The following is a 144,179-nucleotide window of genomic DNA, read 5'->3' on the forward strand; positions in this document are numbered from 1 at the left end:
GTACTCTCTCTTTGCAGATAGTGAAAGGTAGTTAACGCAGGCCTTTGCCCCCGTTGTAATCCGTCGTGCCTGCTTCTCTCTCCATTTGATTGATTGTTATCCAAGTATTTACTATTTTAGAATTAGTTCTCTTTGGTTCATTCTCTATTTACAAACAAACACAGAGTCGCAATACTCTGTTTAGTCTTTGCAGATAACGAAAAATCGTGTAAAAAAAAAGAAAAGGAATCGAGCAAAATCAGTAGGCCACTAATGGGATCTCTTTTTGACCTCGCTAAAATAGAAACATTAGGAACAACCCCTCATGACAAATACAAAACTAGTGAGATGAACTGAACTCCACACAATGATGGCTGCAAAACAGCTCGGCTCCGCCACCCACCCCGCCCAAAATAACGATAAAGAGCGGCTGCCATGATTGGTTGCGGAATGGCCACGACGGAGCTACGAAATGGTGCTGCTCTCATGCTAACCCCAGCTTCAGTCTGAAACATCCAGAAACACTGTAGACTACCAATTCGATCAGTTCCGGTAGCGCCCCAATGTAACCCGGTAGAGAAGAACTAGCCCTCCCCTCTTTGACTGATGGTTCTTGTTGCCTGTCCCTTCTGTTGTCATTTAACAGAACTATTTAGCCTGCTGAAAGGGGTTGTGTTTCGACCGCTGGTTGGTGGAGACATTTTGACTATATTCTGGACCTGCGTTGTCGCGTAATGCGTCATATGACGCGCCGCGTTAGCGCATCCGGAAGTCATCCGGGGCGCGCAGCGCGTAGCGTAAGCATAACAAGTCATGTGACTTGTTAATAAAACTTTTCATTGGTTCATTTTACTTTTCTTATTCTAATGATGAAAGCCTTGGTCATATCACCTAAAAATTACGCTTTTAATTACTTCCGAACATTATTTTTTCTTAAATATATGTTATAATGTTCCAGGCTAATGTACTTTCCCGGAAATTTTACAACTGTCCTGCAAGTAAAATATATTCTTTTTTCGAGAAAAAGAGCGTTTCTTCGTCCCATGACGGAGCCGTTGAGCAAAAGAGGGTCGACCTGCTGTCTTAGTCGCCGATACGCCTGAATATGAGATTCTTATCGATCACTTTATGTTGCAGGAATAGAAAACACAACAGCCCTTGACCATTTATCTTTACTGCGTTCCTTCGTATTATACCTTTTACCCTTCATGTAATTGGTCTGCTTTATTTCACTTGCCTTTTAATGATTCTAAAACAGTGACTATTATTAAAAACTTTACCAATGTATATACTACTACCATGTTTTCTTTTAAAAACCTTTATTGTGAAAATTTCATTATACAAATACGAGCCTATAACCACGTGGGCCTGCCACGGAGCAAACTGTAATCGTATATGATGAATAGACATTTACACTGTAGAGGAACGTAACGGGCGGGCCATTAGGTTGCAAGAACTAAGGTGTCTAACAGTTACGGAATCGGTGGACGTACATTTTATAATTAAAATACGACAGGGCCAGTTACAATAAAATTATCTAGATATACATTTGCGGGCAAGTACCATGGGTGACGTTAATTCGAACTTTCAACAGTACAGTAATCAATAACACATCAGAACTTAATATCAATAGGGATGTCGAAATATTCAATCAATTCTCGTCCCCGCCCGCCATGTGCTTCAAAACTGCATACGTATCTCGTGATTTCAAGGTTCTGCAACCAGTACACAACAAGGAGTTACGAGTCCCATTTATTCTGGCGCCATTTTGGGCGAGGACGGGCAGGTCCAGGATATAGTCAAAATGTCTCTACCAACCATCGACTATGATGATGTTCATATGCTGTATTTATTAGAGTAACACTCATCTGTCCACATGAAATTAATTTACCACAATCTAAACATGTCATTTTAATCTTTCCAAAGTTCTTCTAAATATTTGGGACCGTTTCCCTTGCCTCTGAAGCTCTCAGTGCCACTTCTTTGATGAATGTACTAGCAGGTCAGGGGTTCTCCTCCAAATCTCTCTTTTATGCAGCACTATAATTAATTGGTGCCACCTCTCCATATGACGATGCATGGTATAGTTACCACAACTATATTTTTTTTCGGTTCCTCTGGAGAGTTCATCGTGGCAGATGAAGCGTGTAACGTACCGGGCATTTACCTTTTTTTGCATGTACAGGAAAGGAAAAAAAAATCGAGCGTCCAAGTTCTAAGGTGTCCCAGGGCCATTTTAGTGGACCAGGCCCAAATCCAAAGAACAGGCCGCCATTTTGAGAGTCCTCTTGCAGCCGCCTGTCGCTGTAGCATCAAGAGCAGCCGAAACTCAGCTGAATGGCAACTGAAACGGTAAATGGGCGCCCCACTACATTTCAGCATTGTAGGATGACCACACCAGTACAGCAACTTGCTAGACATCACCTCGGTGCCATCCGGATCTCGGCGCCCCACTGCAGATGAAGAGCCTCTCAACTATGAAACCACCACGGTGACATCCGGATCTTGGCGCGTTGTGCTGCCTTCGGCCTATTCGCACATCGGTCCGCTACTGACGCCATCTCACAGGCTAATGGGGTGACCCACGCCGAGTTTCAGCATTGTAGGATGACCACACCAACTTGCTAGACATCACCTCGGTGCCATCCGAATCTTGGCATCTCAACGCCTAGTGGTATCTTCCATACAGAAAATATTGTTACGCTGCCTTTGGCCCCATTCGCACATCAGTCCGCAACTTAGACATCACCTCGGTGCCATCCGGATCTTGGCATCTCAGCGCCTTGTGGTGTCAGTCAGAAAATATTGTTGCGCTGCCTTTGGCCCCATTCGCACATCAGTCCGCTACTGACACCATCTCACAGGCCAATAGGGCGCCCCACGCCGACTTTTACCATTGTACGATGGCCACACCAGTGGCACAACTTGCTAGACATCACCTCGGTGCCATCCGAATCTTGGCATCTCAACGCCTAGTGGTATCTTCCATACAGAAAATCTTGTTACGCTACCTTTGGCCCCATTCGCACATCGGTCCGCAACTTAGACATCACCTCGGTGCCATCCGGATCTTGGCATCTCAGCGCCTTGTGGTGTCTTCTACTCCGAAAATATTGTAGAAAATATTGTTGCGCTGCCTTTGGCCCCATTCACACATCAGTCCGCTACTGACACCATCTCACAGGCCAACAGGGTGCCCCACGCCGACTTTTACCATTGTACGATGGCCACACCAGTGCCACAACTTGCTAGACACCACCTCGGTGCCATCCGGATCTTGGCATCTCAGCGCCTTGTGGTGTCTTCAAATCAGAAAATATTGTTGCGCTGCCTTTGGCCCCATTCGCACATCGGTCCGCTACTGACGCCATCTCACAGGCCAACGGTGCGCCCCACGCCGACTTTCAACATTGTAGGATGGCCACAGAAGTGCGACAACTTACTAGACACCACCTCGGTGCCATCCGGATCTTGGCATCTCAGCGCCTTGTGGTGTCTTCTATTCAGAAAATATTGTTGCGCTGCCTTTGGCCCCATTCGCACATCGGTCCGCTACTGACGCCATCTCACAGGCCAACGGGGCGCCCCACGCCGACTTTCAACATTGTAGGATGGCCACACCAGTGCGGCAACTTACTAGACACCACCTCGGTGCCATCCGGATCTTGGCGCGTTGTGCTGCCTTCGGCCTATTCGCACATCGGTCCGCTACTGACGCAAACTCACAGGCCAACGGGGCGCCCCACGCCGACTTTCAGCATTGTTGGATGGCCACACCAGTGCGGCAACTTACTAGACACCACCTCGGTGCCATCCGGATCTTGGAATCTCAGCGCCTAGTGGTGTATTCTATTCCGAAAATATTGTTGCGCTGCCTTCGGCCCCATTCACACATCGATCCGCTACTGACACCATCTCACAGTCCAACGGGGCGCCCCACGCCGACTTTCAGCATTGTTGGATGGCCACACCAGTGCGGCAACTTACTAGACACCACCTCAGTGCCATCCGGATCTTGGCGCGTTGTGCTGCCTTCGGCCTATTCGCACATCGGTCCGCTACTGACGCAAACTCACAGGCCAACGGGGCGCCCCACGCCGACTTTCAGCATTGTAGGATGGCCACACCAGTGCTGCAACTTGCTGGACACCACCTCGGTGCCATCCGGATCTTGGCGCATTGTGTTGCCTTCGGCCTATTCGCACATCGGTCCGCTACTGACGCCGCCTCACGTGCCAACGGGGCGCCCCACGCCGACTTTCAGCATTGTAGGATGGCCACACCAGTGCTGCAACTTGCTGGACACCACCTCGGTGCCATCCGGATCTTGGCGCGTTGTGTTGCCTTCGGCCTATTCGCACATCGGTCCGCTACTGATGCCGCCTCACGTGCCAACGGGGCGCCCCACGCCGACTTTCAGCATTGTAGGATGGCCACACCAGTGCTGCAACTTGCTGGACACCACCTCGGTGCCATCCGGATCTTGGCGCGTTGTGTTGCCTTCGGCCTATTCGCACATCGGTCCGCTACTGACGCCGCCTCACGTGCCAACGTATTTTCTCCGCATTTTACACCCTATGCCGCATAACAGGTCATGTGACTTGTTTATAAAACTTTTCATTGGTTCATTTTACTTTTGGTTTCCTAATGATGGAAGGCTTGATCATGTGACCTAAAAACAACACTTTTCATTGGATGAAAACTTTTTTTTTTTCCCAAACGATGAAAGCCCCACCTTGTTTCTGGATGTTTCAGACTGAAGCTGGCGTCAGCATGAGAGCACCACCATCTCGTAGCTCAGTCGTGGTCATTCCGCGAGCAATCATGGCAGCCGCTCCCCACCAGAAGCCTGCAGGAGTCGGAGCCCCCAAAACTTTTGATGAATTCTTAAGGCGGAGGGGACGCTTTCGAGAATGGGGTCCAAGACCTAGCAGACAAGTGTCCGATTTCCAAGGTGTCCCAGGGCCATTTCAGTGGACCAGGCCCAAAAAGGAAACAGCCTGCCGCCATTTTGAGAGTCCTGTGACAGCCGCCTATCGCTGCACCGCAAGAGTGGGCGCAACTCAGCTGAATTGCGGCTTTTGACACAGTGGACCAAAAACGGACGGAATGGCAACTGAAACGGTAAAGGGGCGCCCCACTACAACAGATGACACTCCACCTGGACAGGCCCGTTCACCGCCTCCCCCGGGGCGCCCCGCGCCGTTATTCGGAGCAGCATTGTAGGATACCAAAACCAGTGCGGCAACTCACCTTGGTGCCATCGTTCTGCTGCCTTGGAACTATTCGCGCAACAGTTTGCTACTGATGACCCACCCCCCGCGACGCCCCATGCCGTTATTTGCTGGGTGGCAACTTACTAGACATCACTTTAGTGTCATCTAGATTTCAGCGCGTTCTGCTGCCTTGGAACTATTCGCACAACAGTTTGCTACTGATGACCCACCCCCCGCGACGCCCCACGCCGGAAATCTGGACGTTGTGCTGCGTTGGGACTATTCGCACAGCCGACCGCTACTTCGTTGTTTTTCCCTAAAAATGTTTATATGTTATTACTATTTTTGTTTTCTTGTATATATTTATAAATTATTAAAGTTTTATAATCTTACTACTTTGTCGGAGTGCTATATATTTTTAATGTGACACATAATTGTAAAAACTTTGATGTACAAAGAGTCATCCCTGGAATCTTCCACTTCAGGCTCGGTCCCCTCCCCAATCACAATACAGGATGGTTTTCAGATAATAGCAACGCTTCTGCTGTGACGGATCTCATCGAGTGTGGGCCTTGATCTACTATAACTCCTTTGAAGAGGGGTGATTCTTTACAGCTGTGGCCATAAACTACATCTGCAGGGCTAGCTGATACCCTAGGACCAGCCTGGACAATCGGACACAGAGGAAAAGGAGTATCAGAGGGTGCGGTAGTGAATAGGGCGAAAGGGAGGTGTCGGGCGGGCACAGGGTGTGATTCTCAGGGAAGAGCAGCGCAGATGGGGGGAGGTTTATTACCCATGCATAAGACAGAGAGCGGGGGTGACCACTGCCTGGGGGAGATGCTTGCGAGGGTGGGGAGCCATGCTAAGGATCGACAGCGTGCACAGAGTGGGTCTGGTCAAGGCATCTAAAATGGCTGCCGTGCACGACAAAAGTGTGGCATTTGAAAAAAGACAAGATGGCGCAGACAATGTTTTTCAACACTTCCTGATTTCCTTCGAATCGAACGTTAACAGACGTTGGGGCATATTACCAAAGTTAAGCGATATTTATCCCTAACGATGCTTAGCAACGATTTTTTTACCGTCAGAAATTATCGCAGATAAACCTTGCTATTATCAAGGTTTATCGGAAATACGATAAAAAACGACCGCAATGCATTAATATTGCTGAAAACACAGCGATATTCATGCATTACCTAGCTAATGCTCTTAGCCATGTTATCCACCTCCCATTGGATAACATGGCTAAGAACTGCTCAGGGCAGGTGGTAGCTTTTGGAGATATTCGCGCTTATCTCGAATATTTCCAAAAGTTGATAATAGGAGATAGCGATGTTAGCGACTGTTTCCAGTCGCTAACATCTTGGCATGCCCACTTTGCATGTCATTAGTGATAAATATCACTCACATGCAAAGTGGGGCCCAAGATGGTCGCTATCTTCTACTAGCCGTCGCTAACTGGTGTTAGCAACAGCTAGGTAATACACATATAATTTTATCTCCGCGAAGCGGAGCGCTGTTACAGATATATATCTTGTTTCTGAACGTTAATTTCTCAAAATGCACTGAAGCACATATATTGAGACCTAGCAAAGGCACATCGGGCTACCAGTCCCTACAATTTTGCCAAGTTTCGTGCAAATCCATTCAGCTGTTCGATCCTACCGAGAGACAAGATGGCGGCCGCTACGGACTGTTTGGAATGTTTACAGACACCGGAGAGCCAATCAGCTTCGCTTCGCAAAGCTCCGTAACGCGAAAAGTACGCGAAGCGGTGCGCTGTTACAGATATATATCTTTTTTTGAACGTTAATTTCTCAAAATCCACTGGAGCACATATATTGAGATCTAGCAAAAGCACATCGGGCTACCAGTCCCTACAATTTTGCCAAGTTTCGTGCAAATCCATTCAGCTGTTCGATTATTATTATTTTTATTTTTTTTTGCCCCGCGGGGCCCTTTTAAAACCTCCACATCAAACCTAGGGGGTGAGCGACAATGTACTATGCCCCCTTATGGTCATTTGCCCCTTCGCTTTGGCCTCCTCTTGTCTCTCGATCCTACCGAGAGACAAGATGGCGGCCGCTACGGACTGTTTGGAATGTTGACAGACGCCGGAGAACCAATCAGCTTCGCTTCACAAAGCTCCGTTGCGCGAAAAGTCCGCGTCCTGGGCCGCTGCCCAGTCCGCTGTTACAGATATATATCTTTTTTTAAACGTTAATTTCTCAAAATCCACTGTAGCACATATATTGAGACCTACAAAAGGCACATCGGGCTACCAGTCCCTACAATTTTGCCAAGTTTCGTGCAAATCCATTCAGCCGTTCGGGCTAAAAGTAAGGCTAACCGCCCTATGGAAAACTCAATGTTAAAAACACGTTTTGGGACCCCCCTTTTTTCTCGGCCCCCCCTTGACAAACCCCCCCCAAATTTTCAGGGGCTCCTCATAAACAAAATGTTCCATTTTCCAGAAAATTTCAGCCAATTCCGTCCACAAACGCCAAAGTTATTAGACATAGAATTTTCAAAAATCCCATAGAGAAAAAATCCTAACTATATATACCTACTGGCGACCGCCAGTAGGTAATATATATATATATATATATATATATATATATATATTTATATATATATATATATATATTTATATATATATACATATGTAAACGAATGTATGTCTGCCTGTCTGTTTGCCATGCTCCTGCGAAGGTTTCAGGCAGAATTTTTTTTAAATATCAGCCCCCCAGGGCCCTCATAATCTTTCGAATACTGATGTATGCACCAGACGGAAAAACAACAAATCGTGTATCCACAAGCACTCCAATAAATAAATAGAATTAAAACAGCATTCATCCGATTGCCAGGAAATTTTGGGAAGTTGTTGAGTACACTCCCGCAAAGGTTTCTGGCATACATTTTTTTTAAATATCGGCCCCCCAGGGCCCGCATAATCTTTCGAATACTGATGTATGTACAAGACGGAAAAGCAAAAAATCGTGTATCCACAAGCACTCGAATAAATAAATAGAATTAAAACGACACTTTGAAATGTTTTCCAAATTAAAATGAATAAGCTTCAATAAAAATGACACAATGTAAATTGAATGTTATCATTTCCTTGAATTTCCTTTCTTCGGAGATCGCAGCAACGCGCGACGGGTAAGCTAGTATAGGATAAATGATCACATGAACTTATATTTATATTTATTTCAAAACGACTGCTGCATTTTTAAGAAGAAATGTGGTGCACTGATTAGTGTAGGCGAAGTTTGTTTTAAAATAAAATTCTGGGGACAGTTGTTGGGATCTCAAATATGATTTCCTAATTTAAATTTGAACTGTTAGTTTTTTCATGTGCTATAAAATAAAGCGTAGGACAATAACACCGACTTCGGCATCTACACAGGGCAGAGTTTGTACTCTACACATTTTCAAATTTGTTTAGCATCTTTCTGAGTTTTAATACGGAACATTTATAGATGAATATATATAAAGCACCCAAAGGCAATTCACACCCATGGACTTCAGAATTTTATGAATAGATGTGAATTCTGATTGGCTGTTTCGAGCTTAACAGTTTGCTCTTCCTGCTACATTCTGGAGCTAAATGAAGGCCATGGAACTTTCATGAGAATCAATTGAAATTACTATACAGAATTATTGCCAATCAAAACTGCAAAAGAGGACTATGGCCAGTTGGTATGTGGGGATTTGGACATGAAAAACAGAAAATTGGATACACATCAATTCTAAAGGCCTTTCATTGTGACCAAAATACAAGGGCAAGGTATTTGGTGCATGTCATTGATGAAGTTGAGATCCTGTCCCAGGTACAAGCAGATTATGGAAAAAGGCCTTTCCCATTGGGTAGAGAGTTGATGAGAAATCCAACATGCCTCTTGGCTGCTGGCTACTGCACTTATGGCATTGTAAATGGCTTGACCCTGTATCAAAATTGTGGAGCAAGATGGCCGCTGAGTAGGAGCCTCTCAAGGATCCCACCTTCTGGGGATTACCAATTTGGTATATATCCCTGTTAAACCGTCTCACCGGCTTACCCTTCCACCTGCCCCTGGACTGACCTGCAAACTGTGACTGATATACATTGATGAAGCAGTTTTCACTTCCAACTCACCTGCTGGATCGACCGCCGTGGCTGCCCAGGTACGTGCTTGCCCTGCCTTGTCTCCAGCACTCCAGTTCGAGATATCGTTGTTGCCGGGACCAGTTCCGTTGTGGTGGGACTGTTTTCAATGTGGTGAGCCCGTGGCTCAGCCACTGCTGGCTCTCCTGTCCCGCACTGCCTGCCTACAGAGCTTTGGGACCCCCCGGGTGCCGGTGGGTGACCATCCTGGCAGGCGACCTTTGTAGGGACTCTCCAACTGCACGAGGGATACGTTGCCTTGTTCCTGCCTGCAGCCAGCGATCACCGGCAATGGAAGCTTGAGGAGAGTTTGGCAGCTGCACCCTTTTCCCTCTCCTCTGCACTGAAGGTCTGTCGGATCGCCGATGCCTTTGAGGGGGCTGGGGGTACAGGATTCCTGTTGTTGCCAATGCCATTTTCTGCGCGACCGATGCTAATGCCCTCTGTCCTGCCCAGAGCCCTGGCGGCCCGGCATTGGTCTCCGTCCTCACTTGTGACTTCTCATCCGCACCTTGATTGCTTGTGTGGCGTGATGCAGACGCTGCGCTAGGCATCTCATCCCTGGTTCTTGAGCTCAGTATCTGATTCAGTAACAGCTCACTCTCTGACTTTAGAATGGTGGCAAACATGAGGAGGTCGTTGTGAACACTTTGCTCTGATTCTGAATGACGGAACTTCAATGGCATCATGAGTAGTTTTCCACACCCTTTCTCTTTCAAGACTTGCAAACCTGGTAGAAAGCTGTCTGAGCGCATTAAACGACTATGTCATTGTCCACTGCCTGACTTTAAAATGGAGCCCATATGAAGACATCAGCTTGAAGATTACTGCCTGACCTCAAAATGGTGGCTATATAATGATATCAGGACTACGATTCTCTGCCTGACCTAAAGGCAGAATGACTACTGTCCCCACTCGATCTCTACAGAGAGTAGCAATTAAGGCTTGCAAATAGTTGATTCAACATTACACAATGTCTCACTAACTTTTAATCTTTGCATAGCCGGAGGGGCGCGGCTTTGGGGGCTTTCGCCTTTAAACCTCTGAAATTATCTGCACAAACTACCCTCCATACAGTGATTCATGCCCTAAGTTAGCACTACTTCAAAGTTTTGCGGCCTAGCTTGGTTGCTGTTGTTGTATGTCCTGACGTCTGGCTTTCCTCTGCCTCCTTGGCTGGATCCAACTTTTGCCTCCTTGGTGAGATCTGTCTTTTGCTCATAAGCTTGTTCAGAGACTACGCGCTGGTAGAAATGGATCTCAATACTTAGATCCTCATCTGTCCCAACCTGATGGTGTCCAGCCGGAATGCTTTCCAAATCGTTTACCCCTCCAATCTTTCCAAAAATGCTCCCAAAAACTTCAAACATAGACTACTTAAAACCCATCCGGAAACCCTTGTATCCGACCCCGTCTACTCCTTTGGAAAGGGTGCCACCAAAAAAAAAAGCATGACCTCATCTTCTACACCAAATGCCATGCTCAATGTTGGAAGGCCATGTTCTCTCTACTCAAGATCTCCGCTATTGTGAAAACTCCACATGGTCTCAGACTGTTGGTTGTGCCCTCCCCGTCCTTCAAGGCTAAAGTCACCATCTCCCTGTATAAAAATGGAACCATACCTATACAAGCTTCTGATTGGAATCTAGGCCCAGATGTAGGTAAAATAGATTTACCGATTTTTTATTACCGAATCCTACCGATTCGGTAATTAAAAATCGGTAAATCTAAGGGGTGGATATGTAGGAACATCCAGATGTTCCTTTTACCGAATCGGTAAATATCTGTATTTACCGATTCGGTAAATACCGACCGGTAATGCCCCATTCATTCCTATGGGCTTTGAAGCCCATAGGAATGAATGGGGCATTACCGGTCGGTATTTACCGAATCGGTAAATACCGATTTTGACAAGGGTGCAGGGGGTGTCACTTTGACACCCTCTAGCACCCCCAAAAAAGATTCGGGGGCCATGTGGCAGGCATACCTGCCCTAAGGGCAGGTCTGCCTGTCATATGGCACAGGTGTGCATGCACACATGTGCATGCACACCGGAATCGGTTTTTTACCATGAAGTTGGATTTCATGGTAAAATACCGATTCTGTAAGGCTTGTGGGACTCAGAAGAGTCCCACCTACATATCAAAAATACCGAATAGGTATAAATACCGATTCGGTATTTTACAGATTCGGTAAATTTACCGATCGGTAAATTTACCGAATCTGTAAAATTCTGGGCCCTACATACCATTTACTAAATACCGGTCGGTAACGGCCGAAAATACCGATTTTCGACCGTTACCGACCGACCTACATCGGGCCCCTAGTGTTTTTTTTTCCTCATAACGTTTTTATTGGTGTTTATAAGGAAAAGCAATAAACGTAAATACATCATGGCATTCAGTGCATAACTGTGCAGACATTTCAAGGCAGCACAAAAAGGGGAATGAGAGCGAGAGTTTGTGGGCACCTTATTATCACAATCAGTGTTAGCGTGGCAGGCCTAGGCAGTCCGATGACAACGCCTTACACATTCCTTTCATATCATACCAGTGATAAACAACTGCAACAGCTGCACAAGACCCTATGACTGGCATCTTAGAGTCCCAATTGTTAAGCTGTGGTGGCATGATGCTACAAGGCAAAAACACCATCTAGCAGTGTAGCACTCTTATTCTAGTAGACATGTCTAGATTGAGATACAATGCAGTAATGTATCCATGTGCTGGAAAGTATAAACAATAAAAGATAAAAGAAGAACAAAAAGAAAAAGGAAAACAAATACATAACCAAGATGTGTAGACAAGGAAAGGAAAGGAAAAAGTGGGAAAGATGGGACAGTACGTGGCGGGGGGATGAGGGGTGCCTTGGTATATCTTCCAAGGCTACTCACACTTCTGGAGATCACTACTCTAGCAACATCCAACGATGTCTCTGATGACATGTGGGGGGAGGTCGAGGGCGTCATCTTTGACCAGTTTGCCAAAAAGAGAGATGCCCAAGTCTTGAAGTTAAGTTTTTGATAATGTTTTCCCACCATCAAGAATGCAGTGGCTAACTCCTTCTTGGTAGGCAAGGCTCCAAAAGAGCCCCCCAGACTTCGCTCAGTCTATCACCTGCCGCCTCCTCTTTTCGCTGAACATAGTTTTTCTATGAAGGGACCACCTGCGGCTAGCACAATTCTTATTAATCACTTCCCACCCATGCATGTTTAGAATGAGGCGCAAATTCTTTCTCCCACCACTCCTCTCTCTGAACCTAGCTCCTCTCCGAAGGGACCACCGCCAGCTATCTGAACCCAAAATATTCACTCTACATCCATGCCTGCCCTGACGGAGTCACGACAGTAAAGTCTTTACTCCAGCCCTCCTTCCCCCCACCTCACCATTAGATATTTCTAACTCACCATGTTCCTCTGCTCACAGCACCACCCTGCCTCGCCCCAAGATCCCTTCCTCCAGTAATAACCGCAAGCCTGACCACCTCCCCCCCGCCCTCTATGGGTCCTCATCCTATGGACCCCCATTCTTAGCAGTCCTCCCTGCCCACTGCTCCATTCCTCTGAACCCCTTTTGTCTGGGCTCATTCTCTTCGCACCTGATAGTCTTTGCCCCTACCCCACTAGCTCTGTTCCACTGCAGGGCACACCGAAAATACCCTCCCATCCTCTTTCTCCCACCTTGCTGGAAGCTTGATTGAGCAAGATCACACTCTGCCTCCAACAACTTAAGGCTGAGGGATGCAGCGTTCTACTTATCACTAAGGAGCTGTCAGCTAACGCTATGTTCAGCCACCCCATTCTGTACAAGCAATATCGTTGCCTGCCCACAACTAGGGGTCCACCCTGCTACCTTCTCCTGACTATTCAGAGCGGTCTCCATCCCACCTCCCCCACACACACTACTGGGCCTCTGCCCCGCACCCTAATGACCCCTCTCGCCCATACAGATGTAGAGCCTCATTGTCTGATATGGGTATTCAGTCTCTTCTGCCCTCTTACCGCATGGGTCAACCCTCCTCAGCATCAAGCGAGCAACAAATTGAGCCCAACCTCTCTGATCCCTTCAGGGAAACAAGGTGTAACTCTAGATCTTTAAACGAGAACAACCTCATGAGAATCATCACCACCCTACCTACACCAATGGACACTAACATGAATCTCAAATGCGTGCTCCTTAACTGCAAGTCGGCTGTTAAACATGCAGCGGGCATTGCCGACCTCCTCCTTGACCAGGATCCCAACCTTGTTATGCTTACGGAAACCTGGATAAATGACTCGGCTGCTCCCATCCTTGACCTCCTATTGCCTCCCAATTTTGAAATCATCAGGTTGGACTGAGCTACTGGCCAACGGGGAGGCATTGCATGTTTATATCGTAGCAATCTATCAGTGAAGGTACTACATGCTGACCCACTGCCTTCATGTGAAAATCTGTGTTTCCGGTAAAAATAAGCACTCTTGCAAATTGCACACCCACCTCAATACAACCTTCCATTCATTGAACAGCTCATGGACATCATTGCGGACAATGAGGATTTCCATGGCACTCAGATCTTCCTGGGAGATTTCATTCTTCATTGGAACAATGGAAATTATCTGGGGGTCAATAGTCTCAAATCCTTCCTTTCTGACCTCAACTTAATTCAACTCTGTGACAGTATGACTCACATAAAAGGAGCTACCTTAGATCTTGTCATTGCCAAACCCAACGCCATCCTTCTGGAGTCTACCCTCCCTTGTGATTGGACAGATCACTTCATTATCACCTTCCTTGCCCTGACTTCAAGAAGTGCAAGTGGAGCCCAGACTAAGAACCCAAAACAGATGAAAAGATGTCTATGGGACATCAAGTCACAAGATCTGACCGACCTTTGGGATAGCATCCTGCCCCCGCCATCAAGCATGTCAGACATCGATGACCTTATGGATCACTATAACAAGGCTATGCCTAATATACTAGACTCTGTTGCACCAGTAAAACTTAAAAGACATTCCGCCAAAGCCTTCAAACCTTAGTTCAATGAGAGTCTTAATTCCGAAAGAAGAAACTTAAGACAAAAAGGCAATGGCGTTCTTATCCCTCCCTCGAACACATACACCAATTGAGATCCTGGAGATGCCTCTACAATAAACACATCAGGTGTTCAAAGGCTACCTTCCTCAGAATGCAACTTGACCAAGCAAAAAAACGGCCCAAAAAATTGTTTGAAATCATCAAGGCTCAAACTCACAATCATTCCAACCTCCCACCACTAGTTCAAGGTTCGCTGCCGAGTTGTGAACAGTTTCAAGACTTCTTCTTGGAGATGCAATTGAAGATGGAATCTGACTGATGCGTTGCCCTTGAGCAACTGTCGAGCTGCCCACAGACCTCCCTGTATCACCCGAGTGCATATAAACTCCATATGCTCCCCTACCTCCCCAAAATCAATGGTGCCTGGAGCTCGTTTCAAACGGTGGATGAATTCACTTTTCTCAAAATGCTGATGTCCTTGAAACCTTTTAATCATTTCAACAACCTTTTACCTGCAAACCTGTTCCCGGAAGTCAGATCCTCCCTACTAACACTCTGGACCAGAATCATAAATGTTTCAAGGTGAGTAAGTAAGTAAGTAAGTAAATTCTTTATTGTTTAGTTAATTAAAACCGTTACAATATATAAAATACCACAGTGTTTAAAAAGCAGGATATTGACACTACTATATAAGAGATAAAATCTATAAAATCATATGTCAATCTTGCTTAAGGATTTGCTTGTTGTGGACCGTGGCTCTGCCACAATGAAAGGAGTTCTTGTTTCGAGATCAAGTCTTTGACAAAAGGCCTCGTGTTTTCTCGAAATGGGTGATGAATTTGACTGATCTGCATATCAATTGTGGATCCGTTGAGCATAGGATTTGAACAATCGCTGACCAACAGGTGCATACTCCATGTTCATTAAACTTTGATTTTAGCCAGCGCTGACGATCTTGGTTCATGGCTGAACAGATACAAATCAAGTGAATGAAGTCTTGTTTACCAGCACCGCAAAGTTCGCATTCTTTACTTTCTTGAGGCCTCCAGTTCGGTTGATCTGCACTTGTTGGAAGGTTGCCCAACCTTAAATTGAGGTATTTACGCTTAATAAATGGCGAGAAAGAAAGGTCTAAATTGGCTGCTGGTACAGGATTTTTATATGAGTTAATGGTCATCCAGGCGTGGGTTCGATGACCAAAGGTTAGCTTATCATTTAGGAGCGAGTGCCTTTTGGCAGTCTTCTTAACCACCTGTTTGAATGATATTACTGGAAGCTTAGTTTCCCAGAGAGTTGCCAACTCAGTTGTTTCTAGCGATTGTCTTAAGTACTTTGCGTACTCGGAATTCGGACTCTTTTGGACTGCTTCCCACATGGCGGGGTAGACTTCATTTTCCTGGTTCCTCCAGACATCATCATACCAAAATTTGATGGTCTCATACTTTTTCAAGAGCACTTGCGATTGCAAACCAAATTCAAGTCTTACTTGTGCCGGTGATGTGTTGCTTGGTAAGACAAATACACGCTTATAGACTTTGGTTTGTATTTTGTCAATGAGTGTCGCACTTTTGCCATGATGTAACACACTCCCGTATGCTATCGTTGGCAGTAGCTTTGCTTTCATTGCGGTTAGCAAGGGGGAGACCAATGGGCCTTTGAGCTCGATCGCTAAGTTGGTGAAGGCATGTAATAGAGTAGAACCCTTTTTTTCAATGTCTTTAAAGTGAGCCGAGAAGTTAAGGCGCTTGTCTAGTTGTATCCCCAGATACCTGTAGCTATCCACCACTTCCAGCTTAACGTTGTCTATTAGGAGAGGCTGACTGGGTGTTTCCTGTTGTGACATCACACGCCAGCAAGAGAGAGAGAGTTACTGCAATTACCGGGCCGGGACCTGGTCCTGGACCCGGACCACGGAGCCGAGAAAACTTTCACCTGTTACCCAAAGTCCGGTACGCCCGCCCGCCTGCCCACCCGCTGGCCTGCCTGCTTGCGCTTCTCTGTATGAGAACCAGCTCCGCAGGGGCTGTCAGAGGCAGTCAGTGAGCCACGGGCGCCGCATCAGCTGCTGAGCCCGTTCCGGACCCAGCCCACCCTGGAGAAGCGATTGCGGGGTGACCGCCGTGGTTTCCTGCACGATTTTAATACTGCCACTGTGCAGACTCCGGCGGTGGTGGTGCGGGGTGGCCCACGGGGGTGAAAAGGCAAGAGGAGGCGAGAGGAGAGTGAGAGCCGAGAGAGTAGCTGCGGTGAAGCCGTGGAAAAAGTGGAAGAGAGAGGTCGGGAGCCCGCGGTCAAGTGGGCATTGAGACAAGCCGAGCTGCTGTTCCTGCTGCTCCTGCCAGGCTAGGCGGGAGTGAGAGCATACTGGGACTGAACCCGAGCACGCTCTTGAGATCCGGAGACCCGGTATCGTGGAGGCCCAGAGAGCCGAAGACCCCGCCCTGCCCGAAGGTACTGTGACCACACGAACTGCACACACCTGATTGAGGAGGTGAGGAACTGGAGGGGGGTCACTTGGAGCTGCATGCCGCTACAGGCGAACAGATGGCAGGGAGCCGGAAGCTGGAAGCGCTGCCACACTCGGCGCCGTCTCTCCCAATGATTACTGGAGGTTACTGGTGGTAGGGGCAGTGTGAGGCGTGTGGCTGACCCCTTGTTTCCCCTGCATAGACACTGCACAGCCCTCGGAGTGGTACTGCTGTTTCCGCAAAGCGCATTGGGGGTCGATTATGTGCCAGCACACGCATCGCAAAAGAGCAGATAGATAATAGCGGGGGAGACCACAGAGAGAAGTGGGGGACTTGAAGCCCCAGAAGCCTCAGAAAACTTGAGGCCATCCATGCAAGTAGCCCACATCTAAGCTGGCAGCAGAGGAGACAAAGCAACTTTGCTGCACTAACCATTTAACCATCATAAGGCGTTTCCATCTGAGCAATAACCCACGGAGCTAGAGGGTTGGAAAAAAAAAGGGAGATGAGGTCAGGGAGAGTACTTACAAATCCACCAAAAAATGCAAAGAAGAAAGTCAAGACCAAACCTTCTGCTCATCCCCCAGAGGGTAGCGCAACTTCCCCATTAATTCCCCCCATCTATTCAATTTTTGGAACAATGAACTCCACTGGCAAATTTTCATTCCTGAAAGATCCAGTGTCAGCTATATACTCAATGCCGGCAACACCAAAAGGACTGCAAAAACCAATGTCGCCCGATATATTAAGTATAAAGTCGATGGATACAAAGACCCCTTTGCCCGCTCCAAGCACCATTGCAGAAAGGGCCAACGGAATAGAAGGGACCCTTAACTGTACGTAAGCCACCCAGTCTAAAAGTAAACATATGATGGAAACTCAGGTTCAAGTGCATAAGGAAAATATTAGACGTAACCCAGTACAAGGAGAGGGACTAGAGAAATTACCAACATCAACACTACTATCAAATAGGTCCTTGGACCGTTCCATCGAAGGACATACAATTAAATGTATATCAAACAATTGCGACACAAACTTATCTACGATTGGAAGTAAACAACCCACAAGTAAGTGTGATAAACAACACAATATCAGCACGCAAGACTCATCACACAAGGTTTATCCAAACAACCACTCAACCCCTAAATCGGCCTCATGTTCAACCCAGGCACAAATATCTCTTACAGAAAAACCAAAGGAGTGCAACCCCGGGGGGGGCACGCCAAACACCCACAAATAACCACGAAAAAACCTCAACATATAAGGTCCACTCGGACATCAATACAACTGAAAGTAACACTGAGCAAACAAACACCCAAGATAAACCAATAATCATTATAAAGGAGAAACAGGATATAACAACAAAGGACACGTACTCAAAAAACTCTCTAATTAATGATTCACTAAGTAAAATTATAATCGAGATATCCAGTGAAATGAATCAGGAACTGGATAATGAAATACTTATAGATTCATTAAATGGTCTGGACGTAGACGGTCAAAAGGAAACATCAATAATAGGAATCCTAAGTATTTCTACAATGGCTGATTCACTACTAACAAAAAGTCCCGGAAATAGGCAAAAAATAACCCAGGGGTAGAAAAATGTTACAACACCCAAAGAACAAACACAACCAGAAGTTATCATCAATTATAATAAAGTGCACCAGCGCCAACAAGAAGTAGGACAGGATGTTAAAGCCAATCTGAAATCCATATTTATGCTACACAGTGCATTGGGGTGTATATTGGAAACCTCCATCAAAACTCTCAATATGCAGTCAGATAAACTTGAAATACAAATACATCTTATGAGTACAATGGCGGAACATATAGCTGGCATAAATAAAAAACTAGATATCATGGCCAGCACATTCAATTTCATTAAGGACCAGATTCACCCATGTACACCATCTAAGGCATGTACCTGCCACCCAATATTGGAAAAATTGCAGGATTTGCCATCTATACTCAATGATATCCTACAGGAATGTAAGCATGCCAACCAAACCAATAACAGTACCCCAATTGGCGGTGATCTCATTTCTTTCGACCCCTGTCAAAACATACAAACAAGTAACGTAATTAAACCCAGGAACACTAAAGCAGATAACATTGTTGGACGGCTGCAGCAAATGGCAGATAAAAAAAATAAACAAACTAACTCAATAATAACATTCGACGAAACAATGGAGGAACCAAAAGCAACATGTGTTACTCCCTCAATTAGACAAAATAACTGCTCCAACCAACTAGAAACAGAACAAACTGCCCAGGATGGGGAAAAAAATCATAACAACCAGAAAAGCCTAACTAAACGGCAGAAAAAAACGGCATGAAAAAATAGAAATTATCTCTCAAAGCACGTACCTGCAAAAAAGCAGTCGTTAATTAATTTCCCTGTCCAAGATCGGGCAAAATAAAATCAAAACATGAACCTAATACAAAAGAGGGGACTTCCCAGTCGACAATAAAGAGAGAAAATGATTGTAAAGATCGGAGGACTTCGACCAAAGATGAGGGATATAATCTCATGCCAAAAACCTCCTATGATCGAGCACACATAATATCATCAAAAAGAACCATACATACAGAGGGGGTTGTCCAAGCTAAAGCCCTTGGAGAAGGGAATTCTACCTATATTGAACACATGAGTCTACTGCCACTAGTTGTACAGATATTAGCCATGATCCAGGGGCCAGTATCGATGTACAACTAAATAAAACTCTAGAGAGTCTGCAACGCAAGCCGCAAAAAACGGAACTCGCCCCACGCCAAAAGACCAGCACGTTGTATGAGGATAAGCTGCATCCCATAAATGATCATGAACAAAAAAAGTACGAGGCAAGCAATTGCAGACTCTACAGTCTTGTCGCTGAAGGCGTAGACAAAAATCAGAAAGTGCCTTCAATCTTGATCACAACCACAAGTGTTAATCCCACAACTGGGAAAAGCATTATGGAAAAGAACAGACAAATAACAACAAACATGGACAAAAAAACTCCCGATAATATTCAAATAACGTTTGCCAAGGACAAAAAAGTAGTGCAGCAAAGACCAGAAAAAACAAACCTAGAAAGAACAGGACGATGCCCTGCTGAGGAATATGGGTATCTCTCAGCAACCTTCACCTAGCATGTCACCCATGCAAACTGAGAATGACGTACACAACCAAATAGTAAAATATCTGCACGTCAATGCAAAGGATAAAGAAAGTTATAAATCAACGAAATCATGCCAAAACGGTAAAACATGCATCGTCCCTGACCAAATCACTGAGGTGAAATCAGCCAACACAGGAAAACTACTCTTTGTCCCCAACTACGAACCACAAGGGTCTCAAGACTTTTTAAATCGAGGGAATATACTCCACCTGACATCTGCAATTCCAAGTCTCGGTGACCTAACTACAACTGACCTATTCTCAATCGAATTTATTACCTCAAAAGATAACGAGACAAAGGAAAGCACACTTACAACCTGGAGGGATATAGGAATAGTCAAACGCATCCTTTCTGAAATGGTTAAATTTGAAGAGTGGGGAATTACCCTGAAAGAAGTGGTAAATTCAGGTTATCCGTCTCCTCTGCTAAGAAAGTATACCAAAAGAGTAAACCAAGTTCGGATAAATCAATCAACGTACTCAGTGCTCCAAGGTGCCAGGGGGGTGGAATCGGCTTCAAGGTGATATTCCTGATTGCCTTAAACCGGGCCAAGTTACCCTGATTCTAAAGAAATCATCTGCGGATCCCACGGATCTTCATAACTTTCGCCCAATTTCCAACATCCCCACCTTGGCAAAGATCCTGGAGAAATGTGTGCTCACCCTACTCTGTAACCATATCGATCATTTCCACCTCCTGGACCAATTTCAATCTGGTTTCCGAGCTGGACATAGTACAGAGTCAGGGTTGACGCACATTGTAGATGATGCACTTAGAACGTTGGACCATAATGAGGTCTGCCTTTTGACCCTTCCAGACCTGTCCTCAGCCTTTGATATGGTCAAATACAATAACCTAACTGTCATTTTGGAACACAGGATGGGGTTGTCTGGGCCTGTACTAAACTTGTTCTCCTCTTTCCTTCACAATAGATCACAATGCTTCAAGGTTAACCAATTCCTATCTCACCCGCCCCGGTTACTCTTGGAGTTCCACAAGGGTCAGCATTATCTCCCACGCTCTTTAACTTGTTCATGGAGCTTCTGACAGAAATCTTGAAATCATCCAACATTCATTATCACATGTAAGTAAAGTAAAGTAAAGTTTTTTATTTGCACAATTAATTAAAATCATTGCAATGTGTCACATGTACATGGATGATACTCAACCTTACCTGAAGATCGCTCCCGCTGAGAATGTTCAATCTTTCAACTTAATCCGGCTGGAACCACAATGCTGGCTGATACGCAATCACCTCAAGCTTAATGCTTTAAAAACGTAGTTCCTCCTAATCTCTCCCCAGAAATTATCCCTGGAACAATGGCTGTCCCATAGTACTGCTTTGAATTGTATACCACATCTCGTGGATTCGGCATCCTCTCTGGGGATCGTCTTAGACAAAAGCCTAAACATGCAGAAACACATCAGTTCCCACACCAAAGGAGTGAACTACCAACTCAACATCGTCAGAAAACTCAAACACTACCTTCCTGCTCCTGACCTTAACACCTTGGCTGCTAGGGAGATTATCCTGCTGTGCTGCAGACCCTTGTTTCCCATTGTTCATGACGAGCTGAGCTCGTCATGAGCACACGAGCAGTGTACTGCATGACGAGCTGAGCTCGTCATGGGCATGGAAGGGGCTAAGGTTGCAGTGCAAGCCTTAGTGATTTCAAAGCTGGACTATGGTAGTGCTACTCTGTGTGGCTTGCCCAAAGTGAAGATGGCTCCTCTTACGGCTGCCTTCAATTCTGCAGCGAGCCTCATAACTGCTACAAACAAAATCAACCATATCTCTCCGGACTTGTTAGCCCTTAATTGGCTTCCTTATGAAGCCTGAATACACTTAAGAATCGCATGCATGGCACACAAAGCCATCCACCACCAGACTCTGCAATACCTCATGCAGAAATTGGTGCCCTCATGTGGTTCGAGAGCCTCCAGAAGTGCCAGCAGCCTATTACTCAAGCCTGATAAATAAAATAAAAAAGACCTACAACCGCGTCTTCTCGGGTATGGCTCATAGGATCTGGAATTTCCTCCCCACAAACTCAGGACGAATCCTTCCACGTTCCTTTTCAAGAAAGAAACCAAAAGGTTCCTAATGAAGAAATTGTTACCTCAATCTAGCCTCGCCACTTGATGCCGTGGCCTAACTGTCAATCCGTGGCCTGGCAGCCTGGTCCATTTGAATGGTCGGCCTTTTCATGTCTGTGAATTTTCGCCCTGTATATTACGGCCTTGACATTTTATCACTCAGGAGAATGTGTGATCACTTTTGCCTGTGAAATTTTAGCTGTGCTTACCATGTTGGACACTTAAGGGTCTGGAGGATGTTCTGATACCTGTAACTGTGCAATTTTCACTTTGTTTATTTCTCCTGCTGTGATATTTCATGTATATGTTTCCTCTCTGTAGTTACTCTTGGTTGTTTACATGTACCCTCTTGCATCATATATTGTAAAGCGCTCTGATACCCCCGGTGGTCATGTTTGCGCTATATCAAACTTTATAAATAAATAAAATATATAAATCGATTATCAGCTTTGCAAATGGGGTAGTGAGGATATAATGTTAAGTGCAGTGTATTGCTTGCAAGAATGTAAAAACGCTTGCCCAAAGAACATCGCCTTTACGTTACATGGGAATGTATCCAAAGCAAAGTCACCCAGCCAGTAATTGGGGTGTGTTACAAAGTGGAGAGAATGATTACATTTCATACCCTCAGTGCTTGTTAGAATTGATGAAGGGCCATGAACAGTGGGTAATGGTGACTGGATACACAGGGTCTTTTCCAAGCGCACAGACAGTATTACAATGCGCGCACGTCTCTGCTTAGCAAGAGATATAGACCATTCAACAGCCACTGCATTTTAAATGGGAATGCCGTGAAAAGTATGGTCTTCTGGCAATATGCAAAGTGGAGATGCAGGGGCTCTAAGAAGGGGTGAAACAACAAAGCCTCCTCAACCAGGAAATGGTCTTTTAAAGACCTGTGAAGTACTCGGGTGCTGCTGTGTGTGTGCCTGGGAAGCTGTCTCAGCTGAGCTGACACACACGACAGGGGGCGAATGGGTGGGGGCCAGTGGTGGGTGCTGAAGCCCTCCGAGCTCAATGGGCGTTGCGCGCCTGACGTACATGTTACAAGAAACAATAATTTCTTGTTTATCATCAAACTACAACTGTTCGCACTGTAGAATCGGAACTGCTTTGCACTAGCATTTTTATAACATGCACTGTAAACATACCGGTCCCTATAGTGCAAGCCATGTTTTCTCTTCCCCCTGTGACCCCCTCCCCACCTTCCACACCCGCTATACATTCAGGTATAGAAAGGTCCCTGTTCGAGGTTGCTAAAATTAAATAATGAAACTGCAGGGTTTTAGGATCAGACTTCAATTCGGTTAATAATGCTGTTTGTACTGCTTATTTAAATGTTTTTTTGTTTCAAATGATGACTAATGATGCATCTATATCGGATTTTTTATGGTATTGCTCTGTTGCTGTGTGGCTTTAGCACTTGGTGCAGTCATTGCTCGCACTGACCTTGTGGGGTGGGGTGTGCTGTGTTCAAAGTAACTTTTCGTTTTATAGCTGGTGCTACAGATTTCCTTGGGTGTCCAGCAGTGCCACGCAACAATAAAAGTACCAATATAACTCTTGTGATTAATGCTCCTGCTGGACAGAGAGCAGAGCTTTGTCCAGTGACACTTTCAGCTCACCCTAAAGTAGACGAAAGGAATAATGTGCCTGCTACAAAGACGTGTAACATTCAGATCACAGAACTGACTGTGAGTCAACAATGAGTAGGGCAGAGTTAGTTCCTTCCCAAACTTCTGTCAGTTTCAAAACGTCTATTACAAAAGCCTGCCCCAGTTTAGGTGGGGGTCGACAGTTACTGTTGGAAAATCCCCTATGTATTCAACTAACATCAAGTAGCACATCACCACAAATAGTGTAATTCCCTTAAAATAGTTTTCCACTTTATTAGAGAATTGCAGGAATTAACACCTGCTTTACTTTTAAAGGCCTTCTGAATGCTATGAATGTGGATCTAAAATTGGGCCAGGAGCAGGCTAATGACATGTAAGCAATGGACCAACCCGTGAGTAGGTGATGTGTGCTCCCTGCTTGAATCGGCAGGAGCCTGGGTTTTAACAGAAGCATGCACAGATAGCAACTATGCAAGTCTGACTTCAACACTGCAATTCTCAATGTAGCTCTTTCAATTTGTGTGGCTTTGGCAGAGTGTAAGATCATAGTGACAGCTGCTGATAACAATCAATCATTCAGGAGTTTGTTAAAGCGTGACTACTCACCCGTGAGGGTCTCAAGGTGCTAGGGGTGGAGGGGGGGGTGCAGGTTCCATTCCATCAAGGAGGGGGTCTGTCGAAGAGCCAGGTTTTGAGGTTTCTTGCGAAGATGGGGAGCGATGTTGTCTGTCTGAGGTGGAGCGGAAGGGCGTTCCATGCTTTGGCCGCGAGGAAGGAGAAGGAGCGGCCTCCCGATCTGGTATTTCTGGTGCGGGGGACCACGGCGTAGGAGAGCTGGGCTGATCGTAGGGTCCTTTGGGGTGCATGGAATTTGAGCCGGCTGTTCAGGTATGCTGGTCCGGTGCCGTGGAGGGCCTTGTGTGCGTGGGTGAGCATCTTAAAGGTGATTCTCGCCTCGACGGGGAGCCAGTGGAGTGTGCGCAGGTGCTGGGAGATGTGGCAGTGTTTTGGCAGGTTGAGGACCAGTCTTGCGGCGGCGTTCTGGATGTTCTGTAGCTTGCAGATGAGGTTTTTGTTTATTCCGGCGTAGAGTGCATTGCCGTAGTCGAGTCTGCTGGTGACCAGGGCGTGAGTGACTGTCTTTCGGTGTTCGAGGGGGATCCATTTGAAGGTCTTACGAAGGAGGCGGAGGGTGTGGAAGCAGGAAGATGAGACAGAGTTGATCTGGCGGTCCATTTTGAGCTCGGAGTCCAGGATGATTCCTAGGTTGCGTGCGTGGTCTGCGGGGGTTGGCGGGTTTCCGAGGGCGGTGGCCCACCAGGTGTCGCTCCAGGCATCGGGGTTTGGGCCCATGATGAGTACTTCTGTTTTGTTGGTGTTTAGTTGTAGACAGCTATTTTTCATCCATTTGGCGACGGCTTCCATGCCTTCTCGAAAGTTGCGTCTGGTGGTGTTGGGCTCGTTGGATAGGGAGAGGATGAGCTGGGTGTCGTCTGCGTATGACACGATGTTGAGTCCGTAGGTTCTGACGATGGGGGCAAGTGGAGCCATGTAGACGTTGAAGGGCGTCGGGCTGAGGGAGGAGCCCTGGGGGACTCCGCAGGTGGTAGGTGTGGGGTCTGAGAGGAAAGGGGGGAGTCTGACCCATTGCGTCCTGCCGGAGAGGAAGGAGCAGATCCAGTCGAGGGCCTTGTCCTGGATTCCTGCGCCGTAGAGTCTCCGTATTAGGGTGCGGTGGGAGACTGTGTCAAATGCCGCTGATAGGTCTAGGAGGATGAGGGCTACTGTTTCTCCTTTGTCCAGTAGGGTGCAGATGTCGTCTGTTGCGGCGAGGAGGGCGGTTTCCGTACTGTGGTCTTTTCTGAAGCCGGATTGGGAGGAGTCGAGGATGTTGTGTTCTTCAATGAATGTGGCGAGTTGGCTGTTGATGGCTTTCTCGATGACTTTCGCTGGGAAAGGGAGCAGGGAGATGGGTCTGTGGTTTTTGAGGTCGGTGGGGTCCGCTGAGGGTTTCTTTAGGAGGGGGTTGACCTCGGCGTGTTTCCAGTCATCGGGGAACGAGGCGGTCGCCAGGGAGCGGTTGATGGTGTGGCGGAGCATGGGTGCGATGGTGTTGGCGGCTCTGTTGAAGATGTGGTGGGGGCAGGGGTCCGTGGGGGCCCCTGAGTGGATTGACTTCATTGTCTTCAGTGTGTCTTCGGTGGTGAGGGCTGTCCAGTCATCAATCGCTGGTTTCCGGGTGTCAGGGGTGGTTGGTGAGGGTTCAGTGTGTTGGTTGTCTTCGTCGAAGTTGTCGTAGATGAGCACCATGATAACTGACCTTAGATACTTTGATAGGATCCACAAACTGATGGAGGCTTCAGGCCATAACCAAAGAAAAGGAACCTCCACTAAACTACTGGAAATAGTTAACCTGTTTTCACTAGGACACTTTAAAAAAAGATGCGTAACGGGTAGCTTGAACATGATAAATAGACTAATATTTAATACATCCCCGAGATTTTTGAAGCAGCCACAAGACAAAGTAAATAAAAATATATAAGGATGTCCTAGAGTAAGGGATTGTGCAAGGCCCCTTCTAAAGAGACATGCATCCATATCTAAATTACATGGTGCTCTACTTGCCTGATGTTAACTATTGATGCTAAAACAATGACAGGATGTTATGCTGGAGATTGAAATTACACCTTTCACAACTATCAGCAAGCACACAAATTTCTCATTAATGTCTGTTCTGTATCCAGCTCAGAAGTAATCATTAGTTTTCTACAGCGCTATACGTCATCGTTCTGTCTTATTAGAGGGTGGCAGCAGGGACATCATATACATTCTGGGGGCCCTGGGCCAAATGTATTTTGGGGGCTGCTGTTTGGAACAACTTTGAATTTATGATCCAGTTTCAGCTCTTTCATGCACTCTTTGGCCAGGCCAATGACAGTGGTCAGACTCACTGGTCCATATTCTAAATGTGTTTACATCTAATATTTAGGGATAGTGAGGTGCGTTTTCAATATTGTAACACAGCAGCAGTTTACTAATAGTACTACAAATATGATCTGTGACAGGAATATGTGAGGTTCTGCTTTGATCTGAAAGACAGAAACATAAACACATAACTTCTCTGCAAAATGTCTGTTTCAAATACCGTTTACCTTTAATTTATTTTAGATAGGGGTGATGTGTGAGAGTTCATTACAATCTGTGTAAGAATTATTTAGGGTCACTAGAGCAAGATTCTCTGCAGAACCGACCTGTCTCTCTCGGGGGGGCCACCTGAAAAGCTGGGGTCCTGAGCCAGAGCCCACTTTGCCTATGGGTTAAAATGTCTCTGAGTAGATCTATAAAAAATAAAAAGGATGTCAGATAATGCTCAATATTTTTTCACTGAGTATCCAGATAAATGTATACAAGAACAACATTTTGTCTTTCCTTTATCAGGTCTGGTGAGTGATCTCGACATACACCGCCTGCCGTTCTTGAATGCCCAACCAATAGCATGCTTTGCATGATGCGGCTTGTCAGCCATGTTCCAAAATTTCAGTCATCAAGTGCAGACTGTGAACCAGGATTCAGTCACTTGAACACTATCAAGTCTAAACAAGAACTAGACTGGAGGAGAATCACTTAGTTATGCTAATGATGACAAAGGTCTATTTCTTAAATAGCAAAGTTGACCTTGAAATGAAATTTAGATTTATAACGAGTGCTAATACCCGGTGTCTAGGCGTGGTGGATCCCCATGATATACTAACCAGAGAGGGTATTTACAATGCTGTTGCAGGCTAGTTGTTAAAGAGCTGAGTTTTTAAACATTTATGAAATGCCAGTAAATTGTTTTCTGCCTTGAGTGCCAGTGGGAGGGAATTCCACAATCTGGCTGTGCCCAAAATAAAACTCCCTCCCCCTCCCCCCAAGAGGCTGTTTTGGCCCTGGGGATGATCAGATTTGCAGAGGTTACAGAGCGCAGCTGCCTCTCTGGAATATACCACTTGAACTTCTTTGCTAAATAGTCGGGAACCAGGACATGTAATGCTTTGAAAGCGATACAGTGGGCCTTGAACTCTATCCTTCTTTTAACTGGTAACCAGTGTAAAATTGGGAGGGCGTGGGCCACTGATTGATGTTTTGTGATGGCAAGTAGTAGGTGAGCTGCTGCGCTTTGGTGGACTTGCATTTTGTTGAGGAGGCGTGACTGTATGTTGAGAAATGGCACACTACAATAATCTATTGTAGACAGGATCAAGGCTCTAACCACTATTTTCTGGACTTTGGAGAATTTTACTGATAGTTTTAATCATGTAAAAACATGCAGAGGTGATTGCATTGATTCGCCCCTTGAAGGACAGCTTGGTGTCAAAGTAGACTCCTAGGTTTTCACCTTGAAAATGGGGGCAGAGATCTCTCCCATTTCCTGAGGCCACCAGCTAGGTTGTCAAAAGGAGGTATCCTGCCCAAATAAGTACCTCAGTTTTCCCTGTGTTCAACCTCAAGCAGTTTTTGGACATCCAAAGCCCAACTTTGCGCATACAGACCTGAAATCTCTGGGCAGTGTTCGTTGAGTCCCCTGAAAAGGACGCTATGATTTGTGTGTCGTCGGCATACAACACTGTCTTGAAGCCAAAAGACCTCATAAGAAAGCAGAGGGGGGCAACGTATCATTTGATAAGTGTCGGGCTCAACGAAGAGCCCTGTGGCACCCCACATGGAAAGGTGAACCAGGTCGATGTGTGTCCGATAAGCTCCACTCGTTGCTCTCTGTCACAGAGAAAGGAGTTCAAAAGGGACAAACCCTTGCCCCTAATCCCTACAGAAAACAGTTGGTTTATTAGTAGATCATGATCAACCATGTAGAATGCCACCAAGAGGTCTAAGAGGATCAGGGCAGTCTTTGCACCCTTGGCCAGGACCTCTCTTATTTCCTCCAACACACTAATAAGAGACAGCCCAGTGCTGTGTTGACTTCTAAAACCATACTGGGCACTGTCTAGAAGATTGTTATCCTTAATAAACTGGGTGAGTTCTATATTCATGGCGTTCTCTATGACCTTGGCTGGAAGAGGTAGTCGTGAGATAGGCCTGTAATTGCTTGCATCGGTATTATCCAGGTAATGTTCTTTCTGGAGTGGGAGGACAGATGCCTTCCTCCATGGTATCGGAAAATTTCCATTGGAGAAAATACAATTGAAAATGTCTGGAAGGTAGCTAGTTGTCACCCCCAGGTCCAGGTGGAGAATCTTAGGGGTGCAAGGGTCCCAGGGGTAACCTGATCTCATCTGACTAAGAATTGTCATGACCTGTGTTTCCGAGAGGGTGTTAAAAGCATAGAGGCTAGGGCTGGTAGCTGCTGGCATACATTCACCACTTGGACCCTCTGTTGTGGTGGAAGAGGACCATTTGAATGCCCTCCCATTCCCTGGTGGGTGGATAGAAATAAGTCCGAAACTGTTTTAACTTTGGCTTGAAAGGAGTTTGCTGAGCTGGTTGCAAAAGTCTTGGTCTACTTTGATATAAGTTATCAGCACTGAAAGAATGGCATGGACCAACGAAAGAAGTAAATGTGTCACACATCTAGTGATGCCACTTGACTTGTCTGAGCCACCCTGTCCCACAGTCTATGTTTGGCGTAGATGGGCACGTTTTCACACACTTTCGCTTAGCAATGACATTATTAATTACGTTGTACATCACAATGTAACTGTGTTATGTAATTGTCAAGTTGCTAAATATATATTCTCTTACATAGTCTTTCTGCAATCCTCCACCAAAATATCAGTGCTCCAAACAAGAATTTCCATTAAGATCTTATAATAGTGCTCCCTTCTGAGTCATGTCCTTTTCTAGGCCTGGGGTATAGGTGCAACTAGAATAAACACATAATGTCATGATGATTTGTCTCCACAGTGCAAATCTGTCACAAGAGCCTGTTAATTAGAGCTATATGAGTGAAATGCACTTGTTCTCTATCTCAATGCAAACAAAAGTTTTGAGTGGTAATTGCCACAAATGTATATACTCGCAGGCTGCACTTGCATACTTGGCACACACAGCCTTGGCTGCAGCGCACAGACATCTTGCACTGCCACACACAGGAAATAATGTAGAGGGAATATTGCTCATGAGGTAGATAAATAACATTTACCTGATAAAACCAAAGTTAGAAAAGCATCATAGTTTGATCCAAAATCTGAAAAACATCATCATTTAGTCATTGCAATGAGTTACAATCATAATTCCCAAAGCACTTTCATGACTTCACACACAATATCACAAATAACATGATGTAAATAATTTGTCTCCACTTATATATTATATTCCAAGGAAACATAAGGGTCCAGTATCACTGAAAGTTACTAGGAACCTCTCCTGCAATGCTTTGTATACATGAACATATTGTTCCACTTATTGTTACATTGCATCTTTGATAAATATTTATATGGAGAGTGAATGCTATCATACATGGGAGCCTCAAATCTCAGTACGAAGACGGGTCTCTAATTTCATACTTATTTGCGACTTGTGATGTCTCCAGTGACTTGTAATAAAACAATGACATAGCTGCCCATCTGCAATAACAGACCATAATAAAGCTACAGTTTAAATAGCAAAAAAAATTATATATCTTTTCCTTCCCTCTTATCACTTTTAGATGAACAGTCATTAGCAGGAGGAAGATAATTATCGAAATGTTGTTTATGTTTTGCAAACTTTAGTTAATTATAGGAAAGATGGAATCTATCCATTCTGAGTTACAGCTTTTTTAAGCAAATCTGATCATTTAAACTGATTCTAATTTCTCGTTGCAGAAAATAACTAAATGTTTTTCACTGTGTTTAATTTTGCACTTCAGATTCTACTTTTATTCTTCATGTCGGCAAGCATTTTAACTCTTACATATGAAAGAGCAGTATTTATGGATTTAAGCATTTTTGCAAAGGATGATAACGTGACAATGTATAATAAGTAATAAAATACCCTCTGCTGTATATTAAAAGGATATTGCAAGTCACCTTGGAGTTTCATTACCGTATAAAGAATTCAACCTTTGGCCTCATTCCACTGTTTGGTAAAGTAACTCCTCAGTGACTTGCAATATCTTTACAATATACAGCAGGACCTACTTTATTCTATATATTTTATACTATTATCATAGTGGCTTTAGGAAAAGATTCTAACATAACAGCATTGTCTAAATGACATTAATCAATGTTTTCAATCAGAGGACTGCTTAGTTATACCATGTTAATATTTAATGGCATAGCACTTCCTAGGTAGATAAATACAGTTTTGTGATATATTTTATCCATTGAAGATATTGTACTGCTCTTCAAAAATGAAAACATAATTAATGGGCACAAGAAAGCAACACTTGCACATGCAATGCAATAAGTCAACTTTTTTCCAGATGATGAAATGTTTATATTGTAATAGCCTCTTACCATTTTTATACATTAAGTTGCTAGATTAGTGAAACTATTAATGAATTCATCAATTCCAAGAATATGTCTGACCTCTAGGTCACATGTTCAATTAAAATGAATAGGAATGTATATGATTATGGACTATGGAAACAATGAACATCTGTTAGTCAGAAGCGAGAGATCCTTAAGAATGAATGTGAACTTTACAAATACATGTTTTATTATGTGATATACAGACATCAAGAGATGGGCAAACTGATCAAACTCAACTTTGCCCTCACCATGTGTAGCAAGACCGAAGCACTATTTTTAGTATATGCCAGTCACATCTAAAGAAGGCCTTCTGAGCCCAGGAGGCAGTGTGCATTATATTAAAGGTGCGGACATATAAGTGCCAGCCTATATGTCCCTATAGTAGCCTGTTTCCATTAAGGGCTACTATAAGTGATCAGTCCGGGCTGTCATGTTTAGTATCAAACAATATGCCTCATCACCGCTGACACACTTCTCATGTCAGATTCGATGTAGTGTGCACACAGATGGCTACCTTAGAGGTTTCCCACCTGGTTACCCCAGCCTTTCCTGTGCTCCGGCTCTCAGCTTGCAGCTGCTGTAAAGATGAGAATCTGACCCACTGCGAGGACTCGTGAACTCTCCCAGGACAGAGAAATAAGGGCCTGGATGGGAAGGAGGTGACACATCCCACCCTGACAGGATGGCTATTGAAGTAGCATATCAAGGCGGTGATCTTCATACCTTACATCGCCTTTGACATGCACCCAGCTTGCCTCCCATAGGAGGAAACAACCCTCCGCCTATCCCCAGGCACATTTGCACCCAGGCAGGTGGGAAACTTATGTAGCGGGGAAATGTACTTCCCCAGACGTCTAGCTCACCCCTACGGTAGGCTACCAGGTCGGTACGTGTAGAGACGTTTTCTTCCATTTAAAAAAAAAAAAAGGCAGAATAGAGGGTTCTGAGCAGAAAACTTAAAAATGTGCAAAATGTATAAACTAGGTAAAAATGTATACTTTCCCTTACTACATAACAAACTGTTGTTCGAGACCGACACTAAGGGGCCGATTCCGATTTCAGGCAGAAGGGCTTCGAATGATGGTTGGAGCCCTTCCAACCGAATCGGAAAGGATGCCGTCCGATGGCGTCCGCCGCCCTGAAATCCTTCAGTACTCCCCCGGCCGCCTCTTCAAGTCTGAGGGAATACGATGGCAGTTTATCACTGCCTTTACCTGCCGGTGTTTCCAGCACGAAAAGGCAGTCGGAAACTGTCTTTGGGGTCCCCTAATAGGGCCCCCATGGTGACCCTCCGTCGATCTCTGAACTGGGGTGGCGTGGTGAGCAAAATAATGATGGATTAAACCCAGATCTGTGACTGGGGGTGAATGTTTTGCCAATGTGCAACATTCCGTCCATCATCTTGTGTGTTTTGCTGTTCGCCCTATGTGGGAAGGGTATGCCCAGACATGGGTCCCGTGCTCACTACACCACTGGAGTCAAGCTATCCTGGCTGATGACGGCTGATAGCCAGACACCGGTCCTAGGATGCTTGATTCCGGTCCAGGGAAGACATGGCTTGGCAGTTTGGGCTGGACTGTTTCCATGAGGCACAGGGTCAAGGCTGATTTGCTTATGGCTTTGTCTGAAGTGGGGTGGTGTGGTGAGCAAAATCACAATGGATTAAACCCAGATTTGTTACTGGGGGTGAATGTTTTGCCAATGTGCAACAGTCCGTCCATCATCTTGTGTGTTTTGCCCTCCGTTGATCCCTGCACCCGGTGGCAGGGATGTTGGAGTGCAGGCCACAGGGTGCAGGGATGAATTGCATCCTTGCTTTTCACAAGGCAGGCATGCATTACACTCTGAATGCATGCTCCCATTGTGAAGTATACGAGTGCAACCAAACAGGGATCGGGTGCATCGCACTTGCAGGGCTGTAACCGACGACAGCAGGTTGGTCGGTTACGGCTCCTGACCGTTGTCAGGCGGACCTGAGTCCGTCCGACATTGGAATCGGCCCCCAAGTGTTCTAAGCTGAGATGTTTATGAGAGACTGAATAAGAATGTGGTAGAGCTTGTACAAGTCTTTATGATGGTATGACTAAGAAGCTAGAATTAAATGAAGTAGTAATAGTTAATGTGCATTTTTTTCTTTGTATTCTTTGTATCTGAAGGTACATGAGCTTTGTAAAAACCGCTGGTGTGCTGTTATAAACCTAAGGTGCAATTGTACATTATGGACTGCTCCTTAGATGTCAATGTGTGATGGAACTTAGGACCTGATTTAGATCTTAGTGGTTGGGTTACTCCAACACAACGGTGTCGGATATCCCATCCACCAAATTAGAAATTCGATAGGATATAATGGGGTTTATATTTTGGCAGGTGGGATATCCGTAACCTGGCCGCTAACATCTAAATCAGACGCTCAGTGTTTTGCTTACAGCTGTTACATGTCATTTTGCAGAAATTTGAAAGTGTAAATTATTTATAGTGGTCGGAATTTATGAATTTGTACAATATATATTGTGTTACTGAGTGCATCAAATGGTGTTTAATGTTGGAAATAATGAAAATAATTGGAAATGTATTTTTACTTGTTTTTGTGTTAGCCTATATAGTGCAGTGGCTTGCACAATGCTATAGGCCCCAAGAGGAGCAGATCAGTTATTATTGTCCATGTTTTCTAAACTACCTCTTCGATATTTAATAACTATTTAAAATTACAGTTTAATTATTTTTCTAGCTAGTCTCATTCCTGAGTTACAGTATTAGTACTTTAATCTGCACTCTGATTTTCAATACAGGAGAGCTACACCTGCCACGGTGAAAATAGCTTACAGGTCCTTGTCACGGTATAGACATGGTTATGTTAGTTTTCTACATGTCCCACTTTTAAATATCTTGTGGGCTACAAGAGTTACATGTTATGTAGGAGTGGCTTACTGATATTTAAATGTGACGTTTTTCCCCCGTATCAAGGTTTTTTAAAAGGTTGTAGCACATGTTTTTCACAGCAGCCATCAGGCTACAATGGTAGGCCGGAGTCCAAGTTTTCTTTTTTCTCACTAGTGGAAGGCATAATGAGTGCTACACTCCACAGCTGGCAGTTGATTTTTTCCATGGATGTATTTCCGCACCACATAGTGTGGCCTTTTAGAAAAGTTAAACACACCAATCAGGAATTTGACAATTTCTCCAACTTTTAGGGTATAGAGCACGTGCACTCGGCACTGGACAGTGGTGATCCAGGTCCAGCAAAAGGCGAAAAATCAGAGGTGATCATGTAGAATAGGCAGATTTTATACACTCAGGAAATAGCTCATATTCTTTAACTGAAGTAAGGTTAGTCTGTTATATGAAATACATTCTTCAGTGAAACAGCCTCAGCCCTGATCACTGGTATACTGCAAATTAGTTTTTTAGTACACATTCGTATTATAAGTTAAAAGTTTAAGGTTTATATATATGTAAATTGCACATTAAGACTATATCCCACAACACAGGCTGCTGTTACAACATATATTTTAAAATCAGATTTTTTTGTGAGCAGGTGCAAAAATATGTTTTTTACTCCAGTTTCCGACATCTGTAGTCCATGCCTACGTCACATACTTGAACAATAATGTATTCAAGGTGGAGTTGACCATAAAACATTCAGTCAATGAGATCGATTTTTTGGATCTCAGACTATATGAATATGAAGGGCACATACACAGCGAGGTCTTCAAGAAAGCCACTGCATGCAACAGCATTTTGCACTCCACCAGCTCAACACACGACCAACACATAACATTATTTCTATTTGTGCACGTCGGCAACACGCGGTTGATACATAAAGTTAATTTGATTGGTGCACGTATGTTAGTTTGCTTGTCTAGTCTTGAATATCTTGGACTTTGTGATATATGTTCCATTCTCTGCTTTAGTGACAATATTCAGGAATATGTTAGCACCTTTAAAGATCTGTGTGCCATTTTTTGTCAAACGAGTTTGTATAAAACTGATTATCAGAATATGCATTTAATGATTGTCTAGAAAGTCACTTATTGATATTTTTAAATTCAAGTATGTGAAATATAGCAAAACTAGGCACATATACTGTATTATAATGTTTATGTTACATAATTACTTTCTTTGGATGCAGTATTCTTATAAATGATCGCAAATAAACAACTCAATTATATTTGTGTACATGATCATTAGTCAGATTATATCGTTGGACAGTGAGTTTGATTAATTTGAATTATCGATGGTCATGCACTTTATTAATGAAAGGTGGATATTTATTACTGATATGGAGGAGCTAGAAGGTAGCACGATGGATTGAATTCAGTGCTCAATGTTTTGAATCTTGCATTTCCATTTTTAAAAAAAAAGATATACTTGTACTCTATTAATTAAATAGTGCAATGGGGTTTAGAACAGATTTATGCAGAACCTCTTACCTTTTGTGTTTAACTGTGATTCATACATTGACTGTGGTTGTGAATTTGATCACAGGCTTTTTCAAGTGCTAATGACGCATCCCACTGTTTATATTTTGATTTACAGATTGTTCTTTGGCATTTGATTGACCTATGTTGCTCAACTGCATTTACCTTTGTCAGTGGAATATTTTAAAATCTTCTATACTTCGTCTTGAGGTATGTTGAGGAATCGTGTTTAAATAGATATATTCCAGCCATAACAATTGAGTGTTCTATGATCTAGTGTAAAACTCAAGTATTATGTCATGTTTAATGAATCAATTATTCTTTTTCTCCTTTTTGCTTTTGAAATGTTATATTCATGCATGCTGAACAATACTGTATATATTTGGAATGCCTTCCTCTCAAGTTTAGAATTTCTATGTTATTTGCAGTAGGTGCCTTGTCCAATATTATCAATTGTACTCTGAATAATAACTAGCTATTTCGGCAATACATGAGCTTTGTATATAGGACCTAGAATTAATACACGTACTTTCTATGTTGTCTGTCCTGTATAGTTGTATGTATGTATATTATATTGATTTTAAGTAATGTATATATTGTTTTGTCTTTAGCCCTGAAGAAGTCTTGATAGAGACGAAACGCGTTGGCTAAAAAGAATCAATTTTAGATTTTTTGGGGATTTTAAAGACGTGTAAAGCGTATCAATAAAGAACATTTTTGACTACATGTGGATTTGGGACCTGCTCTTTCTATCTTTTCTATGGACATGTCATGCTCTGAAAATCAATGATGCTATAGCCCTTGATGGGTGCTGATTCCAATTTTGTCTTCCCAACAACTAAGGGCTGTTTACATTGAATTTCAAGAAAGATGCCATTGATAGAAAGAAGGTATTGCTTTGTTCGCCCTAAGTTGGCAGGGTATGCCCAGACGTGGATCCCTTGCTCACTTTGCCACTGGATTCAAGATAGCTTGGCTGATGAGGGTTATGAACCCGAAACCGGTCCCAGGATGCTTGTTTCAGGTCCAGGGAAGACATGGCTTGGCAGTTCGGGCTGGACTCTTCCCAGGAGGCACAGGGTCAGACTAATTTGCATATTGTCATGTCTGAACTGGGGTGTTGGAGTGAGCTAAAGAATGATGATGGATTAAACCCAGATCAGTTGACTGGGGGTGAGTGTTTGATTTGCTCAAACGCTCCGTCTATCATCCCCTTTGGCATTGCATTGATAGAAAGAACCATTTGGTTAATTAATTACTTTTCTGGAGTGATGAAACGCAAACACAACTGACCAGTGGTGGCTCGCAGTGGGTGTGCTGCCGGGTGGTGAGGTGGGGTGGAGAAGGGGCAGGGTGGGGGGTATTGGAGTCGGACATTCAACATCCTTGAGTAAGGTAAGGTAAGTAAATAAATAAATAAAAGTATTTACCTTGCACTCGCTGCATCGCCGAGTTGGCAATGCAGCATGAGCAAGATAAATAGTTTTATTTATTTATTTATTTACTGACCTTACTCGTGGACGTCATATGTCTGACTTCACTACCCCCCCCGCCCTGCTACTTCCCTGCTGCCCCACAGCACTCCCACTGCGAGCCAGCACTGCAACAGACACTTTTGTGGAGCACCTGCACCCTTTGTTCAAACTTGCAGTTTTGGTGGAAGGATCCCAAATACTGGCCAGCACAACTAAATACATTCTTAAAAAGTTATGCCTCACTAGTAATTCTTCAAATATTTATCAGTATCCACTGCACCATGACTCATGTATAAAATAAATGTGTCCTACTTTGCTTCTTGTTTGTAAAGGCATTTATGTACGCTTTGTGCTTTCCATAGACTAAAGTGATTACTTTATCCCTAGTTTTACATTATTCTACATATAGTTCCACCTTACTTGAGTTATGACTTTTATTTAATTGTATACCTCTTACTATTGATTCATTAATTGTCCTGAAAGTACGCCTTAAGCATTGCACCACAAACTGAACAGATTTGTAAAAAAGGGAACATTGTGTGCACCATATACCCTAAAATGTGATAGTATGTTTTTCAAATACACGTAATATCAAATGCCTGGCCTGCATTTACTTCCATCTGGCAGAGGGAGCTAAAGCTGTCTTTTATTTTAAAACTGTGTTATTTTTATACCTCACACATCCCCATTTTCCTTTCCACTCTACAAAGTATTCAAAAGGAAAACAATCCTCACCTTAGCTCAACTCATTAACTAAACATTATAGTATGGAGTTTAGTGGTTGGTGGGCTTGAACTTACTACACAGCTGTTTTGTTAGAAGAAATATTTGCTCATTGACTCCTATTTTACTAACAAAAGCTCAATTCAATGAACATTAAAGGGCAGTTGCGTGACAATATCTTGATGACGAAGACTGAAAAAATTAGGGTTTCATCAAATCCATCATTGGCCCTCCTTCTATGAACCACTGTTTACTCTGTAAATTAGAAGAACTTGAGACACAATTAGATCACTGTACATAAGACATCTAACCGAAACAAATAAGGACATTTTGATTGCAATAATGATACAATTTAAAAGTAGGCAGATTAATACCAGCAATAGAAATCAACAACATGATTAAACACGCCTTCTTGTATAGCTTAAAGAAGCAACACAGAATAATTTATCTCAGAGGGTATACTGTACATTACTGTTTATGGAAAACAAACTCCACTCTGATATACTCCAGCTTTCATCCACAAAGTTTAGACTTGAATTTGCCTTTTAGCAGTGGGGCTTGTACACTTTTCAGAGTGAAGGTACTGCCATCAATGTTACATCACTGAAGTCATAGCACTTGTAAAACATCCATGTGGCACTGTCAAAATCTTACAAGGGTCCATGGGTAAGCAGGAGTTACTGTGCCCAACTGACGGGTTTGTAGCCTTTTACTCCTGATTTCCTAGGACCATACCTACTATGAGTCCTGAATAACTGTGCCTAGTGCTACCCCTTCAGCTCTTGGCTCTCAATAGTAAGCCAAGTCAAGAAGGGCAAGACTTTTTGGGGCGGTAGATGCAAGGTGTACTCACACTCACAGCTCTAAACATATTCAGCAACCCCAATAAATGAATGTCTATCCAGCAGTATTTATATACAAGGGAAATAAGGCACACAACAAACAATGCACACATTCTTCATAAGATCGTCAACCTAGCACTGTCCAGGTACTTCCCTGAGTCCCATTCCCTTATCTAACTACAGTGCTTAGTCCCAATTCATGCGACACGATAATTCAGGTTACACCCCGCTATAAAGTACAAGTCTTGGATGTTCAACAATGACTTCCTTAAAGTCAAAGTGTCATGGTGCACTTGCGCTTTTAGTCAGGGCAAGATCCCCAGAGGCTCGATGGCCCAGCAATCAGTCTTACCATCTCTTGATTAGGGGTGTGGTTTGGCAGGCCCAGGTGTGCATTAGTGGACCGGTAGTGAGGAGAAGTCTGGATGCTGTGGAGAGGCAGCAGGCCTTGAAGTAAGATTTAATAGTTAATCAATAAGAAGATTTTACGATTTCATATAATAAGGTGAGATGAAATTTTACTCTAACTGAGCAATTAGTTAAAAAATAATAGGGTGCAATGGTGGGAAGAGAATCACCCTCTCCTTTGGGTCCATTGCAGATATGGTTATATGGTAGGGGTGAAAGAAGACCCACTACGTTACACATTATTGTAGATTCAAACGAACATTGTTCTAGGTGGGTTGAAGTTGGTTTAAATATCACTTTAAGCGACCTAATAATAAAATAGGTTATTTGGTGGCACGCCAGCTCTTTTTCATGCCAATTGGATGTTGAGATTTTGGAAATAAGCATGGGATAAATATTATATGAGTGTAAGATGTGGATATTTTTCCTAACACCCATTTTTCTAGAATGTGATTAATGGTTCCCTATGTACCTAGGAAGGTAGCAAATAATTATTTGAACTTTAGATTGTTAAATAGGCAGAATGGTGTTATGAATGTGTGAAACATTACTTGCTTTAGAATGGCATATAGGCAGGCTTCTTGATTGTTGGATTTTTATGATTTATGTCTTCATTTTGATGATTGGTAACATTAGATATAGCGTAGTAAGACATTTTTTTACTAGATTTTTTCCTTTTCTTACACCCCTGATGATGTCCAGTAGGGGACGAAACGTGTAGGCTGTGGAGTTTTGCTGTATATATTTCTTGATGTATTCATTTGAAGTAATCCTTTGAATCTAAAGAAACATATCAAAGAATCTGAACTTGGTTGATAAACCAAGAAGCTTGCTTTCGGATTGGATTTTTTATGGACTTCAATATTTGATTGTTTGTACTTATGTTACATCTGTGCTCCTCCAGCTTGGTTTTGTATGTGATGTACAGATCTAATCTGACACTTTATGGAGGCAATTGAGTGTCTGAATCTTTGAAGCTTGTGATGTAGGGCTTGTCCCCTTTGAAGTGCCCAATCTTCTCTCTTGTCCTTTGTCCAGGAAGCAGCCTGTCACAGGAGGAGTCACTTTAAACGTCATAGGCCACACACAGGCTATGGGTGTAACTAGTGGATCACATCTGAATCTGTGTCTCACTAATATACATTGAAAAGGATAGCAAGGACTCCCGCCCTATTCTTTATGGTTCCCTACTTAGCCTTATCTACTTCCTGAGATATGCTCGGGTTCCACTGACCAGTGTCCTTTACAGAATCAAAGAACCCCTTTGAAGTGCACCAGAGAGCATGGCTCTCCCTTCCTCCAGCGTGTGTGTGTCCCTACCATATCTCAGGAAAGCAGGCAATCCCCAAATCTTTCTGGGTTGGCTCCTCTATCTCCATATGTCTCCCTGCAGCACAGGGCTTCCAATTTGGAACCCACAGGCCTCACATGTACTGTACCATAACACCAAAAACAAACAATCACACATGCACTGCACAGAACTATATACTAAAATGATGCAGTTCAAGAATGACTTAGCACTGGAACTTTACATTAGTGGGCCAGTAGGCCTCACTCCAGTGACACAGGTATTAGGGCCTATTCACTATCACAAAAATTGTATTCTGCCTCCATCATACTTGTGTTACTAAACTCGGAGTAAGGACAGTAGCCCTTTGCCATTAAAAGTAAAACTTTTTGCACCTCCTGGTCTAACGACTGAAATCAATGAGACAGGCCTAATCAGGGCATACAAATATGATCCTTGTTCACCCATGACAAAACAATCAGTACAAAGCAGCCTAATATCACTGCAACAGAGGTTCTCAGGGCAGGAGTGCATGTCTATTAATAAGCAGGGGACTTTTCCATCCCAACTGTCACAGAAAGAACACGTACAGAATATGAGCAGCGAACGTTCAGTAGGAGACTTGTAAAGGTATGTCATGGAGCTGATGGTGCAGATTGGAGCACATTGTGGCAAATATATTATTAAAGGATGATGTATAAGCATACTGTCATTTATAGACAGCTCATTTCCTAATAAAATGGCCACACAATTCACATTCACATGCAGTTTTACTAATAAAACTATATAGGAGGTAAAAAATGTGTTGGAGTCAAGTATTTATCTTTTGCAATTCAGCAATTAAAGTGCCTTTATTTGTTTCAATCATCTTATAGTTTTGCCACCTCTGTGGCAAGGGTTCCCAAAGGAAGTGCCAGGAGTAGCAGGGAGGAAGTTAGAGGTCACAGATGCGACCCCTAACTAGATTCAAATGATGTCCACACAGTACAATTGAAATAGGGACTTTGTCTTTGCATGATCGTGAGGTGTGGTTGGTATAGTGAATCGCAATGCTCAGGGAGGGACTGCATCAATCCCAGTGAGATCCTGCTGGCTGTGGTTTCATTTGAGTGTGCATCAGGGTAGGTCAGAAAGTGTTTCTCTGAACCATTTCTTGTGTGTAAGAATACTTTCATTTCAGTTAGTTGTTGAAATTGCTTGCATTTGTTTTGTGTGTAAAATGCTGAGAGAACATGTTTGTGAATAATTATAAAGGAGGGTTTGCCGGTGTAAGGAGTGAGAGTCATGTCACAGTGTGCCATGCTGGGATTGGTTGGTTGGTGTACAGCCACACTTAGATTGGTTCTCTACATCATAGAATACTGCACTGGTACTGGTTGTTGATGCTGAACCGGAACTGTGGATAAAGAAATTATTTAAACCCAAAATATTTATTGTAATTGTTGATTTACTATTGGAAAATGAAGTTCTTTAAAACTTATGTATAGAGGAGATGTAAAAATACCTGTTTGGGAGGGTGAAGAGGTACCACCTGAAGATACATCATATTATATGACTATAAATGTAGGACTCCATATTTTTGGATTAACCAATGGCATAAGATCACTGAGAAAGAGAATAAGTGATGCAGGTTTCGATGGAATGTCAGGAATAGCTACCAGAACAGTAAATACAAGTTTCAATGTGATGGAAGTGAACACAGGGATCAGTACCTCTGTTAAACTGATTGTTTGAACGCCCTAGATGCACTTTACTGTTACGGTTACTCCAGCTCCCGTTGTCCTGTTCTCTAACCCTGGATCGATACAGAACACAACACATACTTTGCCTGTTCCGACTAATGTAGGTGCCACAGGTAACACTCCTGCTTGCCCGGCAATGAGAAGGGTTCCTCAACTCCCTCCGGTTGCGACACAAGTACAGAGTACGCTTGTACTTCGAGTACAAATCAAGCTTTCAATCACATCAGATTTTCCCTGACAATAGGGTTTGTTCAAATATCACATTCTTTCTTTATGCCCAATTCGAATGTACCTCCAAGTAAAAGCTACAGTACTCCTAGAGGTCCAATAACCTGAAGGGTAATCGAATTCTGACATGTTCATTTGGAATTCCCCACCAAATGCAAATTCTCTCACCTATTCAGAAGGAAAAATACTTAATAGATCGACCATACAATTAGGTCTTAGTGTCTGTTAGACCTGCTATTTTCATCAGGTTTACCCCAGACTTTTTTCTTTCTGGCATATTTTTTATTGGCTTTGGGAATCTGGACACTTTTCCACTGCTAATCAGTGCTAAAGTGCATATGCTCACTGTGAAAATTGTGATTTTGGTTGGTTATCCGTGATTGGCCTATTTGATTTACTGGTTAGCCCCTAGAAAAGTGCAGTGTGTGTGCCTGGGCCCTATAAATCAAATGATACTGGTGGGCTTGCAGCACTGATTTTGCCACCTATACAAGTAGCTTTTAAAATGTTTTTCAGACCTGGCACTGCAGTGTCTGCACATGCAATTTTAAACTGCCATGTCGCTCTAACCTTCCCTTTTCTTACATGTAAGACACCCCTAAAGTAAGCCCGAGGTAGAACCATGGGTAAGGTGTAGTGTGTGTAAAAGGTAGGACATGTACTGGTGTGTTCTACATATCCTGATAGTGAAATACTGCCAATTGTGTTTTCACTGTTGAAAGGACTAGCTCTTCCATAGGCTTTTATTGGAGCTGCATTGTAACTTTACAAGTGTAACTTTCAATTGGAAACAGCTAGAGATTTGGATTTTAGACTCTCTGACCTCGGAATTTAATAACACACCTTTTAATTCAGGTGGCTTTTAAATTGTGTGCAGGAAGTGGGCATTTTTTTGCTTCACCATCCTGTGTGCCTCTGTCTGCTTGTGGATACACCATCTGGTTTTAGACCGACAGGCGCTTGTGTTTGTGCATTCACTTCAGACCCTCACACAAAGGTAGCTCAAATGTGCCCTGTATATGCTGATGGGCCATTCTGGGTTAAAGTTGTGGGAGGAGTTGTCACTGACACCTAAATAAGCTGTGTCTGCTCTGCACAATGCTGTCTCCACCTCCAGTAGTGTGGCTGGACCAGGGAGGAGATAACTGATTTTGCTGAGCAAGAGAGACTTTCTGAACAAAGTCTTCAAAGTATTAGACCTAAAACCACAGAACTTTAGAACACTGTTAGTCTGAGGACCCTGCCAAGAAGAAGAGCTGAAAGAGCTGTCAGGAGGAGTACTACCCCATTGCTGTATGCTGCTTTGTTGGGTTGACCTGCAGTTGCTGCTTCTGTCTTGGACAGTGAAAGGACTTGACTGAACTTTCTTAAACCCTGCTGTTAAAGTGTCTCCAGGGGCTTGAAATAGAGCTTGTCTCCTGTTGAAAGTCTCAGACACACCAAAGACTTCACCACCCTCAGAATACCTGCTCCTGGAACTGTGTGTTTCAGCTACCATAGAGGGAAAAAGCAACCCAATGCTGTCAAAGACACCGCTGTTGACTCCATGACGTTTTGGCACCACAAAATTCACTTCCGCACTTCGCACCGCAACTCTGGTCTCATCGATGCCGTCCCCGAGCCACTACTTACATCGTGACTTGTGGGCATCACACACCGCACTTCCTCACTTCACATCACTGCCCTAGTTTCACTGAAAACTTTGCTCCAAGGTGACAATGACGCAGCTGCCTGCACCATGGCCTGGGTACATCGTTCTTAAGGTATACGAAGCCCTGCTTTCTCCTACACGAGGGCCCTGGTTCACCTATGCCAGCGCCAGCAACTCCAGATTGTCAACAGTCGCTGCTGCCTGCACCGCATCCTGTGGGCCCCACACACCGCAGTACCCCTATTCACACACTTGGGTCTAACAACAGCACTCCAGAAACAACGCTGCTGCTTGCACCATGACCGGACAGCACTGCAATGAAGAACATCCCCTTTGTATCACAGACTTGGCATCACTGATACGACTAGATGCTGTCACCGACCCTCTGCCTACACAAAGTTGGTGTAATGACTGGCGTTCATTTTATCTATAACTGAAAGGTAAAGACAAATTAGTGGATGCAATGGATCAGCTCCTCTATCCTGAGCTGTTCCCTCCTGCTTCTGAGTGTGATTCAGATCTTACCATTATATTCCCTATTTCACTCTTCAATGAATGCTTAACTTTGAGTGATATGGTCTCTGTTCTTAAGTGTTATTCTTTAGCGGAGACAATACAGTCTACTGTATTCAGAACAACAACAACCTTTTTACTCCACCACTGAGTCTCCTGCTAAGCACCTAACTTCGCAACTGGGAAATTTATTCTTAATCAGGAATCATCCTCATTCCTTTGAGCCTTTGATCCTTAATGATTTCAACACCTGTTCACAGATTTCTCCCAACAGTTTATTATTCAAAGAATTGTTCTCTTGACCTTAAGGTGCACAGTCTTTTGCTTCTAAGGGCTTTAAAATATTTTATAAATTATTTTTATTAACCTTGGAATTGTTTCTATTCTCTTTAGAGGAGACCAGACACACTGAATGAAAAGAGCCCTCTTCAAACAGAATATCAGGACGTTAAGTATTTCTACAGTACTGCAGAGGGTATGTACCTCACCATATTTCCAAGTCATCTTTTGATAAGCTGTTCTTCTTTGATTTTTCAGGTTCTAAAAGCAAGGGCCACCATGAAAAAACCTCCTGACGTTATGCAGATTGGAGTTTCAGACCAAAAATTTAAGAGGATTTTCAGTTTGAGAACTGGAATCAGCTTGATGCTTCTCTCGAGGCAGGTGAATAATGCTAGGTATCAGCTACTGGACGGGCTTATATCACCAGCAGCATCAAAAATGGCCACCATTATTGCAGGAATTGGAAATCTCATGAGAATGCATCCCTTTCAGCTACCCTAATGTTCTGGGTGTGTTTTAACATACCAGCCCAAAACCTTGGCCCTGGTCTGCCATTTCGGGTGGCATGCCACTCTTCTTATGCACACCTGTTGAGTAACCCTAACAAAAAGTATGGCTGGCCTCCTTTGTTTCTAACGGAGTGAGCCTTCACTGGCCTGGGGCAATGCGAAAGATAATCAGCACATAGAGATTCCTTCTCAAATCCTTACATTTCTGGAGATAAGCCAAAGCACTGTAAAATGGCTTTATTGTGCGGGGCTCTACTTTGATCCACCTATTGGCCAGCAGAGTAGTTTATATGGCCCAGTAGAGGGAACAAAGGCCTAGACCTATACTTTTTAATTATGAGCTGAGACAGAGAATCATGGTGAATCCGCAAATGCTAAAAGGAGTACTGATATCACAATAGTCTCTTTGGATCTGTACATTTTTACCCTAGGACTGGTATCTGACCTGTATCAGTAGATCGAAGAACGGTGAATCTGTACTTTGGAAAATAGTTTGCCCATATTGTATAGTTCTGTTAAGCATACAGACCTTTCAGTAATCACTACTGACAAACACTATCAAGGCCTATTCACATTATAAGGCCCATACTAGATAAGCACCAATTCCTGAAGGGTCCTTTCCATGACAGGATACCTGCGCGCAGATACTCAGCTGAGGTAGACGGTATTCTCACATGCTCGAACCACTCACATGTGTACATACATGTTCCTGTGCAACTAGGCCAGAACCTCCTACCTTGGATACGCAGCAGTGGACATTATCCTAAAAGGTGGACCCTAGTAGGCAGTACTCTCTTTCCATTTCCACAGAAATTCAATTTAATGAGAGTCCACTGGAGAGACTCACTCACAGTAAAAGTTCAAAACCAGCTAGTCTAAATGGAAAAAATCCATGGTGATTAAATGTGCATAACATATTTGCTACAATATGACTTTAATAGATTTCTTTGAGGGCCAGGTTCTGCCAGGGTGAGGTGGGACCAGTTCTCTGTTTCAATATCTACTTTACATAAACAGAAGGAAGCCTATTCTGTGCAATAACCTACTACTTGCATTAGAGAAAAAGACAGGAATGTTTTTAACACATTTTGCCTTGTGGATAATTATTGGAAAATATTTTCAAAGATAATTCTTTCTACTTCCTCTATTACATCAGCAGCATTTAGAATTTTCAAAGAAGAACTATCTTCTGTACATCAAGAGGAAGATCAAATGTCTGCACTTGCCCAGGTCCATTGGGCTCTAAAAGTTCATAAATAACTTAGGATAGAGTTTTATGAATCCTACATTTTAGAAATTGTTTATACCCTGCCTTAATATGTGATACTATCTCAATGCACTGTTCTTAATATTTTAGTCTGCCAATTGTTGGCTACGTCCATATCTCTCATTCTTTCTTACCATGCTTGTCTCGACAATGGTGTAATATGTTTCTAGAATGAATATTTCAGGGGGGCGGAGCTAGCCGGCGTCCATGTAAGACGCGCGAGCGCGGAGCTCCTCGCCGATAACCCGCCAAACTCCGGCATACTTATCCTAAACTACCCTGCTGGCGTTCAAAACAGTGGCGGACCTCAGCACAAAGCCCCGGCGGGACGGCGACCCCTTTGTCCGGCGGGGAACGGGAGCGGTGAGACTTGGCGACGGAGCTGACGGAGCGGCGGCAGCCCAGGCCGCGATCCCCGACCTACGCTGAAGAGCTGCCCGGGTTACGTCGCAGTACGTGCGGCGAGTGTGATCGAGGCGGTCCCGGCCACCTACAAAGACACCTTGCTGGTTGGCGCGCACACGGACGGTGCTGGAAGCAACAATAAGGACCGGCCCGACCCGGTAACCACGGTGTGCAGGAGCACACGGAGTGCGGAGCACACATTGGCGGTGGGAGCGTCCCAGAAGGCGAGAAGCACAGCTAGCCACCACCGCGCGGTGAAGGGCCATTGGAGGGACGGTGAGTGCTCACTCCCAGGAACCGGAGCAGCTCCGCCATCCGCTAGAGAAGCGGCCAGCGGGGGGCACTGCACGGGGGTGGGGCCCACGAGGCGACTGCCATCTGCAAGCCGGTGCTCGCGGCCGCCATCTTGGGCGCCGGTCCCGCTGTGTGCCACCCTGGTCGTGGGGATCCCCTGACGCTTCGCCCACCGCAGAGCCTGGTCTCTAATCACGTGTGGTGGACCTCACAACTCTGGCCGGACGGCTGTATGTCTACTAGAAATACCATGGGGAAGGGGGACAGATCGCAGCCCAAGCTCTCCTTCGATCAGAGGAAAACGAAGGGGGCCGAGGGGACAGCACAAACCACCCCTCCGCGCCCGGCGGCATCCGAGAACTCTCTGTGCACGGAGATCCGGGACATGCTGGGAGGCATGGAAAGAGGTCTGCAAGGCAGCATGGCGGAGATCAGCACCAAGATCGATGCGTTGACGTACCGGATGGACCGCATGTCCGAGAGGGTGGACAAGCACGCGGAGAGGCTAGACATGGCGGAGAGACGACTTACAGAGGCGGAAGAGGCCCAAACGGAGTGGGATAAGGACCGCAGACAGTTTGGCCGACTGCTTCAGGTGATACAAGATAAGACGGAGGATTTGGAGGCGCGCTCGAGGCGCTCCAATCTACGCATTACGGGAATAGCGGAATCCACAAGTACCGGTAAGATGGAGCCGTTTGTGGAGAAGCTCCTTCAGACCCTGCTGGGGGAGGATGTCTTCTCCCCTATGTTCATTATTGAGAGGGCTCATCGCACCCTGGGGCCGAAACCACAACCGGGCCTCCCCCCGCGACCGATTATAGCGAAACTATTAAATTACCGGGACAGGGACTTGGCGTTGCGACTGGCCAGAGAGAAGGGGAAGCTACAGTACGAGGGCATGAACATCTCACTATTCCCAGACTTCACGGCGAGAGTACAGGAGGAAAGAAAGCGGTTTGCCCCCTACAAGAAGCAGCTGAAAGACCTAGGCCTCGACTACGCCATGCTGTATCCTGCGAGGCTTCGCATCAACAGACAGGGTCACTCCCACTTCTTCACCGACCCCGCTGAACTTAAGAAATCCTTGAAGGACTGGGAGAAGGACATCCGCAATAAACAGAGGAGTCCGCGGGAGGACTTGGAGGACACATCCCGCTTGGATGAACAGGAGTAGCCGGACTCGAGAGCGTCGCTTCTGACCTGGAGGCGCAAGGAGGAGCTGGAATGGCACGCTGTCACTGCGGCCCCGTAGAGATATGACTTTGGGGTGAGATCTACCTGGTTCTTACCGGGATGGTTTATCTGCGCTGTGGTCTGGGGGGGTGGGGGGGTTGCCTGATTTGCGGGAGGTCGGCTGCGGGGTAGTCCGCCGCACATAAGGGTCTGGACTTAACAAACTGCGAAGACTGGAGCTGGCAGGGCTCAAAGACACTGGGCGGGGGGCGGGACGGGAGCACGCGTGTGGTTACTAGCTCTGGTCTCACTGCTGAGTAGTTGGCTGGCTAGATTCCTCTGCCCCTGCGCTTTTGGCTTTTAGCTCCCTCGGGGGCTACTTGGGGTTCAGTAGAAATCATTGTTGAGTAGGGAGGGATGGCGGGTGGTGATGAGGCCTGTCTGACCGGGTTGGGGATGGTCGGCTGTGGGTGGGTGGGTGGCTGTTCTTTGGTTCACCTGTTTGGTCTGTTGTGTGGGACGTATGTGGGTGGTGTTCGGGGGGGGTTTTCGTGTGTTCATAGTTGTGGAAACGCTCACGGCAAGGAGTGTACATGGTTCAGGGGGACGCAATGTGTAACGCTGTGTGTTGCTGCTTATCGGATGCCCTTGGTGGCTGCCCTTCTGGTGGGGAAGACTACCCCTGCTGCCCGTGGTCTAATGATTGAACAGTTGATTTGCAATGTCGAATGTCGCCCTGACTGATCGCACACATGCCCCGCACTCTCTCAAACTGATGACGTGGAATGTACGGGGCCTAAATGATCACCGCAAACTGAGGAAGGTTACCAGTTACCTGCATCGCCATAAGGTGGATATTGCCCTGTTGCAGGAAACTCACCTACCCATTCATAGCAGGATGTTACAGACGCGAGGGTTGGCGGGACACATAGTGGCATCTGGCTTTACAACACACTCTAGAGGGGTACTGACCTGGGTTAACCCGTCCTCACAACTGAAACTGTTCCCAGTGGAGGTAGACACTGAGGGGCGGTATGTCCTGTCCAGATGTGTAGGCAGAGGGCTTGATCTCATGCTTGTTAATGTTTACGGCCCTAACTATGTCAACGCTGACTTCTATGCAGCCCTGTCTGCACTATGTAGGAAGCACAATCACCCAGGGTTGTTGTGGGGAGGTGATTTTAACTTTATCTTTGACCCCGAGAAAGACCGCTCCTTAGGACCAGCCCGAAGGCCGGTGGCCTCAGCTGTCTATATGACCACCGAAATGCTTAAACTAGACTTGGTCGATGTCTGGAGGGAGAAGCACCCCTCGCTCGGTGGCTTCACCCACTACTCGGCCTTCCATAATGTCCACACACGTATAGACTACTGGTTGGCGTCATCTTCGGTCCAGCGGAGTATCGACAAATGTGAGGTGCTGCCACGCACCCTCTCTGACCACTCTCCTGTGTTGTTACATATCACCACCACCAGGAAAGGTATTCCAGCATTTACCTGGAGGTTCCCCCCCTTTGCCCTGCTTGACGAGGTGTTCCGGGGTGAACTGGCGGAGGATATTGAGGGGTTCTTTGCTGCGAATCTGGGCTCGGTAGATCACTTCTCTACGGTCTGGGAGTCGTTTAAGGTCTTCACCAGAGGCATGGCTATGTCCAAACACTCCAGTACACTGCGCTCTATTAGAAGGGAGTTGACTGCGATGGAGGCCAAATTGGCGGACTTGGAGGATAAACTGCTCAGAGACCCTGGCCCAGAGGCTGACTCAGGATTCGCTCCTCTGTTAACAGAATACCAGGAACTGGCGGACAGAGAGGTCCTCTTCATGGGGAAATATGCTACGGCCCGCGCCTACGGTGAAGGGGACAGGCCGGGCGCACTTCTGGCACGCATGGTGCGGAACTCGCGCAAACCGCTAGTTGTAGAAGAACTGACCACCCCCGAGGGAGGCGTGGTCACGGATGAGGAGCAGATCCTGACGACTTTCCGCCGATATTATGCGGACCTCTACCAATCCAGGTCCCTGGGCGTAGAGGACGCTATAGACGACTACCTGGGGCATATAGCTATGCCATTTTTGCGGAATTCCGACAGAGAGTTCCTTACGGCCCCCTTTCATGGGGACGAAATACTGGAAGCCTTGGCGGGCATGAGGGCGGGCAGCGCTCCGGGTTCTGACGGGCTCACGGTGGGCTTCTATAAAGCCTATGCTGAGATCTTACTTCCTCATTTGATCACTCTCTTTGATGAGATTTGCGAGGATGGGGAAATGCCCCTCACGATGCGGGAGGCATTGCTTGTTACAATCCCGAAACCGGGGAAGCCATTGAACATGTGCAGCTCCTACAGGCCCCTCAGTCTGCTGAATGTGGATGCTAAAATATACGCGAAGGTACTGGCCAATCGGCTAGCCCTCCTAGTCCCGGAACTGGTAGCGCCTGAGCAGTCTGGGTTCGTACCATGTAGAAATCTGACGTACAATATACGCACAGTCCTGGGTACCATGCAACATGTGCGACAGGAGAATAAAGCACTGGCGATTTTCCTGGATATGGAAAAGGCATTCGACTCTGTCGAATGGCCGTTCATGGTCCGGGTGCTTCGGAAGCTAGGTCTGGGTGAACCATTTCTGCAAATGGTTGGCGCGCTGTATCACCGACCGTCAGCCAGACTGAAACTGGGGGACAGGGTGTCAGCACCGATCCATATCGGCAGAGGGACGCGGCAAGGCTGCCCCCTATCACCTCTTCTTTATGCGCTGGTGGCGGAACCGCTTGCTTGTGCCATCAGGGAGTACCACGGCTTGGAGGGGATCAGCTTCCCCAGCTATAAGATAGGCATATCTACGTACGCAGATGACACCTTGCTATACGTCCGTGACCCGGAGGCTAACCTGGCATCAGTCCTCAGAGAGGTGGTTCGATTCGGCGCGCTCTCAGGACTACGTGTGAACTGGGACAAATCTATCGCATTCCCCCTCACACCTGTGACGCAGCCCTTCCCTGTGGAGTACCCGCTAAAGTGGACGACTGACTCGGTGAGATACCTGGGCATCCACTTACACACCGACCCGGAAATTCTTGTCCGTGATAACTACGGCGTTGCCTTCGCCAAACTGGTGGAGGATGTGGACGTTTGGTGCAGGCTCCCACTGTCATTATTGGGCAGAATAGCTATAATGAAGATGGTTGTCCTGCCCCGGTTTCTGTTCTTATTCACGAATCTACCGGTGGTGCTCTCGAGGGCCTTCTTTACACAACTCACGCAGGTTCTCATTCGGCTGGCGTGGGCTGGCAAACAGCCCAGGATACGATGGGCGACACTCATTCTCCCTTGCGAAATGGGGGGCCTGGGGGCCCCTGACATGGAACGATACTATCGCGTAGCACAGGCTACCCACTTGCACTCCTGGGTTCATGGAGAGGCGCGTACACCGCACTTGCTCCTGGAGCGACTGTTCGCGGACCCACTCCCACTGCCAGCAACGATTAGTCTTCCGCTTGATCGGTCGGTCGGGCGCCTTGACTCCCTTAAGGCGACTAACCATGCATGGCATGCACTGGTGCGCGCCCGTGATTGTGATCGATTGTATTCACCCCTGATGCCGATTGAATGGGCGCTGTGGTTGAGCCCCTTGAGAGAAAAGGGCGTTGTAGAGTCCCTCCGTTCTTTAGGCCTGGAAAGGATGGAGGATCTGTTCGAGGAGGGCACACTTAAAACTTGGGGTCAGTTAGCTTTGAGGACTGCGAGCCCCACACTGCTACAACAGTTTCAGTTCCACAGACTGCGATCGGCTTACCGAGACGAGTTGGGCCCGTCTATGGAAGAGCCTGAGGAGATCCCAGAGTTGTCCTATATTATTAAAACTAAGTCCTCGGCTAAACTGCTCTCGTCGGTCAACAAGTTAGGCGTAGCACACCAGAATCTAATGCAGTCTAAAGCCAGAGAGGCATGGCAGGAGGATCTACTATCACCCATAGATGATGCCATGTGGGGATATTGCTGCTCCAGCACCCGCAAGATCTCACTCAATGGCAGGCACAGGCTGGTGCACTTTAAGTTCCTCCAGAGGGTGTACTATACCCCAGAGCGACTACACCGCTATGGCCTGCGGCCCACGGCGGAATGTGAGCGCTGTCGCACCCAGGTCGCTGACTTCTTCCACATGGCGTGGCTCTGCCCCGGTGTGCAAGACTTCTGGAATGCGGTATTTGCGGAACTAGATCAAATGCTAGAGGAGACGCTCCCCAGGACACCGGCGCTTGCTTTGCTGGGCTTTTCTAAACCGCTCCCGCCATCACTTCGCCGACTAGCGGATATGGCGTTGTTGCTCGCCAGGAGAGTAGTTGCGTCCTGCTGGATGCGCGGACCGCTGCCCACCGTGGCGAGGTGGAAGAGGGATCTGCGCTATTGCTGTACCCAAACTGAGCTGTACAGTGAACTGTTGCCACCTAGAAGTAGGCCAAAAAACTTCTGGGACCTCTACAAGGAGTACTTACGAAAGGGGGAGGAAGGTGACTCCGACACATCTGAGGTGGTGGATCTCCAGGACCAAGTTTTGGAATAGAGGGCTGGGCGGACGGGGGGGTTCCCCTATGGGTAAGACAGTGGGGAGATTGCTGAGGGGGGCGCTGGGACACACAAGTAGTCACCTACGTGGGAGGGCTTAACGGGGGGGGTCACTAGAGGCTTAGGCCATTGATGACATGGGTTGGGAAGTGACACGGGACATGGTTTTTACACGACACGTTTACACGGCAGGTTTACTCTGAATCAGACTGACTGGGCATTCCACGGAACACACTGGGGAGGGAGGGTAGAGTGGGGAGTTGGGGTTAGGGTAGGTCTATGGGTATTTTCGTTCTACTATTGACCTTGCACACACCAGACCTTCCCTGCGAGCTGTTGTTAATGAATAATCAGAAGTCGTGCTGTGATTAGTGCTGCCTTGATGGGGAATCTACTATCACTACAGCTGAGCTGAGTCCACTAAATGACGCCGCCGGGCCCCCGGGATGCCGGCAATCATGGCTGTGTAACATCTTTGCCTGAGGACTTGTTTGGTCCCGGTAGCCACGAACTGTATGCTTGCTAAGGTATTTGTAACGACGCTGGTATTGTTGCTAATAAAGGTCTTTAAAAAAAAAAAAAAAAAAAAAAAAAAAAAAAAAGAATGAATATTTCAAGACTACGTCTGCTACTCATCCTTCAGACGACTGTGAACAATTGCAGTTTTATGCTACATTCCCCAAAAACAAATTCTGAATTATTACTACATTGAACGTGTTCTCAAAGTCCCATAAATAGGTTATGATTTATTAAGTCAACATATCCTGCTGTTAATGCACAAATATCTCGCTTTATTTTTATGGTTACAGTTTCATGGCCCAAAAGTATAGGAGTTAACCTTGATTAAAGTGTTTTTAAAGGTTTAATATAGAAATCAGCTAACTTACGTTTCACCCTCTATGGTGGCTTGCAGACTTGGGCTTTTTCAAGGCTGGTATGATGTTAGGTTGACAAGTGAGAGAGAAAAATAAAAATAAAATAATGTTGCCACAATAAAAATCATAATAACATAGAACAATCTTAGAAAAATAGAGAACACATTCTAGTTCGTAAATTGTGATCAATACCATTTGAAATTTGTCACAGAAAACGTGGTCACATGGGTGAAACATTTCCCATATGAGTCAAATACCATTCTACAAATAATCCTGTGGGCAGACATGAAAATACAGTGAGGAAGGGGTATAATGTGGGTTCATTGGTAGAAACCAAAGATGTTTGTCAGATGTCAGGAGAGAGTATTGATACATTCTGATAAGATGTAATGATTGCAGGTGAAAATTAGGAGTGCCAAAGTGAATATATAGGTCAAATTTGCATCTTGCATGGTTCTCTGTATAATATAGGTAAAAGGAAATATGCCCCTATGACCATATAATGGTGGCTGAAGATCCTCAATCTGTCCATGGGAGCAAAAGGTATTGAAAGAAAATAGCTCTGTTTAAAATTACAGATGATTTTTGAGGGTAAGAAAAAATATGTCAACTGAGTAAGGTCATGGGTGAAGTGGTCATGTGAGCTTACTGCAGACAGTCTGAGTAAGGCTGCAGAAGGAGTGCAATCAAACTGAGAAAGGCGGAAAACGAAATAACCATGGGAAACTAATGGTAGGTAGCTCAAAAGGAAAGCTAATATTCTATTTCTGTGGGGATGTCAAAAGTGAAGCAAACAGAATTATGCCAAAATAGTTGTTTTTAACTTGTATCAATCGAGATGTCAAACATAATTCAGATCAAACCCTGGAAAATGACATACACACAGGCAAAAGGAATTGTCTAAGATCACATTGTCAAAGTAAGATACCTGGAGGAAAGGGGGTGAAAGTACCCACTTATGTCAGGTCATTGTGACAGGTTAGAGATAAAGTTATTGCCACGCCTTGTTGGATTTACTGAGGTGATGCTTTTGGGGCATGTAATCTTGATACAGTTTACGTCGAGGTGTGCATTAGTCTGTTATTTATGTTAGCAGGAGGCCTGCTCGTGGATTTGGGAATTCAGCAATTCAGGGTTACGAGTATAACACAAAATTCCCGATAAATTCCACCATCCGGTGAGGAATTCTTTTCTGTTGGCGCATGCATGACTTGTTGTAGCGCACGCTGGTGAGTGCCACAAGACTTGCTGACCACTGTTGAGTGCGCACATAATTTGGAGGCCACTCAACCGTCTTCCAGCCATGACTGAATGTCTTTCATGATGCTGGCAAGCGCAAGAGACTGTGGCTACACCTCAAGCAGATTTTGTACTGGAGAAGCAGCTAAATCTACTCAAACAGAAGTTTTTGAATAAATATTCTACTCGAAAGGACCACTCAAGTTGTTTTTTAGTGAGAGAAGTCTTTTTTTCATTTACGTTTTGTCAACAAGAAGGAAGACCCCCGAGACTCCAACTTCCTGTTCCTGTTCAACAAGCTCCTTCCAGTGCCTTGTCTATCTCCTGGTCAATTTTAATTTGGGTTTGGAGTTGGAAGGATCACTGTCTTTATCTGCTACATATATCCGATTGGATTTAAGGATTTTTTTTGTGATATCACAGGTACGAAAAAACTGTTGCATAAGGGTATTGTTTGTTTGATAGAGAGCATGCACCACTATTTATTTGCACTTTCATTACATTTTTAAAATGTATTGAGGTGGGTGGCTTGCAGTATCAGTGGGGGATTACTTATTATTTTGCATTTTAATGTTTAATCTGTTGTAAAGTGGGATAGTATTTGATGCCTAGGGATGATGTGTGTTGTTGTAAAAGTTTCATAACTTGGTTAAACTTTATTTTTGGCATCGCTGAACTAATGGTAGTAATTTCCTCAGTGTTACCATGCCTCCTTAGTCTGTTGAGTGAGTGGGATTGCCATAGGCCACCACTTGTATTTGTTCTCCATGCCATGGGGCTAGGGGCCATTTGTTGTAGTCGGCACTCATAAACCTGCATGTCTTCTTTGTTTTCTGGGCCGTATTGCTTGTTATTGAACCATGTGGCCAGTGACCATTTTGTGTAGCCAGCCAGTGCGTTTTTGCCATAGCACTGCATGTGTTCTTTGTTGTCCATGCCTCCTTGCTTGGTGTGTGATTGACCATGTGACCAGTGACTATTTTGTGTAGCCAGCCAGTGTGCTTTGCCATAGACCTGCATGTGTTCTTTGTTGTGGTCATGCCTCCTTGCTGGTTGTTGTTGTTTGACAACGTGGCTGGTGACCATTTTTCATAGCCAGTCAGTGCACTTTGGCCATAGGCCTGCATGTGTTCTTTGTTGTGGCCATGCTTCCTTGCTCGTGGTATTTTGCACACCTGCCCAGTGGCCATTTTGTGTAGCCAGCCAGTGTGGTTTTACCATAGAGCTGCATGTGTTTTTTGTTGTTTAGGACTCCTTGCGTGGTGTTTTTGTTTGACCATGTGGCTGGTGCCCATTTTGTGTAGCCAGCACATGCTTTTGAAATAGGCTTGCATGTGTTCTTTTTTGTGTCCATGCCTCCTTGCTTGTTGTTGTTGGTTAACCATGTGGCCGGCAGCCATTTTGTGCAGTCAGCCAGTGTGATTTTGCCATACACCTGTATGTGTTCTTCTTTGTTGCCCATATATCATTGCTTGTTTGACCTTGTGGCCATTTTGTGTAGTTCGCAATTACGCTTTTTCTAGAGGCCTGGATGTGTTCTTTGTTGTGCCCACTGGCCATGCCTCCTTGCTTGCTGTTGTTGTTTGACCATGTGGCCAGTGTCCATTTTCTGCAGCGACGCTTAGTTTACTTTTTTCCAGTTTTTGTTCAAAGCCATTCTCTAGGAAGAGGGGAGGGCTATGTCTTCTTGCTTTTGTCCACTTTTTTTTCTCTCTGATATCAGTTTAATAATGATTGAATATTGTATTGCATGCAATTTATGATTATGAGCGGTGTTTTATATTATATGCATTTTATACCTGCCACAGTTCATCGACACCATTGCCGACATCGTCAGCACCCACGCTCTTGCGTCCACAGACTACATCCTCCTCAGAGACCTTAATTTCCACCTCAAGAATGCCAATGACAGCAAATTCAATGCTCAGCTCGATAACCTCGCCAACCTCAGACTTAAACAGCTTGTCACGATTCCCACATACACTGCCTGACACATGCTCAACCCCATCCTCTCCGCCAGCAACAACGTCACCTTCAGCCACACCACCAAACATCACTGGATTGACCCCCACTGCATCCACTTAACCTTCAAGAAACCCACCACGAACCACAACCGCGACAGATCCCCTACCACAGCTGGAACAAGGTCACCGAAGACCAGCTCATCACCACCCTTGTCCGAGTCCCACCGACAGAAACCACCAACACCAACGCAGCCGCCAGCAACCTCAGGCAATGGATCAACGACTGCATCAACACTCTCACCCCAATCAAAAAACCCTCGAACAGATGCACCAACAGAAAGGCCAGCTGGTTCACCACCATCCTCCAAGAATCCAAGCAGACTTGCCGAATATTCGAAAGAAAGTGGCACCACGAAAAGACACCAGACAACCATGCAGCCCTAAAGAATGCCAGCCGCAAGCACCACCAACTCATCTGTGCCACCAAAGGACCTCCTTCAAGGAATGCATTGACAACAATGCACACATAATAAAGGAACTCTCCAACCCCAGCTCGAGCTCTAACGTCATCCCGCCATCGCTAGTGTATGCGACTTCCTAGCCAGCTTCTTCCACCGCAAGAGCACAGACATCCACAATAGCTTCAACACCCAGATCCCTCGACAGCCACAGACACTGCAGACTCACCGCACCCCAGCCTTACCAACCACCTGCACTTCTTGACCCACATCAATGATGACGACACCAACAAGACCATGAATGTCATCCACTCCGGCTCTCCATCTGATCCCTGCCCTCACCACATCTTCAACAAAGCAAACCACATCATCGCACCCCTACTCTGGAAAATCATCAACAGCTCCTTCGGGTCCGCCACCTTCCCGGAAAGCTGGAAGCATGCTGAGATAAACGCCCTACTCAAAAAACCCATAGCGGACCCAAAGGACCACCAGAACTTCCGGCTCATCTCCCTTCTTCTGTTCCTAGCGAAAGTAATCGTAAAGGTCATCAATAAGCAACTGACCCTCTTCCTTGAGGAGAACAACATCCTGGATCTGTTCCAATCCAGATTCCGCAACAATCACAGCAACAAAACCACCCTCTTTGCTGCCACAGAGACAGCCTAACTCCTGAGGCACAGCCGGGAGAACGATCGCACTATTTTTTTTAAATTGAATTGTGATACTGTGTTTTTAACTTGACCCTCTTCCCCTGGGCACTTACCTGACGTGTTCTCCACTCCCTGGGCATCCCCGCGCACCCGATCTTGGCGCTGCTGCGGGAAACAGTCTAACTTTTGCTGCCATCACCGGGGACCCCTCAGGTCACGCCCACCACAGCTAGGCCACGCCCCCCGCCGAAGCATTTAAGGAGCGCTAAACACTAGCGCGAGCCAGAGACAGCCTAACTCCTGAGGCAAAGCCGGGAGAACGATCGCACTATTTTTTTTAAATTGAATTGTGATACTGTGTTTTTAACTTGACCCTCTTCCCCTGGGCACTTACCTGTCGTGTTCTCCACTCCCTGGGCATCCCCGCGCAGCCGATCTTGGCGCTGCTGCGGGAAACAGTCTAACTTTTGCCGCCATCACCGGGGAGCCCTCAGGCCACGCCCACCACAGCTAGGCCACGCCCCCTCACAGGTCCACCCTCACCTATAAATCATGTGTATTTACCGGACGCGCAGCGGACGAGCACAACGGGCGCGCCAAAGGCAAGCCCGTCTGCGCCCGTCCGCGTCCGGCTGGGGACAGGGGCCAATACCCTTGGCCTCCCTCCTAAGACCTGATATAGCGCTGCCGCCCTTCTGACAATTAAACCCCCCACGGAAGAGAGCTGCCTTCATCAACATCACCCTCTGAACCTCCCCACCTACTGTTTGCACTGCAACACTAACCTCCGACCTGCTCGACTCAGGCCGTCCCTGCAAAACTATACCTTACTGCTCCTGAATTGCAGGTCTCTACCAAGACACGGCGCAGAAATCTTCCTGCTCTTAGATGAGCGGTCTCCCGACGCCATTTTCCTAACCGAAACTTGGCTAACCTCAGACTGCGACCCGGATGTAATTCAAGCCCTGCCACCGGGATACCAAATTGCTCGCAAGGACCGCTCACGCGGAAAAGGGGGAGGACTTGCCATTATTTATAAATCTATATATCAATGTCATTGCACCCTTGATCCATTCCCAGACTGCGAAAGCATGTCTTTCTGCCTCAAACTTACCCCCAACGACAGTTTAACAGGGGCACTTGTATACCGCCCCCCAGGTCCACTGAATCATTTCCATTCTTCACTACCCTCGCTAGCAGCCGAAGCTGCTATGTCTTCCTCCAACTTCACGCTGCTAGGAGACTTCAATATCCACTTTGATAACAGTACGGACAGCACCACCAATGAGCTAGTCTCCAGCTTAGCCGCAATCCATCTAGAACAGTTAATCAGGTCCCCCACTCATAACAAAGGTCACCTGCTCGACCCAGTCTTTAGCAACTGCCCCAACCTCACGGTTGGCCCTATCACCCACCTCCCATGGACTGATCACTTTCTGATTCCCCTCAACTGGTCTACTTGTAAAGTCACTCCCCCTCCACCTATCCCACGTAAGATGAGAAACTGGTCAAAACCCCCGCTAGAGCAGTGGTCGAGCCTCCTCTCCTCTTCCAAACCTGCTCTTTCCAAGAGCCCTGTACCTGACAGCAGGTCATTCAACAAGTGGATCGAGGACTCCATCAACACTGTCCTTCCTCCCAGGAAAGCCAGGCTAAAAAGAGCACGAGAAACCGCCCCCTGGCACTCGGAGAAGCTCAGGGAGCTAAAACGACAGTGCAGAAAGTCGGAAAGGAAGTGGCGCTTCGGGTACGCTACTACAGCAAAAGACAGGTATAGAGAAGCCATTAGGGCGTACAAATGTGAAATCAACTTAGCACAAACTAACTACTATAAAGAAAAAATCATGGCAGCTCGATCGAAGCCAAAAGAAATATATTTGGTAGTCAAAAGTCTTTCTAAAACCTCCCCTCCCATGGCTCCAACCGACGACCCTACAGCCCGATGCAACGAGCTGGCTGAATTCTTCTTTCAAAAAATCAATAAAATATACTCATCCTTCACAGCCCCCATCTCAGAGACTATTACTGCCATACCACCATTCCCAAGCGATACTGTACATCCTCTACGAGTTTCCATGAACACATTTTCACCTCTAGATCTGGAATCCCTCAAATCCCTTGCACATCAAATAAAATCAGGCTCCCCCCTTGACCCAGTGCCCCCTCAGATGATGAACATGGCTAGCCAAGTCATCTTCCCCACCCTCATGGACCTACTTAATAGCTCCATGCAAACAGGAGTGGTTCCTCTCTCCTGGAAACAGGCTATGGTGAGAGCACTGCTTAAAAAACCCAACCTCAACCCTATAGACCCCAACAATTTCTGTCCAATATCCCTGCTGCCTTGGGCAAGTAAAATTCTAGAGAAACACAATAATCTCCACCTTACCAACTTCCTTGAGGAGAATTCTCTACTGGACTCCACCCAAACAGGATTCCGTCCAAAACACGGCACAGAAACTGCTCTTCTGGCCGTGATGGAGGAATCTAGGAGGATCTTGGATCAAGGAGGGTCAGTGGCAGTGATCCTCCTTGACCTAACCGCCGCGTTTGACACGATGTGCCACAAAACCCTGCTGTCTCGTCTGGTCGATCTGGGGATCGCAGGAAACGCTCTTGACTGGTTAGGTTCCTTTTTGAACGGAAGGATCTTCCAGGTCTTTGATGGCGACTCCTGCTCCACTAGCAGACCTTTAAACTGTGGGGTACCCCAAGGCTCCTCCCTAAGCCCCACGCTGTTCAATGTGTACATGAGGCCGCTGGCTGAGGTTGTCCGACAATACGTTGTTAAGATCATCTCGTATGCGGACGACACTCAGCTGGTGGTCTCCCTGGCACAGAAAAAACAGCAGGCTCCCCAAAACCAACCTAGCAGCATGCATGGAGGACGTCAGGAGATGGATGACGGCATCCTCATTAAAACTCAATGGCGATAAGACCGAGATGATGCTCCTTGGCCCCCCTATTCTCACTCCCATGGACCAGCTATGGCCGCCCAGTTTGGGTCCTCCCCCATCCCCGAAGGAGGACATTAAAAGTCTGGGAGTCTGGCTGGACAAAACCCTCACCTTCAATACGCAGGCAACTAAAACAGCAGCAACCTGCTTCGGGATCATCCGAATGCTAAGAAAAATCTTGCCTATTTTGGCCCTTGAAGCTAAACAGGTTGTTATTCAAGGCCTCATTCAATCTCGGCTTGATTTCAACAATGCCCTCTACCTAGGAGCCCCTGACTATGTGCTACAGAAACTTTAACGCACACAGAATTGTGCGGCTCGCACGTTACTCCAAATCCCACGCAGAGAATCAGCTAAGCAAGGGATCAGGTCACTGCACTGGCTCCCGGTCAGGGATAGAATAAAATGTAAGACTCTATGCATATTGCACCAAGCCTTTCACAGAGCCAGACCTGAGATTAACCACACTCTTCTCACTCCCTACTATCCCGGCACGTCACTTCGCTCAGAGAATGCATTCCTTGCTGCAGTTCCCAGAGTGAAAAGATCCAGAGCAGGAGGCAGGCCCTTCACGCTCAACGCTGCTAAATTATGGAACTCCCTTCCCCTTTCACTTAGGTCCAACCCCATCCTTTCGTCCTTCCGTAAAGAGCTAAAAACACATCTTTTCAGCAATTAGCTCCCCACCTGGATCTTCCCCTCCTACCTCGGAGTGCTGTTACCTTTACTCAGCGCTTGGACGCCCTTGGGCAGCAGCCGCGCTCTACAAATCTCCTTCAATTCAATTCAATTCAATCAGGACCCTACTAAACAACGTCGAAACGGCAGCTCTCTTCCTCCTGGACCTCTTCGCTGCATTCAATACCATCTGCCTCCAAACCCTATGCATACACCTCTACAATGCAGGGATCTGTGACAAAGCCCTGGACTGGCCCACATCCTTTCTCACACACTGAACCCAAAGGGTCCGCCTCCCCCATTCCGTTCTGAAGCCACCATGATCATCTGCGGCATGCCCAAAGGATCAGCCCTACCATTTTCAACATCTACATAGCACCGCTCGCCAACATCGTCCACTCGCACAACTTCAATATCGTCTCCTACGACGATGGCACTCAACTGATCCTCTCACTCACCAAGAACCCCGCCACCACCAAAACCAACCTCCACAAAGGAATGAAAGCGGTCACCAGCTAGATGCAGACCTGTCACCTTAAACTTAACTCGGACAAGACAGGTCCCCATCCTCGGATCCACTCACTCCTCCTGGGATGACTCCTGGTGGCCAGCAGCCCAGGGAACAGCACCCACTCCCACCGACAATGCACTTAACCTGGGGTTCATCCTGGACTCATCGCTCTCTATGACCCATCAAGTGCACAAGATCTACAGATGGATTCCCACCGGAACCAGAAGGACAGTCACACAGGCCCTCGTCAGCAGCAGGCTGGAATACAGCAATGCCCTTTACACAGGAACCACAGCCAAACTCCAGAAGAGACTCCAACGCATTCTAAATGCCTCCATATGCCTTATCCTCGACATACCCTGCCACCCCCACATCACTGCCCACCTGAAAGATCTAGACTGGCTCCAGTCAACAAAAGGATCACCTTCTAGCTCCTCACCCACGCCCACAAAGCACTACACAATGCCGAACCAGCATACATCAACAAACGCATCACCTTCTACACCCCGAACCGCCAGCTCCGCTCCGCCGACTTCGCCCTTGCTACCATCCCATGCATCTGCAGGACCTCCACTGATGGGAGATCCTTCTTCTATGTCGCCGCTAAGACTTGGAACACCCTCCCCACCGACCTGCGACAGACCCAGGACCTGCTGACCTTCAGGAGACTCCTCAAGACCTGGCTGTTCGAGTAGTAGATGCACCCCCTCCGCTCAGCACCTTGAGACCCTCACGGGTTACTAGTGCGCTCTACAAATATTTGATTTATTGATTGATACTTGCACCTTCTTGCATCCCAAATGGTTTCTCATAGTTCCTTAGTGCACCAGCAATTTAATGTTTTACATTTTTCCATCCACCCATCTACCCCCTGCCTGCAATAGGCACACAGCCACACAGCAGCATTCATTTATTAAGTATTATTCCATTTTCGACTGGACTCCCTGCCTGCCATAGGTGCACATGCACCAGCATTCTTTTATAATGAGTATTCGATTTCCTGATGGACTCCCTTGGCAGCCATAGGTGCACACCAGCATTTATTTTTTAAGAATAATCCAGTTTCCCCTTCACCTTCCTAATTGCCACGTGTCTCCCTGGCTTAGATGAAAATAAAGCAACAATTTATATCTGTCTGTTGCTTTCCTGATTGGAATTGTTTTTTATGGTGATGTGGTTTGACTTTAAATAGTCACAGTATTATTTAGGATGATAACTTAAGTAATTACACAAAATTACGAAGCCCTGCTTTGTCCTACACGAGGGCCCTGGTTTACCTATGCCAGCGCCAGCAACTCCAGATTGTCAACAGACGCTGCTGCCTGCACCGGATCCTGTGGGCCCCACACACCGCAGTACCCCTATTCACACCACACACTTGGGTCTAACAACAGCACTCCAGAAACAACGCTGCTGCTTGCACCATGACCGGACAGCACTGCAACGAAGAACATCCCCTTTGTATCACAGACTTAGCCTCACTGATACGACTAGATGCTGTCACCGACCCCCTGCCTACACAAAGTTGGTGTAATGACTGGCGTCCATTTTATCTATAACTGAAAGGTAAAGACAAACTAGTGGATGCAATGGATCAGCTACTCTATCCTGAGCTGTTCCCGCCTGATTCTGAGTGTGATTCAGATCTTACCATTATATTCCCTATTTCACTCTTCAATGAATGCTTAACTTTGAGTGATATTGTCTCTGTTCTTAAGTGTTATTCTTTAGCGGAGACAATACAGTCTACTGTATTCAGAACAACAACAACCTTTTTACTCCACCACTGAGTCTCCTGCTAAGCACCTAACTTCGCAACTGGGAAATGTATTCTTAATCAGGAATCATCCTCATTCCTTTGAGCCTTTGATCCTTAATGATTTCAACACCTGTTCACACATTTCTCCCAACAGTTTGTTATTCAAAGAATTGTTTTCTTGACCTTAAGGTGCACAGTCTTTTGCTTCTCAGGGCTTTCAAATATTGTTTAAATTATTTTTATTAGTCTTGGAATTGTTTCTATTCTCTTTAGAGGAGACTGGACACACTGAATGAAAAGAGCCCTCTTCAAACAGAATATCAGGACGTTAAGTATTTCTACAGTACTGCAGAGGGTATGTACCTCACCATATTTCCAAGTCATCTTTTGATAAGCTGTTCTTCTTTGATTTTTCAGGTTCTAAAAGCTAGGGCCACCATGAAAAAACCTCCTGACGTTATGCAGATTGGAGTTTCAGACCAAAGATTTAAGAGGATTTTCAGTTTGAGAACTGGAATCAGCTTGATGCTTCTCTCGAGGCAGGTGAATAATGCTAGGTATCAGCTACTGGACGGGCTTATATCACCAGCAGCATCAAAAATGGCCACCATTATTGCAGGAATTGGAAATCTCATGAGAATGCATCCCTTTCAGCTACCCTAATGTTCTGGGTGTGTTTTAACATACCAGCCCAAAACCTTGGCCCTGGTCTGCCATTTCGGGTGGCATGCCATTCTTATGCACACCTGTTGAGTAACCCTAACAAAAAGTATGGCTGGCCTCCTTTGTTTCTAACGGAGTGAGCCTTCACTGGCCTGGGGCAATGCGAAAGATAATCAGCACATAGAGATTCCTTCTCAAATCCTTACATTTCTGGAGATAAGCCAAAACACTGTCAAATGGCTTTATCGTGCGGGGCTCTACTTTGATCCACCTATTGACCAGCAGAGTAGTTTATATGGCCCAGTAGAGGGAACAAAGGCCTAGACCTATACTTTTTAATTATGAGCTGAGACAGAGAATCATGGTGAATCCGCAAGTGCCAAAAGGAGTACTGATATCACAATAGTCTCTTTGGATCTGTACATTTTTACCCTAGGATTGGTATCTGACCTGTATCAGTAGATCGAAGTACGGTAAATCTGTACTTTGGAAAAGAGTTTGCCCATATTGTATAGTTCTGTTAAGCATACAGACCTTTCAGTAATCACTACTGACAAACACTAGCAATGCCTATTCACATTATAAGGCCCATACTAGATAAGCACCAATTACTGAAGGGTCCTTTCTATGACAGGATACCTGCGCGCAGATACTCAGCTGAGGTAGACGGTATTCTCACATGCTCGAACCACTCACATGTGTACATACATGTTCCTGTGCAACTAGGCCAGAACCTCCTACCTTGGATACGCAGCAGTGGACATTATCCTAAAAGGTGGACCCTAGTAGGCAGTACTCTCTTTCCATTTCCACAGAAATTCAATTTAATGAGAGTCCACTGGAGAGACTCACTCACAGTAAAAGTTCAAAACCAGCTAGTCTAAATGGAAAAAATCCATGGTGATTAAATGTGCATAACATATTTGCTACAATATGACTTTAATAGATTTCTTTGAGGGCCAGGTTCTGCCAGGGTGAGGTGGGACCAGTTCTCTGTTTCAATATCCACTTTACATGAACAGAAGGAAGCCTATTCTGTGCAATAACCTACTACTTGCATTAGAGAAAAAGACAGGAATGCTTTAACGCATTTTGCCTTGTGGATAATTATTGGAAAATATTTTCAATGAGAATTCTTTCTACTTCCTCTATTACATCAGCAGCATTTAGAATTTTCAAAGAAGAACTATCTTCTGTACATCAAGAGGTAGATCAAACGTCTGCACTTGCCCAGGTTCATTGGGCTCTAAAAGTTCATAAATTACTTAGGATAGAGTTTTATGAATCCTACATTTTAGAAATTGTTTATACCCTGCCTTAATAAGTGATACTATCTCAATGCACTGTTCTTAATATTTTAGTCTGCCAATTGTTGGCTATGTCCATATCTCTCATTCTTTCTTACCATGCTTGTCTCGACAATGGTGTAATATGTTTCTAGAATGAATATTTCAAGACTACTTCTGCTACTCATCCTTCAGACGACTGTGAACAATTGCAGTTTTATGCTACATCCCCCAAAAACAAATTCTGAATTATTACTACATTGAACGTGTTCTCAAAGTCCCATAAATAGGTCATGATTTATTAAGTCAACATATCCTGCTTTTAATGCACAAATATCCCGCTTTATTTTTATGGTTACAGTTTCATGGCCCAAAAGTATAGAAGTTAACCTTGATTAAAGTATTTTTCAAGGTTTATTGCAGAAATCAGCTAACTTACGTTTCACCCTCTATGGTGGCTTGCAGAATTGGGCTTTTTCAAGGCTGGTATGATGTTAGGTTGACAAGTGAGAGAGAAAAATAAAAATAAAATAATGTTGCCACAATAAAAAACATAATAACATAGAACAATCTTAGAAAAATAGAGAACACATTCTAGTTTGTAACTTGTGATCAGTATCATTTGAAATTTGTCACAGAAAACGTGGTCACATAGGTGAAAAATTTCACATATGAGTCAAATACCATTCTACAAATAATCCTGTAGGCAGAGATGAAGATACAGTGAGGAAGGGGTATAATGTGGGTTCATTGGTAGAAACCAAAGATGTGTGTCAGAAGTCAGGTGAGAGTATTGATACATTCTGATAAGATGTAATGATTTCAGGTGAAAATTAGGAGTGCCAAAGTGAATATATAGGTCAAATTTGCATCTTGCATTGTTCTCTGTATAATATAGGTAAAAGGAAATATGCCCCTATGACCATATAATGGTGGCTGAAGAACCTCAATCTGTCCATGGGAGCAAAAGGTATTGAAAGAAAATAGCTCTGTTAAAAATTGCAGATGATTTTTGAGGGTAAGAAAAAATATGTCAACTGAGTAAGGTCATGGGTGAAGTGGTCATGTGAGCTTACTGCAGACAGTCTGAGTAAGGCTGCAGAAGGAGTGCAATGAAACTGAGAAAGGCAGAAAACGAAATAACCATGAGAAACTAATGGTAGGTAGCTCAAAAGGAAAGGTAATATTCTATTTCTGTGGGGATGTCAAATGTGAAGCAAACAGAATTATGCCAAAATAGTTGCTTTTAACTTGTATCAATCGAGATGTCAAACATAATTCAGATCAAACCTTGGAAAATGGCATACACACAGGCAAAAGGAATTGTCTAAGATCACATTGTCAAAGTAAGATACCTGGAGGGAAGGGGGTGAAAGTACCCACTTATGTCAGGTCATTGTGACAGGTTAGAGATAAAGTTATTGCCACGCCTTGTTGTATTTACTGAGGTGATGCTTTTGGGGCATGTAATCTTGATGCAGTCTACGTCGAGGTTAGCATTGGTCTGTTATTTATGTTAGCAGGAGGCCTGCTCGTGGATTTGGGAATTCAGCAATTCAGGGTTACGAGTATAACACAAAATTCCCGATATATTCCACCATCCGGTGAGGAATTCTTTTCTGTTGGCGCATGCATGACTTGTTGTAGCGCACGCTGGTGAGTGCCACAAGACTTGCTGACCACTGTTGAGTGCGCACATAATTTGGAGGCCACTCAACCGTCTTACAGCCAAGACTGACTGTTTTTCATGATGCTGGCAAGCGCAAGAGACTGTGGCTACACCTCAAGTAGATTTAGTACTGGAGAAGCAGCTAAATCTACTCAAACAGAAGTTTTTGAATAAATATTCTACTCGAAAGGACCACTCAAGTTGTTTTTTAGTGAGAGAAGTCTTTTTTTATTTACGTTTTGTCAACAAGAAGGAAGACCCCAGAGACTCCAACTTCTTGTTCCTGTTCAACAAGCTCCTTCCAGTGCCTTGTCTATCTCCTGGTCAATTTTAATTTGGTTTTGGAGTTGGAAGGATCACTGTCTTTATCTGCTACATATATCCGATTGGATTTAAGGATTTTTTTTGTGAAATCACAAGTACGAAAAAACTGTTGCATAAGGGTATTGTTTGTTTGATAGAGAGCATGCACCACTATTTATTTGCACTTTTATTACATTTTTAAAATGTATTGTGGTGGGTGTCTTGCAGTATCAGTGGGGGATTACTTATTATTTTGCATTTTAATTTTTTATCTGTTGTAAAGTGGGATAGTATTTGATGCCTAGGGATGATGTGTGTTGTTGTAAAAGTTTCATAACTTGGTTAAACTTTATTTTTGGCATTGCTGAACTAATGGCAGTAATTTCCTCAGTGTTACCATGCCTCCTTAGTCTGTTGAGTGAGTGGGATTGCCATAGGCCACCACTTGTATTTGTTCTCCATGCCATGGGGCTAGGGTCCATTTGTTGTAGTCGGCACTCATAAACCTGCATGTCTTCTTTGTTTTCTGGGCCTTATTGCTTGTTATTGAACCATGTGGCCAGTGACCATTTTGTGTAGCCAGCCAGTGCGTTTTTGCCATAGCACTGCATGTGTTCTTTGTTGTCCATGCCTCCTTGCTTGGTGTGTTGTTTGACAATGTGACCAGTGACTATTTTGTTTAGCCAGCCAGTGTGCTTTGCCATAGACCTGCATGTGTTCTTTGTTGTGGTCATGCCTCCTTGCTGGTTGTTGTCGTTTGACAACGTGGCTGGTGACCATTTTTCATAGCCAGTCAGTGCACTTTGGCCATAGGCCTGCATGTGTTCTTTGTTGTGGCCATGCTTCCTTGCTCGTGGTATTTTGCACACCTGCCCAGTGGCCATTTTGTGTAGCCAGCCAGTGTGGTTTTACCATAGAGCTGCATGTGTTTTTTGTTGTTTAGGACTCCTTGCGTGGTGTTTTTGTTTGACCATGTGGCTGGTGCCCATTTTGTATAGCCAGCACGTGCTTTTGAAATAGGTTTGCATGTGTACTTTTTTGTGTCCATGCCTCCTTGCTTCTTGTTGTTGGTTAACCATGTGGCCGGCAGCCATTTTGTGCAGTCAGCCAGTGTGATTTTGCCATACACCTGTATGTGTTCTTCTTTGTTGCCCATATATCATTGCTTGTTTGACCGTGTGGCCATTTTGTGTAGTTCCCAATTACGCTTTTTCTAGAGGCCTGGATGTGTTCTTTGTTGTGCCCACTGGCCATGCCTCCTTGCTTGCTGTTGTTGTTTGACCATGTGGCCAGTGTCCATTTTCTGCAGCGACGCGTAGTTTACTTTTTTCCAGTTTTTGTTCAAAGCCATTCTCTAGGAAGAGGGGAAGGCTATGTCTTCTTTCTTTTGTCCAATTTTTTTCTTCTCTGATATCAGTTTAATAATGATTGAATACTGTATTGCATGCAATTTATGATTATGAGCAGTGTTTTATATTATATGCATTTTATACCTGCCACAGTTCATCAACACCATTGCCGACATCGTCAGCACCCACGCTCTTGCGTCCACAGACTACATCCTCCTCAGAGACCTTCATTTCCACCGCAAGAATGCCAATGACAGCAAATCCAATGCTCAGCTCGATAACCTCGCCAACCTCAGACTCAAACAGCTTGTCACGATTCCCACATACACTGCCTGACACGTGCTCGACCCCATCCTCTCCGCCAGCAACAACGTCACCTTCAGCCACACCACCAAACACCACTAGATTGACCCCCACTACATCCACTTAACCTTCAAGAAACCCACCGTAAACCACAACCGCGACGGATCCCCTACCGCAGCTGGAACAAGGTCACCGAAGACCAGCTCATCACCACCCTTGTCCGAGTCCCACAGACAGACACCACCAACACCAACGCAGCCGCCAGCAACCTCAGGCAATGGATCAACGACTGCGTCAACACCCTCACCCCAATCAAAAAACCCTCGAACAGATGCACTAACAGAAAGGCCAGCTGGTTCACCACCATCCTCCAAGAATCCAAGCAGACTTGCCGAAGATTCGAAAGAAAGTGGCACCACGAAAAGGGTAAACAACCTTTACAACGCAACTTTTACATCGCAGAGCCTTTACAACGCAACCATTACAACGCAAACTATTACAATGCATTGCTCTGGGGGGCGCTCTAGGATAGGGTATAGGTTAATTTACTATCCAATAACCTTCCCTAGTGTCCACGGGGACTGGAGTTGGAATAGTAAATTAAACTATTCACTATCCAGCACCCCAAAGCACTATGCGTTGTAATGGACTGCGTTGTAATACTTGCGTTGTAAAGGCATGCGATGTAAAAACATGCATTGTAATATCATATATCCCACGAAAAGACACCAGACAACCATGCAGCCCTAAAGAATGCCAGCCGCAAGCACCACCAACTCATCTGTGCCACCAAAGGACCTCCTTCAAGGAATGCATCGACAACAATGCACACATAATAAAGGAACTCTCCAACCCCAGCTCCAGCTCTAACGTCATCCCGCCATCGCTAGCGTATGCGACTTCCTAGCCACCTTCTTCCTCCGCAAGCGCATAGACATCCACAACAGCTTCAACACCCAGATCCCTCGACAGGCACAGACACTGCAGACTCACCGCCCCCCAGCCTCACCAACCACCTGCACTTCTGGACCCACATCAATGATGACAACACCAACAAGACCATGAATGTCATCCACTCCGGCTCTCCATCTGATCCCTGCCCTCACCACATCTTCAACAAAGCAAACCGCATCATTGCACCCTACTCTGGAAAATCATCAACAGCTCCTTCGAGTCCGCCACCTTCCCGGAAAGCTGGAAGCATGCTGAGATAAACGCCCTACTCAAAAAAACCATAGCGGACCCAAAGGACCACCAGAACTTCCGGCCCATCTCCCTTCTTCTGTTCCTAGCGAAAGTAATCGAAAAGATCATCAACAAGCAACTGACCCTCTTCCTTGAGGAGAACAACATCCTGGATCTGTCCCAATCCAGATTCCGCAGCAATCACAGCAACAAAACCACCCTCTTTGCTGCCACAGATGACATCAGGACCCTACTAGACAACGGCGAAACGGCAGCTCTCATCCTCCTGGACCTCTTGGCTGCATTCAATACCATCTGTCTCCAAACCCTATGCATACACCTCTACAATGCAGGGATCTGTGACAAAGCCCTGGACTGGCTCACCTCCTTCCTCACACACCGAACCTAGAGGGTCCGCCTCCCCCCATTCCGTTCTGAAGCCACCATGATCATTTGCGGCATGCCCAAAGGATCATCCCTCAGCCCTACCCTTTTCAACATCTACATAGCACCGCTCGCCAACATCGTCCACTCGCACAACTTTAATATCGTCTCCTACGACGATGGCACTCAACTGATCCTCTCACTCACCAAGAACCCCGCCACGACCAAAACCAACCTCCACAGAAGAATGAAAGCGGTCACCAGATAGATGCAGACCTGTCACCTTAAACTTAACTCGGACAAGACAGGTCCCCCTCCTCGGATCCACTCACTCCTCCTGGGATGACTCCTGGTGGCCAGCAGCCCAGGGAGCCGCACCCACTACCATCGACCATGCACTTAACCTGGGGTTCATCCTGGACTCATCGCTCTCTATGACCCATCTAGTGCACAAGATCTACAATGGATTCCCACCGGAACCAGAAGGACAGTCACACAGGCCCTCGTCAGCAGCAGGCTGGACTACAGCAATGCCCTCTACACAGGAACTACAGCCAAACTCCAGAAGAGACTCCAACGCATTCTGAATGTCTCCATAGGCCTCATCCTCGACATACTCTGCCACCCCCACATCACTGCCCACCTGAAAGATCTAGACTGGCTCCCAGTCAACAAAAGGATCACCTTCTAGCTCCTCACCCACGCCCACAAAGCACTACACAATGCCGAACCAGCATACCTCAACAAACGTCTCACCTTTTACACCCCGAACCGCCAGCTCCGCCCTGCCGACTTCACCCTCGCCACCATCCCATGCATCTGCAGGACCTCCACCGATGGGAGATCCTTCTTCTACCTCGCCGCTAAGACTTGGAACACCCTCCCCACCGACCTGCGACAGACCCAGATCCTGCTGACCTTCAGGAGACTCCTCAAGACCTGGCTGTTCGAGTAGTAGATGCACCCCCTCCACTCAGCACCTTGAGACCCTCACGGGTTACTAGTGCGCTCTACAAATATTTGATTTATTGATTGATACTTGTACCTTCTTGCATCCCAAATGGTTTCTCATAGTTCCTTAGTGCACCAGCAATTTAATGTTTTACATTTTTCCATCCACCCATCTACCCCCTGCCTGCCATAGGCACACAGCCACACAGCAGCATTCATTTATTAAGTATTATTCAATTTTCGACTGGACTCCCTGCCTGCCATAGGTGCACATGCACCAGCATTCTTTTATAAGGAGTATTCGATTTCCTGATGGACTCCCTTGGCAGCCATAGGTGCACACCAGCATTTATTTTTTAAGAATAATCCAGTTTCTCCTACACCTTCCTAATTGCCACGTGTCTCCCTGGCTTAGATCAAAATAAAGCAACAATTTATATCTGTTGCTTTCCTGATTGCAATTGTTTTTTATGGTGATGTGGTTTGACTTTGAATAGTCACAGTATTATTTAGGATGATAACTTAAGTAATCATACAAAAATATATTGTTTTTTTTCTGTACTTATTCAAACTGTAACAATACAAAGTTTCACTAAATTATGTTCTTGCTTGTTTGGTTTTAGGTGCACAAGAGACATCTCCCAAAGTTTTACCAGACAGAAGGCCTGTACAAAGGGAGGTGGCCAATCTTTTCCGCATATGTAGTTAAGTGTTTCTGCAAACTGATAGCTTCAAGATGGCCCCAAAGAAAGATGCAGCCAAGAAAAGGGCCAGTGAGAAGAAGCAGCTTTCCACCACTGGCATGCCGACTGGAACTTTCTTTTTGACAAACATGAGCCTGCTGCACCGGCCTCCATGAAGCAAACTGGGATCAGCACTCCCCCTTGTCTCCCACCGAGGCAGCCACTGCAATCATGGCTACGTCGACAAACTGTGACATTGAAATGCATTTGTCTCTTCTGCAAAGTAGTTCCCAATCGCTAAAGGAAACTGAGAAAAGTGGGCAAGGGCCGCAGCCAGTAATAGTAGATCTTCCTGAAGTAGGAGCAGAATAGGAATGTAGGCATCCAGCTGAGAAAGAACCTCCTCTTTTAGAGCCATTGACTTCCAAATCTACAGCAAAAAAAGAAAGGGAACTCCATTATCTTTTCAAAGCCCCCTTCTGATGACCTGGACACAGATTGTCCATGCCAGGAGAGACTTATGAAAAGGAAAGTTCCCGAAAGTTTTACAATTATGGAAGGGTATGAAGATGACTACCCAGTCAACATCAAAAGTCTTTATTTCGGTTTTACAGTACCATAAAAGACGTAAGCACATTAATCTTATATGACAATAAACCAGATACAAATTTACTATAAAATACTCCCTGTACAGACTCTTGGAATTTTAAAACGAGTGTACATTCACAATTAACTTAGCACAAAAATACGAATACATAAAAGATGCAAGCTAGATAAATTTCAGTATTTGAGTGCGTTGTCCTATCAAAAACAAAGCTAGATTGCTAGTGCCAATGTAACTTTGGTTTTCACATCAATTTTACAAATATACAACCCAATTGCACAACAACTTCCATTTTAAACCCATGCCCCAAACTACCAATAGAAGAATAAAAGTTTAAAATAGTAGTTTAAAAACCATTATTTACAAATCCAAAGTGCTAGTGCAAAAAACACTCCTGATTGGTCTGATCGTTCAGATCTTGATATATTTAATTTGCACCAAACGGGTGAGTAGATAGAGCCCTCCTTCTTATCGCCCAAAATTGACCCAGAAATTTTGCTCTTGCACAAGCATAAAGTGGTCTCACATCTGACTTTAAAATGCGTAGGGCATCTTTATGGCTATGTGTCCCGAGTTGTCGACATACCGGAGATAACCAATTCTTTCTAGGTCTGGCATAGGCAGCACAGGCAAAGAATACATAGCCTGTTTTTTCATTAGGGCATGGACAAGAGGGACAGCCCTTATGCTGCGATGTATTTGTCTGCCAAGTATTAGTAAAAGCATTATTAGGTAGGAAGCCGTATCTAAACTGAGCGAACAATTTTCTGTCTGCTGGCACTTTTATGAAATCACGATAACTTTCTAGCCAGCGGCCAGATTTATTATCAGTGAACACATCAGTTAAGGAGCCATGGCGTATTTTCAAGAAATGTGTCTGTTCTACCCACGCCCAAAACTGAGATTTTAGTCTGTCCCTGGAGTATGTGGGCAGATGACCTTCAAGCTCCTTAGGCACATCTATGTCTGCCCGGATGACTTTTATGTATTTATACAACCAAATTTTATGATTTATGTCCAAGGCTGAAACTTCTGTATAAGCGGTAGCATAGGACATCAGTCCAGATGTTGTAACAAATCTATGCCAGAAGAGCAATGGACCCAAGCTCGCCTGGTCATTGATAGACTTGATACCCATATCAAGTTTCAAGGGAAGCAGGCGGGTGGAAGTGATACCAGGCTCCTAAGAAACTTGTTTTCTATTGTTGAGAGGATGTTAACATTTGTAGTGCCCCAGACATCTGCCTCAAAGAGCACACTACTCACTACCTTGCAGCTATACAACTTAAGTACGGGGGCTACAGGCCTGGTGTAAGAAAGGCAGTGCTCCCGTCGCAATGCCCCAGTTAACTGGGAACATTTCAGGGATGCCTCTCCAGGTCTTTCTTAAATCCAGGTGCTTCTGTCATTGTTCATTCTCAAATGGTTGATTGGATGTACATTTCTGGGGTTTCCAGGGACTTTCCACAACATACAGCCACTCTCAGCCGACCTGGACTACACTTCTTTTCACTCCTCCATAATTTGTATTTTCAAACCTAGATGACAGAACCTGTAGATATATAATAACTTGGGTCTCTGCAAGTACTGTTTGCAATGGATTTAACTGAACTGTGTCATACTCACTTCTACCACACACTTGGTGGGGTGAATGTGGTGAAAGTGACACCACCTCACTGCAGGATCTTACATTACTTGATTAATAGCCCATACCAGCCAAATTTACCCACCCATGCATAAAAGGGATTTTGATAAGGGTGGGTGCAAATCCGTTCCGCTTGCGGATTTTATGGATTTTCTGCAATGTCGCGATCCGGGAATCTCGCGAAATTGTCCAAAAATTCGCAAATCCGCTCGCGGGCGGATTTTGGGCAGTTGAGCACAAACGGGTGGCGTCTTCTTGGATAAATATGAAGGGCAGGGTTCATTCTGGCACGATCCTCCTGTCACAAAAATTAAACCTCAACAGGAAGCACTTACAGATGTAAATAAAGCAAGTGCCCGAGTTGAAGATCAAATTCAGTAACGCATTCATCAGCCCAATAACAATCGTGAGCTTTGTCGAGGCTGGGCACGGGTGCTTTCTCCCCATATCTACCGTAGAAAATTAGCTGTGATGCTGGATAGAGGCCTTTGCATCCTTGACTTTCACGAGCGTAATTCCTGTGACCAGGAGCTTCTTTCTCCTCATCTGATGCTCTGATCGGTCTCTGACCTTTTATACACACAAGAGGCATGTGAACTCGCATAGAAGGTCCGTCCGTTTGGCCCCGCCCACACACTCACGGTGTGCACCGTCTTCCCGCCATTTACCCTCTAAGATGGACAGCTCACTCAATGGACCCCAGGCGCCCTTCGGCGCGATGGCATAGTAACACACACATGGTCACTGGAGACTACTCTTCTGGCACTTTATGGAGCTGTAGTGTAGGAAAAGCACTATACATTTACCCAATGAGGTAGCACTTACTGGTTAGCCAGCAGAAGTACAGAAATTAAAGTCTATTTGTGCAAAACTGCAAATCCGCGAGTACGCAAATTTTTTCGAGAACTCACAGATTTCTTTTTGCAATTTTGCGCGAATTTGCGGATCGCAAATCCGCAAAATTTGCCCATACTTAGATTTTAATATAGAATATCATTTGTCAACATCATTCAGGCCTTGTGTTGCGTAAACGCTTACCTTGCCCACTCCACTCTTAACTCTGAGTCCACTTCTCCTGACTTGAGGATTTGTGTAACTTGAGTGGTAATTAAATAGCTCGCCATTGCTCAGAAGTAGGTGCTATTGCCAGTTTTTGTATCAGGTATTATTTTGTTTGTTGTGTCATGGTGGTAGTAGTCTGGTGAAATACATATAGAACCCACTAACTCTGTGTTGTTCTCTCAGTTTAGTTTCCTCTGATGGAAGCTCCTTTTGATTAATCCTGCAGTTGGAGCTCACCTAGGTAGGAGTGGGATCACTCTTGTTGGGATGCATTCCCTGTTAGTGTGCTAGCCTGCTGCTACTACTGCCACCACTATTAAGGAGGCCTCTAGGGAAACCCTGCATTAAGTTTTGGAAGCTACATGGAGGTAGCAGTCATCACTTTATCTATTGAGGTAAGAGTGAAGTGAACTAGTTTAGTGAGTGAGTGACTAACTTCTACTGCAGCTTTGTCTTTCCTTCCTTGATTATCTAGGTTTTTGTAGGCATTACAAGCAATGACAGCAAACACTACCCCCAATGGTCAATAATATAATTGGAGAGTGTAGTATGACATGGGTATAACTAACTACGACTAACTGAAACTGGTATGTATACAGGTTTTCAAGCAAACAGATTAAAAAACAGACTGCATGAAAATTGTAGCAGTACAAAGTAGAAGTAAAACACAAGAAAACAACAGTAAAATAGAATATTTTTCCCTTTATCTACCCTTCTCCCTAAATAAATCACCTTGTCCCCAACCAATGTCCAAGCAAAACTCAAAAATGTATCAAGTCCATAGTAACTCCCAATCTCCTTATCAATTCTCACTCTCTCCACCACCACAAAAGTTTCTCCCACCAAAACAAAAAGAATAAAAAAAGGGTTAGAAGAGGGCTTTATCCATGCGGGTCCAGAGCTCCTCCTGGTTTAGCTCCAGGCATATTATACAAACAAACAGATACTGTTTGAGAATGGCGCACTTTTCACATGCCCCTGATGGGTGCAATCTTTAAAACATCATTATCCTTATACACATTTACTGTTCACAAAGTAATAACTGAAAATTTTCCTTCAAATTCAGTGATCATAAAAATATTTGTTATGTCCACAAAAGTTCTGTTTCTTAGAGACATTGTCTTTTAATAACACATTTCTTGCTTGATTCTTCTGCACATTACATCATGTACATGTTTTCGTCACAGCATCATATTCAGTCAATCCCAATGCATTTCAGTATGAAAATACCTTCGTCAGGGGAATACTGTAATTAAAACCAACAAAAACAAGATTTGTATAATTTCTCTTTTGTGATTAGCTCCAGGCATGCCATCCGACGTTCCAGGCATGCCAGATGCTTAAGGACCTAGTGCTGAAATTGGCGTTCTGAGTGGTGGGGGCAGTAGTGGCAGTTGGACAGGTTACCAAAAGTAGCTAGTGGCACTGGCCATGTTGTTGCCAGGAAGCTGGAGGTGCTGTTGGCTAGCTGGAGGAACTGGGGATGAAGCAGCAACAGATGCCTCAGCTCAGTCTTGTCCTCTGTCAGAGCCACCAGCTGTTGTTATTCTACCTGAATGGCCTCCAATTTCTGTAGCCGCAGCCAGGCTGCTATCACCTGGCATGTAGGTGGACCAGCAGGAGTAGCTATATCAAAAAAGAACAATGCTCTGTGCAAACACTTGTTTAAAATTATATAGTGGCATGGTATCATTACATTGCCAGTCCCCTAGGGCCATCGGAATTTGATGTGATTACAAATCACAGCGCCATTGTTGACCCTCACATTCCTCACATTAAAGCACTGACTGCCTGAGAGGAATTAAGGTAGAATAACAGCATATCAGATTTTTAAAAAAGTTTTTTTTTATAGATTTCCTAGTAAAAAACTAAACAGACATTTTGTGTTGTAAAATAAAAATAAACCACCTCTCATTAATGAGTAAGGCATTATGCACTATGGAGTACAAACCTTCTTGCGGTGCTAAATGAATGGAGGCATGCTAGTGATGCAGCATAAAAGCTGATAATTTTTTACACAACATAAGAACCAATTTTGACGATGAAAATCTAATGTGCACTTTGCACATGTCTAGATAAATAACATTAATAGGGATTAAGGCTAAAGTAACAGCACTGTAAGAGAGTGTTTGGATTTGTAGTAATAGAAGAATTATAAGAATATTGTGTATGACATGTTATTTAATTGATTATCTTATTTTTTACTAAAATCGTTACAAAAGATTATTGATGGGAAATGCTTTCTATAATGAAAAATGACACAAATTATTAATATGAAGAAGTATATTCATGTAACAAATGGGTGTTACACACAATTGTGCAAATATTAATGATGAACTTAGTATTCCTATTGCTTTCATTGTAATGCACCATAGAAAATAAAATGTTGGTGCTAAAAATGCATGATTCACACACAAGAGCAAAACCTTCAGCATAAATGGTTTACATTATTAGAGTCTTGGATTTCCTAAGATGATTTTATTATAATAATTTTTAAGACTAATTTGTAAGTATGTACTTTAAAAAAAATTGTGGCAGTAGGACATATTTAGAATTGAACATTTTTATGCAATAATCACTGACAAATATTACAATTATATCCTTATTTGTTAAGCTTGATTTATTTCATTATTTTTTAACTTACTTATGAGTTTCTTTTACTAATTATGGTAGAAAACAAGTTTATTTAAACAATTGCCCAATAAATGTTTTTAAAACATATGCAACAGTTAAAAGAGAGGATTTATCCCCATCTGGGCAGGCCAACACACCCCTCCTACAAAAGTTCAACCTTAAACCTCTATTTGACAGACTGCAAAAACTGAGCCATTCCTAATTCCATATCTAAAAAATGACACAATCTGAATAGAGGCTCTTAATAAAGAACAATCTACTCCTTACTTCCTTTGCCCACCTTCTTTCGCTACCTTGAATCAAAACCCAGCAGAGTTTACATACTTTGAGGCTTTGAGGCTATTGAAGTATCTTAAGGCCCCAGTGAAGGCCCACAGACTCCAGGAGACTAGGTTGAACTCTCTCCTTATGCCCTAGACCATAGTTCCAGGAGGGAGATATAGAAGTCTTCTGAGAATTACCCTTTGTAATCGGTCACTCTCATAGAGGTGATCAAGGGAAAAGATCTATCCTACATACAGGTCCAGCAGGTTATCTTTCCTTTATAATCCCTCAATAGTGGGATATGGGGCAACCCCCAAATATACAGTTTAACCTAGACAAACAGCTGGCCTGCAATAGGGTCTTCTGCTAAGTGCAGTCCCAATGTGTGTCCCATTTCATGTTCCTCCTAAAACTCAAACCCAAGATATTATATTGGTTGACTAGCTCCACCTCTTGTGTATCTAGGTACAAGGTGAACTTTTGTACTCTTTTCCTGAAGACCAGGAAACTAGTCTTCTCCAGATTAAATAGGAGCTGGTTCTGCTTACTTTATGTTGCAAGACCATTTACTTTCCTCTTCTGACCAATTGGGATAAAGTCCAACAATACCAGATCATCTGCGTAAAGCAGAAAATCATTGCGCTGTTTCCCTACTTTGGGGGAGAAGGAATTGTTTTTAGTTATAAAAGTGGAAAGGTTGGCTAGAAATAGTCTGAAGAGCAAGGGTGCTAAGACTCATCTTTGTTTGAGATATAAAAGTGGAAAGGTTGGCTAGAAATAGTCTGAAGAGCAAGGCTGCTAAAACTCACCCCTGCCGAATACCTTTCCTAATTGGAATTCTTTGAGATAGCTGGCCCGATTTATCTAGTTCCACCTGAGGCCAGTTGTAAGAGTGCAAGGATTGAATTACACTAAGGAGGTTTGGAGGGGGCTCCCATGTGGCGAGTATTCCCCATAAGATATCCCTTGTCACCGTATCAAAGGCTGTCAGGAAGTCCACAAAACAGTAGCACAGCCTTTATTCACTTCCAGGACCTTCTGAATGCTGGCCCATAATGCAAAGAAGTGCACATTGGTAGAATGGCTCTCCCAGTAGCCCCCCTGCTCTATTGGAATTATCTTGGAAATTGGATTTGGTAGCCCAGTTTCCAACTTATATAAAACAACTTTGGAAAAGATCTTAATAAAGATATCCAGAAGTCTGATAAGCCATAATGTGTGGGGTCTGAGCCATTACCTTTTTTAAAATGGCCTTTAATATAGACCCTTTCCATGATAGAGGGTGAAGGCCGGTTGAAGCAATTCAACTGAACAAAAGTGAGTAAACCCTAGCCTTCCAAACACTGTTTGATTTAATCACGACGCTGGGATATTGCTGGCTATAACTACTTTTAACTCCTTTGTTGAAAACCATATGAGGGTGATTTTTTTCAAGAGTTCCTTGGGTTCATGCTGGAACAGAAGGTACCCTATGTAGATCTGCCAAGTAGGTAGCCCATAGATCTTCCGGGATCATACACACATGGGTACCTCCATTATGATAACTGGGCTTGTTAACCTTTGCCCAGAATTTGTTTTGATCCTTGAAGAGGATAATTTCCTTACTCTTGTCCCACTTACTGTGGTAAAAGGAGGCCTTTTTTGCTTTCACTAGGGGATTATGTTGGGACTTAAGCTTAGCCAGCTCCTGAGAGGCTATGATACCTGGGTGTAGGCTAGTACTCCTAACTCTCCGTCTCACCAGTCACTTCAGCTCTTAACAAGTGGAATCAAACCAACCCCACCCCCCCTTTATACAAGGGTCTATTCACGGTCTCCACTCTTTTACAATACAGTTATACATACAACGGTACTCTTTGAACAAATGGATAGGACAGTAATATTCTCTTTCAATTGAAACGCAGAGAGCGATTAATTAAATAAAGAAGTGTTGAGAGCCTTCGAAGGTAAGACACTCCTAGAGGCCATACCATCTCTGGAGTCACTGGCTCGCACAGGCTAAGAACTGCAGAGGTTGCCCAGTGGTCCCTACTTTATATTGTGTCACTTTAAAGTAAAAAATTAGATCAAAATGCCAAAGGGATGTGAATATATAATCAATCAGTCCTAGTGACAGGTCCTGTCGGACATTTGTGGTTTCCTATCATATCACTTTTATATTGGCCATTTAACAGATCAAACCATTGTTCACCAGCCATTGGCTCAACACTCATTTAAAAAATACAGTAAATTAACCACTTGGCTGCTAAGGGGTGTGTGCGAGGTCCATTGACTTTCCATTGAAATCAATGGAAAGTCCATGACGAGTTACCCTTGTCATTAGCGCTGAAGGGGTTAAGGAAGTTGATAGAAAATTAAAACACCCCCCACTTTGACCCAAAGCTTTAATAAAACCAAGCACCCGAAGTAAATGAACACACCCCTCTGTAGAAGAGATCCCTTGTTTTTCATCAAAGCCATTATCCATTCATTCTTAAATTGTTCTATTCACCCTTCGAAACCCACCATTTAAGCTTTATATTCTCTTATTCAGTCTTTCACCAATCCAACCCATCCATATAACTACCCATCTATTCATCCATTCATGCACCTTTCCATCCATCCACCTATCCACCCTTTCAACTATCATTTCACCCATCCATCCACTTACCCAAGCATCCTTTAACCCAATTAACCTTTCAATCATCTTTTCACCCATATCGACTTTTACCCATTCTTTCACCCACCCATGCATTCTATCACCCCCCTATGGATAAGACCGGTTCTTGCAGGTAAGAGTGGTAGGGCAGAGTGAAGGAGGATTCGACAAAATAAATCAAATAAATTGGACACACTAAAGATATTGTCATGGAATGTTGCAGGTCTACCTAATAAATTGAAATGTCCTGATTGGGGATCTTTTGTGGACAAAAATGATGTGTGCCTCTTCCAAGAGACCTGGGCCCGAGAAGAACAATTACGTGAGGGTTATACCTCATTTCACGTCCTGGCCCTATGGGGGGGGAGGTTGCCCTTCAGGAGGTCTTACCATTTGGGTTGGTTCCCATTTGGGATGCACGGCTAAGACAGTGACCACCTAGTCCGATGATGTCCAGTGTATAGTTCTTGTATGGCCTAATGCCTTCAAGCTTTCTTTTATTAATGTTTATTCACGCCCTGCTAGTATAGCCAGTGAATCGAGGACCATTGATGAGTTGTCACACATCTTGCATACCATCCGGAATGACACTCATATTCTGGTAGGGGGTGATCGAAGTTGTCACTTCGAGCCTCTAGCGCGTATGAAGGATGGTGTCTTATTGGCAGAGGATGACTACTGGTCGATTCCAGCGACCCAGGCTCCATCTCCAAGGGCATGGTCTCCTCTAGCCATACAGATTACGGCCCTGACATTTACGCATTCTTTACGACGCTTGTAATGGTCGCACGCCTTTGGATACCCAGCCAAATGCACATTTAACAGACCTGGACAAGAGTCACGCCCTGATTGGCAATGGCCAATGGTCATAGATCTAAACATCATCACAAGAGCAGAGAGTGACCATAACGCTCTAATCTTGGAGCTGGGTTGCCTTGGCACTATTAAGAGTAGCACACAAAGTTTGGGGGACCATGATGTCAGGCTCACATTAACAAATAATAGACGTAGTATTAGGTGGAACAAACCAATGGAAAGTCCAGAAGAACTCTGGAAATTATACACCCGGATAGTCCCCTTGTTTGTAGAGGTTGACGTGTTAAACACCCGACCATTGCCACCCAATTATTACGCAAAGATGCTGGCTCTCCACACGGACCTAGTATCCCATCTGGCAGAGGTATTCAATCCTCGGGTGGCCAAAATTAACACAAGGGCCCAAAACTGCACGTGGTATAATGCAGCATGCAGAAAGGCAAAGACAGAGTTAGTACATGCCCTTAAGATAAACAACAACAAACCCCAAATTCAAATGAAGAGAGCGCATTACAAACAGATAAATAGTTGCGCAAAGGAAGAGTGGGACCACGACAAGTGGGTTAATTTATCTAACGCTTTAGCTACAAAAGATTCCTGGAAATTTTGGTCCATAGTCAATAATGGCTCTGGTGAACCGAAAGCTGCGATTGAATCAAATATAGCAGCGGAAGTTTGGGAAGACCATTTCCGGGCTTTGTATTCTCTAGAGGATGGTATGGAATCTCTAGAAAATATATTGGAACCGTCAGCTTTTATCCCACAGTCTGAGGTGGTAGAGTTAACGACAGTGGAAGTTTGCAATGCAATCTCCAAACTTGCCGTAGGAAAAGCCCCGGGATTAGACAAACTTCCGGGAGACCTCTTCAGACATGAACCAAAGATATGGGGCCTGTATCTTCAAATTCTTTTTAATGCGGTCCTGAGAGGCATGTCTGTCCCCTGTACTTGGCTGGGCGCAGAGATAGTCCCTATATTCAAGAAGGGTTCTCCTCTGCTCCCAGCCAACTTCAGGCCTATCAGCCTCATTGACGTCCCGCAGAAGATCTTTGCACGACTCATCCTAGATCGCCTCCAGGACTGGATAGAGGAGCATGCAATTCTTAGCCCGTATCAAGCAGGGTTTAGGAAGAAAACTTCCACCATGGACCAAATATTCTGTTTGTCATTACTATTTTGGAAAACGGTGAGACTAGATGGTGGCAGCCTCTATATGGTGTTCGTTGACCGTCGCTCTGCTTTTGATTTAGTCCCCCGTGGGAAACTATGGTCCGTGCTCCTTGAGTTGGGCATACCGATACAACTTCTAACCATACTGAGGAGGTTACATGAGGCGAATTTCGCCCAAGTAAGATGTGGAAAAATGGTGCATCGTCATCTAGATTCCCCGTTCACAGGGGAGTACGGCAGGGGTGCGTACTTGCACCTACCCTGTTCTGCCTCTATGTCAACGGTGTAATTGCGCACCTGAATAAAGTGCAGAACAACGATGCCCCAAAGCTGGGGGGCAGCAGGGTACCTGGTATTATGTTCGCCGATGACACCGTATATGACACCGTATATTGGATGGCTTTGAGGAATTCTGTAGAGGTCGGGGTTTGGAGATAAATGCTCTTACAACTAAATTTATGATCGTCAACCCCCCCCACCGCTACGACTCGGCCCAATCCCAGTATAGGTATAACAAGACTGGAAAGGGTTTCGACTTTGGATTATCTGGGGGTCACCATCAATGAGAGCTTGACGTGGGGCCCACAGCAAATCAAGTCACAATTGAAACTGGCCCAACTGGCAGGCGAGATCCTCAAGCTATCTAGTAAGTCCACCAGTAAACCTGTTGGTCCACCATTGGAGATATGTAAAACGCAAGCAAGGGGTGCGATTATGTACGGTGGCGAACTATGGGGTTATTCTTGTAGGGCAGACATCATCAAGCTAGAAAATTAATTTTTAAGACAATTGCTAGCATTACCATCTAGCACCCCACTTCTACCCCTAAGGCTTGATCTGGGGGTGAGACCTATTGATGAGGAGCTAGCGCTTAAACCTCTCAGATACTGGCGAGGCTTTGGGTAACACCGGAGCTGTTAAACTATAGGCGGGAACTCAAAGAAATATTAACTTTCTCTAGTACAGGGAAAATTCCTTGGCTTACGTTTATAAAGAACGAATGTGTAAGGTAAGGACTACCTGCCCTATGGTTTGATCCTGAGAGGGGTTGTAAAATGGTTACTCGTAAGTCCCTCCCGAAGACATTTTTTTATAATAAACTCGCTGCTGCTTTATCCAATTCCCGTGCTGGCACTTTAACTGATTGCTTCTTAAAGTCCAAAGACTTTTAATATTTTGAATATTTCATGGATGCCATTTATCACATATTAGCAAGGACATTATATGTACAGTGGAGACATGGTACTCTACCCCTTAGAGCCTTTACCAGTAGATGGTCTTCAGCTGCTCTAAAAATCTCTCCTGGTTGTAACTGCGACATGGAAAATTATCTGCACGTTCTCTTCTTTTGTCCAGCATAGTGAAAGCCCAGGAGGTACTGGCTCGTACCCCTGTGCAAGAATTTGGGTTTTGTAGAGTGTATGCATGCTTTTAGAATACTAAAAACTGATACAACGAGACCTACTGTATTTGCTGTTTCACAATTCCTTGCAGCTATGTGGCATAAGCGAAGGCACTTAATCGCCAGTACACGACCATCTGACAAATAGCTACTTGCAAAGAATTGTACTGTACTGCAAAATTTCCATTTTTTATAGTTTTATATGTAAATATTTATGGTTCTCCCTTTTTATATATGAGTTTGCAGCAATGGTATTAATGTATCATGTTTTGCCACTATGTTCTCAACTGCCATCCATGAATATTGTTTTTATTATGTCTTTGTACTCTTTTATGGCTGATGCCGAAATAAAGATTTCATAAAGTAAAATAAAATAAATAATTAATTGCCCATGCAAACTACACTGTGTAGGGATGACAAGTAGAGCAATCAAGAGCAGGATTTGGGATTCATTTTAATCAGTTGAAACACTCACAGACAATCTGAGTTGGACAATCCTGGAAGCCAATCCATTGTGGAATACAACATCGCTGTTCAGAAGAGAACATCGCTGGGTTTTCCGTCTAGGCACGCAGGAACAGGGCTTAAATGGTAAAATAAACTGGATTGAACTGTAATACAATACAAAGCATTATTTCTAGAAAAAGACACACTGCAACCATTACCTGCACAGATGCTGGCAATACCTACCCTGGAATGATTTGCGATAAACCATATAATTCCTTCCATAGAAATGACACATATCAAAACACAACCACTGCAGTTATATCCATAGGAATCCCTACATACCCACGACTAGGTATACATCCCTTTATGATGTTTTATTTCGAAATCCTTACGAATCACTACCTCATATTGTAAGGTTAATTATACTTATGACCTAATTGTATCCCCACTATGTAAATGGAACACTGATCCTGAAAACGATGCACAGTATGTGCTCATAATGGATCCCAAAATAAGTACTATCAATTTGATCATAACAACATAAACATAATGTTTATCTATTTATTAAAGGACATTTCAGCTGGCACAATTGTATTAGCTAGATAAGGACAAGTGACCCCCTCACCACTACAAGATGGCCACCAGACATGCATGGTAACTCCCTTCCCGATAACCATAGAGGCAACTCCTACAAATACAATACACCCCCAACACTTGTCCTTGAGCAGGGTGAGCAGAGGGACTTGGTAGGTTTACCAAACAGGAAACACTGAATATACGTGAGTATGACTTTTAAAACTTTCCACAAGAATGTCGAAGCCCTTAAAAGACTCCCACCCTCCCAGCGAATCTTTTAATCATGGAAAATGGATTTCTCCCATTTCTCCTTTTCTTTCCCACCCATCCTGCCTCTCTATAGCCCGCAAACAGTGCGTGTCCGCTGCCCCAACTGATGGGGCATTGCTGACTATCCACCTGTGCGAAACGGGCTGCGGGGAGCACCACGACAAGCATGTTTGCATGCCTCACCTGTAAAATTACAGTTGTACCATGTCACTAATGGACTGAGCTTATCACATAGGGAATGTGCATGGTAATGATCAGATGATGGTTGCAAGGACGCCTTCAATGATTCGTTGTATATATGATGGCATGTGGCTTTTATCTTATGTTTATGATTATTTTGATCTGATCAATGATTGCAAACAAACTGTGTGCTGGATACATAATTGTTGGATTTACTAATTCCTGGGGCTTACACCTGGCAAACATATGAGTCCACTCTAGGGGGATTTGTACTGGTATACAAGGAAGCCTGTGCCACAAATTAGTGAGTTAACTGCATTTGTCACTATTTTCGTTTTCTAATTTATATTTTGTACAACAATGACGACAATTGGTGTAGCCTTTGATAAGCCCATGGGGCTGAGGTAACAGTATAACTACTGGTATAATAACACTGTGCTTTCTGCTGGTAGGGGACATGGGGACCTGGTGCTTCCCTTGTTACGGTTTTGTGCCAACTTCGTGACACCTTTGCGTGGATTGTGCTCTCCTTTCCGGTCTTCTCCTGCAGCAGGGGTTTGTGTGTTCGCCATTGCCTAGCGGGATGACCTGCACTTCGCTCTACCGTTCTTTGACCTGAGGGGCTTCAGCTCGGGGGCTCCCGCCTCCCTTTTCCACAACAGATTAATTCCTCTTGCGGTCACTATGGGTCGGACTGACAAATCCCAACCTCGCCTCATGTTTGAGTCACGCAAGTCCTCCAAGTCTTCACAGAAGGCAGCATCTGACTCTGAGGCGGATGACCAGGATGGTGGACCCTCTACTATAGAAACTACCCTTGTAGCCATGCAGTGTATCCTTCAATCCATGGAGGGTACAATGGCGGCCGTGCACCCACGACTTGATCACATGTTTTCCCAGCTCGAAACACAAAACACTCGTTAGGGAGAAGTAGATCAAAGAGTATCCGCCACAGAGGATGGTTTGAGCGGCGTTGCGGGGAAAGCACTAAACATGGAAAAGGTTCTTTCCCTCATTCAGGCCAAGAATGAGGACTTGGAGGCTCGCTACAAATGAAACAACATTCATATTACGGGGCTGCCAGAATCAACAAATGTAGGTACAATGGAGACCTTTATGGAAAATTTGATTACAGACATTGTTGGCATTGAACAATTTACTGCCATGTTTATTATTGAGCGGGCCCAGAGCCCCCTCGCAGCTCACCCTGTCCCGGGCACCCTACCTTGTCCTGTCATTGCACGAGTACTCAATTATAGGGACAGCAACACTATCTTGCATATGGCCAGAGATAAGGGAACAATTGAACACCAGGGCAACACGTTCTCTTTTTTCCCAGACGTTACTGGTACTGCACAGTCAGTGCGAAGGGAGTTCAGGGCTGTCAAAAAGTTCCTAAAATCCAAGGTAGTCCCCTATGCCATGCTATATCCCGCCTGCTTGCCTAGCGCCAGGACGCCCCTTTGCTGGGGCAGCTGTGCGCTATAAAAATACCAAATAACATAACATAACATAACATAGCTTGAAAATAGGCCCCTGGGGACTTCAAGATCTTCACCAATCTCAAGGCAGAGCTGGAGAATGCAAAACACTTGAAGAGAAGGCGATACAAATCCCAAACGCTATCTGAGACTGAGGACAAGTAGTATAATAGGCGTCGTTCTTTGGACTTTGACATATTATGTGCCCGATTGGGCAGCCCTCTCTATACCTCTGTGGAGTGTTGTGCTTTCTATGCAATGTGTGTCCTCTCTTGTTCCAGGTGGAAGTTCCTTGATTTTCTTATGTATACTTGCTTTTTTTGCCTGGTAACATGTCAGATATGCTCCTGGATCAGGCACAGGTGCTTGTTCTGCTCAGCCACCTCCTATTGATATTGATATTGAGGGTGTATTTATAGAGCGCAACGTTCGCTCCGGAGGGAGCATCTTGGCGCTCCCTCCGGCGCTCCCTACTTATTAGGAGGCTAGTAGTTCTCTGACGCCCCCAATGGGTGAACCCCATTTCCGCTATTATCTCCTTGTTCTTAGTTGGGGATGGGTGGTAGAGGGTTGGGATGGCTTTGGCGAGTTGGGGACGTTGAATTGGGTGGGGGTTGGGGGTGGAGGGTTTGGTGAGGTTATTTGGCAATTACAGGCTATGGGTGTGGTATAGCTGTTTCATTTGTATGCTTGAAGATATGTCTTTCTTGTATCCAATTGTTAGGTGCATCTCTTGGTGCATTTCCCCATGAGTGGTAAGGTCTGATTCCTAACTTGGAATGTTCGAGGTTTAAATACCCCCACAAAGATTGGCTCTGTCTTTGCTTATCTCGACAAGATGGATGTGCAGATCGCCTACTTGCAGGAAACACATCTTATGAAACTGTCCGAAAAGAATGTGGGGGGTCGTTGGGCGGGGGTGCGTGTGGCTGTCTCCTTTTCCAGTTGTGCAAGTGGGGCGATGATTCTGGTCAAGCTGGGTGTTCCTTTCTCAGTTATCCGCACAGAAACTGATGACTTCGAGCCAGCTTGTCTTGGTGCATGGGCTGTTAGGTGCAAACGATGTGTTCTTGGGGAATGTGTACAAACCAAACATGGATGATCCGGCCTTTTTTTAGGATGTGTGGCGCCGCATTACGAGTTTTCCCGAGGTGGAGATTATATGGGGGGGGTGACTTGTTTGTCTGGATTTCACTCTTGATCATAAGGGTAGAGAGTTGCCAAGGCCTAAGCAGGCTTCTGAGATGCTTTTGGGATTGATGGATGCAGGCTGCTTGAGTGATGTGTGGCTGCTGCGGCACCCTACGGTGCGCGAGAGCACATTCACCTACTCCATGCATTGGACCTGATCTGGATTGGATTTTTGGTTGACCACTGCAGCTGTGTGTGCTTCGTCAACTTAGGTGTGTCATATGGCCCGGACACTTTCGGACCACTCTCCTGTACTCTTAGTGTGGAAGGTTCCTGCATGTGAAAGGCCCCCGTTCACTTGGCGGCTGCAGCCATCTTCGTTAACTGACTCAGGGCTAGATATAGGTAATCCAGAAATACTGAGTCCTTAATGGCAAATTTTACCGATTCGTTATTAAGGGCTCAGTATTTCCGATGTATCTAATGAATCGGTAAAAATTACCGATTCGGAATAAATCACTAAAAAATAGCGATTCGGAACAGATCAGTAAAAAATAAATACCAAATCCCCACTACCGAATCGTAAACACCGAATCGGTAAATACCGAATCGGTAATTTAAAAAATCTGTAATTGTGGAATCAGCCAATCCTGTGCATACCCATTAAATCCCAAACAGGAAGTGGCAACACCCAAGCTGCTGCGCTGAACCTGGAGCTGACTGTGAGGCAGGGAGCGGAGTAGATAAGCCAGGTGCAACTCAGCTTTTGCAACAGAAACCTAGCAAAAAGGCTAACCAGGAGAGGGAGAAGGAGGGAGGTGAAAGGAAAAGGAAACATAAATTCAGCGAAAGTGAGCTGGAGGTCCTCATTTAAGATGTTACCAAGGACCATGATAGGTTATTTGGAAAGCAGTCCCTGTACGTGCCAGAGTCTCAAAAAGGCAGATCTGGCTTCCAATCCAGGAGAAAATCAATGCCATCGGAGTCACCCAGCACTCTAGCGAGGACCTGAAGAAAAGATAGGATGATTTGAGGAAGACTGCTAAGGCGAGGATGGCAGAGAGGCAGAAGCAGGCAAACAAAACTGGTAGAGGGAGGAACACAGCACCAGCACCAACTGCTCTGGATCTCCTGGTTGAGTCCACCCTCCAGCCGGAGAGTGTGAGTGGGGTTGGCGAAGCAGACAGCTCAGCCAGAGCTGCCAAAAACAAGGTAAGATGCATTCACAGCATGCTGTCCACCCCCTCTCTACCCCCAATCCCTAGAGCGGCATAGAGACTCCCACTCCAGTACATGTTTTACTCATAACCTGCAATGCATTATTGGAGATGTAGTCAGAAGTAACACATGTCAGAACAGTCAGTCCACCAAACCCAAAGGCATGTGACACCAATTAGCAATTAGCAAGCAGAGGACAGTCAGTGTGATTGGCAGGCCTTACATTTATTACAATGCAACTGCTGCCGGATAAGTGAGCATATGTACATTCTATCTTCCCAGGCGAGCCATCTCGCAGGGCTGCTGAGGGGAGCAGTGGAAAGGCACCCAGGGCAGAGAGGAGACAAGAGGAGGAGGTCTAGTCACCTGCAGGGCACACCACCCCACTACCACCGTCACCATCACCACCACCGCCACCATCACCATCACCACCACCATCACCATCACCACCATCAATGCCACCACCACCGACAGGCAGGAGGCATGCAGTGGCCACCCTCCAGCAGATGGAGGTGTCCGAGGAGGACAGCACAGGGGACAACAGTCCACAGTGGCTGAGGATGCCAACAGGGCAGGATCACAGTCCCCTACAGAGAGCGCACACACAACTTCCATATGCTGCAGGGCAAGGGCAGCCAGTCCTCACTTCCAGGGCGATGATAACAGTGTGTTTGCTGGGCTTGAAGGTAACATGCTGAAGGTCCAGCGCCTGCAAGGAAGAGCAATAACATGCACCGCATAGAGAAGGGCATCAGTGCCATGAACACCACCATGGCTGAGGGCATGAGTGATGTGGCTGAGGCTGTGAGGCTGCTGTGCAGCAAGCTAGACGTGGACCATCTGTCAAGGTGCAGGAAGAGGCAGAAACTTGATAATTACACAAAGGCGGTGAACTGCCTGTCCACTGCAACCTCTCTCATGTGCAGACGCTCGGTGGCCATGCAAGAGGAGATGGCAAACTACAGTTGTGATGGGGTTAGGGGGCTGGTCACAGTGACCACTGCACTTGAAGTGCTCCAAACAGACAAGGTGGCCACTACAGGTGACAGGGGGAAAGTGAAGTGGCTACTAGCCGTAGTAGCATCACGCCCCCTCCCACTGAGTCCAGGAGGCGCAGCGAACGCCACAGTGCTGCCTCTGGGCAGACTGGCAGTGCGGACATTGGTGCAAAGGAACGTGGCAGTGCAGCCCGTGGGCGGAAGAAGTAGAGCCATAGAGATATGGTTGTACTGAAATGGGTGACGTAACCCATGTTTGTATGGACACTGCTTTTGGTCTTGGTGGTGTGCTATGATCATTAAACACCATCACTCAAATACAGTAACTGGCTATGTCTCCTTACTTACTCAGAAATAGTTGCGTGTTATCTCAGCCTGTCTGTGTCTCCCATCCGGTGGTGCTGCCACACCTGCTGCACTGTGCTATGGCTGTGGACAGTCATCACCCTCGTCCTCAGAGTCAGTTAGTTCCACTGCTGTTCCTTTCTTTGTGGCAAGGTTATGCAGCATTGTACATGTTGATGTTATTTTGCAGCAGATGATGGGGCGGAACTGACCTGCACCTCCACTTTTGTGGAGGCAACGGAACCTGCTTTTTAGTAGTCCAAAGGTGCGCTCCACAACGTTGCGCATGCTTTTATGTGCCACATTGTATCTCCTCTCACTTGGGGTGGATGGGTTGAGGTATGGTGTTAGGATAAAAGACTGCACGGCATATGCACTGTCACCTAAATGGGAAAGAAAATGCCATTAATTTAAGTCACCAATACATTCATCCAAGGTATACATCAGGGTGTGTCATATGGCCCGGACACTTTCGGACCACTTTCCTGTACTCTTAGTGTTGCAGGTTCCTGCATGGGAAAGGCCCCCGTTCACTTAGCGGCTGCAGCCATCTTCGTTAACTGACTCAGGGCTAGATATAGGTTGATTTACCTAGAAGGTATCCCTCTCAGAATTCACCAGCAGCCAGACGTGTATAGATCCCACTGTTCCTCAATATGTAGGAGTCATGGGTACTCCCTGGAAATTTGGCCACAATGTCAGTAATGATGTAGTCTACATCACATATCACCTGCACGTTGATGGAATGAGTGGATTTGCGGTTGCATTATATGTATTCTGTAGCTGCAGGTGGGCAGATTGGAATGTGGGTCCCATCAATGCACCATATTACATGTGGGAAGTGTGCCTTTTGGTAGAAATCCAGCTTTGTCTTCTGCAGTTCCGCCTGTATCCTGGGGAAGCATATGTAGTGATGCATTCTCTGCATCATGGCATCCAAAAAGGAGTTGAAGAAACAGGACAGGCAGCTCTGTGACACACCATCTGCCGCAGCTATTACACCCTGGTAACTGCCAGATGCCAGTAGGTGCAGGCTTCAGAGCACCTATACATGAGTGGGTATTGCGTGAGCCCTTGGTGTCTGGTGCTCCAGGAGCGGGTGCAGGTCCCGTATCAGTTCCAGGATGGTGTTTGGGTGTAGCCTGTACCTCTCATGAATTTCAGCCTCAGTCAGTTGGAACAGTGAAACGTGCAGTCTGTACACGCGCGCCTCCCGTCTCCAGATCCTCACTCCTGCTGCTTGCAAACGTAGACACCTTGACATCATGCAGAGGGCTGCCATTGTGTTCACACTGTTGCATTTTGGGGCTGTTTATATGCAGTACACCTGATTACCACCTGCTTTGAATCAGTGCTAATTACCGATTCTTAAATACCGATTTTGAGCAAATTTGGTATTACCGATTTTTGGTACATCGCATTTGCGATTTTTTACCTATTCCTTATTTACTGATTTGGTATTTTTGTCTACCAATTGGTAAATAAGGAATCGGTAACTGGTTTCCCTTATTTTTACCGATTCTTTATTACCGATGCCGTTCGGGAATACCTACATCGCACATAGCCAAATACCAGTCGGCGTTACCGACCGGTATTTAGCCACCTACATCTGGCCCTCAGTCTTCAAATATACGATTGGGGAAGCCATTCATAACTTTTTCAGGGAAAACAAGAGTTCTCCAGCCAGCGCTGGTGTTCTCTGGGTAGCTTTAAAGTAACTATTAGGGGGGTTTGCATGAGTGTGCAGGCAGGCGTCTTGAGAGATTTAAGGTGAAGGATTCACAAATTAGCTGCTGAAATTTCCACTTTAGAACACGTCTACGATGCAACCCCCCCCCCCACACTCCCCTGAGGCGCTGTCTGCGATTCTGGAACTGGTCACTGAACACAACAATATGGTCGATCAGGAGTTAATCCATAGGTCCAGGCGCAGCAAAGCCTGATATTACTGCGAGGGGGGCAGGCTGCTCACTTGCTCAGAAGCTGACTGCACCACGTAGCCAGGAGCACATTACTGAAATACTTAGTGGGGAAGGTGCAGTACACTACTGCAGAAATCAGTGAGACCATACTTAGCTGTTGGTCTTGAAGGGCTCCCCAGTGAGTTTTATGAGGTGTTTGCTGACGCTCTTGCCTCTAGACTGCTGGCAGAAGCATACAATACTGGTCGTCTCCCACCCTCCCTAAGGGAAGCTCTCTTAGTTATGCTATTGAAACCTGATAAGGCACCCAATCGCTGTGACTCATACAGACCCCTCTTGGTTATAAATAATGAGGCTAAGATGATTGCCCCCGGACACGGCCGTTGTTTCCACTACGGGTGCTTCCTGACCAGTCAGGTTTTGTTCCTGCTCGTTCCAGCACACACAACCTGTGCACGCTGTTTGCCAACCTTTATTACTTCGACTCTCATTTTCAGGTTGTAGCTGTGTTGCTTGACGCAGCGAAAGCTTTCGACTCCCTTCAATGGGCTTATATGTTTACAGTCCTTACTAGAACGGGCTTCCCTCCTTTTTTCCTTCAGTGGATAAGAGTTCTCATACACTGAGCCGTTGGCCAGGGTTTGTGTCAATGGGTGTGTGTCCACTGCCTTCCATATTCGTAGAGGCACTAGGCAGGGCTGCCCTCTATCACCAATGCTTTTTACATTAACTCTGGAACCCCTTGCGTGCAAACTGCGTCAGCTTCATGCATCGGCCACTTTGCAATTTTGGCAGCGCCTGCTTTTTGTCTCACTATATGCTGAAGATAATCTGTTATATATCCGTGAACCCGCCACCTACTTACACGAGATACTCCGTGAGTATGCCAGATTTGAGGGATTCTCAGGAATGGGGATTAATTGGGCCAAGTCTACAGCTTTTCACCTGACGGCAGGCACTTGCGAGTTTGAACTAGATTTCCCACTGGCCTAGACACGGGATCTGGTGAAATACCTGGGTATCTGGTTACACAGGGAACCTGCGCTGTTTATTTCCATGAATTATGGCTGCACCATCTCACAAATTATAGATAAAGCTGAGCGCTGGACCCGGCTGCCCCTAGTTCTGGCAGATCGTATTGCACTGACAAAAATGACTATTCTATCTAAACTGCTATATCTCTTTGTAAATATTCCTATTCACCTGAATATCTCTGTTTTTAAAGCGCTGCAGTCAGTTTTGCTATTGTTCGTCTGGGGGGTAAGAAGTCTTGCTGTAGCTAGGATACACTTGTACAGCTGTTCGAGTCTGGCGGGCTTCAAAGCTCCGGATATGCGCCTCTACTATTTATGTGCTTAGGCGCACTTTGCACATTATTGGTCCTTTCCCCAAAAGTTCTTGAAGCATACAGCGATAGACAGAAGCAGATGCCACCCTCCCCTTGTCACTTGTTGCAGAAGCAGTTATGGGCTGCAGCGGTGGCCCCAGGGCATATATTAATCCAGTATGATGTACAGCCTGGGCCTGGCAAGCTCTCACAAAAAGGGCACAGCTGACTTATCTCTATGCCCCACAGCTGCCACTAGCAGAGCATCTGGACATCTCGGCGGCACAGGAAAGTATGGCCTTGCACACGCTGAGGTCTGCCAACATGCTGAAACAGGGAGATCTGTATAAACAGGGTCACTTCCATTCACTTCCAGACGTGCAGGCTGGTCGGATTCACGGATTGATGTTAAAATGTACATATGTGAGGGTACGACAAGCGGTCAGAGTGATCTACCCTGATTACCCTGCTGAACCACAACCTTTGCGAGCACTGCAGGCGGTGTTGGCTGGTGAGGAGCGCAAGGGTCTGACTACTAAATTATATGCTGCATCCCAGCATGAGGAGGAGCTGGGAGAGCACCCCTCCTATCTTAAATGGAATTCTGCATTGGGTTATATCCTTCCACTAGACCATTGGCAGTTTTGCTGCAAGCTAACTGGACGCCTTCCTGACAACTGTAATTTGCGCATTATTCATTGTAAATTTCTACAACAACTGTACTATACTTCAGTGCAACTATGGAAATTTGGATTGCGTGATACAGCTTGTTGTGTGCGGTGTGGACAAGCGGAAGCCAATATCCTGCACTTCGCTTGGCAATGTGCAGGGGTAGCTGCATTTTGGACTAAAGTTGTGGGTGTGCTGACGGATGTGGTGCTTGAGCGTGTGCGGTGTGTACCAGAAGTGTGCCTGCTGGGTGATGTGAAATCCTTAAACCTGGGCAACCGGTGCCTGGTTGCAGTAGCGACACTAATGGTCAAATGACCAGTGGCGCAGTGCTGTGGCGCCAAGAAGATCCCTACAGTGCGCAGGTGGATTCGGAACCTGACCTACTGCAGGGAACAGTTGGAGACATATGCGGTGGACTTGCCTGAGTCATCCCGGGCTAAAGACTTCTGGGCCCCGTTGACCATGTACCTAATGAGTCACCCTGATCTGTGATGTGCCTTATCTCCCTGTTTCCTTTTTTATTTCTTCATTTGATCTTTCTGCATGGGGTTGTCCACTTGTCCCGCCCTGGGGACTATTACATGTGAATCCTTTAATTAATGTTTATGAATGTATACATTTCATCACCTACAATTTTTCGTTCACACGATGCCACATCTTCATCAGTGCTGGGGGGGAGAGAGAGCTGAGTGGGGCTGGTAGTTAGCTCTTGGAGCTTTTGTTTGGTTTACTCCAGTATCATTGTTGTCTCTCGTTTCTTCAAAAAAACATTGCTTGTGTTGATATATGCTTTATTGATACTGAGGATCCCAAATGGAGAATGTATATTGTAATTGCAGGCTCTTAATAAACACATTTTTTTAAAACAAAAAACTTCCTCACTTAAACCCTTTATGCCATTACAACCTTCGAACACCAATTTGCATACTTCACAAATCACAACATCATTTACTAAGGAATTTTTTCATTCTTCCTCACTCAAAACGTCTTCCATGACCTCACATATTTTATTAGCATCATCATCCCAAAGGTCCTCAAAGTCATTAGACACAACACATGAACTAGTTGAAATAAGGCAGGAAAAACAGTCTGCAACTTTATTTTCGGTGCCAGGTACATAGTTTACAACAAACTCGTAATCCTACTGGGCAGAAATCCACCTACAAATTCTCAAGGAGACCGCATCCAAACTCTTTTTTGAAAACAAGTCCTTCAAAGGTTTATGGTCAGAACGCACCACAAACAAGCTTCCCCTCCTTAACTTTCTGTTCGCCCAAAAAATACACAGTGTTTCTTTTTCTATGACCGATTATTGTACCTCTGGTCCAACACGCGCTCTAGAGAGGAACATGATAGATATCTCCTTACCATTTTTTACTTGTTTGAGCACAGCTTCCAGACCCTTGAAGCCATCCCAAGAAAGGTGACCAGATCATCTCTAGATTGTGGTTACTGGGAGATTCTCAATAGTTTTCAGCAGATGATCTCTAGTTTTAACACCCTCTTTTGTCAATTTATGCCCCAAGTAATCAATTTCTGAAAGATTAAACCTACACTTGTTTTTACGCAAAGTCAAGCCATGCAACTTAAGACGCTCCACAACAGCTCTAAGCCTCTAATCATAAACTTCTTGGGATGAGCCATGTACCAAAACATCATCCTGCTATATTTTTACTCCAGACAACCCCCTTAAAACATTCTCCTTGGCTCTTTGGAAAACAGAGGCCACAGAATTAAGCCAAAAGAGAGTTGAGTGAATTTATACGTTCCATATGGTGTAATGAAAGCTGTCAGATCCATTGAATCATCATCAATTTTGATCTGAAGATAGGCTGCCCTAAGATTTAAGGTGGAGAAAACTTCAGCCCCCTCCATTAAAGTCAGCATTTCCGCAATATTTAGGAGACGATGCTTTTTAGCAATGACAGCACGATTAAGGGCACGAAGGTCCACACGCAGCCTCACTTCTCCAGAAACATTGCTGTCAAGAACAACAGAAGCCAACCACTCACTCGGTTTAGTCTCCACAATGATCCCTCCATTTTTCATCTGCTCTAGTTCATCATGCAGTGACTTTCTCAAAGCCAGAGGCACATTTCATACTTTGCATGTCCCTGGAATGGCATCAGCTCTAAGAGTAATTGTATACGTATACCCAGATAGGCAACTTAACTTTCCGCTAAAGACCTGTTCAAATTCACTAAGTATGTCACACACTTGATTAATTTGACAAGTTTCAGAAGTATCAAGGTCAGTTGAGACCGAAGAAGGGACACCGTCCTCTAAAACAATGCAGGGATCACCATCAGGAACTAGAATCACTCCATGATCAGCCTGATGGATCCAGCACACGATACTGTCCCCTCTGTTAGAAATGTAGATCTTTCCAGCAGTAAGCGTCCCCTTGTATTCTATATCACCAACAAAATAACCAAATAACTTTACCGGTTGGCCACCATATGCAAGTGGTTTGATATTAGGCTTGTAAATCTTCACTTTCTCAAACAGAGTTGTGTCATTGTAGTGTAGTTCCTATCTTCCCAATAGGCTCTGCGCATTGGAATAATACCTACAGCAGTAAAGGCCTAGGCCAGATGTTAACTAGGTCTACTACTGTCGATACTAGACTTAAAGTTTTGGGTTTGCCAGCTTAGCTCAGAGTTCACTAGAAACTTTCTCGAATGTTCAAGGAGGAATTAACTTCCCTGATTAGATAAGAAGGGATTTAGTTTCTGACAACCATAGAACATGACAACTTTGCTCTCCCCTAATCAAGAGTCAATCTCGAGAGTCGTGTGAACAAAAGGCAAATTATTTTACTCAGTCAGTACGTGCATTCTTAGTCTCATCAGAATGTAGAGAAAAGGAAGAGACGGGCGTGTTCAATAAAAAGGTGTTATTTATTGATCAGTCTCTTTTCTCATACAAGAGAAATGGATCGATATTATTGCAATACTTATAGTTAAGTAAAGTGCATACATTAAAAGCAATAGTATAAAATAATACTGTAAAAACATTGATATGGTTTCTAAGCCATAAGATGTTTTAAAATGAATAAAATATATTATATACACATATACATTTGACTAAACGTACTCAACTGGTGTTTCTAGATACGCCTACCCCGTGTACCTGACCTAGGTCTAATACGTGGGCGGGAATAGATAGTTACAGTTTAAGTTAAGTTTGTTTTTGCCAAGTGAATAACTAAAGAATTCTCTGTGAGGGGTTATTCAGTTCTGTACCTGGAATTTAGGATGAATGAGGAATGGTATCTCTCTCTCTGGTCTCGATATTCCAGGCTGCCCGCGAGGGCTACCCAGAAACGCCGGTGCTGGATTCTCGGCAGGAGAAAGCAGCGCGTCTCTCAGCGCGTCAGAAAGGCGGGGCTGCGCCAGCGGGATCTGCTCTGCTCTTCGCTTCGGCAAGTATGGCTGCTCCGTCTCGTCACCACGCGTGTGTTTGCATATGGCAAGATCGGTAATATTTATACCTTTAAGGTGCCGAGATTGACGTAAGGATGGACATAGATACGTCAATAAAGATGTCATACGACTTGCTCGTTAGCACATTCTTTTACTAAAGTTCTCGGTGAAATCAAAACAATGGCCGCAGGGTTTTGCCCAGGTTGTCATAGGTTTGATTTGTTATGAGAACTCCGTATGCCTTATCAGGGGCTGGAGAAATATCGCTTGTCTAATTAGATCGCAAGCGTTATGACCTAATCAGATAACACGTTCCTGTGCCGTAGTGTGACTGCGTCAGATAACGGTATCTGCATCATGGGGGTTTTCTGCCTCATGGGCTGACTGCTAGTTAACTTGTTGGTTTGTTTAACTAGAATAGGGTCAGGAATAGGGGGATCGATTCAGAAACTATAGGAATACATGACACCCACTCCACGCTAACTATGGACATATTTACTAATCTAGGCATAGTATAACATAGTACAACATACTATAGAGTAGTGTGTATACCTTACCACCCCAAAATACATAAATGCATTTTGAAATTTTCAAATATTCTGAAAAAAATTGCAGACATATATATATGGTATGCACTCAAGCTGTAGAAAAATGCCAAAGTAATCGCATTTGTATACATTATTGCTTATTTGGTATATGAGAATTACACATGAAATGGTTTCTTACAGAAAAAAGTTTCGAGACCATTCCATCACAGAATAAAATATCTTTATGAACATGCCAGCGGGCAGCTAATGTCTATAAGCTATCTAAAATTTAGAAACCTTAGTTCTCTAAGAATAGTTCTTACTTTAAGCAGAAGATAGTGTCCCGAGAAATATGCAAAAATATTTGGGGCTGCTGGAAAAACTGCTGTCCGTGAACTGGAGCGAAAATTTTCATGTGACTTTATTTTTAAAGTTGAAGGCCGAATTCAGGGAACGCCGTGTGCGAGCTTGCTCAAAAGTCTCTATTTCTGTTCGGGTGAGAACATCATATCATTTAGGCTTTCGAAAAAACTGTCAACAGCTTCCTGGGAAAGTTCCACTAACTCGGAAATAGGTGTAATCATGCATTCTTGCGCATGATTGTCTCCATTGACATTCTGATTTGCATTACTGACAGAAGGTCGTACCTGTTCGATGCTGCTTTCATCTTGAACTTCACTACCCATCAATCGTAGTGGTGAAGCTTCCACGAATGCCGTCATCAGGATTGGTAGCCTTTGAGGGCAGCACAAAGCATGAACCTTGATCGGGCTCAACAATATTTCTGCATCCATCGGCGCATCCGATTGTAGCGTCAGACAGGTGTCTAACACGCATTCTTCTCCGCATAGCAGACACCTCAATACAGGTAAAACACATCTTTGCCACATTGGTCGAAATGATAGAAACCAAGTCATGTTCAGGTCTCTAAGCCGGGAGAGTCCCAGGATTTTTGATATCCGGTCCCGGTATCCAATGGCTAGGATTGTTTCTTCCCTTGTCGCAAGAGTTTTGTCTGTGACATGGGTTGCCATAACGAAAAATAAGGACTAAGAATAGGATTCCTGCAATTAGTCCCAGGATCAGGGGAAGTCCGCCAAAAATCGAATGGACGAAATCTGGAAAAATACCCAGTATGGCTTTGAATGGTGTTAATGCCATCGAAAATACTGTCTTAAATACCTTTGAGACCCCATTGGTATCAGAAATATTTAAGATTTCATTCAGGATTTCCGCGAAATGTACGGGGGAATTAGTTGATAATAATGTATGTATCTCTGCAGTCGTCCTTGCGACTTGTAGATCATACGTTTCTTTTGATGACGAGAGCCTGGTAGGCGTCTGAAGAAGGACTGTTTTCATTCTGCTTAAAGTATCTATTCGAATAGAAGTAATTTTCAAATCGGGCCATGCCCTTGCCTCCCTGTCTGGGAAGGAGCTGGGGAACAATGTGCGTCCACAGCACTTGACCTTCGCAGTAGTAGTTACTAGATAAGGAGTCCCGGGCATAAGACTACAACATCTGCGGTCTACAATAAGAATGTAACTCCCATTATATAGTCTTTGAAAGAATGGTTCTATTTCTGTTGCAGGTGCGCCTTGCTGGTGACATGAAAGGTTGTATGAATTCCCTTCACAGGCTCCATGCAAACTAATTCCGTTACACAGAAGTGTGCCACTCAGTGACATCGCACAATTGTTGCCACTAAGAAACACTTTCTGTCCTTTATTACTGACACATGCATGTGAATAGGGCAGGTTCCATGTTGTTTTAAGGTACCCCTTTCCCAATTTCTCGTACATGCCAGCCTGTATATATTTTTGGCAGTATTGAAACCTGAAGGTTGAGATTGGAATATTTATTATCCCATGTATTATCCATTCATTGACAGGTCGTTCTGACATTGTCATTGGTAATCTATCTAGTTTTTCAATGCTCAAGATTGTATAATCAGCACCCTTTTGCGCCATACTGATTTGTCTATCAGTAAGGTTAAAGATTTGGAATAGTGACGTTGTGTTGATTAAACGCCAAGGCACATAGCCTGAACGCAGATTTTGTAACGTCCAGCCAAGCTGTACAATAGAACGCAATTGTGACTGACCGTGTTGTAATAACAGTAAGTCTTGCGATAATATATCGATTGCTGACGACACAATGCTGTCCAAAGAAAAAATTCTGGAGGACAGAGTCATTAACCCATTGTCCACTACAGAAAGTGATTTTTCCAAATTAATACGGTCAATTTCCCGTATTCTCTCTGCTGTTTCAATTTGAGTAACCTTCCAGGCCTCATTGTATGCTGCATATACAGAGGCTGCTATGAAACGCTTTTGACGCTGTTTGCGTGGTCCCAAAGTGAAATCACGCAAGTCAGCACCATCAGTAAGTAAAGTTAGGTGTTGCTTAATTTCTGCCAGTGTGGAAGTTTGTAGCCATTGAAGGCATAATTTGCCCACACTGTAGGTGGGTATTATCCCTGGGTGATGTCTTTGAGGATATCTAGGGTCTGGCCTGGTCATTTTGAACCCCTGTGTTTTGTTCAGGAATCTGTCTTGACAGTTATTAGTATCTGTGGGCCAGATCAACCACTGTTTCCAATCAGGATGTGTTCTGTTTTGGTTTAATATATGGTTCACGTCTATCTCTTCATCTGTATCAGAGTTATTGCTAAACATTATTGGCTTTGGAATAGACGGTTTATTTAAATCTTTGATTTTGGCTAAGCCAAGACAGGTGGTCTGTTGAACAGTGTCATTTAAAAATATCATTTGTTCTGGGATCATGCAGGCTCTAAACAAAGCTTCTATACCCTGTACTTGCCATTCTTTTGTACCCCAAACACTTTTCAATTCAACATTTTTGTCCCAATATTCAAATCCAAAAGTATTCATTTGTTCAAAAAATGAGTCTGAATATAACAATTTTGTGTTGGTTATCATGGTTTTGGTTCCTGTCTTGTTCGACAATTTAAAATAAAATGTTTCAGCATTACTTGTGTTAAAACCTGAAAAATATGAATATTTGTCGTAAACGGTTCTTGAGCTCCCTTTTGGAGGTGTTGCACAATGTTCCCATTGATTATAATTTAAAACATTTCTAGGTTGTGCAGATCTATGTAAAAAGTGGTTACCATAGTGGTTATAGCAATACATACTGTCATAATTTGTAGAACCCTGCAAATAATCATGTTTGGTAAATTTAGCAGACATTACTAAGTCAGACATCATATTATTAATGCTTTCGAAGTCCCAATCATCAGCAAATGAGTTTGGTTTTGCAAAGTCACTCAATGAGATCTTAATTTGGTGTGGATATTTCAGGATCTCGACCGGACCATAAATTTCATAGTCAGTGTTGTCCCAGGCTACCCCACCAGGTATCGGATTGGCTGTGAAGTTGGCTGAAGAAAGTTCTCTTTTCTCGACGTGTGAAGATGTGTGTGGTTTGAGGATCAAGTTGATTTTCTGACTTGCTGTGTCCATTTTAGCATATTTTCCCTCAATGAAGCGTCCCAAAGTAAGTACCATGATGAGCCAAAGTATGAGGATAAATGCACCAAAACCCACCCAAAATTCAATCCATGGAGAAATCAGATATGTTTCTTTCAGTTGTCTCAAAAGTTCCTTAGCTGTGTCTTTAAAGGTTTTTGATGATGGCTGTGTCTTTGATTCGCTGAAGCCCTCAGAGGAATCATCGAAGTTAATGAAGTAGCCGGATGCAGTTCTGTCAATTGTTCCAATTGGTTCAGGATTTCTGTTTCTTGCATTTTCACTTGGTACTTCATTATAGTTTGGTGTGTCTCTGCTAAATGTTTTTATTTGGGTATTCAGAGGTCTTAGTTCTATTGCATTGTTGCATAGTCCTTGTTGTTCTTCTGTAGGCGTTTCGAATGTGATGAGCCTCTTCGTTAGGACCTCTGTACTGGTAGCAAACCTTGGTGTTCTGCTACTTATTGGGAGTCCACTTGGCCTACTGTTTGTTATCGGCCACATGTTGTGGTTTTACCAGGTCGATGGATACAACTCGGTTCTCCTTTTTACCAGCAAGTGGCGGTAGTACAACTGATCTTGTCCCGTTGATAGACAAGACAGGAACTGCTTTTCTGTAAGAAGGCCCAAATTCCTTCTTTACCGCGATCTTTTCCCTGACTAGATCCCCGACTTTTGGAATCCAGACAGGTCTTGCTGGGACAGGTGGTGGTTCTTCAGTGGTTGTTGGCTGTTGTTTCAACTTTATGTTGCTCAGGTCTTTTCTTGTTTTGTTTAAGTCCTGCAAAATAGCCAAACGGTCTTTGATATCAAAGGTTTTTTCTTTCACCACTGAAGTCTGACTATCAATGTCAGAGATCATCATCCTAGTTCCAAATAATAATTCGTACGCACTGAATCCCTTCAGAGAATTTCTTGGCAAGTTATTGAGACTACGTTGGACACTTATTAGATGTTTGACCCACCCAGCTCCTGAACCTAATATCCTTTCCGCTATAGATTGCTTTATGCCTTGGTTTTTTCTTTACACCATCCCGTACCCTCAGGAAGGAAGTGAGAAGATTCCCGCTGGGCTATGCTCATTTGGTCATGTTTCCCCTCAGGCTTGAGGGCTAGAGTGGAGACAATGGTCAAACGTAGCATGCTCTTAGCGTATATGCCATTTAGACTCGCAAATCTTTGTATAACAGTCCGGACGTCAGCTGAGTGCTGGTGATCTACATTATAAGTGGAACTAGCCTGTATATGTTAATCGCAACCCTTCCTTTTTACTCCTGATTTTTTCTGGAGTAGAACGACGAGGTATTAAACTGTTTCTTTCCCCACTGCGATCTCTGTTGCAGTTTGGGCAGTTTTTTACAAACATGGTATGACGCAGGCTCATGCCTGGCCACCAGTACCTTGTTTGTAATTCTTCCGGAGAATCTTTTAGTTTAAGGTGTCTGAGACCCTCGCCCATATGTGCGTCTGCGATTAACAAGTTTCTCCTGTCCATGTTTGGAATCACCCTATCCCCCACTCCAGGGATTCGAGCAAAAGGGACGGAGTTTGCATCGATTATGTATGTATAATTGAGTGGATAGTTGATCGGTAACGCTGAGCAGTCGCCTTTTGATGACGTTTTCACCGCCAGCACTGTTTCACCGTCAATGTATTTTAATGTACGCTTTTTTCGAACTACGGGAGCCGATTTAGTGGCTGCCGCTGCGGCTGTTTCAGCCAATGAATTCCCTACAACGTGAACGCCATCACGCTGGTGACTCAGTGAGTGTGTCACGTGAGTCTTTGGTAACTCTTTTTGTAAAAGAGCTATTTGTTCCCAGAGCAGTTTCTGCTTTATTGGTGCATCTGTGTCATCTTTGTAACCTTTTTGAATCCATGTCTGCAAATCGCTGTTATATGATTTGACGCAGTAATATGAATCTGACACTATAAGTGTCGGGAATTCGCGATCCGCATTATCTAGCGCCATTTTTAAAGCTAATATTTCAGTTTGTTGTTCTGAATTACTTTCTACTGAGTGTGTCTTTGTTAATAGAGGTTTTAGTTTACCTCCGCGCCACACTTCTTTTGTAATCTCACATGTGGGGTTGTATGCTTGTTCTCCCCAAACGGAGGGTTGAGCATGTCCGTCTGTATAGATTACACAGGCGTAATGTCGTAAAGGCAGAATGTCGATTGGCAGAGGATATGTTTCTTCATATTCTAGATTTTTAAATTCTTCTAGTTCTGGATCAAAGTAGTAGTATACTTTGTCCGTTGTGATAGAATTCACCCATTGTATCCATTCCGGATTCAATGCTGTTGTTGGTAAATTCCACGGTGTTGTTAGTGCCTCAAAGGCTGATTTTGCTGTTCTGACTGTGATATGTCTACCGTCCGCTTGATCTTTCTCTCTAGCTATTGCGGTTTGAACTGCATGAACAATTTTTTCTTTGTTGCTGAATTTCTGTTCAGCTTCTGTGTACAAGTGTGATTTGAATGCAATTGGTACCTTTTCCCCCTCATTAGAGGTCAGGTATGTGAATCCGCATCTCCCTGGGATGACTCGAATCACAAGATTGCGTGTGTTATCACGTGTTTCTAATTTTGTTTTAATTAGCATGTCTGTTTGTAAGGATCTCAGAATTTCTGTGTGTATTTGAGTCCAATTGGATTTTTTAAAATCTGGTTTAATTAGATCATAAAGGGGTTTGACCCTTTCTGCGTAATTTGCAATGTATGTTCTTCCGAAATTTAGGAAGCCTAGAATCGACTGTAGGTTTTTTAGTGTTCTAGGTGCTTGGAGTACGGCACATTTCTCTAGGAAATTGTCAGCCAGGCTTTTGCCTTCGCTTGATAATTCATATCCTAAGAACAGGACTGTCAGATGGGCAATTCTGGATTTTTTAAAGTTGAATTTGTAACCCTCTGCAGCGAACCCAAGTATTATGGTGTTCACTCTTTTCAAGTGAGTCTCCAAGTCATCATCTGTTAAGTAAATGTCATCGACATATGATAATGCTTCATCGTCATATAGTTGTAGTAATTCTGTTACTCTCGCTGAGAATACCCCCGGACTGTTCTTGTACCCCTGGGCTAACCGACAGAATTGTTTTTGAGTGCCATTTACTGAGAATGCAGTTAAATATCTGCTCTATGGTGCTATGTTTTGACAAAAGAATCCATTGGAGATGTCTAAGGTTGTTTTGTATTTTTTGCGCACTATGTTATTCATTAGTGCAGCACTGTGTGAGTTTTGCACTGCAAAAGTTTTGCAACATGTGTTAAGGTGTCGGTAATCCAAAACTAGACGATATGAATTGTCTGGTTTGGAGACCGGAAACAAAGGATTGTTCATTTGTGAGGTGCAAGTTTCAATCACCCCCTGGTATTCTAGCTGATCTAGTATTTCATTTACCTGTTTTTTAGCTTCTTGCTTAATTGGGTACTGCCTTTGTGCAGTAGGTTGTGATTTTAACTGGATTTTGTGAGGAGGAGAATCCTCATCCCATCCTACATGATTTTTATATAAAGCAGGTGCTAGAGCCACTGCCCACTTTCTAGCAAGTGTGTATTTTTTATGAATTGGAATGTGATTTGAGAAGGCAGGCATAATTACTTCTTCGCCATGAGGGCACTCCCTGACAAACTCTGGTGGCCAGTCTTTTTCAGCTAGAAGGATGTCATAACCCTTGGAGAGGTTATCCCAAAATAGTCCCCTTATTTTCCTAGTCTTATCTCCCTCTATACGTAATGTTATCTCGTATATCTTGTGAGGTTTGCTAACCCTGGTGTCTGCAGTTTCCACTTGAAGATATTCATTCGTGTCCACTGTCTCCAGATGATTCATAAGGACTTTGCGAGCTATGCTCACTTCTGCTGCGCTGTCTAGCATTGTCTGAGCCCACTCTCCGTTTTTCAGTTGTGTCCTCAGTATTCTCGGCATTGTTAACTACCTTGATACTGGCTACCTTCTTTTTTGGAAATTGTAATTTCTTTTTTAGTTGAGCAGGTTCCTTGTCTTTGGACTTGGCGTGCTCTTCTCTTTGTTCTGATCGTCCTCTTCTTTCCGATTTCTGCGAGGAAGTCTGAAAAGATTGAGAGGGACGCGTATCAATGTCTTGATATCTATCAGGTTTTTTTATATTATCCCTATTTCTAAGGTTATATCTTTTCCCAGAGGGGTCACTCTGGGGTGACCTGTGTCTTTGGTTCGGAGATTTCTCTCTTCGCCTAGGAGACCTTCCTCTGGACTGGAATTTCTTTTCTTTAGGATTGGATTGTTTGTTTCCATCCCAGTTCTTTTTTGGTGAATTATTATTAAAAAATATTTTTTCTGGACTTTCAGTCAGTTGCGGTTTTACTGGTATTCCACCTAAACTATCTCTACCTAGTTCCTCATAGGATTTTTCTATGATTCTGGCAATTTCAGCTGGTTGGTCTGCTATATCTGTCTCTTTTAACCTCTGGCGGATCGCCACGTTGGCTGCTTCACCTTTTATGTTGGCTAATAATATAGCCGAGACCTGCTTGAAGTCTTTCAGTAATTTCAGACCAACAGTTAAAGCGGGTGCTGGACCGTATTCGTCTTGAATTTGTTTTAGCACATCTGGTATCACCGAAATGGATGGAACACCGTGCGTTTTTGTGTAGATGGAAGCAAAGACTGTACCCCAAGTGTCACAGTCCTCTATGTGTGGTGCGATTCCCATTGGGAGACAGATAGTCAGAATCCTGTGTTTTTCTAGCGGGGTGGTGTCAGGAAACACCGCCTCTATTTGGGTAATTTTCTGTGCCAACCAGAATGGTATTTGTTCCCGTTTAGCCAGTACTTTACCTAGGCAGGACTGGATGTTCTGTGGTGTAATTTTATTTGTGTTCCCCTGGTGAGGGGTCAGCTGTGGAAGTTTAATCGCTGGCTGAATTGTTGAAGTCCGCATCACATACTGAACTAATTGTCTATGAATTTTTATTAATTGTTTTAGCTGTGTTAACAGCTCTGCTGCAGACATCCCATTGATGTCTGGATGTGGTGTGTATCCGGCTAGGACCGGCCACGTTGCTCCTGGTCTACCTAAAGGACCGAGCCTGGTGATGTGATTATTATGTTTTAGGGCGCCATCAAATAAGAGCAAATGCTCTTGGAATTTGAGTGGTACTTCCACCTCCTCGAAAGGAGTGTACTCATTAGGAGGTTCCTCTATTTTGTAATAGTGGAAGTACTTTGTTACAGCATTTGCTGCTGGAAAATGTATCCATGAATAATATACCTCTGTCTGCCGATATTCGTGTGCCTCAATTACGAATATGACTGTGCCACCTCTAGGTGTCAGTCCATTTTCTATAAGTTTCAAGGTTATAGATTTTCTTTTAATGACCGGGATGAGTATTATATCCGGGTCTGCATTTTGTAGTGCAGTATCAGCTTCTGCTATGTCAGCTGCTAATCTAACTGCCTCTCTTTCTTCATCACTGTCTGTCATTTTACCGACAGGATGGTTATTTTGTTTGTTTGCAGATCAGGTTTCTTATGGAAACAAAGATTAGATGCACAATATTTTGGAACTGTTTATCCTTCAACGTTGACTTTACCAAGAACCATACATAGGAGTTCCCTCCTGCGAGGTCTGGCGGATATAACCTTTCACCCACTCCAGACGTCTTTGGAGTATTTGGGAAAAGGGGTCTGAGTGAGAAAGCACGACTGAGTTACTCTAAATGTCTTACGTTAGTTTTATCGCCCTTTCCAAACGCGTTGGGCGCCATGTAGTGTAGTTCCTATCTTCCCAATAGGCTCTGCGCATTGGAATAATACCTATAGCAGTAAAGGCCTAGGCCAGACGTTAACTAGGTCTACTACTGTCGATACTAGACTTAAAGTTTTGGGTTTGCCAGCTTAGCTCAGAGTTCACTAGAAACTTTCTCGAATGTTCAAGGAGGAATTAACTTCCCTGATTAGACAAGAAGGGATTTAGTTTCTGACAACCATAGAACATGACAACTTTGCTCTCCCCTAATCAAGAGTCAATCTCGAGAGTCGTGTGAACAAAAGGCAAATTATTTTACTCAGTCAGTACGTGCATTCTTAGTCTCATCAGAATGTAGAGAAAAGGAAGAGACGGGCGTGTTCAATAAAAAGGTGTTATTTATTGATCAGTCTCTTTTCTCATACAAGAGAAATGGATCGATATTATTGCAATACTTATAGTTAAGTAAAGTGCATACATTAAAAGCAATAGTATAAAATAATACTGTAAAAACATTGATATGGTTTCTAAGCCATAAGATGTTTTAAAATGAATAAAATATATTATATACACATATACATTTGACTAAACGTACTCAACTGGTGTTTCTAGATACGCCTACCCCGTGTACCTGACCTAGGTCTAATACGTGGGCGGGAATAGATAGTTACAGTTTAAGTTAAGTTTGTTTTTGCCAAGTGAATAACTAAAGAATTCTCTGTGAGGGGTTATTCAGTTCTGTACCTGGAATTTAGGATGAATGAGGAATGGTATCTCTCTCTCTGGTCTCGATATTCCAGGCTGCCTGCGAGGGCTACCCAGAAACGCCGGTGCTGGATTCTCGGCAGGAGAAAGCAGCGCGTCTCTCAGCGCGTCAGAAAGGCGGGGCTGCGCCAGCGGGGTCTGCTCTGCTCTTCGCTTCGGCAAGTATGGCTGCTCCGTCTCGTCACCACGCGTGTGTTTGCATATGGCAAGATCGGTAATATTTATACCTTTAAGGTGCCGAGATTGACGTAAGGATGGACATAGATACGTCAATAAAGATGTCATACGACTTGCTCGTTAGCACATTCTTTTACTAAAGTTCTCGGTGAAATCAAAACAATGGCCGCAGGGTTTTGCCCAGGTTGTCATAGGTTTGATTTGTTATGAGAACTCCGTATGCCTTAACAGGGGCTGGAGAAATATCGCTTGTCTAATTAGATCGCAAGCGTTATGACCTAATCAGATAACACGTTCCTGTGCCGTAGTGTGACTGTGTCAGATAACGGTATCTGCATCATGGGGGTTTTCTGCCTCATGGGCTGACTGCTAGTTAACTTGTTGGTTTGTTTAACTAGAATAGGGTCAGGAATAGGGGGGTCGATTCAGAACCTATAGGAATACATGACATCATAAAACCTTTCTGGGACTAAAGTAATCTGTGCTCCTGAATCAAAGAGCATTTTAATAGAGTGACCATTCACTTATACGTTATCAACAGGACTCTTACTCCTGTTCTGACCAACTTGAACTAGTATCTAACCTCAGTGTAGTTCAAATCTGAATCGGCTTCATTTTGCATGCAAACCTCTTTCACCCGCTTCTTTTTTTAAAAATTTTAACTGTACAAGCTTTTGCCACATGACCTACTTTCCCACAATTATGACATTTTGAAGATAAGGCAGGAAATGACTTATCATTAGCAAAATGAACGGCCATGTCGCAGCGAAAGCATTTCCCAATAAAATTATTTTTACTTTTAAAAGACAGAGGTTCAGATTTTTTTTAAACTTTTGTCTTCATAGTACTTTGCACTTTTTCTCCAGTAGAGCCTTTCTCTTTCTTTATAACCTAAACACAGACAGGAGAGTGTTCAATGCGTTTTGCAATCTAGATAACCTCATCTAATTTAGGATCATCTTTCTGCCACAATTCATCCTTAAACTTTTCTATGTTACTACCCAACATAAACTGATGACGAATACGTTTGTCAAGGGAACCTTCAAACCTACAAGCTGAAGCTAGTTTTCATAAATCTGTAACATACACTTCAACAGTTTCTTGAAATTTTTGTATACACTTCCCAAAATGATACCTCTCTAAAATGGTTCTCACTTTAGGAAGGTAACATTTATCAAGTTTTTCAAAACATATCTCAAACTCATTCAGGTTATCTGACTCACCATCACAAAGATCATGTAAGTGTTCATACACTTCTTGACTCTCAGAGCCCAAACAGTGTAGGAGCAAAGCAGATTTTATCTCAGCACTTAAAGAAACTCCACATACTCCTGCATAATTAAGAAAGACCTTTTTCCACTTAGACCAGCAAATGGATGGTTCACCTTTGCTGTAAGGGAAGAAGAAATGTAATAGACCGTGTGGCTATCAAGTAAGTTATACAAACAAGCAAATCCACCATAGTAAAATGGTGAAGGCACTTGTAGTGAAGTCACCATAATAAAGTAATCAATCACTTCCCTTTGTAAAAAAAAACTAATTAATATAAAGAATATTAAGTCATTGAACAGTAGGTGGTGTATCCATCAATGTTAAACAGTATATATAAATTACGCAATTTTCCCTTAGTAATCAAAAGTGAAACACTGTAGGAATAGATGTGGCAAACAGCGAATAAGGCACTCTTCGGAGGTGGTTGTGCAAGTCTTGAATGTCATTAGCAAAGCGCTGTGAATGATGATCAGTTGCGCTGCTAACCAAGTTAGGCCTGCGTGCTAACTTGGTTTTAGTAAGGCAGTAAAAGTGTCGAGGGTTGCCAAGGTGATAAACACGAGTGTTATATAGCAACTCCTAAGCTACAAGAACACTCTGGAAATTGGAAGACATCAGACATTCAAGACAACCCAGTGAAATATATAACATGTAGATATTACAGATACATTTAGTAGAAATAAAGCAAACAAAAAAGGAATAGACATTCACATTGATGGAGCAGGGGAAATACAAAAACTTTTGTACCCCCTCCGATGTTAATGACCTCATAACTTTAATAATATTAATTGTGTGAAGCATGTAAACTAATTAACAAATGCACCTTTTTATGTAGACACTACACATGGGAAACTAGCTGCTATTTGGGAAAATCTAATTTATTACTGAAATGTGAATTAAACTAACATAGGTTTGTGATTATGTAGAAATAATGAGTACATTGCATGTATTTGTGTCTGTAGTAGAATTATATTGTGCATACAATACAGATGGTAAGTAAAATGGCTTTAAATGCCGCTTTTGCTAGGTAATACCTAACATGGGTAATTAGAATGGTGGGGGGTAAACAGAAGGGCTTATTTTCGATATCTAATTTCTGTTATGTTTACTTTCATATTAGTTGCCATTCGGGCCTGATCGGCCTTGTCTGAAAGTGGCTGTTGTTATTCGCGATGGCGCACAGAAATTAAAGATGGCCACCGCGAATTGTCAGAAATGGATGTTCAGTCACGAGTGTATGGCCTCTGCCCGGAGTGAGAGATGTCAAGGCCAACCTGGCCTGCAATGGGAGTGGTGCCAAAGAGACTATTTTAAAAGCACGGGAAAGAATGAAGGAACTGGATTCCAGAGGATGAAAGTTTCATGACTGCCTGAGAATGTTACAAATAGTGTAATAAAGTATAACTGTGGATATTTTATGAAGTGATGTGAACTCCTAGAATGAGTAAGGACTTTGCAAACTGGTTTGAGCAAGGAGGACATGAGGTGATCATCACCGCACCTCCAAAGGACCAATCAGAAGTGGATGTAGCCCCTACATGTTTCAATTTTGTGTATACCAAGTTATTGAAAGGGTATAAAGAGTACTTGTGCTTATGATGAATAGCGCACTTCTTCTTAGCACCTTTGCTCAGCACGACATGCTGTCAGTTGAGACGGTTTTTCTTTATGATGCAAGAGACTTTGAAAATGTTGGACTTTGAACTCTGATGGGGAAAACGAACAACACCGTCGCTGAAATTCTATCTCGGGTTGGATACGACCGAGTAGGTTAGAGGGACAGACAGCTTGGGAACCTATCCTTTGATCTGCGGTTCATGTTCTGGTGAACCATTTCCATCATCGCCCTACGACCAAGGGGTAATGAGTAATTTCCGTTTATTAATTTCCTATGCTTAAATGTTTTGAAATAATGCTTAGAATGTATTTGTCTAATAACATGTACGCAATTTAAATTCTCTTTAAATTAATTTAGCTAAAATCTTATGAAATGTAAACTAGAGTCCGTGGTTATAAGAATAAAAGTCAGGACAAATAAATATTGAATGTTTTAAACTGTGATTGAGCTGGACTTAATCGCCATGAACTGATTCCTACTAGTTGGTCAATCGACCAAATAGTGGAGTATCTGATGTTTTTTTAGAACTGACAGCTATTGAAGTTTAATGTATGTAATGTATATAGTTATTGTATAGGTTAATAAAGGACCCTGCATGTCTTGCAGCTCGTCTACTCATCGCTGATCCAGGGAATATGTGAATGTGTATATGCGGTGTTATGGGCCCCACCGATGAGTAAATGGTAAGAGATTTTCCTGGATTAGTGACACAAGGAAAGGGTTTTATGTTAGACCCACTGCAGCAACAGCAAGAGGGTAAATAAACAGTAATATTTTCTTCAGAGTATTCAAAGAGGAAAAAACCAGGGACAAAATTTCACACACAATTTGACCTCTCTGTTGTTTAAATTGGTTGATGTTTCAGACTATTTTAAGGACTTTGCAAGACCATCATATGGACTAGGTGAGGGTCACCAGGAGGTCTCATGGGGGGGGCACTGTGTTTAGCAATAACTTGTGATTAGAGAGATGACGGGTACCCGAAAAGGTGGTTAATAGGAATGGAGGCACCAAAATAAATATCGCACCGGGTGCCACCAGTGCTAAAGCCGGCACAGAGGGTCACTGTATAAAGGTTGCTCCAATCACCCTTCATTAGTTCTTCTCCAGGTTTTCCTAAACATCACCCCTTGATTCGCATGTAAACGAAACACTCTGGGGCCCACAAACTCCAACATGCCGCAGAGGCCTAACAGTCTGTGGCTTCTGTATTCAAGCCAGGAGATCAATCCCAAAGCAAACACACAGTGGTAGGCAAAGGTCTTTTGTTCTACTTAAAGACCATTGATCGGACATCTTATTCACCAATGCAGTCTCTGGCCATCCGACGGGATTTGAAACAAGCATTTGCAAGGCAATAGGTCTTGCATTTACGAGAGTTTAAGCTATTGGCATTGTCAACAACAATGCCTTTTATTTATGTGTTTTTTTAAAACAGATAAATAAAATGCACTGTCATTTACAATGTCAATAGCTGGAACTCTCACAAATGCGAGATCTATTGCATTGCAAATGCATTAGTAGAGAGTGTGTCCTGCCTTTTCCTACTCGCAAGAGAAGGCAGGACAAAGCTTTTTGAGAAAATAGTGTGTGGGGGCTGTAATTAAAGCCTACCAGAGCAACAAAACACATAACAGGGGGTGTCCTCATGTGAGGTTGCAAAATGGGAAAAAGTGGTACCAAGGAGGGACTACTAAGCCTATTGACTAATGTAAAGGCACAGTTTACAATGGACAATGACACAAGCTAATGAACAAACAGAGCGGAGAGTGTGTACAGCTTCACGTCCATACCTTAATAAAGCATGCTTTGCAGTGCAGCCCTCGACCTAAAAAGAAAAACTGATTTTAAATATACTCCCTCCCACAGAAAAATTCTTATGATATACTGGATCTCTATATTTTTTTTAATAATTCTTTTACAATCATTTCTTTCTTATACAGGAGGCACCTTGCTGTTCTGCAGTTCACCAAATTAGTTCTACATTGTTCATCGGTGGGTGTTTCAACTACTCAACTCTAAGAATATGCTTAGGAATTACCTTTGTTGTCCTATCAGCCATCAACTTACTAAGGTTCACAGTAACTTATGTCATCAACATCACTCTAGTCAATGATTTCTACTTCACCTGCTGTGGCACCTATGGCTCTTTCGCCTCCTCCTTCACTACAGTCGAATTTGTCGACCGGACTTCAAGTACTATTTTTAATAATGTTCGGCCTACAATGTTCAGCTACAACATCACTTCCTGTTCTTTTACCAGCACCTTCCATCATGTCTATGGCCTGTTTTTTTGCCATTCACTTCTCTAAATCTTCCTACATTTGACATAACTGATTTGATGTTACCCCCTTGCTACCACTCAAACTTCACTTTGCAAGAGAACACAGAGCTGTTTTTTAAATGGGGGCGCTCTAGGATAGGGAATACGTTTAATTTACTATCCAACACCTTGGCCTAGTGTCCACGGGGACTGGAGTTGGAATTGTAAATTAAACTATTCACTATCCAACACCCAAAAGCACTATGCGTTGTAATGGATTGCGATGTAAAAACCGCGTTGTAAAGGCAGGCGTTGGATTAGCCTGCGTTGTAACGTCATACATCCGCTGCGAACCCTCCCCCCAAACAAAATGTTATGTGGGAGCAATAGGTGAGTGGATATGGCTTGGAAAAGAAGGCAGCGCTTAAATGGAGAATGTGTGGGCTGAGTAGAGAGCAAGAAAAGTTATGCGCTCCCATGTGTACTAAAAATAGCAAAACAAAAGTTCTGATTTCTTTTTTTTTCCATTTACAACCTTCATTTATTGCAATTTTTAGAATACAATATAAACATGATGACCTAGTTGGTGAAGTTTCTTAGTCCCAGGTGAAATACATGGTGGATTTGATGTACCAACCAAAGTCCACTAGGCCTGGCATGCTGTGCATAGTAAGAGGTTATTAAGATTTACACTTTATTACAGCGTTTTGAACCCAACAAAAGCAGTAGTTCGATGACGCAAGTGATAGACTGACATCTCACCTGCAGACATCACCTGAAATGCTTCAAATTTCTCAATATTGTCTCCTGTCTTTGAGAAATGAAACTAAGGATGCCCCCCGCCCCAATAGATACTGCACACAGTTAAAGCGCTCTGTAGGACAGAACTCTCTCCATGGAAGTGCAAGCTCCAAACTTTTCTGAGCAGAACCTGTTTTCCAATTCCTCTAATGTGTTGTTTTAGATAAAGAGACCTGTTGGACATTGTACGTGCTGTAAAAATTAGCACCCCCTCTGAAAAAACAAATGCAAACGAAACCAGCGTTATGGCTTTAATTTTACCATCCTTTGAAAGATGAATGACTAAGGTGACTGCTGACATTTAAACTTACGATATGTCAGAAACCACCACTAAACTTGCTGAGCCATCTGATAGAATGGCATTACAGCAACAGCGCTGGGCTTTGAATAGAGAACTGGCATATCAGCAGATTAGGCTTCAGTGTGCTGATTCAGGCAAACTGCATTTGTGCTTTCCTTTGCCTCCATGCGCTATCAAATTAAAGCCTACTAGTTGGTTTCTATTTTGTTATAAACAGCTGTATTTTGCGCCCTTACTCATGTGTGGTTGTTTGTAAGCCGATTTTGATGCATGGGTGTGTGACTTGCATATGATTCCTCATGTGGGGGGGGCTTGTGGTGGCCCTTTTGCATTGTGATCGGTGTTTGTTGAGTTCGTTGCCATTTAGGTTGTTGTTCCTTCAGCTCTTGTGTCCGTGTACAAGCAGTTGCACATGTGTTTTTTGGGACTGAAATAAATGTGGAAAAATACTAGCTGTAGCATCGTCTTTTGCTTGTGGCAAAAATAAATGTGGATAAATTCAGAAAAAATGCCCAAAAAATAAATATGGATAAATACAGACCGAAATGGCAAAAAAATAAATACCATAAGACTGGGAGCCCTAATCATAATTCACATATTCGCTAAAATGTTTCTTTTTTATTCAATTGCCTCCCGCACTGTTAATGTCCCTCAAAATGAATGAGCAACAAAAAATATATAAAAAACATCACTGGCCGTCTCTGCATATCATTGTGCATAAACAAACATCAAGTGCATCTGAATATTTATAGGGGTCGCAACTAAGGGCCATATGTATCATCATACCGTTTAGCGATTCCTAAATAGCGATTTTTAAGGAATCGCTATTTAGAAATCGCAAAACGGTATGTATGTAGGAAATTGCTTCTTTTTAGCGATTCCTTATCATTCCTAAATTGCGATTAGCAAATTGCTAATCACAATTTTCCCATTCATTTCTATGGTCCAGGAGGCCCATAGGAATGAAGGGGATATTTGCGATTAGCAATTTGCTGATCGCAAATTGCGAATATTTTCAAGGGTGCAGGGGTGTCACAAGAACACCCTGCTGCACCCCTGAAAAAGACTTGTGTGGGCATATGGCACACATACATGCCCTAAGGGCATGTATGAGCATCATATGGCACCTTTGGAATTTAAATAAATTGCTTTTTTTAAAGAATTCGCAACTTACCACCAACTAGAAGTTGGTGGTAATCTGCGAATCCTTATTGGCATTTTTGCATAAATATTTCTTTGATACATTGCATTTAAGGAATCGCAAATTTTGCGATTCCTTAAGTGCAATCGCAAAATAAGGAGTAGCAAAATGTGCGATTCCTTATTTTGCTGCGAACATGTTTCATACATACCATTTGCGAATTTCGGCCTTTGCGAATGCTAATTAGCTTGATACATATGGCCCTAACTCATTTTACATGGTCTGTGTTGCTTATTATTATTATTGGGGCTGATCTTGCCATTAAGGGGTGTGATCCCTCTATTGGGGGCTAGGCCCTCCTCCGTTCTTAGTTCTTTGCAATTGCCGCTCTGCAGAGGAGCGTGCACCCGATTTTAACAATGTCGGGTTTGAACTGTATGTTAATGACTCATTTAACTGGGAAACTGCCTAGTTATATACAATGTATTGCTTCGCTATGTCTACATAGACTTTTTCAAGCGTTACCTTTCCTAACTCCTGCGAACAGACCTGCAGATATTCTGCAATAGAAAGCTGTTCTTCGGAACAAAACTCCATTTAATAGTAGAGAGGAGCAAATGCCTAAACTCAAAAAGAATATCCTAAGTTTGTTTTGTATCCCTGACTTTGGCTTACCTAATAGTCCGCATTAGAGCTCTTTTATCCAGTCTTCTCGAATTGAAAGGATTTCATTTTTGCTGTCATCGGCTAATCCATCTACCAGCTTCTGCTTTCAGTCATTCTCCAGCTGCTACTCCCTCTTAAAGTGGTGGGCTCCCTTTCGTTAAGCAGAGCTTGCTTTTGAACTTACATACATCTGGCACTGCTCTGCTCTTGCTGTGATCAGGAATAAAGAAGTCAGTCACAGAAGCACAATGTAATATCTGTCTGCAACTTGTATGTATGTATGGGATTTAAAAAGGGCTGGAATCACCCCTGTAGGGGTGTCTTCACGCTGCCATGTACATGAATCCTGGATATAGAAGAGGCGATAAAGGCTTCTAATATAGGTACGGATGTGTATTAGTCAGACCCTCCAGGATATCGCGATTTCGCGATTTGCCGCGAAATCGGCACTTTTGTAAAAATGCTGCGATTTTTACAAAAGTGCCCGCGAAATCGGCACTTTTGTAGAAATCGCGGCTGACTCGGGCATACGTTGACCTTCCGCATTGATTTTATCAGCCTGGCTGTTGGTGATTTTAAAGTCCGTATACCTTTGGCTTTTGTTCGATTCGGTAGCTGGTTATCTGTATTTGTTATAGACACCTGTTTATTAAGACGCTGCAGCCTCGAGGTTTCAAAAAATCAATTGTGGCCTATCACTAAGGTCATTCAGTGCCCCTTTCTGAGATGGCATCAAGGTCAAGGAGCATGTGATGTCATTTTCGCTGTCCCTAACTATAATCAAGAGTGTTTCTATGGAGGAATGCTTACATTAGTATACATACATAGCTTCATGTTGTTAAATAACTAAAAAAACGAAGATATCTGTGTTTGTTGTAGGAAAAATGGCCAAATAAAATGCCGCAAAATTGCCGCTAAATTTCCACATTTGTGCCGCTAAATTTTCATTTTTGTGCCGCTAAGTTTGCTACTCCATGCCGCTATATCCTGGGGGGTCTGATTAGTACTTTCCATGCAGGGCCTGTTGATGCATGTCCAAGAATGATTATATTGACTTAACCTGGTTCTCTGTTGTTTGTTCTTTGATACAGTTACAGGAGCTGCTACTTTCCTATATAATTGGAAAGACTGAGCCCGGGCGTGGTTTCCTCTCCAAAATGGCGGAGAATGGCCTCAAGCAGAAGTGAACTAAAAAACGATCCGGTCATCCCTCCACTCAAACAGCCGGGAAGTATGTGGTGGAACGGGGAGGAGCGGACTAAAACATACCTGTAAGCGGCACAAAATAGCACCGGTAAACACCCTGGTTAAAATACCATACACATCCTATTTGAATGGTAAGACCGTGTTTTGTCTAAAAACATACGTGCAAAAGCTGCGTTGTGTAGATTTAGTAAAGGAAGATCCTCCAAAATATAAGTTTGCCACCAAGAATACAAGGGGTACCTTATCTATCTCTCACTCCTGCCTCTCATCTTTGTCCCTCAGCAGCAAACAGGAAGACAGTGAGAGGCTAAAGACTGCACGGGGAGTCTACCGTGTTATGACATCATAAGTTAAAGCTACAGTTTGAAGTTTAAAAACTGATTGATCTACACCTGTTCAGAGCAGTGAACACATTTAATAACCCTGTCAAGGGCCCTTTTGTGAGCCATATGTTGTCTGCCTAATGTCCCTGACGGGCCCCATTTTTATTCCGGCAGGGCAAACTGCACAGGTGGAGGTGATTTGAGCTGTTAATTATATTGTCACCTGTTAAGCGAAAAGGTTGAGATCGAGCCAAATGGACCCCTTCAAGATTCCAACAGAGTGAGCTGATGAAGTAACTATCACCTCAAGCACCTTAAATGTCTGAATGTATAGTATTACAGGGCCAGCTATAGCGCTGGTGGCGCACGGTGCGATAAAATTAATTTTGGCGCCCCGATGTCCCATGTCCGCCTCATCAGATTCTTTCACTACTGCGTGCAAAAGTGCCCCTCATCTCTCCTATCATAAGATATTGCCAAACACAGCGCCCCCCTGAGGTCACAGTGCCCCCCTTCACAGGTTAGCGCCCAGTGCTGCATCACCAGTCGCACTGAACTGAAGTCGTACCTGTTACAGTACATTAGGGTGAGTCTGCGGTTTAAGCCTGGTGCTATCGCGGATGCTGAAGGGAATTTGAGAGATACCAAGACTTATGTAAATGAATATTTGCAGGCGAAGGGCTAAGCTCTTGTTGCGGCGAGTGCAGACTGTGGTGCAGAGCAGCATAAGGCAGAATCTGCATGTCTAATTGTCAAGGAGAGCGCAGGGTAAGGCAGAGAGCTGCGGAGAGCTAAACCTGCTAAGTGACAATTGCATGAGGAGATAGGTGAATGGCGTCATAGTGCTTGAACTGCACATCTTTAGCACTGTTGTAGCTATGTGCTGCCATTAATGCTTAGAATTGACCTTGCATGATTCTACACATTAATAGCACCGCCTAAGCAACATGCTGCATGCAAAGCATCTTTAGCAATGCGCACAAGTAAGTAGCTAAGGATTTAAGTACTGCTTCTGTTAAGGGGGCTGAATATAATGGCAACTTTTACTGCAAACACAGATCCAGGAAAGTGGTGTGTGTATTACTGCCGTATTGCTGTAAGACCCAGTTCGCTGTCAGCGTACCGTCGGATCTACAGAGTTTACGTTATACGAATCCACAAAGACCAATCACCCTGGGTAAAGTCAAAGCGGATAGAGGCCTATCCATGCCACCGTCGCCAACTCTGCACTCACCAGACCATTGTAACCAAGGAATTTCACTAGGCCAGCTAACACAAGATTATTTTAAACTTCCAGGACAGAATGCACCAACTGGAGTTCAGGGCAGAAGATGACGAAGGTAGAGTCCATAGAAATAAGTTCCAGGTGATGGGCATGCAGGAGGGTTTGTGAGAACACCTAGCATGATTGGCTTCCTGGACAAATGGTTGAAGACTTTTACAGCAGCACAGATCCTTCCCCTAATTTTTCAATAGAAAGAGTGCACAAAGTGCCTGCAAGCAGGCCCAAATCAGGGGCACCTCCGAGACCAATTATCGCAAAGCTAGGTTATTATATAGACAGGGATGCAATTTTACAATCAGTCATGCTGCACCTCTGAAGTGTGAGAACTGTCAAGTTTCTATTTTCTCTGATTATATCCTCCTGACACAGTGACAGCGCACCACTTTCCTACCAGTGAAACGATTTCTTCAAGAACTAAATGTTCAGTACACTCTAATGTTACCAGCGAAGCTGCAAATAGTACATGAACAGCATACTCACTTTTACTTACATTCAGACTCTTACATGGGAATAGGGGGAAATCCACTTTGAGGTGAGCTGCCATCCCTCAAAGATTAGTAAACAAGCTCTGTGGCATTGTGGGTGAAGGGTCTGAGAAGATGATAGTTGGATAAAGCTAGGGAGACTATCAGATTATCATCCCAAAATGAGTTGCGACAGAGCTAGAAATCTGTCATAGAGGCTGCTTATTCTTTACGCTGTCTCTCAACCTTACACAGCACTTACACAAGTTCGGCCTCAAGTGATGACGAGATGACCTCCGCAGAATTGAATTGTGGGAGGCCCTATTATTACTCCGCAAATAGCAGATGACTTGCTAAAATTCTTTAAAACCCAAGATTCATGGGCCTACAGATTCTACCCTTGAGTCTAATGTACGATAATAACGTATGCACCTATAACATGATATAGTTTGCAGATCTGCTGGTCTCTTTCTCCCCTTCAAGTTTCATCACTGCAAGGCAAATTTTCACTTTTCCTAATTTGGATTGTAAGCTTTCAGTACTCATGTTTGGGCATGCAGTTTTTAACTTTAGGCTCTAGTGTAAGTTAGATTGTTATTGGTTATACCCCATTGATATTCTCTAAATGCACAGGCAGCACAGTGCTACCATGGGTACATGTACTGGGGTGGATAGGATGGGGCTGTTTAGTCTATTGGCAAGGGAAACATAGAGCTGCAGGGCCAAGTAAGCACTGGTGGGGCCAGGTTTATGGTACAACATTCCCCTCTTATGCATGGGGGCCTTAATGTATCCATTCATCCATCCATCCATCCACCAATCCAGGCACACCCTTTCAATGTCTCTGAACAGAGATTGATAGGGAAGATAGATATGTTTGCAAAAGGCCTTCTAATGGCTAATCAGTTCTTTTAGAATGTATACATGCCCCAAACTCTGAGCAAGGGGGCTCTTGGACTACATTGTGCAGGGTCCTAATGCAATGGGAAGGTATCCTGTGGTTCTTGATGGGGGACTACAAGATCTCAACCTGGATTACTTCCACCATCTGCATCTCAGTGTCCCAGCCCATCATTCCTGGCAGTTTCCTCTGTGGACCTACCAATAGCCCCTCTTAGATGTGTGCAGAACTCATAACTGTGACCTGCATCTGTATTCTCATTACTCGGCCTCACATGAGCTTTACGTCCGACTTGACTGTTTCCCCTGCTTCCCAGAGGTTATCCCACATGTAGAGGTTTCTGATTATCTAGGGAGAGCAATCTCTGACCACGCGCCCCATTTTCTAGATATTGGATGGGGTGCACCGCATCCTCCGGTTCCTACATGGCATCTCTCAAAAGATACATTAGATGATGCGGCCTTCGGTGAGGCGCATTGCAGACATTTTACCGCATATTACCAACTACTTTGCAAGTAATCACACTACTGGTGATGCTACACTGGCTGCCAATTCGTAAGAGAATTGCTTTTAAAGCACTATGCATGGTCTTTAAGGCCCTACATGATATGGGCCCTAGATACATGAAACTGCTTTTCCGCTGGCATAAACCAGCACGAACCCTGAGGTCGGGGGAATTGGCTCTGGTTACTGTCCCCAGAATTAAAAGAGCTCGCTGGGGAGGCAGGAGTTTCTCCCTTGGGGCGGCAGAGGCCTGGAACAAACGTGTCTTGCGCTCAGACAATCTCAGGACCTGATGGGTTTGAGAAGAGAACTTAAGACCTGGCTCTTCACCCATTAATCCGACTCACTCATACTAGCTCAACCAAGCCAGCGCCAGGACACCCCCGGGTAACAGAGCGCTCTACAAATGTGTTAAATAAATAAAATAAATAAATACTGCAACTACACAGACTGTAGAATGGGATCCTTTCAAGTGGTTACCAGGCGTTTCTATACAAAGAATTTAGCTGGGGTACACAGAGAGCTGAGTCGAGACTTAGAAGGTGCAGAGGAGAAGGTTGCGAGCATGGACACTAAACATCCCCTAAATGAGACAATCCATCACGCTTTGACAACCGCTAAAGCACATTACACAGGTTGGACGCTTCCGATGCTATAATTACGTGAAATACACCACTTTGATACATGCAACAGGTGATAAACCTGGGCACATGCTTGGTTGGTTGATATGCCAAGAGTCCACTGATCACTGAAATTGTACCGGATGGCTGTCCAGGTCGATATATTGAGAGCATTTAGCAATTACTGTAATGTGTTATGTATATGGAACTTTACCTATGCCTCCCGCAGAGGCTATCCAACAGATTTTAGAGCCCTTATCCTTACCTCACATCATTCCTATTGATCAGGAGTAGCTTGATGGATTGATTACTGTGTTTGAAGTGAAGAGTGCAATTCATAATCTAGCCAGAAATAAGGCCCCTAGCTTAGTGGAATTTCTGTTAGAATACTATGATCAATTTGCCATCCTTTTAGCCCCCAAATGAGTGGAAATTTATAATGGGATGCTTGCCATGGGCTCTCTGTCTAGTTTTTCACAAGAGTCACTTTTTTTGCCCCTGCTCAATCAGGATACAGATCCCACTCAGCTCTCTTCATACAGGCCAGGAGCTGTATTAGGTGCTGATTTGAAAATGCTTGAGAAAGTACTAGTGGAGCGTTATGTGCAATTGCTGCCTTCACTGAGCCATTCAGACTAGAATACATTTCTCCTGGGGCATAATACTTCAAACAATATCACACAGCTCTATCATGTTATGGACCAAGCTTCTCTTTTTTACCCTGTAGCGGCTTGTCTTATATTATATTTTGAAAAGACCTTTGACTACCTCTCATGGGAGTACTTGTTTTGTGATCTAAGGGCAGTCGGGCTGGAATGGTGTCTCTTAGCCTACACAAAATTATTGTATACAAAGCTTACTTCAGAAGTGTGTAAAGTGTAGTAAATCTTATATTCATTTATTGTAGGCTATGGAACACGACAGGGGTGTCCATATTCTCTAATCCTGTTTACTCAGGGATCATTATTCAGCCCCACGCTGTTCAATATATATGTGTGTCAGCTCGCCGCCTTAGTGAAGGATTTTGACTTGTCTGTGGTCTCTTATGCGGATGACACCCAGCTGGTTGTTTCTCTGACAGAAGCTCTTAATCGAGGAAGTAAACAATTGGCACCTGATTTGGATAAATTACGCCGCTGGATTTCAAGTTGCCGCCTAAAGCTGAATGGTGATAAGACCAAACTAATGTTATTAGGAAACCAAGTTTACACAGACCTCTGAGTAGCTGGCTGGATTACATGTTCCCCCCCAATCCCAAACCGGTGATAAAAAACTTGGGAATGTGGTTGGACAGTTTGCTCACAATGGACCACCAAGCAAATAAATTGTCTGCCATTTGCTTGTCGCTACTCTGAATGCTAAGGAAGAAACTGGTATTGAACCCAGAGCATCTAAGGAAAATGGTCATTCAATCCCTCATAGTTTCTTGTCTGGATTACTGCAACTCTCTTTATGTAGGCGCATCCAAATATGTAATTAAGAGACTTCGGACCATGCAAAATGATGTGGGAGCAAGGCTCCTTTTAAAGGTTCCTGGTTATTTCTCTCAAAGAGAACCCCTCAAACAGCTGCATTGGCTCCCAATTGAGGCAAGGATTACGTTTAAATCCCTTTGTGTTGCTCATAGGGCCATGAATGTCAAGGGTCCAGTAAAGGTCAGAGAGTTGGCAACCACTTATGACACTTGAAATCTTCGCATCTTCACCTCCTCAGTACAACCAGGGTAAAAAGGATGAGATGGGGAGGAAGACCGTTTGCACACTTATTACCGAAGTTGTGGACCGGTCTTCCACCTGGTCTCAGAGCATTGGAAAATGAACTTTCCTTTACGAAGAAACTTAAGAAATGGCCGGTTCCCCAATTATGTAAAAGAAGACTCAACTCTCAGCACAGTACTCACCAGTGTGGGGAAGCCTTCGGGAAGCCTTCGGGAAGCCATGTGCTTTACAAAAAACAAACATAAACATGGATAAAGGACTGCACCTCATTACTTCGTTTTACAAAGCGATTAGGGAACATACTGGGGTTTCACTAGCTTGTCTCTGTTGTGAATGAGAGAAAGATTTATGGTGGTCCTAGCAAGACTAGGAATGGATGCAGGAACTTGAATTTTTTCATATCATCTCGAGGAATGTAAGATTGAAAAATATACAGTTTAGGATACTTCCTAGGGTATAACTTGCACCCTTGCGGTTGTATCGCACGTAAACAGCGGCCAACCTCTCTTGCCCCGGATGTCAAGTGCATTATGCAGATTTTCAGCACATGCGTTGGTCTTGCGCTGAAATATCTGCATACTGGCAATCTATAAACACTGTGCTGGTTACTATTACAGCAGGAGCAGGGTCAAGACTGATTTGCATATAGCTGGGTCTATACTGGGGTAGCATGGTGAGCATAAGAGCAATGGATTTAACCCAGATCTATTGACTGGGGGCTAATGTTTTATTTGTTACCTATTCCGTCCATCCTTTGTTTGTCTTTGGCTACTATTAAGGCGCTCACATCAATTGCATCTTCGAAAGCTACAGCATTGGACATATTTCCCAGGAGGAAGAGTCATAAGTAGAGGGTTCACTTTCTAAATATGGTCCTTATTTTGGGAACACACTTACTGACTATGCACTGGCGTCACAACAGGTACAGAGTTTCACCCAGTAGCAAAGGGTTGTTCTCCACTGGGGTGATGCAGAGAGTACTGCATTGCACTGGGAGGAGGCCCCTGGAATTCGAAAATGGCCTTTTGCAGCAGTATGGGACACTATGTTAGTGCAATTAAAAGAACTTACAGCTGTGGAACCAGCGGTGCCCTTCTTCCCAGGGGCTCTCCTGGAAAAAGCAATATTTCATAACATTCATTCACCTCGTTGACCTGATAAAGGCACTTTTACACTACAATGTTTCATCTAATTGATCTTCCAATGGTTGGTATTTATGGAGATAGTGACAAATTAAGCATGTAGAGACCATTACTCATATGGATGGGTGACACTCTTGACATGCAGCGACTTCTCTCACATCCTGACCATTGTTCTTTCTGGCGGGTGCTGAGAAGTTCACTTAGTGTTAAAGCTTAGCATGTATTTGCATTCCCTCCCTGGCTGGTATTCCCTCCTATCTGCTCACCTGCCTACTATTTTGTGTTATATGCTTGTGCATTCCTCTTTGTTTCCCCCTACCAAGTTGCAATTCCCTATCATAATAAAGAATGAATCTAAAATTATATGGGAGACTGAAAGCTTGAAAGTGCAGCATATTTACCATCTATATTTCACTTGTGTTGTATTTGTATGACACATTTTATTACATTTTCTTTTTGGAGTGATGCTTTATTTTGAACAGTGTAGCATTGTAAAACAGTTAACGATTTATTGTAAAACGCAATACAAACTATTACAAATCATCTTTTAAGTGGTCAGTGTTTTAATTTATTTTGCCTTCGGATCAGTTATTTCTTTTTCTTACAGACTAATTCATTCAAAGTTGTGCACGGAATAGTTAGTAGGTTGCCGTGTAAGAAGCTCTCTTTCTTTTTTTTCCAAGCCACAAAAACGTATTTAGTCAGTAATAGTGTTATACACATAACATTACCTTTTAGCATTAAGTTCATCCTGCGCATAATATAAAACCATCAAAACCTAGACATCCAATACAAGACAGAGGGCACTTCAGCATAGACCCACTCAGAGCACTTTAAATGAGTATTCATGTCATCTCCCGGCATACACATTGCTTCTAATATTCGAAAGCCCGTCGGTGCTTAATGGAAGTCTGCATTCAGAATCGGAGTGTCATGATTTAATATTGTAAGGAACAGGAGAAAGATGAGATTCTAAAATGTGGAGTAAAGGTACCCGAGATCAAAGAATAAAGGACTCTCTTTAATAATGGAATAATAGATTGGTCTGGAAAAGCACTCACTTTGTAGAGTAAGGAATATCTTTTTATCATAAACTGTAAGTCTGGTGCACATGGAGGTAGCGGCAAGGATGTCTGATTTACAAGAACGATTTCTTGGAAAATATATCATAACATTTGTCCATCCATTAGTATCAGCTATATCTCATTGCCTTAAACTAAACTCAAGAATAACATTTCCTAAACTGGTTCAATGCACCCTGGTTGAATCTTACAAATCACCTACATTTTGCTTTGCATTTTTTTTTTTTTTAAATATAGCACCAGCTGTGCAAATCCCCACAGTCTAGACTAGAGATCTGAAAAGTGACAACATTTTTGGCTTGCAAACTTCCCACAGCTCTCAAAAATATGAGGCAAAATGTATGTACAGATGGTCGCAACATATTGGTCATAATTTGCACCCAGTATTTTGCGACCAGGTTGGCAATTTGCAAAGAGGCCAATGTACCGATTCATAGTGGGTGCAATTCAACCTACCTCATGAATATTAATGAGGTAGGTCACAATTTGTGACCCACTAGGATTTGCTGCCTTCACAGGGTCAACAGACCAATATGACTGTGATTGATTTAAAAAAATCAATACATTTTATTCTTGGACAGTGGTCTTTGGGCCATCTTGCTGCCGCTGGAGTCAAACTCTGTTGCAGCGAGTGCCCTTGATTGGCTGCCAGCAAAATGAGAAAAATGTTGCCGGCAGCCAATACTGGTCCTGTATTGTAATTTAAAATATATATATGGGGCAGGTTAGGGATACCCTGCCTCCCTAAACCCATGAAGGGGGTCCCAGAGTGCCACTTCATCTACCAGCCCAAAAAAGAAAAAAATATCCAGCATTTTTGCTTTGATACTTCAGGACTCCTGTTGGATCTAAGCAAAAAAGATTAAATGGCATACTGCTATTTTTCTAAATATTTGGGGAGGGAGCATGAGTAGGGTCCCCCTCCTTGACCCTCGCCCTTGGGACCGCATCCTCTGGAGACACATTTTTTTTAAAAACGGAGAGGGGATCTAGCCCCCGTTTTTGGGGCCAAATTGTAATGAAGGAGAGGGGGCACCGAGCAGATTGTAGCCCAGAGAATCCGATCCCCAAACAATAGCCATGTCTCAAATCCCCTGAGCCTGGCTTTGGTTAAACAGGGAATGGAGACCCTGGGGACCCACCACCCAGTGCCAATGTGCATACAAAAGGGGAGGGGTAACGCATGGCTCACCTCCCTGAGCCAGTAAAGGCCTTGGGGACCCCATTCCAGGGGCTGGCTCTGAGTTCTAAGGGAGGGCTCCCCGGCGCACAAGAGATTCCATGACCTCATCAGTGTAATCAGGGAAATATGTGTTTGCTTCTTTCCGGTGGAAGCATTTTTTAATCTTCTGCTGGGTGGAAGCAAACATGCCTTACCTGTATCCAGATGTACACTAAGCTAGCAAAGACACTCCTCTGACTAAAGTCCTAGTTTCATGCCAAGTTAGGTGTAATTCAGATTGGTGGTTTTTGCTTTAGTAAACTTCAGCAAACATTTCTTTTGGTGTTAATAATTGAATTTTTAAGGAATGTTTTGACACCTCCTGCTACACCTGGTATTGTTAGGTTGGTCTTCTCCTGGAGGACCTTTTGCCTCCATACTTTGCTGACTCCTTTTCTTGGCCTTAGGACTCTGAGCACTGCTAACCATTGCTAAAGTGCATGCGTCTCTCCCCTAGACATGATGACATTGGTGTGCACCTGATTGCCATATTTGTTGTATTGGAGAGTCCCTTGTAAAGTGGCATGCCATATGCCTTTACTTAAAATGCTACTAATAGGCTGCAGCAGTGTTTGTGCCATCCACAGAAGAAGCCTATCAAACCTGTCTCAGGCCTGTCACGGCAGGGCCTGTGTGTACAATTTACTGCCATTTCTACTCAGCATTTAAAACTACAAGCCTTAAGCTCTCCTTTTATTACATCTAGGCCACCCCTAAGGTAGGCCTTAACAAACCGTAAGAGCAGAGTGCCATGTAAGTAAAAGGTAGGACATGCACTTGTATGATTGACATGTTCTGGTTGTGACAACCAGTCTATTTTGTTTTTCACTACTGTGTGGCCTACCCCCTCTCATAGTCCAATATTGGGAATTCCTGAAAAAACCTTTAAGCTGTAATTCCTGATCAGTGCAGATTATCTTTTTCAGGTTTTATACCTTTGGAATGGTAATGATAAACCCTCATTAATGCTGAAGCTGGATTTAACATTACTGTTTTAGAACTGCCACTTTTAGAAAGTGGACATTTGTCTGTACTTACTTCTCTTTGTGTCTGACAGCCTGTCACCAATGCATGTCTGGGTTTGATGACAGCTACACGTCTTAATTTTTATGGGTCTTCCTGGGCAGGGAGGAATGGAAAGGGTTGAGCAGCAAGATGCAAAATTAAGTTCATCGACGAGCAGAAAGGGGAAAAATAAAGGCCAGCAATGAGCAGAAAGAGGAAAAATAGAGGCTATCAACAAGCAGAAATATGCTAAATAGAGATCTGCAATTAGCATAAAGAGGCAAAATAAAGGTTCGAAACAAGCAGCAAGAGGGAGAATAAAGGTCAGGAATGAGCAGAAAGAGGCAAAATAAAGGTCAGCAACAAGCATAAAGATGCAAGATAAATGTTAGAAACAAGCATAAAAGGGCAGAATAAAGGTCAGAAATTAGCAGAAAGAGGCAAAATAGAGATCAGCAATGAGCAGAAAGAAACAAAATGAAGGTGAGAAATGGTCAGAAAGAAGCATAAAAGACCAGCAATAAGCAGAAAGAGGCAAAATAGAGATCAGAAATGAGCAGAAAGAGGCAAAATAAAGGCCAGCAACACGCAGAAAGAGGCACACTGTGTGAAACAGACACAAAGAGTCAACATAAAGGTCAGAAATTAGCAGAAAAAGGCCCAATAAAGGTGAGACACAAGCAGGAAGAGGCAGAAGAGAGATCAGAAATGAGCAGAAAGAGAGATGATAAAGGTAAGAAATTAGCATAAAGAGGCAAAATAAAGGTCAGCAACGAGCGAAAAGAGGTCAAAAAGGTGAGAAATGAGCAGAAAGAGGGTGAATAAAGGTGAGAAATTAGCAGAAAGAGGCATGATAAAGGTGAGAAATGAGCAAAAAGAGGCAAAATAAAGGTCCAAAATAAGGTTGTTAAGAATTGCTGAGACCTAGTCGGAGGACCCACTGCCTTTCTCAACCACTCTGCCCAGGGGCAATACTGGTTGGGGTTGATGTCCTTTGGGCTGCTGAGTTAAGTTGGGGGCCAAGAACCCCTATTGCTGCCACAAAATGTAAAAAGTAAGTCTCTCACAGCCAGATTGCTGAGATGTCATCGGAGGTCCCACACCCTTTCTCAATCACTTTGCACAGGGGCATTCTGATGTACTACTGGTTGGGGGAAGAAGTCTCCTTGGCTGCTGAGGGTCTATTGCTGCAAGAAGTAAGTCTCCTACTGCTGTACTGCTCAGATGCAGTCAGAGGCCCGCCCTCTTTCTCAATCTCTCCTCACAGGGGCTTCAGGCATACCACTGGTTGGGGGATGACGTCCCTTGGTTGATGTGGGTCATAAGGGGTCAAGAACACCTATGGTTGCAACAAGTAAGTCCCCCACAGCGGGATTGCTGTGACCTCAACGGAGGCCCTGCCCCCTTTCTCAACCACTCTGCAAAGTGTCTGGGCCTCCCGGTGCACTACAAGTACACATATGGTACACATACAATTTTACTAGATTGCAGAGTTGGTCGTTTTTTAGTAACTCAGTGATCTTCGGGTAACGCAGAGTTGCCAAATTGTGCAAACTGCACAAGCTGAGTGGCATTTTGCACCCAGATCATTCATAGACGCACATACAGATTAACTCAGAGACTATCGCATTCACTACCAGATCCACTCAGACATTTATGGACCCACTCACAGACCCACATTGAGAATCACACAGGCACTCACAGACCCAGTCAGACATTCACGCACTACTCAGTCACCCACTCACAGACTGCTACTCCCACTAACCTACCCATAAAGCCACTGACACACCCACTCTCAAATGTTACAGGTTGCACTTAGGAAATACAATTTAAAAAAACATCAAAATCCACTGAAAAACCAAAGGTTACATGGACATTATAGTTAGGAAACAGAATTAAAAAAACCTTCGAAATTTACTGGAAAAAATAAAGGTTAGAGGGACGTTATAGTTATGCTCGCATTTCATTTGTACAAAACCAGTGAAATTCAGCAGTAATAGTTACCTGAGGTAAGTATAAGGTATGTCCCCCACATTGCACTGCCTATGACCTCACATAGTACATCACTCACATCGTCACACTGTCAGTGACATCACTGCATACTTGTTTCCCACATTGAACGCATATACAGGTATAGGCTTCTGGGCCGCAAAGAACCCTGAGCATCAAAGAGGACTTCATCCCCCAACCAGCAGTGCATTTGCGCAGTGGTGGAGAAAGGGAGTGTTGCCGCTGTAGTACCCTCAGCAATTGCGCTGTGTGGGAATTGCTGGAGGTAACAAGAGGAGTTGTTCACCCAAAGGACCCTCAGCAGCCAAGTAGACGTCATCCCCTCATCAGCAGTGTGTCAAGAGGCACGTTTGTCAAGTGGTGGAGAAACAGGGCGTGGTGGTAACAAGAGGAGTTGTTCACCCCAATGAACCTTCCGCATCCAAGGGGACTTCATCCAGCAGTACACTGAGAGGCACATTTGTAGAATGGTGGAGAAAGGGGGCATGGCATCCGAATACATCTCTTCAATCCCATTGTGTAGGACTTATTAAAGGTAACAGGAGGAATTGTGCACTCTGAAGGACCCTCAGCATGCTAGGGGACTTCATCACTCTTCCAGCAGTGCACTGAGAGGCTCATGTGCATTGTGGTGGAGAATGGGGGTGTAGCTTGCAAACACCTCTCAGCAATCCCTCTGTGTGGGATTTACTGGAGGTAACAGGAGGTCTTTTTTGGCCTCCAAGGATCTTCAGCAGCCAAGGAGACTTCATCCCCCAACCAGCAGCAAGCAAGGATGTGCGATTGCAGAGTGCTGCAGAAAGGGGGCAGGGCCTCTGGTGTCATGCCAGTAGCTTTTTCCTTTCCTTTAAATTATAGGGGAAGGGGGGCCACATAGTGGGACAGATATTTTTAGAATAGGGAGGGGGCACGTGGGACCCTATTCCCTAGGCCCCCCTTTTTTTACTTCAAAATTATTATTTTTAATAAAATAAGGGGGCCAATTGGCCTCCCCAAAAATGGGGGGGGGGGTGGTCCAATGTCCCGGGCCATCTAGTGCTCCAGCTTGGGGGCTGCATTGCCCCCTCCATTACTGGATACAGCCCAGGGAGGGTGGTCCCCAGGGCTAGGGAGGGCTGCATGCCCCCCAACCTAGGGGCTGATTACGAGGCAGTCTGAAACTCCTCCGAATGTTGGTCTGAGCCATTCAGACCACATCATACCAGCTCTTCAGATTCGTTTCTGACTGACCCCTTTTGATAGGGTTAGTCAGAAAGGAATCTAAATCGGATTCACAATTGCCAGCTGATGCACTTGAATAGTCCTCAGTAATCCCTCGGCCGGCTCTCTTCGGCCTAGGGATTATGAATGCATATGTTCACAGCCTTTCTGTGCCAACCTTCCTGGCACAGAAAGGATGTGGGAATCTGTCTTTGTGGGGCCCCAGGAGGGCCCCCATGGGTGCAAGGCCACCAAATGGTAGCCTAGGGGGCACAAAGGTGCCCCCTGTTGATCCCTGCACTCGGAGGTAGGCACCTTAAGGCCCTTAGTTTTTACCCTTTGCCCCGGGGGGTGGCAGACCGCAGGACTGCGGGTAGGCCAGAGCCACCTTTGTTTTAATATTATATATAGCCCTGAGGGGACGGGGTTGCTGCGAGGGCAACCCCTGCATAAATTATGTGAGGTAGAGGTCCCCGAGGATTTAAGAATCCTAGGAGGGGGCCCATGTGCCCCCTCATACATATTTAGAAAGGCCCCAGGACCTGGCCACCCAGGGGCTGATTAAAAATGAAACACAGCAGACCGTGCTACGTTTTCTAAAACAATTTAGCGGGAGTTGGGGATCCAGCACAACTCCCGCAGAAATTGTTTACCAAAAATGCTTTTTTTACCTGGTGGGGTACCTGTGGTACCTCCCCTAAAAGGCCTAGAGGGTAGGATGTTTCTACCCTGTCCCTTTTATTTATTTTTAAATCTTTTTTCTTGTGACTTGGTTCAACTGAGTCACAAAATGGATGACAATACTTCCTGGTTTGAAGTTTTTGAAGCCAATTGGATCTCAGCCCGAGATTTGGAGGGGTCGCGGATCCACCGTGTCCCTATATATAAATCTGGAAATTTCTTTAAATAACTCATCAACTACTGAACTGATATATACCATTAAAAAAAAAGGTCACTTTCTGCACCAACAGCTACCTTTCTGCCAAATTTGATGTAATTTCATTCAACAGTTTGGGCTGTAGTCTTGTTTGAAATTTCCTATGAAAATGAACATGGGGAATACGCGTTTTGTGACCACCCCCTTTTTCTTTGCCGTCGCTTCACGGATCACCATGAAACTTTCAAGACAGAACCTGAAGTGAGCGGCAAACTAGCTTTAAAAATGTCATGAAGATTTTTCAAACAACACAAAAGTTATTTGCGCAACAAAAAAATGCTCTTCCTATGGAAACTACATCCAATTTATAACTACCTACTGGCAATTGCAAACTCCATCACTCCGATGCAGGAAATATATATAGAATTACTTAAATAAACATAGGTTAAAGTGACGTAACATTTCAGTGAAAATAAAACGGCACTTTAACCTTTGTTATTTACATTCAATTTCTAAGATTTTTCTTTAATGAAAAGTGAGAAAGTATTACCATACCTAACTATAATGTCACTTTAGCATTTTGTATTGTGAATTTTAGGATTTTTAGAACATAAAGTAAGAATTTATTACTACATGTAGCTATGCCAGCCCCTGCCATGCAACCCCCGCTATACAACCACTTGCTGCTCACAGCCTGCAACAGTGGCTGTGCGAAACCAGCCAGAGGTGGCCAAACACCGATTGTGCACAGTCCTTTAACAAAAAAAAAATCTTGATCTAGCTGGACTTTTGCAAGTGTCTCTCTGGAGCCAGCACATCTGTCTGTCCTCGCATGAGACTTTCTAGAGAGCCTAGGAGACAGCAGTGGCAGAATCTATGCACCTTATAAAAACATTTTTTTTATTTGATCTCAAAGATGGGGTCCCTCATGGACCTCCCCAACAGGGACTAAGTAGTCAGTGTATCCCTAACCTACACCATTTTACCTGAATTGTTTTTAATTTTCAGGACATGGGAACTGAGTCCCTGAGTCGTGTTAATATGGGCCCAACATTTATGTTTGTGTTTCAGCCAACTAATCAAATTGAGCGCTCTTGTGGGACTCACAGAAGACTTTTGCTTCCAAGCGAATGAGAAGGCCAAAAGGAAAAATGCCCTTGCAGCCAATCAGATCATTCCATAGTTTTAAGTTGCATGCATAGGAGACTCTGGTGTAGCCAACTGTACAGATATCTATAATTTTTGCAAACATTACTGAACTGATTCACACTAAATCGCAAAAAATACTTTTTCTGGGGATTGATCTAGAATTTTGCCAAATTGATCATCTCTTCCGTAATCGCTGTTCAATTTTCCTATGGAAAAGTACTTGGGAAAAATGTATTTCGGGACCTCCCCTTTTTCTCAGCCTCCACTTGATGGAGCATCACAAAATGTCTTTCCAGGAGAGAGCTCAGGTTCTTAGACAGTTTCATGGAGATTCATCAAACAGCACAAAACGTTTATGCATAAATATTCACAGAAAAAGCAAAGGTTAAAGTAATGTTATAGATAGGTGAAATGTTCAGTACCATGTAATATTTTAAACTAAAACAAAACACTGAAATTCACTAGTTATAGTTATAGTTATAATTATCCCCTATGAAGTTAAAGGACAGACGTATCTGGAGGGCAGGTTTTTTTGGCAAGAAGGAGACTATTCATCCTTTTGTTTAAAACCCCTCACTCACCAACCTAGTGGTGACATGCTTCATCATCGGGGTCCACCCTGGCGTCCTAGCGACACCAGGGTGTGCTGCGACACCTGTACTACAGTGGAGCGGGTTGTGACTGTGGGTGTGAAAAAATTAAATGTTAAAAATTGTCCTGGTTGTACTCAAAAATACAATTTTAATTATAGAGCAACTGAACAATGTTAAAAAATAAGAGGGCGAGATCCTGGTAGGGAAGTTATGACCAAGGGATCTCTATATGTGTTGAGTGGTCAACATGTTTCTACCATAAGGGCGATTGCCCGGTATTCATCAGGACCAGAAAAACAGGTGGACAGGGGGTGTGTGCTCCCTAAAAAGCACACCCGTACCTTGATCCCCTGTGAACCTACTGGCAAAACGGCCAGTGGTATAGCCGAGCAGAGGACGTTAGGAGTAGGTCTGAGCTGATTCTTCCCGCTAGTAACTAATATGTTACTTCTATGGCATTGAACCTACGCCCTGCCCGATGAAGCCCTGAGAGCTCATAATCGAGTCTCTTTTTCACTCTTTCATCTGCTCACTTATTTTACTGAGCAGTCTATACCACTGGCCGTTTTGCCAGTAGGTAACTCCTTGCTGTGCATGGGTTTTCATTGTGCATGGCATGGAGTTGGCTTCAGAGCCTGGCTTGCAGTCAGGCACTGTATCCAGCTCCCCACAGGCACCCACCTAAAGTCAGACAACCACACACCACGAAAGGCCTTTGGCCATGCGTTGGGTTGGCTGTGGAGACCAGCCTGCACCAGGCCCTGTGGCAAATCCCTCAGCAGGATGCCAACCCCATTACATGCACAGCCTTTGGCGGTCAAGGCATAGGGTTGGCCTTTGGGCTCCGGGGACACATTTCCTGGGGGCCAAAATATATATATTAAGGGAAGAGGAGCATACAGACTCCCTCCCGAGCCTTATTTGGCCCCTGTGGGCCCAATTCACTCGGGGTCAATTATCAAAATAAAGGAGATGGGGCACGTGGCCCCCCTCCCTGGGCCTTAAAAGGCCTCAGGGTCCCCATCCCCCAGACCAAATACAGTAAAAAAGGAGAAATTGCCATCTGGTCCCTCTCCTCTAGCCTTAATTGGCCAGGGTACCAAATCACTAAGGGCCAAATTTCAATAAAAAGGAGAAGCAGACATGCATCCTCCTCCATGAGCCCTAACAGGCCCCAGGGACAACACACCAGGGCCAAATACAACATAAAAGGGGAGGGGTCACTTAACCAATCTCCCGAGCCATTTACCCCCCAGGGACCATCTCCCCTAGGGACAAATATAATAAAAAGGGGGAGGGGGGCCTCCTGGCCTCCCTCCCTGGACCTTATTAGGCCCTTGAGACCCGATCCCCCAAGGCTGCATGTTATTATAAAGGGGGACCAAAAGCCTCTCTTCTGAACCTATTTTGGCACTGGTGGCCACATTCTATGGGGCCTGCATCAATTATAGGTTGGGGTCCCAGGACCTACCTGGTGTACCCACCACAAAATACGTTGCAGTCCTAGACATCTCCCCACATAGTGCGGGGGGGCAGCATTTCTCCTACCCAGAAGAAGCAGCTGATTTTTGCTTGCTACCTCCAAGCAGGAGCAATATGTGTTCTGTTTCCCTGCCCTGTACATGCAGAGAAGCAGAACACAAGCGTGCTCCCAGCTGGCAGGAGCATGTTTAAATTTCCAGCCAGCTGGTAGCAGACTTCCATGTATGTTCCTGTTTGACTAGAGATTTAAAAATGCTCCCACCAAGTAAGAGCAAACGTATGTTTCCCTGCTTGATAGCAAACATATGTTTTCCTGCAAGCAGGGAAACGACTTTATTCCTGGGGTGGGCACCCTGGTACACAGTCACTGAGCCTCGATCCTTTAAAGTTAGTAATAGTGGCCTGGGGAGGAAACTTCAGGACAGGTGGCTAAGGCCAATTGTCCTGTAATGCCTGCTAGCAGCATATTTTTCATCACTGGGAGCAGCTGGGCCTAGTCACAGTAAAGATTTCTTCATTCAGATTTAGGGCCTGATTTTGATCTTGTTGGGATTCCCGTCGTCCTTCTGAGGCGGAGTTTGCAAGTACTCTAAGAAGCTGATGGAATCCCTCCCGCCCTATTAGATATGTGCTGGCTGTTTTCCGTTGCGTGAGTGGTTCACTGCTGTCGACTTTCCTGCAGGGTGGTGGGTTTGCGGCAGTCCCTGTAAAATTTCCCAGTTGTGCTTGCAGTGCACCAGCCACAGACTGCAAACCGAGTGATTCCGCTCTGAGAAGCGTTCATCATAGGACTATTGTGGCTGTAGGGTGGATGCTAGCATCACACACCTGATGTTTTTGGCTAATTTTGTTCACCTGCATACCACATTATAAAACACAGTCCATTTCAGACCATGATCCTTTGCCATTCCACTGCACCAAAACATTTTCAAGCAGTTCTTTTGCTAGTTAAGTCAGGTTTATTTTCGGGCTTTCTCAGTTTCTCTGTTTCTTTCCCCTTATATCTTATCTGGTTTATTTTCTAGTAGGTCAGAACATCGAGTTAATATGTTGTTTGTTTGATAATAGAAAGGAGGAGAAATACCCATTTTACAGAGGGAGCATTGTCAGTCATGCTGATGAAATTATTGGAGTAGAGCCACAATTTTTTGGAGCAAAATACAATCATATCTCAGAAAAGACAAATGTGGACCAACATAGTGGACAGAGCGAGTGCTGTCCAGTAGAGGAAATTAGGAACAGGTGGATCGACCTGTGGGGGTGAGTGTGTGCCCTGGCCTTCAAGCATAACCTTTAGGTCCAGCGGACTGGTTGTGGTTCTCCCAGTCTCCCACACAACGTTTTGTCCCTGGGAGGTGAAGGTCTTCCAGACCCTACATCATAAACGCTTGACAGGAATCCATGTGAAAATCTGATAGGAAAGAGAAAATATATATATATATATATATATATATATATATATATATATATATATATGTGAACAAGAGTACGTTAGTACTCGAAACGTTGCATTTTGAAGGCTTGTGAATAAAAATAACTTGCCTGGATATCGTGGGGTCCGCCTCTTCTTTCGCCGCGCAAGTGGAGGTCCGAAGATTTCTTGTGATATATATATATATATATATATATATATATATTTAATTTCCTATCAAATTTTCACATATGTCAAAGTTTTATGTATTGATCAATCTACATATCATGCTGTGTTTACAAATTATTTTGTGTTTAATTTTGTATGTTGTCCTATCCCTGATATTTGTTGGTATTGTTGTCATTAGTTTCACAAATCAAAAGTTCATTTTCAAAAAAATGTTAAGGTATGTAATTTCGCTTGCTGATTATAAGTGGCTACTTTTGTGAAAATGTACTCTGCAATGTTTATATGGTGACTAATGCAATTATCCTTCTAAGTTGCATAAGGTCAGATAATTAGCTGCTAGGCCTTCCATTGATTGAATTCACGTTTCACCTCTCTATTGTGTTGTGTGAAATGTTTGATATATTTTTTGTATACTATGATCTTATTGTATTTCCCTTTCAGTGGTCCAACTGCATCTGCCCAATTACACCTTCCTCAGCCAAAAAAGGGAGGCCCTGCCACAAAATGAAACAGCTGCACCCACATCAGGTCCTGCAACTTTGGATCCACCACTGCCCCCTTAGGAGGTAATATTCAATCAGACTACTAGGAGAGGATGGCAACACCTCCACAACCACCACCAGCAAGAGACGCAGGTCCTAATTTCATCCAATGTGTGACTATCATTCACTCTGTGGAATATTTTCTGGACGCATTTACCTTTCTGATGCCAGTTGTATTTGGACATTGAACAATGTTGGCTCTGCAATAATAGGTGCATTAACCATGACTGACTGTTTTAAGTGTTTGGTTTGTTTTTTTCCTTTTCTCTGCCGGTCCCGCCAGCTCTCCGCCCGCTCTCGACAATCCAACAAGCGGCGGGGAGCTTAAATACCTTTCTGGTGCGAGGACGGCAGGTCGGGGATGATCGATGCACATGGCTCCCTCGGTGTAGACGGGGCACTCCTCGAACGTGGCTCCACAGACGTGAGCGCTGAATCCTCACGAGCGCCGGACAACTCCCAGCGCAGCCTTCGAGTCGAGCCCTCGGTGACAGACCAATTGGAGAGCGTCACCTCAATCCGGCCTCCGGCGATGGACCAATCACTGCACGAGCCTGGTGATGACGTGGCGGCCCGGGGACCAACCTCAGCGCGGCACCGCCGGTCCAAGCTTTGGTGTTGCTGAGGGGGCTCGTCTCTGTGAGCCAATTAGGGCGCAGCTCCTTCGGTTTGGGCCCCGGGCAGCGGCGGTGCTGAGCGGCACAGAGATTTTAGGACGCAGGTCGTTGACAGACCGCCCAAAAGGCCACAGGATATTTTGAGGCGATTCTTTACGCAGGGAGGCACAACGATCCTCCGGTCACCCTCAGTTATGTGCCGATGAGCACACCGATCCTCCCACACAGCCAGCAGTTGAAATCACACACCGGGGGCAAACACAGCACAGTCTTCGCGGCGTCTTGGAGTTTCTGGGGAACCTTTTGACCCTGAGTTCCAAAACAGGAGACCAGCTCTTCTCAGGCCCTTGGAGATTCTTTGCAGACACAGCACACAGCAAAGTCTGATGATGAAGCAGGCAGGGGTCACAGCACACAGCACAGTCCCCTTCTCCTCTCCTTCAGTTGAGCAGCAAAACAGGCCAGCCCCAGAGCACACAGCAAGGGCAGTCTTCCTTAGTTTCTACAGCGGTTCTTCTTCTGGCAGAGGTTCCTCTTGATTGTAGAAATCTAACAATCTGTTGTCAGGGGTCCTTCTCTTATACTCCTAAAAGTCTTTGAAGTCTTTGTGCAAGTGGGTCCTGAGCCCGGTCTAAACCAGTTCTGGGTGTTGCTTGGACACTTTGGTTACTTCGCTTTTTCCTTCTTTTCAGAGTGAGGGGCAGGGTCGTCAGATGCCCGGCAGGTTGTGGAGCCAGCATTGTGGCAGGCAGGCACAGCCCTATTCACTCCCAGGTGCTATCCCCTCCCACCACTCTAGTTGCAAATGCAATCATTCAGCCAAGGGCTGACTCAGACAACCTCCTCGGGGCTTCGCAGTCCCTGTCACCCTCAAACCAGACAGTCAATCCACAAGCAGGCCAAGGCACACAGAAAGGTCAGACAAGAGAACAGCCACTTTCTAAAAGTGCTGTTCTCAAACACAGAATTTAAAAACAACCTTTCCTAAAAGATGTGTTATTAAATTCTGAGTTCAGGGATATCGCTCACTTATGTCCCATCTTGTTCCTATGGGAAGATAGGCTGGTAGCCATTGGGACCAGCCTCCCCCATGTTAATCTATGGAGCAAGATAACCTTGCAGCAGTGATCACACAAAATGGCTGCTGTTCACTACCAGAGCATGTTACCTGCACTAGTACATGCTCTACCTTCCATATACACTGCACCCTGCCCAAGGGGGTACCTTGAGCCTTCCATAGGGGTGACCAATGTGCACAAAAAGGGAAGGGTTAGGCCTAGCCAGTGGGGACACTGACCAGGAGGACATGGCAGTTCACAGACTGCACACAGGCACTGCGGTGGCAGGCCTGAGACACCATTTTAGGGCTACTCATGTGGGTGGCACAATCAGCGCTGCAGGCCCACTAGTAGCATCTGTCATCACCAGCCCTAGCACAACCAGTGCACTTTACTAGGGACTTCTTGGTGATACAAATATGCCAATCGGGTACATCCAATCAATATGATAATTTCCATAGGGAGCACTTACACTCTGGCACTTATCAGCAGTGGCAGAGTGTCCAAAGCATCTAAACCAGCAAAAACGAAATCCAGCACAGCATCACAAATACAGGAGGCAGAGGCAAACAGATAGGGGAAAACCACGCCAAGGGTGTCAGGTCTAACACTAACTATTATTGATTTATGTAATAAACTGGAGCCAGATCTCCTGGCCCACAATAGGAATCCTACAGGAGTAACATCAATAGTCTAAATCATGGCAGTCCTCTGTTTATTGGCCACAGGATCATTCCAATACCGGTTTGCAGTATCTGGTGCAATGTCATAAACAAGTTCAAGTTTTGTGCTACAAGAACTTCTTTCTACATGAGAAATTACATCAACAGCCTCAGACACAACACAAAATGAACATTTTACAAATGTGAAGGGAGATTATAATGCTCATGTCGACTACCACATGTGGTCAGAGAAAATTGACCAGCACATATTGGCTTGGTTTCAACATTCTACAGAAAACAAATCTAACACAATCTTAAAAACTTCAATGCAATCACTGTGCAAGTTGACTTTGTACAAGGTATGTACACTCAAAGTCTGTGTGTGTTTATCACAGGATCAATCCATATTCCCTATTCACTTTGCCTCAGCAGCATCCAACTGCAAATGTCACAAATTTGAAATGTCCACATGAAGATGACATTAGTTGATTACATTACAACATTTTCACATAACAAATTAAACATTTTGAGGACACATTTTCTAAGAACAACTAAAGATAACCGGTGTAAATGAATAGAGGTCTCAATGTTTCAAAACTTTGATCAACAAAATCTTTGCATTGTAGTTTCCATAACGTGCCCTTTTTAAAATCTTTCACATGGTGTCATCCTTATCAGATTAGAAGTTGGTTGAAGATGTAATGTACTAAACAATAAATATAATGCACACATCAGCTAATGGCATAACACCTCAGCAGCTTGCAGGTTCTGCCCTTTTTGTACTGCTATTTCAGAAACACCGGCCCACATTCTTTTTGCTTGCCCCACTTACTCTCGCCCGAGAGCAAAGTGGGTTACACCCCATGTAAACAGCTGGAGATTCAAGAACACCTTGAGGCCTTGCAAATTTTAAGATCTGATTCCAGACTCGTGATTGCTTGGGCAGTTGCAACATTTTTGTGCCACATGTGGTCATAAGGAGGCATCTGATGCTTATAGGAGGAGATTGATAATTATGCACTTTATTAGGTTTTAACTAGTCAAGTATTAGTTGCAAAGTTTCTGTTGGAGGAAACATCCATGTTTGAGTGGCTTGCACCCCAAAAAGCCTTGTAGCAATAGAGTAGTCCCTGCCACATATTTTTGCATCAAGAAGAATTGCATGGATAAGGATTCACCAGTTAGGGGGCTGCTCTGTATGTGTTCAGGGATTTAAGCTTTAACCTGGGAATTGTTTTATCATTTTATCCTCGACTTAACTTTATATGAAATAATTTATATATTATATTTACATGAATGTGTTATGTATGTTATGCTTGTAAACTTTTTCTAATCTGAAGCGCATGGGCAAATTTTCACTTTTCACTTTTATGGTCAAATGACCGATTACATTAAACATATACTCACATTCATGTGAACAAGTTGTGAATAACACCTTGACTATCATCTTCATTTGGCACTTCAACATCCTCTCTCTTCGTGGTCCTTCATGGTCTCCATCCTTTGCAATTGATAGCATGTTCCGTTGCAGGGTTATGTAGTGTAACATACAGCAGGTCATGGTGAGGTAGCACACCTTATCGGCAAAGCTTTAGAATGATCTCCCCTAGGCCATTAGGTGTTTGGACTTCAAACTGCAGTGTCACCAAGCCATTATAACCTACTGTTTTAATAGTCTGTCGTTTTAGGTGTTCTAATTTAACATAACGGCATTTTATCTTTTGTAATGGTTTTTATTAAATACACAAATAAAGAAATTCCTTCCTTCCTTCCTTCCTTCCTTCCTTCCTTCCTTCCTTCCTTCCTTCCTGATCCTATCAGATTGCTGGTTTTGCTGTGCATACATCTCCTTCTAGCACTAGGATGCCTTCTGGGTCACCATGTGCTCTATAAATCCCGTAGCATATCATACCATAGAAAATAGAGGAGGGCTCAACCAGTCTTATACAGACATTACAATCTAGCCTCTAGGAGCCCAAAGGATTGCTCCACTGGCCTCCGTGTTCTTCAATGGGCCTTATTGAAATGGATTTTCCCTGGCATTGTTGGATTCCCCAGATACCTTCAGAGTTGCTAACAGAAGAGTTAATTTTTTAAATAACACATGGTCATATTTTCTTTTAAAAGTTAAATGAAGGATGTGCTCCTTTTACTTTCTTATAAGGCTGCACATTGCAGGGTCTGATAATTAGCAGTGCACAGTCAGATTCATGCCCCAGCCTGGGGCTGGTTCACAGAGGTGCACAAATGGAGCACTCTGTAATGTAACTCTGAAATGAAAGCCCTGGTCAACTCAATATTGGAGCTGTGACCAAAATGATGTTTCGGATTGCATGCTTTTAAATGGGAGAAAAGGAAAATAGAAAGTTAAATTAATGATTAAGTTAACACTTTTTTTCAATGTTCTTCCATTTTAAAGTGTTTACAAACAGCAGGCCCTTTACTAGTGGCCAATAGACCCTGCACCATAAGTATGATAGAAAAATACAAAAATACAGCCATATTCTTTAAGAGTGAATTTTAAAGTGCAATGCATTGTTGCATCTTGTTAACTTTTTCACAGATTATTTTTCTGCACTTTAAATTTTTCTCATTAAAAACAACTAAAATGGTATGTTTGTGTTATTCATGTAATGGTGCCAGAAATGGTGAAAGGTATATCCTGTGCTGCAACTGCAAGTACAAATATGTTCCATTCGTACAAACACATGTTCATACATCCCCCAAAGACCGCGCTCTCACTGATAAACATGGCAGCCCTTTCATAGTGTCCTTAGTCATAGTATGTGGTTCAAACCATAGTATGGGCCTCTATAGGCATTCGCCTTAAATTCAATGAAGCTGGGTATTGGGGTGTCTGGTAACAATGCTCAAATTGTTTAGCCTTCAGTAGTTCACGATGAGTTTCACTGATCAGAAGTAGCTCATACTACAGACAATGTTGTAGACCTCTGGCCTAGATGATATCAGTGTCCTAGATGAGTAAGACAAGGACATGACAAGGGACAAGGGTACTCAACAGGTTACCACAATTTTGTTCAATTGTATTAACCAAAATGTAAAAGAAAACTCAGTTGGAGCCTTCCATTAATGCTTGTGAATGATTTCCCAAAACTGTGTTACAT

The sequence above is a fragment of the Lissotriton helveticus genome, chromosome 3_2 (assembly GCF_964261635.1).
Source record: "Lissotriton helveticus chromosome 3_2, aLisHel1.1, whole genome shotgun sequence".
In the NCBI taxonomy this organism is placed as follows: Eukaryota; Metazoa; Chordata; class Amphibia; order Caudata; family Salamandridae; genus Lissotriton; species Lissotriton helveticus.